At 39.3% G+C, this 127,684-nt stretch overlaps 7 protein-coding genes across 12 annotated transcripts in view; 3 read left to right on the top strand and 4 right to left on the bottom strand.

Annotated features, from left to right (window-relative positions):
- Positions 1 to 32,634: 32,634 nt before the first annotated feature.
- Positions 32,635 to 34,555, bottom strand: LOC116710168 (piggyBac transposable element-derived protein 4-like). Its single transcript, XM_032549033.1, has 2 exons — positions 34,381 to 34,555; positions 32,635 to 34,289 (listed from the first exon to the last, which is right to left on the bottom strand). Exons 1-2 carry the CDS (start codon positions 34,499 to 34,501, stop codon positions 32,779 to 32,781), a joined length of 1,632 nt encoding a protein of 543 aa, XP_032404924.1. The 5' UTR covers positions 34,502 to 34,555; the 3' UTR covers positions 32,635 to 32,778.
- A 948-nt stretch (positions 34,556 to 35,503) lies between these two features.
- Positions 35,504 to 47,799, top strand: cdk4 (cyclin dependent kinase 4). The gene is made up of 8 exons (XM_032549035.1): positions 35,504 to 35,735; positions 42,750 to 42,984; positions 43,072 to 43,207; positions 43,300 to 43,467; positions 44,634 to 44,743; positions 45,591 to 45,641; positions 45,738 to 45,873; positions 47,050 to 47,799. The coding sequence occupies exons 2-8, from the start codon at positions 42,767 to 42,769 to the stop codon at positions 47,137 to 47,139; spliced, it is 909 nt and encodes a 302-aa protein (XP_032404926.1). The 5' UTR covers positions 35,504 to 35,735; positions 42,750 to 42,766; the 3' UTR covers positions 47,140 to 47,799.
- Positions 47,800 to 50,651: 2,852 nt separating this feature from the next.
- Positions 50,652 to 75,534, top strand: LOC116710167 (arf-GAP with GTPase, ANK repeat and PH domain-containing protein 1-like). 2 transcript variants are annotated; one of them, XM_032549032.1, is made up of 21 exons: positions 50,652 to 51,450; positions 51,857 to 53,102; positions 62,633 to 62,691; positions 62,778 to 62,865; positions 63,326 to 63,411; positions 63,500 to 63,641; positions 64,150 to 64,284; positions 64,381 to 64,502; positions 64,625 to 64,783; positions 66,257 to 66,340; positions 66,620 to 66,724; positions 66,808 to 66,955; positions 67,699 to 67,821; positions 67,905 to 68,042; positions 68,191 to 68,250; positions 68,818 to 68,969; positions 69,593 to 69,683; positions 70,739 to 70,961; positions 71,061 to 71,364; positions 72,769 to 73,067; positions 73,311 to 75,534. In XM_032549032.1, the coding sequence occupies exons 2-20, from the start codon at positions 51,932 to 51,934 to the stop codon at positions 73,048 to 73,050; spliced, it is 3,672 nt and encodes a 1,223-aa protein (XP_032404923.1). In that variant the 5' UTR covers positions 50,652 to 51,450; positions 51,857 to 51,931; the 3' UTR covers positions 73,051 to 73,067; positions 73,311 to 75,534. The 2 variants fall into 2 exon arrangements, with proteins under 2 accessions (XP_032404923.1, XP_032404922.1); XM_032549031.1 differs by having other exon boundaries at positions 50,653 to 51,450; positions 72,769 to 75,534.
- Positions 75,535 to 79,774: 4,240 nt separating this feature from the next.
- On the bottom strand, positions 79,775 to 87,487 carry LOC116710169 (phosphatidylinositol 5-phosphate 4-kinase type-2 gamma-like). Its single transcript, XM_032549034.1, has 10 exons — positions 86,719 to 87,487; positions 86,538 to 86,635; positions 84,676 to 84,772; positions 84,074 to 84,223; positions 83,166 to 83,312; positions 82,356 to 82,394; positions 81,210 to 81,323; positions 80,879 to 81,131; positions 80,668 to 80,771; positions 79,775 to 80,538 (listed from the first exon to the last, which is right to left on the bottom strand). The coding sequence occupies exons 1-10, from the start codon at positions 86,875 to 86,877 to the stop codon at positions 80,458 to 80,460; spliced, it is 1,242 nt and encodes a 413-aa protein (XP_032404925.1). The 5' UTR covers positions 86,878 to 87,487; the 3' UTR covers positions 79,775 to 80,457.
- Positions 87,488 to 87,689: 202 nt separating this feature from the next.
- LOC116710171 (insulin-like growth factor-binding protein 3) lies at positions 87,690 to 92,701 on the bottom strand. Its single transcript, XM_032549036.1, has 4 exons — positions 91,247 to 92,701; positions 90,693 to 90,721; positions 90,487 to 90,606; positions 87,690 to 89,306 (listed from the first exon to the last, which is right to left on the bottom strand). Exons 1-4 carry the CDS (start codon positions 91,569 to 91,571, stop codon positions 89,202 to 89,204), a joined length of 579 nt encoding a protein of 192 aa, XP_032404927.1. The 5' UTR covers positions 91,572 to 92,701; the 3' UTR covers positions 87,690 to 89,201.
- Positions 92,702 to 93,757: 1,056 nt separating this feature from the next.
- Positions 93,758 to 125,340, top strand: LOC116710861 (SPRY domain-containing protein 3-like). Of its 2 annotated transcripts, none has more exons than XM_032550140.1 (11): positions 93,758 to 93,878; positions 95,226 to 95,373; positions 95,461 to 95,536; positions 98,226 to 98,350; positions 99,126 to 99,258; positions 99,338 to 99,526; positions 116,013 to 116,162; positions 118,805 to 118,862; positions 121,278 to 121,397; positions 121,470 to 121,588; positions 121,684 to 125,340. In XM_032550140.1, the coding sequence occupies exons 2-11, from the start codon at positions 95,246 to 95,248 to the stop codon at positions 121,816 to 121,818; spliced, it is 1,233 nt and encodes a 410-aa protein (XP_032406031.1). In that variant the 5' UTR covers positions 93,758 to 93,878; positions 95,226 to 95,245; the 3' UTR covers positions 121,819 to 125,340. The 2 variants fall into 2 exon arrangements, with proteins under 2 accessions (XP_032406031.1, XP_032406032.1); XM_032550141.1 differs by having other exon boundaries at positions 93,759 to 93,867.
- Positions 125,341 to 127,598: 2,258 nt separating this feature from the next.
- LOC116710743 (LIM domain and actin-binding protein 1-like) overlaps positions 127,599 to 127,684 on the bottom strand; it is a 22,126-nt gene continuing 22,040 nt past the window's right edge. For all 4 annotated transcript variants that reach the window (XM_032549956.1, XM_032549953.1, XM_032549955.1 and 1 more), the window contains exon 10: positions 127,599 to 127,684. This exon is cut by the window's right edge and continues 1,654 nt beyond it. The gene's annotated coding sequence lies outside the window, so the exon portion shown is untranslated.

Raw genomic sequence — 127,684 nt, 5'->3', positions numbered from 1 at the left:
TATGTGGAATTATAAGAATTAAAATATTAGATAAGAATGTTAATTTTTCTTTGCGCAGATTAGAAAAAAAAACAAGCTGCAGCTGATTCTGGACATCTTAACATTCTTTTAATAATGAACAAAACTTTATTAAGATAGAGAAATATTAAATCTACAGGACTTACTTTTAATTGATTCAGTGAAACTAAAACTAATTCTCTTGGTAAATAGTCATTGATCAAACAGAGGAACACATAGCCTTCATGGATTTCAAATGCACCATTAGCTCTGCTCCTAAAACCTTTATTTTTATTGCCAATATAAAACAAAAACAAATGTTTGCAGTCCAGTTTAAAGAATCCAAAACAGATTACAGTTTCTCTGGCTACAAGATCAATGTACCAATGGGCTCTTTGCACCTGCTGCGCTGACGTCACAACCGCATGCGCAAATGCGGCTCTCTTTTTTCCGCTTTGAGTTACCATGACAACTAGAAAAGACAACCGCATGCGCAAATGCGGCTCTCTTTTTCCGCTTTGAGTTACCATGACAACTAGAAAAGACAAAGTCTTATTTCAGACGCAAATAAAACAATACTATGAACATTTCTGTCTTCCTAATATAATGGGCTTTTAAGTTTTCACGGATTTCCAAGCGGTCCTGAATTAAGAAGACGGTGGCTTGTAAATATTCGTTACTAACAGTTAAAGCTAACGCAGCACAGCAAAGTTTACAGCCTTCACTTCACTCCGGATCAACTTCTTCAGCCTAAAGAAGAAGGTAAAGGAGCTTCCTGTGTTATTTCCATGGAATAACTTCTGTATTCTGTATAAAATTTTGAAATCTTTCACTCGCGTGCTTTTATTTTGAAGGCGCACCACAGCGCCTTCAGCACAGCGCCTCCTCCTCTTCCTCCCTCTGAACGGCTCAGAGTGTTTAGGAGGCAGCGAGTCACATATTTACTGACTTTACTGAATACACTCATTCATAGGAGTGTATGAATGAGGTAAAAGGTCTGTCGGGAATGTTGCCATGAATATCGCCTGTTTATAATATCTTGTTGTCAGTTTACTTTCATATATAGAACTAAATCTTTTTGGTTAAGTTGTTTTAATTCTTGAACAAAATTTTACTGCTAACTTTGTCTAAAAGTTAGCTACTCTAGCCACAATGTTGTATTTAATGAGAATGAGACTGAAACGGCAGCAAAATTAGCCTTTTTATTATTTAAAGTGAGCAAATACTACACAACATTTGATCATACTTGACCACTTAACATATATTATATTATATTATATTATATTATATTATATTATATTATATTATATTATATTATATTATATTATATTATATTATATTATATTATATCTCCAGCTACGTTCCGGGTGAGAGGCAGGGTCACCCTGGACAGGTCGCCAGTCTGTCGCAGGGCAACACAGAAACAGACAGGACACACAACCATGCACACACACACTCACACCTATGGAGAATTTAGAGAGACCAATTTACCTAAGAGTCATGTGTTTGGGCTGTGGGAGGAAGCCGGAGTACCCGGAGAGAACCCCCACATGCACAGGGAGAACATGCAAACTCCATGCACAAAGAGCCCGGGACTTTCTTGCTGCAAGGCAACAGTGCTACCAACTGCGCCACTGTGCAGATGTGAAAAGTATCATTTTTATTTATTTTGTAGATCAAACTGTTGCACTGATGTAGAGAGTTATTCAATATGAACAAAACTTGTTTTTAAATGTTATTTTTGTTGGTCAAGTTGCTGTATTGAGTTTAAAACGGCTGAGTCCTATTTTATGAGCTGTTTTTTTTACTTCGGTTTTAGAAAGAGGCAGAACCTGTTCAATTGCCAGTCAACTTATATCAATGCATTTTGACTAATAATCAAATGTCTTTTGGTCAATAAAATATATCAGAATCTGGTAGCTTGTGTGTGCTACCAGAGTATTTAGCTTGCTAGTTGTGAGGCAAATGATAAAGTGAGTGTTCATCCTGGAACATTATGCCACGTCGATGCATAACTTTAATCTGATTATTGGATTGTAAATAGTAACGTGTTAGAATACTTGTTAGTGAAACAAGGGGCCAGATTAGAGTAACATGCTACTGACGTGTTGATGGCACAATTGTTTATGACATTTCTGCTCAAGCTATTTACTGATCTGTCAGGTTTCTGATATGTGTCACCCCCCAATGACAGACACGTTCCTACGCCGTTGGTCAGAGCTGTAGCCAAACAGAATAACTGTGCCTGGAGAACAGAAAGTAAATGGCAGCTATGATCGAAATGTGATACATTTACAAAAATCGTGTCATCATGTGCAATAGAACTATTTCAATTAAAATTATAAAATGCAGAACGCCTCGAAACATTCGTGCCAAAACCTCTGACCATAGAGGCTTTATGGTCAGATTTGGATGGTAGAAAATAAACAAACGAGGAATGAATCAAAGCTGGAAACGTTTCTGTTACCCAAGTGAACAAGTGAGTGTGTAATCCAGGAAAGACGGAGTGAATCCATAGTCTATGAGGTGCTTGCTGGAGCTTACAATGGTGGCGATTATGACACATTATAACAATCTGTAAAGTAATGAACAGATAAGAAAGAAGGAGTGTAAGGAGGAAGGTGAAGATCTCCAATGAGATAAAAGATCCAGGGGCGGCGAGTCGGCTGTGATAAGCACTATCACAAACTGCTTTCAGCGCTTTGCATGTCTCAGTCTGGAATTTTCCTAAAAATCATAAAGAAAAAATACTGAACTATTTAATTGCATTGCAAAAAACAAGCTGAAAGTGTACGCATTGTTGCACTTAATAAAAGAAACTGTATTTGTAATCGTCAGGTTGATCATTAAGCTTATTTAAACTACAGCTTTACAGTCCAATCAGGTCATTAAAGATATTTATAATGGTGCTTTGGATCAAAATGAACTCTAAAGAGTAAAAGTGAATTAATCAGAATGAAAGTCTGAACTTCAATCAAAGCTCGTCTGGACTAACGTTAAGTTTCTTAATTATTTCACTCTCTAGTTGCAGAATGAGGCTGAGACACGGCTGCAGCGGACATCCAGGATGTGGGCTTTAGTCAGAGGTGCTGTTAATTATTGATCTGTGGGCTGCTAACTCAAAATCTCCTGCAGCAACAGCAGCAGCATTCAAGAGGAAAACCACATGAGAGGCAATCTTGAAAATGTTCAGTCATCTTGCACAGATACAAAATATATATAAGCATTTAGTTTTTGATGCACATTATTAGATGGTTTTTCGATTTCATGTCACTTTCAGAGCTTTCGTTCTTCCATTTTCCAGTAGCATCTTCATCATGCATGATTTATTTACATTGTTTGGTCAGACCCACGGCTATTTGACAGCTTTGGGTTTCATGTCTGCAGGATCTGGAGGTTATTTTTCCCTTCTTGAACACGTCACTCTTTAGCTTAGTGAAAACATGTTAAAAGCCTTGAAACAAATTAGCCTTTTATTGCAGTAAACTGCACATACTCAGTTGGGCGAAAACACACACACAAAGAGATCACTGTAAAAATAATGTCAAGGGGCAAAACTGCAGATGCCTTCAAGCTGTTCCTTTAAAATTAAATTCTTTTGAGTTATTTTTACTGCCGATCAGAGTAAATTCCTTAAATGCATAAATAATAGACCACAATTTTTTATTTTTCTGGGATACAAATGTGGCATTATGCGACTCAGAGGTCTAGTTCTATGAGACACTAATGAGCCATTAACTTGAACGAGGACCCATATTGATTTTGCAACCATGCATAGTGAGCAGGAAACGCTGCTTGCCAAATTGGCAAATATTAAAACCTACCAAATATTGCTGCAAAGCAGCACTTCGATTACAATATAGGGATCATCTGATGTCCTCACTGTAGCAGAAATATCACAAATGTTGAAAAGAGTAATGAAATTACACAAAATTTAATCAAAGACAGCTGAAGGTTTCAAGACCCAGTTGTAATGCTGTTAAAACACAGACTGATTGGGTCATTTATAGACAAAGCTGTCATTTACAGCTGCTCTCTTCCTCCCGCATGTTGAAGAGCCGTGAAAAGGTCTGGAAGTGTTGTCGTTCTCACTGTTCTCATCTCCATTGGTTCCTCACAGTGTGGGGGTTTTCCTCGTGCATTTGATCAGCAGGAGCTCAAATGCATGAGCCACGGCTAGGGAGATGGCTGTTAAAGCTCCAAAAGACTCTAAATGGATTTGTTGTGCAGGACACAGAGCACTTAAGCTGTGACTGTCCAACTGGGATTTTATTTATAGAGTCTACGGCTGATGTTGTTCAGCCATCACGAGTCGTGGAGACAGACACTTCAGTCACTCTGAAACCAAGCAGCCAATTAAACGACAGCAATTATAACTTTAAGTAAAAAACTTATCATTAATCAGAGTCACAAACTCAAACTGCATTCAGTCTATTTCTCCTTTAATCTGGACTCCATCTTTGCCAACCTTATTAAATAATTCAAGGGCTGTTTTATGGTGCCTCCTTGATGCTAATTTCAGATGACTTAAACAAAAACCACATACTCACAATCTGTGTCATTTCTGTGAAGCAGTGTGTTGTTCTTGTGTCAACATCCAGAAGTGGGAGTTTTAAGGAAAAGGAGCAACGCACAAATGTAGCGAACAAGCAGAACTTTCCTGCTCTGGAGTAGCTTTGATCAGCTAAAACATTTTTAACGTTTGGAGTAAAGTTCTGTTTTTGTAATGTGACGGGTCTTAAATATTTTCACCAGACATTGATGTCTGTCTTGCATGTGCCAAGATAAAAAGTGGATATATGAAAAGAAAAAGCAGAAAAGTCTAGACAGTTTAGCTGATTTTCAATTCTTCTCATTCAGATTCTATAAAATTAGAGACAGTGTTGATAGAAACTGAGACGTTTCTGTCAACAAGTAACGTAGTGCATGCAAGAAGAAAAAATTTGCTTTGTGAGGAAAACATGAAGGCCAGACTGAAGTCTGCCTCACAAATGGAAAGGTATGCAGTGCCTACTGATACTCCAATATGACCGGACTCTGGGTCATTTAAGCAATCAGTGAACAGTAACATTTAGTATGAATATTGTTCACAAAAATATTTTTTGTGCCATGAACAACTCCGTTTGGCGGAGTACATGGTGGAATACAGGCTTTTTTATTCCATCATTCCATTAAAACACTCGCTTGAGTGTTTCAATGGAAACCATGAATGTTTAATCACAAAGTTCAGATTAGGAGATAATTTCAGAAGAGTCAACAACTTAGTATGCCATGAACATATGCCTGTGGTACTATAATGACCAATATTTTACATGTGCAAATGACTGGACCTTTGTCACACGATGACACAACTGATGTGCTTCATGTAAAGCGCAGTGTTTTCATGTCGGCAGAAAGACTTCTCTTGGAAATGTGTACAGTGGTGGCTCTTTCTGCATTCCACCACACAATCTTGGATGAGCTTGACAGACATGCAATGTTGACAATGTATCATCAGATTTACCCTGAAAATTGTACTTTGCGATGCAAACTTGGTTACATCCCTAAGGTGAGCAAAGTGTGGCCAAGCGCTGGTGAATGTCACTCTGTATTTGTTCCATTTGTATGACTTGTAACATTAGAACATATTCGGCATTAATGCCTGTTTTATACTTAAACATATCTCATTATTTCTCAAGGTGAAACAACTGAGGAGTTTAGGTCGGGTCCTGGAAATGGTAAACAGACCTGGGTGGTGGACAGAAGGGGAAATGGGTGAGCTACAACAGAAACTACAGTCAGAAAGGCCAGTGCTCAATAGTTGATTTGCATTTGCATGGCTCCCAGAAACTTCACTAGCATTACCAGAGAAGGGTCATTTAGCATTTCTACCTTTGGAGCCCAGAGACGGGTCGACTGACCTGAAGGATTTTAGCTAGCATCCTAAAAGCAAGTGTGAACAGGCGCTTTTGTTCTGTAAATAAGGCCATTACCAGGGTTTTCGACCTCTCCCCTGAAGTCCCGAAAGAGGGTCAAAAGACCCTGAGTCCAAACTGAGACTCTGATGGCTCAAATTAGCATCCCTTCTTCAATTGTAAATGTGGCCATTGACAGTCAGGCCAGAAGGTAGGAGTGTGAATAGTCCATGTTGGGGGTGGGTGCGATCTATGATGGAGGCAGCTCTACAGTAGACTCTCCTGTAGGTAATGCTCTTCAGTTTAGTTTTGAAGCATACATGAAGTGTTTTTGGAGAGATGTGACCTTTTGCAGCTGATCCATGATGTTGTGCTGCATTATCCAGGTCATTTTGCCAAATGTACATAGAGTTTGCAAAACATACAATCTGTTTCAAGAAATATGCAAAGGTTTTTCTAAAAGAAATTAGTAATGCTTTTCTTTTAAATAAAGCTAAGTGGGTTTAAAATGACAGTTTAGAAACAAACTAACCAAATTAATTGTGTTGATCCACCTCAAAAAAATCATGCAAAAAGTGTAAGCAAAAGAGATCTGGGAGACTTTGCACATGCAAATTTGCATGCAGCCTTTTGTGCTGCGGAGGATAAATAGGTGACTGCTTCACCTATTTAGTTCACAAGAACTAATGGCATTTATTTCAGTCATTATCTTGCACGGGGTGACCAAGGTTCCATCACTATGTGACAGCTGGTCAGCAAACCTGGCAAACATGATTGACATGGCAGCACTGAATGCACATGTGCTTTATCAGGCATGCATTGGGGTGCAGGAGAGATGGGTGGACTTCCTGGTTGAGCTTGCAAAAGAGTTGGGTAACTCTCATGTGAGTGAGAAGAAGGCATACAAGGAGAAACTGCTTCGGCAACAACCTTCCACACCCAGCTCAGGCAAAAGGGCGAAGTGTCAGGTCAACCATCGATGCAGGAACAATTGTGCAACTGTGAGATGCGTTGAGGCCATTACCAGGGTAATTACCAGGGTAATGGCCTTATTTACAGAACAAAAGTGCCTGCTAGCTAAAATCCTTCAGGTCAGTCGACCCGTCTCCAAAGGTAGAAATGTTAAATTACCTTTCTCTGGTAATGCTTGTGTTAACTCCCAAACTAACTGTCTAGTTAGTTCTATTCAGTATATTGTATTTTATAATATAAAGATTATATATATTATATTTAGCTTAATTTTATTTTAGCAAAAAAGCACAATGAATTAATTATAATATTTTAAATGGAGAATCAGAAATTCTACAGCCAGGTACAGCTGTGAGCAATGACCAGAAGTATTTGTGTCTAAGTCAAGAGGACTGAAATTCCAGCATGAGAAATATACAAAACAACAACTGTTATTTGTTTAAATGCTTTTTATTTTTGTCATTAAAAACGATACAAAAAATACAAGAAATAAAACAATTCCACACATATTTACACTTGGCACAGTGGGTGTGTGTATGAGTGGCATGTCCTTGTGTGACTGGCATTTCAGCACTAACTCAGCAGTCTGCACTGTTGGAACATAACTGGCACTGCCAGGGTATGACCCTGGTGCATTTGCCACATGTGTACCTGTAGCAGTTAACACATCTCACAGTCGCATTATTGGTCTTGCATCGATGGTTGACCTGACACTTCGCCCTTTTGCCTGGGCTGGGTGTGGAAGGTTGTTGCCGAAGCAGTTTCTCCTTGTGTGCCTTCTTCTGACTCACATGAGAGTTACCCAACTCTTTTGCAAGCTGAACCAGGAAGTCCACCCGTCTCTCCTGCACCCCAGTGCATGCCTGATAAAGCACATGTGCATTCAGTGCTGCCATGTCAATCATGTTGTAGAACACCGCAACTGGCCATCTCCGTGTTCCTGCACGCACGCTGTACTCCCGCACCATTTGGTCCATCACATCCACACCGCACTTTGTTTTGTTGTATTCTGTGATCGTGTTTGGCTTCCTTTTGGTGGTATCCTCAGTCTCAACCACGCTGTGCATGCTGCTGAGAATGTAAACGGTCTTCTTCCTTTTGGGCGCATACACTGTCAGCGTGGCACCAGTGGTTGAAAACACCTGAGTGGTGAATTCAGTGCGATCCATCTGTCTAGCGGATTGAGGAATTTCCCGGCGTCTCTTGTTGACTGTGCCGAGGATAGTGGTTTTCCGGCTAAGCAGTCGTCGTGCAAGTGACAGTGATGTAAAGAAATTGTCCGTGGTTACAGTTCTGCCCTTGTCCATGAACGGTTCCATCAGCCTCATCACTACAGTTTCGGACAGTCTCTCCCCGCTGGGACGACTGGGGTCCTTGCCAAGATATGGGAAGACATTACAGATGTACTTTGTTTTCAAATCGCAAGCCACCCAAAACTTGATGCCAAACTTGTCCGGTTTTGTTGGAATGTATTGCAGGAAATAGCAGCGAGTCTTTGATGGATAAAGCTGTTCATCAATAGTAATGTGTCGACCAGGGTTGTAGGATGCGATGCAGTTAGTGGCAAACGATCCCCAAACATCTGAGATTGCAGCAAACTTATCGGTCTTTGCTCGCTCACTGCGTGTAAGCATGTCATCAAAGCATAGGTGTCGCATGATGTCTTTGAAGCGGCATCGGGCCATAGTTGCAATGATCCTTGGGTTTGCCAGGTTTGCTGACCAGCTGTCATCTAGTGATGGAACCTTGGTCACCCCCCGCAAGATAACGACTGAAATAAATGCCATTAGTTCCGGGAGATCCATAAACCAATCCAGCTGCGCCGTGTGACGTGCATGTTGAGTAGTCCATTCTTGAATGCTACGAAGCATGTCAAGAGTGATAAAACAGAGGAAGCTCTGAAGGCGACTCCGGATACGTCGTCTGGCCTTAGCGCTTGGCTCTCCATCTGTGGCGTACGGTTCTATTGGAGTGAAATGGAGATGTGTCCCCACTTGTTCTTCACGCCACACTGTGCCATCTTTCGCGGTCTCTGACGGCTCACTCCCCAAACGAGCTCTCTTTTTTGGTAGAGGGAGAGTCTCCTCATCTGCAAGATAAACAATTTCAAATTAACTTTTTGTTTGGTTCTAAATAAAAAATAGTCAGGAAAATAAAATAGGTAGGTTGAGAAATCTAACCTGAAGACAGCTCAGAGTCCGAATCCGGTTGAAGGTCTATGTCTTCTCCATCTGAATCACAAGGGCTGGCACTGCTCCGAATCAGTTCCAATGCCTTCTGAGTGGTGAGCCTCTTCTGCATTTTGTTTCTTGTGAACTAAATAGGTGAAGCAGTCACCTATTTATCCTCCACAGCACAAAAGGCTGCATGCAAATTTGCATGTGCAAAGTCTCCCAGATCTCTTTTGCTTACACTTTTTGCATGATTTTCCACTCCTACCTTCTGGCCTGACGGTCAATGGCCACATTTACAATTGAAGAAGGGATGCTAATTTGAGCCATCAGAGTCGTCAGTTTGGACTCAGGATCTTTTGACCCTCTCCTAGGCCCAAGGGGTGGGAGGTGATAGGGCAACACGGACACATGCAGTTTTTGACAATTCTTTGCAGTTCCCTACAACTTCCCATTCTGACAAAATACTCTTGCCGATAGCCCTCAATCTCTATGCGCATGGCAGCGTTAGGCGTCAATAGCTGTTGAAAATCCCTCTTTTCTCCCGGTGAATGTAGACAAAAACCAGGACAACTGGAGTAATGTTATCTGGCCAGAGGAGTCTAAATCTGAATTATTATGACACCAGAAAAGAAAGCATGGAGGTGGAAGGGTCATAGTGTGTTAGCTGTGACTAAAAGTTGGAATTATGCCTTTTGATCTCATATTTACACATTTAAATCTAATATTTATTACTTTAAATTACGTAGTTGTAATTTCAAAACTTGGAATTATATCCTTGCATCTCATAATTATGACTTTGTACTTTTAAATGTTAATTGTCTTTAATATGACTGAATGTCAAAATCACGGAATTTAAAATCAAAAAATTGACTGCTTCTCTCAAGTATATCTTTGAAAGTCGAGATTGAGACTTTGAATCCCGTTATTGATTTGGAAATCAAAATTATAACCTTTAAACTCATACATATGACTCTGGAAGTCGAAATGCTGATCTTTAATTTGCTTATATTTTTTTCTTTCAGGTCAAGGGTTCGTATAGCCCACCTTTGTTTTCGTCTCAGTTTATGAAGCATTTTGAGGCTCAATTTGAAACTTTCTTTCCTTCATTTGTTTGGCTCCGCCTCCACCACAGAGTTGCCAGAAGCAAAACGAAGACCAGCAAAAAAGAGATCAGCGGTGGAGGGGCTGGAAACAAATCGGCTGATTGAGGGGTTTTGGTCGGGTCCTGGAAATGGTAAACAGACCTGGGTGGTGGACAGAAGGGGAAATGGGTGAGCTACAACAGAAACTACAGTCAGAAAGGCCAGTGCTCAATAGTTGATTTGCATTTGCATGGCTCCCAGAAACTTCACTAGCATTACCAGAGAAGGGTCATTTAACATTTCTACCTTTGGAGCCCAGAGACGGGTCGACTGACCTGAAGGATTTTAGCTAGCATCCTAAAAGCAGGTGTGAACAGGCGCTTTTGTTCTGTAAATAAGGCCATTACTGGCGCACCAAAGGAAGGGGGAAAGCTTAACTCCCAACTAACTGTCTAGTTAGTTCTATTCAGTATATTGTATTTTATAATGTAAAGATTATATATATTTTATATTAGCAAAAAAGCACAATGAATTAATTATAATATTTTAAATGGAGAATCAGAAATTTTACAGCCAGGTACAGCTGTGAGCAATGACCAGAAGTATTTGTGTCTAAGTCAAGAGGACTGAAATTCCAGCATGAGAAATATACAAAACAACAACTGTTATTTGTTGAAATGCTTTTTATTTTTGTCATTAAAAACGATACAAAAAATACAAGAAATAAAACAATTCCACACATATTTACACTAGGCACAGTGGGGGGCTGCGTGTGTGTGTGTATGAGTGGCATGTCCTTGTGTGACTGGCATTTCAGCACTAACTCAGCAGTCTGTCTGCACTGTCGGAACATACCTGGCACTGCCAGGGTATGACCCTGGTGCATTTGCCACATGTGTCCCAGTCTCTCCCCGCTGGGACGACTGGGGTCCTTGCCAAGATATGGGAAGACGAGGTCGGTCGTCAATAAAAACCCACTTATTGAAGGCATTTGTGTTTTTCATTAGGAGGAGGTGAGCAGCTTGTGGGAATCCTTTGTTTCTCCGCGGTGGCATCCATCAACTCCCCTGCTGTCTCTGCGGACTTTGTCCCACGCCGCGTCCTCCTGAAGCAGCTCCCGACCGACCGCAAAGTTTCTGGTTTTAAATCGGTTCCGTTTTATCCAAGCGGTGAAGGAGCGTTGGACGTCGGTTCAGGGTCAACTCGTCCCCGAACCATCCCGGCGCCGCAAGCAGAGAAGACGGATGAGAGGAGGGGAGAGCAGGACTCCTCCAAACACGAAACAATGTGCCGAAATTACGCAGCGCCGGTCCATGGTGGCTTGGTTCAAACCGCCGCGCACCATCCTCAGCAGCACAGACCCTCTTCACATGGTGAAATCCCGACGCGACTCGGTTCCTCACCCCACAGGGTGCTGACAACGAGTCTCCATCTCCTCCGAACAGGAACTTCCTTCCCCAGCCATGAAGCCGCCGCTCGCCCCATCCTCTGTGGGCGGAGTGAGGCTGGAGCTGCTGTCCAACGTGCTGATATTCACGTGACGTGTCAGCCACGTGCTCGTTCATCCGACACATTATCAGAGTCAAACTGTGTTTGCTGCAGCCAGGGCCGCAACTACATATTTTTGAGGTGGATGCGAACATCATCATTGTAGGCTAGCTTAAGCTAACCTGAATATTTACAACTCTCTTGTTGATACACGGACATTTCTTACCTTCTGTCTTTCAACCACTTTGAAAAGCTTTTCTTCGTCTCTCCAACATCTTTATCCTTCCCCCTCTTCCGTTTTCTGTTTTGGGCCCCGGAGTTTTTTCTGCGCCCCATCTTTAGCTCCCTGTTGTTGAGGCATTACTACAAATTTAAAAGAAAACAAAACGCGCCTCAGCCGCTGCCCAAGCTGCCTGTATGGGAGGGGGGCGCCTAATCAGTGCTGTTCCTCTGTTATTGGTCATTTCATACACAAACAGCTGTTAAGTACATAAAATGCTGACTATATAAAAAAAAAAAAATCCCCACATCGTTTTTGCGCCACTGGCTACAACACCTGCAAGTTGTCGGGAGGTTCGGCGTGCAAGCCAGCATGTGGAGGGGTTTAAATAAATTAGAAGATTGTCTAAAAGTTTTATTTGAATACTTGAGTTAGAAAAAGTAAACTCATTTATATATTTGATTTATGTAATACGTTAGTTTTATTATCTTGACAAAATGTTGAAGGGTACGCCACAAAGCTCTATATGCAAGCGTGTTAATGGAAAGTTGAGTGGAAGAAAGAAAGTGTGGTAGGACAATGTGCACATCTCTCTAGGACAATCACAGTTTTGTCAGGATTGTGAAACGAAGCCCAATAAAGAATTTGGGAGAGATTCAGAAGGTGTAGACAACCACTGGAGTCTCAAGAGACATACAAAGTTAAATTCAATTTGAATTCAAAAATACATTATTGATCCTAAAATTAAGTAAAATATGGTTAAATATCATGTTATTCAAGGTTCTTCAAATGGTTGTTAGGAAGGATCTCTTGTAGCAGTCTGCATTACAGCAAACTTGATGAAGCCTCTGACTGAAGACTCTTAGTCGTAGAGTAATCTGACAACATCATGAGCGTCATACTTGGGATATAAAGTTGCCCAGTTGCCTTTATAGATGAAAATACATTTTGACTTTAATTTGGGAATTAAGGTCCCAGAACCTAAAGGAAAAGTGTGGAGGCACAGAATCGACCGTGCTTGAAGTCCAGTGTGAAGTTTATTCCACAGTCAGAGAGGATTTGGACAGCAACGCCATCTGCTGTTCATGTCCACTTTGTTTTTATCAAATATAAAGTCAGCAAAGCCATCTACCAGGGAATTTACTGCACTGCTGTCAGCTTAGTCCACTTTATAATTCAACCAGGTCAAATTCATCCAAACCAGTTTTTGTCTGGTTTGGTCTAAATTCAGTTTAAATCAATTCAATTCATTTGAACAAAAAATACTTAGATTCAGATCCAGTCACAATTTTAGTTCATCACTGTTACAAACTGATTAGTGGATATAAATTAAGCCCATCTGATTATTGATTTACCAACAATTTCTACATCTAAAGCACGGGGCGACTGTGGTGGAGAACAACTCCCTTTCAACAGGAAGGAACAGCAGTATGAGCGTTGTGACTGTACTGTGATCGGCTGAGGGTTGAGAGGACAGAGCAGACAGAAGCACAGGTCCAGGATTACAGTCAGAGCCGTAGGCGTAGGAACCGGGGAGAACTGGAGGGGACATTATAGTACCCTAGACCGTTACTTGGTCTCTGACACTAACGACAATAAACGCAGGTAATATACTTGAAAACAAGGTAAAAACATTGTCCGTTAGAATGGATGAAAAATGTTTAGATACTTAAATAGCACATTTTTACAAGAAAAATGTCTAGCATAAGCTAAAGCTAATGTTAGCCACAAAGTTTAAAGGAAGTAAAACTCACCTTCGTATCTGTGTATAACGAGGCGAACATGTTAAAACCTTTCTCCAGCTTATTGTCGGGGCTTCGGATCGATGTTCATCATTAATTGTTACCTTGGACAAGCCCTGCAGACGCCCAGTGTAAAGAGCCTTTTTCAATAGATCGGAAAAGATTGAGCCGCTTTGCCCCGAACGCGGAAGCTGAGGTGCAAAGAGCCCAACAGTTCAGAGTTTCTCATAAATCCTCTATTGTCACTATTTAAATATCATATTCATTGTTCCAGGTAGGGGAAGCCATGCTTTGCTGCATTTTACAATGAACTTAAGTTTTATATCCAGACTATCAAAGACAGAAAATAGCTATTAAAACAATTGAACTCTGTACTGCTTTGAATGAACAGTTGGGAACCGAAGCCCCGTAGCTTTTTCTTCATCTTGAATATATTTATCTGTATTTGTTTTTGTTCTGGAGGCAGAACAAATGTTTCACTCTGTCGTTGTACAGTGTGTCTGTGAATAAAGTTTTTAAAAAAAACATCCCCCCTCCCCCACACCCAACAGACTTCTTGTGGCTTTGATGTCACAGTGATGTCACTCATCCTGTCTATGACATCACTGGCGGCTGCCTTTGTATTCCCAGATTCCACAGAGAAATTCATTTGCAGTTTGAACCAGAGAGCAAAGATGGAAGAGGATAATTTTTTGTTGACAAAAATAAACAATTTACAGAAGAACCGCAGCAAGCTGCAGGAGGACAACCAAGAGCTTCAGAAAACCATAGAAAGTCTGAAGACTAAACTAGAGAGACTAAACAGAACGGACAAGACACACAACTGGCATGAGGAAAATTGCTTACTTCTAAAATCAAATGCATTTTACAAAAAACAAATCAGAAAAATTAATCTGGACCTGGAGGAAGAAAATGCAACTATATGCCAACTAAGATGTGATAATGAAGCCAAATTAAGAATTAAACATAAACTGGAAGAGGAACGGATAAAACAGAGAAACACTGCAGCGGACAAATTAAGAGCAAACACAGAAAAACTCGAGTGGCTAGAGAGAGAAAATGAGGAGTTAAATAAAGAGATTGTATCTCTGAAAATTAAAAATGACAGAATCGAATCCAGGCTGGCGGAAAAAAGCAAAGATGTCCAGCAAAGGGAAGAACCAGTAAGGGAAAATATCCAGGAAGAGGAACTTTCAGTATGTCAGAAAGTAGGGAGAATTTTTATGCATGTGTATGATTCAACGTTGGCGTATTGGGTGCCACCCTGGGTTTTTTTTTAACAGTAAAGGATATTTTGGGTTGCTGGAAACAGGATGTTTGTGGGATAGTGATGCGTTTAAATTAATTACAAATATAAATACTCTCGTTTGCTTTTGGAATTTGTGCCTAGTGAGAGATGCTTGCAGGAAGACATCTAAACGGGTCAAACTGGAAGCTGACACCAGATGGTCTGCAGCAATAGTGATGACTGACGGATGATTAAGGGTCGAAGTTTATGGACCAGAAACAGAGGAACTGTCCTTTTCCTTTTAAGAAGGAAAAGGATGAGGAAACTTTAAACAGTTAAAGTTTCATAGAAAGAAAAATAATGATGAAAACTACTAGCTCATGGTTTGCAGGAATTAATAAACTGAGTAGTAGGTTTGGTAAGTAGGCATATGTGGTGATTTAGAAATAAGGAGAAAGGCAAGGAGCAAGTGACACCTCCTTGTTCTGTGGGTTCATCAGTTCCTGCATCGTTTCTACAGAAGGAAATAAACAAGAACTCTGAACTTTGCATTCTACATTACGGCAGCTTGCAGGTGCAACACACCTGTGACTCAAGAGAACAGAAGAAGCAGCTGCTATGTGATTAACTCAAGATAACCAAATCCAGGGGTCTCAAACTCCAGGCCTCGAGGGCCGCAGTCCTGCAGTTTTTAGATGTGCCACAGGTACAAAACACTGGATTGAAATGACTTGATGACCTCCTCCTTGTGTAGATCAGTTCTCCAGAGCCTTAATGACCTAATTATTCTGTTCAGGTGTGGTGCAGCAGAGGCACATCTAAAAGTTGCAGGACTGCGGCCCTCGAGAACTGGAGTTTGAGACCCCTGAATAGGCTCTGTAACTAGGACCACCCTAAGGAAATAAAAAGAAAGTCTCTGGGAGGAGCTGTTTTAGAGCGGATAGATTGTAACTAAAGCACGCTGCTGTCCGTTCTCATTGCAAGTAAATCTAAAACTCACTTGTCTCTCTCTTCTTTTTCAGTTTGAGAATGCTTAGGTAGATGAACCTGACATTAATTTGGTCCTTCGAAGCCGGATCCCAAGATCCTGAAGGATTCCAGCGGGTGAGACCGAATCCAGAAGGACCGTGCGCATTGCTAAACTCTTCAGAATGAGTTTAGATCTTTTTCCGGGACTGGTTTCCGGGACTCCGTTTACTGAGAGTAAATTGTCTTTTAAAAGAAAAGCGTGAATGAGTTGATGGCGTTCGCGTTAAGAGAAATCCTGTGTAAGAAACGCTGTGAATCCTGGGCTCTAACAGCTGAAACTAAACGGCTTTAACTTTATGCTGTTGTGGTGATAATTGGATGGCGGAGTCCAGCGAGCAGCCGCTTAAATCCGTCTTAAAAGTTTCATTCCGTAAAAAACAGGGCGGCGGAGTCCTGCGTGAAGACGCTTCAGCTCCGGAACTGAAGTGTGATTGGAGGTATAAACACCTTTAGGTATTTTATCTCATTTAAAGTAGCGGGTTTGGAAGGAGCAAACCAATTGTGGATGCAGAGGCAAGAATCCTCCACTCGTAAGAGTCCAAGAAAGGATTACCACAATTGGTATTTTTAATTGTTATCCACTATAAAAAAGAAACCAGTTTTTAGAACAGCCTAGGTGTTGACAAACTGGTCTAAATTGTTTAAAATGGGTAAAAATAGCAGGAAGTGGAGAGAAGTGTTTCAATATTATTAAAAAATGAGGATCATTAAATGCTAGCTTTGGACAAAACCTTTAGATCCTTCCTCTTTTCCTTTTGCCCGGGATCGAGCGGCGTTCTCCATGAGCGACCCGCAACCGCGTGCTGTTAAAACGAAACAACAACAAAACGTGTTGACGTCACAGATCACGGAGTTTAATCTCATACAAAGCAATCGACAACAAAGCTGCAGAGGTACAGAGATATACATTTTATACAGACAAGAGAACATACAACACGAAACACAAAAGACAGACAAAGGCGCCCAAAATGTGGAGGAAAAGATGGAAAAAACCTCTCTCTTTTTCTTAACACGGAATCTTAAAGTAAAAAGGTGTTTCCCTATTTAATATATGCAGGCAAGGCGTTCCGTTCTTTGACCAATCAGAAACTCCCTCAACACCCAGAGATCCTGGGACTCCCCCTATCTCAGCTCCGATGTCTGGCTTTTATCTAAGTCAAAGGACGGACGACTTCGTCCTGGGCCGCGCCAGGTACGGGGAGAGGCGCCAAGAAGTCTCTTCTGCTCTCTCGGAATTGTAAATTTTATTGCTGTGTCTGTCAACGGGGGAGGAAAAAAAGGCCCTGCTTTGGCCTGCTTCTTCAGCTGAATTCCCAAATGTTCAACAGAAAACTATTCCAAATTAAAGTGTTGGCTATACCTTTACACATGTCGTGGATTAGCTATATTAAGCACCAAACAATAATTATTTTCTTTACAGTTCCCCCTTTTGAGGTCTTCAAAAAGACCTCAATAAAAATTGATTAAGCCTTCTAATGCAGAACCAAAACTATGTATTAAAAAAATAAAACAAAACAAAAAATAGAAAACAAAAGGTTGACGTAGCCTAATTATATACAGTTCCCCCTTTTCAAACAAAACCCAAGGGTAAGAAATACTTATCCTCCCAAAAATAAAATCATAAAACAAAATTATCACAATAGAACCAAAAACACAGGACAAACAAAACCCAAAGTATAAAATGAAAAAATAAAACAGAAACATACATAGAAAAATTAGTAAGAAATGTCTGCAACTTAAAGGACAACATTCACCACAAAATTACAATCTGCCAAAATGAGAAACACACAAAGTTACAATCTGCTGCTCGTCTTTTTCTGTTTTTTTTTTTTTTTTTTTTTTAAATGTCCATCGACAGTCTCTCAAAAAATATGAAGTCTTCGTCAAGAAATGTTCAAAAATTGCGCGCAAAAAACGAAACGAAAGTCCTTTCCAGAGTTCTCAACGAACGAAAAACACGCAATAAAAATTAATGTCGATGATGATCCTCTTGTAGCCTGATCTTCTTCGACTGGAAACCTCAAGAAACGACCTGTCACAGGTCATTACACAGACATTTTGTGTTCAACATGAATTTCATTAGGCTCAGAAACACAATTACCACATTCTTTAATATCATCTTCATTACAGTCAGCATAATCAAACGATGGTTTCACCTAAAAATAAATTTGTTTTGTTATTTTCCATCCAGGGAAATTATTTTAATCCTTTTTATCAAAGAACGCAGACTTTGAAGGAGACCACATCCGCAGGGCACCAGGAAACCAGCTGCAAAACTATAATGACAAAACAGAGATCAGATTTATGCAAAGGCATCATTCATTTGTGTAATTCAACACAAACATCTTCAATTCACTTTGTGTTCAAGTGAATCCTCCAACGCTCGTGGCTCTGTGGCTGTTATCTTCGAAATAAGTGTGAAGCCGCTTCTCCAAGCAGCCCCACCCCCGCCTCGCATGACACAGCTTGTATGACAGAGTCCAGAGCCCTGGAGCTCCGAGCTCCAGGGCAGTCTGTGTGTAAAACCATGAGCAACACATCACGTGAAACCTCATCTCCTACTCTGTCCAGTTCTGTTCATCAAATGGTGGATGTGATCCCTTCAATTTACGTTTCTATTATAATATACTATAGCTCCTAACCGATGGAAAACACCAAAACCCTGTAATCATTTGCTTCAAAAGACATGTTTCCAAAGTAACATTTTGCCAGAATGTTAAACATATGCAGATCTTTTCTTAAACCAATCTTGTAAAAATAGGATTAAACAAACGAAACAAAACAATCACAAAAACTTAAAAATGTAGTTGTAAAGCTTACATTTACCATCAAAAAAATGAATATCAATATAAATTAACAGTCCAGTTTAAATTACTTTTACAGAACAAACTAGATCTTACTGGTTGTTTGTCTAAATCATTTTACATGCGTTCCTTAAACAAAATTCAAAAGAGTCAAACCTGGAGAAATTATAATGTAACAAATCCAGACATATTCAAAATATACCAATTTTACCTAGGCTTTTACTTGTCGTCGAATTTAAAGTTTTATTAAAAATCGTTTTAAATGGATGTAAATCAAAACAAAAAATCAAGTTTAGAAAAATCATTATAATCCCGCCTGTGTACTTTTACTGATTAATGATAACTTTAATCAATGACAGATTCTTCAAAACATTTCTTAAAACATTCATGCTCCATTAAATTAATGCTCTGAAAATGGCTGACACAATAATATTTTAATTTCTATAATTATTTTCCCAAGTTAATTAACCAAAATATGCTCCATTATCACTATAAATTTATCTATTTTCTCAAAATATGTTAGCCCATTATCAGAACATCCCTTAATGGAGAACAACTCAAATCCATTCAAAATAAGCACTTATCAGACCATATTTTCGTTTCACTTTTTTGTGTAACACATATCAGACATGTTCTTCAAAAAATTTGTTTAAGTAATAAAAGTTTCAGTAAATTACGTAAGTAATATAAAAATAAAAATAAATCCGTAACATATTCTCCCCCCTGTATGATACATTACTGGCTAATGTATCATATTTCTATTATGTGAAATAACGATGATGATGAAACAGGATTATTATTTTACTGAAAAATACTACCCAAATTTAAGGCTGCCTTTTGTCCCAAAAAAAATAAACCTTTCAAAAATCAAACAGAACAATTCATTCTGCATGCTTTAAACCTTCAAAATTGCTATTTTCCCAAAATACTTCACATTACAGTTGTAAAGGACATTACTGTTATGATTGTCAAATAAGTCATTTTACAAGCTTCTCAAAACTTTTCACTAGCGTTTGACAAAACGTGTTTACCAATTAAGACTCTGTGAAAGTGTTGCATAAACCGGCCAGAGAGACATTGAAAAAATTCAAAATGTAGTCTTAGTTGAGAAAATCTAAAAATGATAAATTTCGAGAAATACTGGTCCGAATATAACCAAATCTACAAATGAAAGAAATTAAACTAAAGACCAAAGTTCCCTATCCCCTGGTGAAGGGTCCAGAGGAAACTGATAACTCAAAAAAAAAAAAAAAGTAATTCGTTATATTTAACAAAATAAACAAAGAACTGACACAAATAGCCAAATAAAAAATCAGACTAATGTAAAGAAATGTAAAGATTAAAATCCTAAATTACTCACTACTTAATATATAAAGTAATATGAAAGGAAAACAGAAAATCATTACCAAGAGTGTCTGTGTGTGACAGGCGACTCAGTGTTTCGATGCTACAAACTTATATTTTACATTTTCCAGGAGGTAGTTTAAACGATGGGAGAGAAAATTATTTGCCTTACAGTTGTTTGTTCTTTTCTGCTGAGCTGCTGTGAGCAGAGGTTGCTTTGTACTTAAAAGTAGTGATATGCAAAAAGGTTTCACATGTTAATTAGTTGAATCTAGTGGGGGTAGAAATTACAGCACAGCTGTAGCTTGTTCTCCCGTGCTGAACTTCTGTGAATGGGGGTTGAAACTCCTCCCTGAGCTCCATTATTCTCATATCTTAAATAAACATACTTGTCGCTTCTTCTTGTTTTGTTCTATGAATTTATTTTACTTAATTTTCTTATTTTATTTTATTCGAAGCCCTCTCGTCTGTCTATAGGCAGTATTGAATCATCTCGTATTACAGTTTAATATTGATTCTCTACAATAGTTCCATATAATCTTTTTTATTTATTAACCAATAAGTTATTTCAAACTTAATGTTATCCTTCAACAACAAATCTTGTAAATTTTAGCAAACTTTTCTATATTTAACCAATTTCTATTTAACAAGAGAGTGACTTCTAATTTATCCTGTCTAATTATCCGTAAGTCCTGTAGATTTAACAATATTTTATCTATCTTAAAGTTTTGGTCTGTTTGAAAAAGACTGATTGTGAAAATATCTAGAGTCAGTTGTATATTGCAGTTTGTTGTTATCTGAACAATTACCTCTTACAGTTAGAGCCTGTTTCTCTAAAAATCTTCGTTTTTTTTTTTCTTATCCTCAACTCATGAAAAAAATCCTATTTTACTCATTGTATGTTATTCCATTTTCCTACTACCTTCACAGCCTTAGAAGGAATAATTAACATTATATCCACTATTCAGTTCTCAAGTCTATATAAATTTTTATTTAATTTATTTCATAGCTGTACCTAATCAGTTATGTATTTATCTATTTATCCATTCAGCATATTTATGTATTTAACTATTAATTTGCCAAGACAGCATTTCTAGAATCCTCTGTGACCTAATTTTCTTGGCTTATTCTTTCTTTCGTTATTTATTTATTCATTTATTTAACCGTAGAACCCATATTGTAATTTCAATTTGTTCAGATAATGTATTTTATCAAGATTCTATCCTTTAATCACCTTCCAAACTGTACACTGCAGGTCACAGTTACTGCTGTTATTGTTTAATTTTAAGAAGTTAGTTCAATTTAACACAGAGGATGTTTGTAAAAACTAGAAATTTTGCACCATCAAACAGCACTGAGAAAAATTCAGTAGTTATATGACATAAAATACCAAATGGTATTTTATCTCCAATCACACACTCTGTCAAACCAACATGAATTATAACACAAACAAAAACACACAACACATTACAGAAAACACAAAACACACACATCTGGCCAGGTTTTATAGTCAGTCAAAATTTCATCAGTCCCCAAGTGTCAGTCTGTGGTCATTATTCTATCAAATTTTACTGTAATTTATATCAATTTTACTAAAGTTTATATGAAATTTACTGAAGCTTCAGAAATTGTCCAATGTTGTCATGTGTCAATTTAATTAATTTTAAACCCCAATCGTCAGTAACCTTTTAAATCCCCGTGCACGTTTAAAAAGAGAGACATCTCAAAGTTATGTTAAAATCAAACCACAACCAATAATTTTGTTTTCTGGTACCAGTTTTATGTACTGAACTCCTATTTATTTTATTTATTTATTTATGTTTTAAACTAAACGACCACGTTTTCGCCATCGTTGTACTTTCCCCGTTACGACTCTTCAACGAACCCCGACCATAAAATAGCGTACAGCACGTGTCGCAACTCAGTGTCCATAATAACTTCACAATAAAACGCAGCAAAATCAATGCAAATTCACACACACAGCGCTATCCAAACAACTTAACACTCTGCTGAAACACACAGCCAGCCCGAACTCGTGCACGCGCACACACACGGCCACACAGACACACACGCAGACACACATACGCACACACACATACACACATACACACACCCAGAGCTCTGGAGCAGACAGCCACGTGTCGCGGCAACAAGCACAGATCGCGACACACAGAGAAACATAAACACGTTTTCAGACAAACGTAACAGACAGACGGGGAAAAATAAAATGCCGGCCAAAAAATAAAAAATGCACCATATCAAAGCCTACCGCAGGCCGTTTATAAAGTCTACCGCAGACTATTTGTCAAAGCTTCCCGCAAGCTATTTTTAAAGTGTGCCAAACACTAATACTTGATTCCTTAACAGTCTACCTCAGACTATTGTCAAAGCTTCCCGCAAGCCATTTTTTAAAGTGTCCCACACACTGAATAAACCTACCCCAGGTTATTTCAAAATACACAATTCCTAAATTTCTTTCTTTAAGGAGCACAGCCATGGGTCTCCAGGGAAAAAGACATAAACTTAAGAAAACCCAGCTTTTACAACTGAGGGAGCGCAAAATCCTCAGTCTGAACCCGCTACGGTCCGCTGTACATGCGTATTTCCATACAGTGTACCACACACTCAAAGCCTACCGCAGGCTATCGTTAAATTCCAATTATAACTAACAACAGACTATTTTAAGAGCAAAACTATCCACCCTTGCAGCTCCGAAACTCCGCGTGGCTGCGCACAACAAAAGAGTAATTAAAAAACGTCTTACCGCACCAGCCGGACGGATCGATCGGGGAGAGACCGCCACCCGCCAAGATTCCAGAACCGGACGAAGCCCCCAAATATTAAAAAATGAGGATCATTAAATGCTAGCTTTGGACAAAACCTTTAGATCCTTCCTCTTTTCCTTTTGCCCGGGATCGAGCGGCGTTCTCCATGAGCGACCCGCAACCGCGTGCTGTTAAAACGAAACAACAACAAAACGTGTTGACGTCACAGATCACGGAGTTTAATCTCATACAAAGCAATCGACAACAAAGCTGCAGAGGTACAGAGATATACATTTTATACAGACAAGAGAACATACAACACGAAACACAAAAGACAGACAAAGGCGCCCAAAATGTGGAGGAAAAGATGGAAAAAACCTCTCTCTTTTTCTTAACACGGAATCTTAAAGTAAAAAGGTGTTTCCCTATTTAATATATGCAGGCAAGGCGTTCCGTTCTTTGACCAATCAGAAACTCCCTCAACACCCAGAGATCCTGGGACTCCCCCTATCTCAGCTCCGATGTCTGGCTTTTATCTAAGTCAAAGGACGGACGACTTCGTCCTGGGCCGCGCCAGGTACGGGGAGAGGCGCCAAGAAGTCTCTTCTGCTCTCTCGGAATTGTAAATTTTATTGCTGTGTCTGTCAACGGGGGAGGAAAAAAAGGCCCTGCTTTGGCCTGCTTCTTCAGCTGAATTCCCAAATGTTCAACAGAAAACTATTCCAAATTAAAGTGTTGGCTATACCTTTACACATGTCGTGGATTAGCTATATTAAGCACCAAACAATAATTATTTTCTTTACAATATGTGTTTGTTTAATTTCTTTTATAAATGAATTCATTTAAATTGTCCGGAATGGTAGAAAAATAACTGCAGTACTGGAGAATACACAGCAGATGGCGGCATAGCAACCATTGAACGAAGGATAAAATTAAAAACTAAAGAAAGAGCCAAGAAATTAAGGAAACAGAAGATTGTGATAACAGTGATAATAGATGACTAATTGAAACACTAACTAAATAAATACAGGAATAAGTAGATGAATATAATAAATAAAAAAATATCTGAAAACTGGAACAAAAGTCATAAAGGAAAACAAGTAACAGACAGGAATGTGAAACACAAGAAAGGGGAATATGAAAGTTTTTTTAAGAAGGAAAAGGATGAGGAAACTTTAAACAGTTAAAGTTTCATAGAAAGAAAAATAATGATAAAAACTACTAGCTCATGGTTTGCAGGAATTAATAAACTGAGTAGTAGGTTTGGTAAGTAGGCATATGTGGTGATTTAGAAATAAGGAGAAAGGCAAGGAGCAAGTGAGTCAAAGTAAGAGAATGGAAAGATGATTTGAACAAATATCAAATTAAAATGATCGTTGTGTTCAAGGTTGCTCTCATAGCAGTTTGGAAAAATGTAATAACTGGAAATAGAAAATAGATCTTATAGAGAAACAGCTAAAATGCTTTGCATGGTCCAAAGGATGTTTATAAAAATCTGAGTAATAATTATGTAGAATTATAAGAATTAAAATATTAGATAAGAATGTTAATTACTCTTTGCGCAGATTAAAAAAAACAAGCTGCAGCTGATTCTGGACATCTTAACATTCTTTTAATAATGAACAAAACTTTATTAAGATAGAGAAATATTAAGTCTACAGGACTTACTTTTAATTGATTCAGTGAAACTAAAACTAATTCTCTTGGTAAATAGTAATTGATCAAACATAGGAACACATAGCCTTCATGGATTTCAAATGCACCATTAGCTCTGCTCCTAAAACCTTTATTTTTATTGCCAATATAAAACAAAGACAAATGTTTGCAGTCCAGTTTAAAGAATCCAAAACAGATTACAGTTTCTCTGGCTACAAGATCAATGTACCAATGGGCTCTTTGCACCTGCTGCGCTGACGTCACAACCGCATGCGCAAATGCGGCTCTCTTTCCCCCCCCCCCCCCCCCCCCCCCCCCCCCCCGCGCTTTGAGTTACCATGACAACTAGAAAAGACAAAGTCTTATTTCAGACGCAAATAAAACAATACTATGAACATTTCTGTCTTCCTAATATAATGAGCTTTTAAGTTTTCACGGATTTCCAAGCGGTCCTGAATTAAGAAGACGGTGGCTTGTAAATATTCGTCGCTAACAGTTAAAGCTAACGCAGCACAGCAAAGTTTACAGCCTTCACTTCACTCCGGATCAACTTCTTCAGCCTAAAGAAGAAGGTAAAGGAGCTTCCTGTGTTATTTCCATGGAATAACTTCTGTATTCTGTATAAAATTTTGAAATCTTTCACTCGCGTGCTTTTATTTTGAAGGCGCACCACAGCGCCTTCAGCACAGCGCCTCCTCCTCTTCCTCCCTCTGAACGGCTCAGAGTGTTTAGGAGGCAGCGAGTCACATATTTACTGACTTTACTGAATACACTCATTCATAGGAGTGTATGAATGAGGTAAAAGGTCTGTCGGGAGGTTGCCATGAATATCGCCTGTTTATAATATCTTGTTGTCAGTTTACTTTCATATATAGAACTAAATCTTTTTGGTTAAGTTGTTTTAATTCTTGAACAAAATTTTACTGCTAACTTTGTCTAAAAGTTAGCTACTCTAGCCACAATGTTGTATTTAATGAGAATGAGACTGAAACGGCAGCAAAATTAGCCTTTTTATTATTTAAAGTGAGCAAATACTACACAACATTTGATCATACTTGACCACTTAACATATATTATATTATATTATATTATATTATATTATATTATATTATATTATATTATATTATATTATATTATATTATATTATATTATATTATATTATATTATATCTCCAGCTACGTTCCGGGTGAGAGCAACACAGAAACAGACAGGACAAACAACCATGCACACACACACACGGAGAATTTAGAGAGACCAATTTACCTAAGAGTCATGTTTTTGGGCTGTGGGAGGAAGCCGGAGTACCCGGAGAGAACCCCCACATGCACATGGAGAACATGCAAACTCCAGGCACAAAGAGCCCGGGACCTTCTTGCTGCAAGGCAACAGTGCTACCAGCTTGTGTGTGCTACCAGAGTATTTAGCTTGCTAGTTGTGAGGCAAATGATAAAGTGAGTGTTCATCCTGGAACATTATGCTACGTCGATGCATAACTTTAATCTGATTATTGGATTGTAAATAGTAACGTGTTAGAATACTTGTTACTGAAATAAGAGGCCAGATTAGAGTAACATGCTACTGACGTGTTGATGGCACGATTGTTTATGACATTTCTGCTCAAGCTATTTACTGATCTGTAAGGTTTCTGATATGTGTCACCCCCCAATGACAGACACGTTCCTATGCCGTTGGTCAGAGCTGTAGCCAAACAGAATAACTGTGCCTGGAGAACAGAAAGTAAATGGCAGCTATAATTGAAATGTGATACATTTACAAAAATCGTGTCATCATGTGCAATAGAACTATTTGAATTAAAATCATAAAATGCAGAACGCCTCGAAACATTCGTGCCAAAACCTCTGACCATAGAGGCTTTATGGTCAGATTTGGATGGTAGAAAATAAACAAACGAGGAATGAATCAAAGCTGGAAACGTTTCTGTTACCCAAGTGAACAAGTGAGTGTGTAATCCAGGAAAGACGGAGTGAATCCATAGTCTATGAGGTGCTTGCTGGAGCTTACAATGGTGGCGATTATGACACATTGTTACAATCTGTAAAGTAATGAACCGATAAGAAAGAAGGAGTGTAAGGAGGAAGGTGAAGATCTCCAATGAGATAAAAGATCCAGGGGCGGCGAGTCGGCTGTGATAAGCACTATCACAAACTGCTTTCAGCGCTTTGCATGTCTCAGTCTGGAATTTTCCTAAAAATCATAAAGAAAGAATACTGAAATATTTAATTGCATTGCAAAAAAAAAAAAGCTGAAAGTGTACGCATTGTTGCACTTAATAAAAGAAACTGTATTTTTAATCGTCAGCCCACTTTCTAAGGTTGATCATTAAGCTTATTTAAACTACAGCTTTACAGTCCAATCAGGTCATTAAAGATATTTATAATGGTGCTTTGGATCAAAATGAACTCTAAAGAGTAAAAGTGAATTAATCAGAATGAAAGTCTGAACTTCAATCAAAGCTCGTCTGGACTAAAGTTAAGTTTCTTAATTATTTCACTCTCTAGTTGCAGAATGAGGCTGAGATACGGCTGCAGCGGACATCCAGGATGTGGGCTTTAGTCAGAGGTGCTGTTAATTATTGATCTGTGGGCTGCTAACTCAAAATCTCCTGCAGCAACAGCAGCAGCATTCAAGAGGAAAACCACATGAGAGGCAATCTTGAAAATGTTCAGTCATCTTGCACAGATACAAAATATATATAAGCATTTAGTTTTTGAAGCACATTATTAGATGGTTTTTCGATTTCATGTCACTTTCAGAGCTTTCGTTCTTCCATTTTCCAGTAGCATCTTCATCATGCATGATTTATTTACATTGTTTGGTCAAACCCACGGCTATTTGACAGTTGCAATAATTTTAAAAGCCAGCTTTGGGTTTCATGTCTGCAGGATCTGGAGGTTATTTTTCCCTTCTTGAGCACGTCACTCTTTAGCTTGGTGAAAACATGTTAAAAGCCTTGAAACAAATTTGCCTTTTATTGCAGTAAACTGTGCACATACTCAGTTGGGCGAAAAACACACACAAAGAGATCACTGTAAAAATAATGTCAAGGGGCAAAACTGCAGATGCCTTCAAGCTGTTCTGCAAGTACCAGAGAAGTCCCATTTTGCATTTCTACCTTTGGAGTCCAGAGATGGGCCAACTGACCTGAAGGATTTTATCTAGCAGGTGCTTTTGTTTTGTAAATAAGGCCATTACCTTATAAGTACCCTGGTAATGGCCTAAACGCATCTCACAGTTGCACAATTGTTCCTTAGACTTAGACTGACTTTGTTGTCATTTTTCATGCACAGGGTGTATACAGAACGAAATTTTGTTGCATACGGCTCAGAACAATGTTTGAGGTTCCAATGTTGTGAGTAAAATAAAATACAGTATAAAATATGAATATAAATCTAAATATAAAATATAAAGTGCAGGACTGACAGTAAAATAGAAGTTATTTAGCTCTGTACATGTGCAAGGTATAAAGTGGAGACCAGTTTTTGAGTGCAGTCCAGTTAAGAGTTCAGCAGTCTGGTGGCAAGTGGGAAAAAGCTGTTTCAGAACCAGGTGGACCTGCACCGGATGCTGCGGAACCTCTTTCCAGAGGGCAGCAGGGAGAACAGTCCATGGTGGGGGTGTGAGGGGTCACTGATGATGTTTTGGCCTCAGGACACGCATCCTGCATCGATGGTTGACCTGACACTTCGCCCTTTTGCCCGAACTCTTTTGCAAGCTCAACCAGGAAGTCCACCCGTCTCTCCTGCACCCCAATGCATGCCTGATAAAGTGCTGCCATGTCAATCCTGTTTGCCAGGTTTGCTGACCAGCTGTCACATAGTGATGGAACCTTGGTCACCCCCCGCAAGATAATGACTGAAATAAATGCCATTAGTTCTTGTGAACTAAATAGGTGAAGCAGTCACCTATTTATCCTCCGCAGCACAAAAGGCTGCATGCAAATTTGCATGTGCAAAGTCTCCCAGATTTCTTTTGCTTACACTTTTTGCATGATTTTTTTTGAGGTGGATCAACACAATTAATTTGGTTATTTTATTTCTAAACTGTCATTTTAAACCCACTTAGCTTTATTTAAAAGAAAAACATTACTAATTTCTTTTAAAAAAACCTTTGCATATTGAAACAGATTGTATGTTTTGCAAACCCTATGTACATTTGGCAAAATGACCTGGATAATGCAGCACAACATCATGGATCAGCTGCAAAAGGTCACATCTCTCCAAAAACACTTCATGTATGCTTCAAAACTAAACTGACGAGTTGTAGGTATCATAGATACCCACGCCCAACATGGACTGTTCACACTCCTACCTTCTGGCCTGACGGTCAATGGCCAAATTTACAATTGAAGAAGGGATGCTAATTTGAGCCATCAGAGTCGGCAGTTTGGACTCAGGTCTTTCGGGACTCTTTCGGGACTTCAGGGGAGAGGTCGAAACCCTGGTACTCCCAGTGTTAAAATTAAATTCTTTTTAGTTATTTTTACTGCCGATCAGAGTAAATTCCTTAAATGCATAAATAATAGACCACAATTTTTTATTTTTCTGGGATACAAATATGGCATTATGCGACTCAGAGGTCTAGTTCTATGAGACACTAATGAGCCATTAACTTGAACGAGGACCCATATTGATTTTGCAACCATGCATAGTGAGCAGGAAACTCTGCTTGCCAAATTGGCAAATATTAAAACCTACCAAATATTGCTGCAAAGCAGCACTTCGATTACAATATAGGGATCATCTGATGTCCTCACTGTAGCAGAAATATCACAAATGTTGAAAAGAGTAATGAAATTACACAAAATTTAATCAAAGACAGCTGAAGGTTTCAAGACCCAGTTGTAATGCTGTTAAAACACAGACTGATTGGGTCATTTATAGACAAAGCTGTCATTTACAGCTGCTCTCTTCCTCCCGCATGTTGAAGAGCCGTGAAAAGGTCTGGAAGTGTTGTCGTTCTCACTGTTCTCATCTCCATTGGTTCCTCACAGTGTGGGGGTTTTCCTCGTGCATTTGATCAGCAGGAGCTCAAATGCATGAGCCACGGCCAGGGAGATGGCTGTTAAAGCTCCAAAAGACTCTAAATGGATTTGTTGTGCAGGACACAGAGCACTTAAGCTGTGACTGTCCAACTGGGATTTTATTTATAGACAACCACAAGTCTACCGCTGATGTTGTTCAGCCATCACGAGTCGTGGAGACAGACACTTCAGTCACTCTGAAACCAAGCAGCCAATTAAACGACAGCAATTATAACTTTAAGTAAAAAACTTATCATTAATCAGAGTCACAAACTCAAACTGCATTCAGTCTATTTCTCCTTTAATCTGGACTCCATCTTTGCCAACCTTATTAAATAATTCAAGGGCTGTTTTATGGTGCCTCCTTGATGCTAATTTCAGATGACTTAAACAAAAACCACATACTCACAATCTGTGTCATTTCTGTGAAGCAGTGTGTTGTTCTTGTGTCAACATCCAGAAGTGGGAGTTTTAAGGAAAAGGAGCAACGCACAAATGTAGCGAACAAGCAGAACTTTCCTGCTCTGGAGTAGCTTTGATCAGCTAAAACATTTTTAACGTTTGGAGTAAAGTTCTGTTTTTGTAATGTGACGGGTCTTAAATATTTTCACCAGACATTGATGTCTGTCTTGCATGTGCCAAGATAAAAAGTGGACATATGAAAAGAAAAAGCAGAAAAGTCTAGACAGTTTAGCTGATTTTCAATTCTTCTCATTCAGATTCTATAAAATTAGAGACAGTGTTGATAGAAACTGAGAAGTTTCTATCAACAAGTAACGTAGTGCATGCAAGAAGAAAAAATTTGCTTTGTGAGGAAAACATGAAGGCCAGACTGAAGTCTGCCTCACAAATGGAAAGGTATGCAGTGCCTACTGATACTCCAATATGACCGGACTCTGGGTCATTTAAGCAATCAGTGAACAGTAACATTTAGTATGAATATTGTTCACAAAAATATTTTTTGTGCCATGAACAACTCCGTTTGGCGGAGTACATGGTGGAATACAGGCTTTTTTATTCCATCATTCCATTAAAACACTCGCTTGAGTGTTTCAATGGAAACCATGAATGTTTAATCACAAAGTTCAGATTAGGAGGTAATTTCAGAAGAGTCAACAACTTAGTATGCCATGAACATATGCCTGTGGTACTATAATGACCAATATTTTACATGTGCAAATGACTGGACCTTTGTCACACGATGACACAACTGATGTGCTTCATGTAAAGCGCAGTGTTTTCATGTCGGCAGAAAGACTTCTCTTGGAAATGTGTACAGTGGTGGCTCTTTCTGCATTCCACCACACAATCTTGGATGAGCTTGACAGACATGCAATGTTGACAATGTATCATCAGATTTACCCTGAAAATTGTACTTTGCGATGCAAACTTGGTTACATCCCTAAGGTGAGCAAAGTGTGGCCAAGCGCTGGTGAATGTCACTCTGTATTTGTTCCATTTGTATGACTTGTAACATTAGAACAGATTCGGCATTAATGCCTGTTTTATACTTAAACATATCTCATTATTTCTCAAGGTGAAACAAAACACTGAGGGGTTTTGGTCGGGTCCTGGAAATGGTAAACAGACCTGGGTGGTGGACAGAAGGGGAAATGGGTGAGCTACAACAGAAACTACAGTCAGAAAGGCCAGTGCTCAATAGTTGATTTGCATTTGCATGGCTCCCAGAAACTTCACTAGCATTACCAGAGAAGGGTCATTTAACATTTCTACCTTTGGAGCCCAGAGACGGGTCGACTGACCTGAAGGATTTTAGCTAGCATCCTAAAAGCAAGTGTGAACAGGCACTTTTGTTCTGTAAATAAGGCCATTACTGGCGCACCAAAGGAAGGGGGAAAGCTTAACTTGCATTACCAGGGTTTTCGACCTCTCCCCTGAAGTCCCGAAAGAGGGTCAAAAGACCCTGAGTCCAAACTGACGACTCTGATGGCTCAAATTAGCATCCCTTCTTCAATTGTAAATGTGGCCATTGACCGTCAGGCCAGAAGGTAGGAGTGTGAATAGTCCATGTTGGGGGTGGGTGCGATCTATGATGGAGGCAGCTCTACAGTAGACTCTCCTGTAGGTAATGCTCTTCAGTTTAGTTTTGAAGCATACATGAAGTGTTTTTGAAGAGATGTGACCTTTTGCAGCTGATCCATGATGTTGTGCTGCATTATCCAGGTCATTTTGCCAAATGTACATAGAGTTTGCAAAACATACAATCTGTTTCAAGAAATATGCAAAGGTTTTTCTAAAAGAAATTAGTAATGCTTTTCTTTTAAATAAAGCTAAGTGGGTTTAAAATGACAGTTTAGAAACAAACTAACCAAATTAATTGTGTTGATCCACCTCAAAAAAATCATGCAAAAAGTGTAAGCAAAAGAAATCTGGGAGACTTTGCACATGCAAATTTGCATGCAGCCTTTTGTGCTGTGGAGGATAAATAGGTGACTGCTTCACCTATTTAGTTCACAAGAACTAATGGCATTTATTTCAGTCATTATCTTGCGGGGGGTGACCAAGGTTCCATCACTATGTGACAGCTGGTCAGCAAACCTGGCAAACATGATTGACATGGCAGCACTGAATGCACATGTGCTTTATCAGGCATGCATTGGGGTGCAGGAGAGATGGGTGGACTTCCTGGTTGAGCTTGCAAAAGAGTTGGGTAACTCTCATGTGAGTGAGAAGAAGGCACACAAGGAGAAACTGCTTTGGCAACAACCTTCCACACCCAGCTCAGGCAAAAGGGCGAAGTGTCAGGTCAACCATCGATGCAGGAACAATTGTGCAACTGTGAGATGCGTTGAGGCCATTACCAGGGTAATTACCAGGGTAATGGCCTTATTTACAGAACAAAAGTGCCTGCTAGCTAAAATCCTTCAGGTCAGTCGACCCGTCTCCAAAGGTAGAAATGTTAAATTACCTTTCTCTGGTAATGCTTGTGTTAACTCCCAAACTAACTGTCTAGTTAGTTCTATTCAGTATATTGTATTTTATAATATAAAGATTATATATATTATATTTAGCTTAATTTTATTTTAGCAAAAAAGCACAATGAATTAATTATAATATTTTAAATGGAGAATCAGAAATTTTACAGCCAGGTACAGCTGTGAGCAATGACCAGAAGTATTTGTGTCTAAGTCAAGAGGACTGAAATTCCAGCATGAGAAATATACAAAACAACAACTGTTATTTGTTTAAATGCTTTTTATTTTTGTCATTAAAAACGATACAAAAAATACAAGAAATAAAACAATTCCACACATATTTACACTAGGCACAGTGGGTGTGTGTATGAGTGGCATGTCCTTGTGTGACTGGCATTTCAGCACTAACTCAGCAGTCTGCACTGTTGGAACATAACTGGCACTGCCAGGGTATGACCCTGGTGCATTTGCCACATGTGTACCTGTAGCAGTCAACGCATCTCACAGTCGCATTATTGGTCTTGCATCGATGGTTGACCTGACACTTCGCCCTTTTGCCTGGGCTGGGTGTGGAAGGTTGTTGCCGAAGCAGTTTCTCCTTGTGTGCCTTCTTCTGACTCACATGAAAGTTACCCAACTCTTTTGCAAGCTGAACCAGGAAGTCCACCCGTCTCTCCTGCACCCCAGTGCATGCCTGATAAAGCACATGTGCATTCAGTGCTGCCATGTCAATCATGTTGTAGAACACCGCAACTGGCCACCTCCGTGTTCCTGCACGCACGCTGTACTCCCGCACCATTTGGTCCATCACATCCACACCGCACTTTGTTTTGTTGTATTCTGTGATCGTGTTTGGCTTCCTTTTGGTGGTATCCTCAGTCTCAACCACGCTGTGCATGCTGCTGAGAATGTAAACGGTCTTCTTCCTTTTGGGCGCATACACTGTGAGCGTGGCACCAGTGGTTGAAAACACCTGAGTGGTGAATTCAGTGCGATCCATCTGTCTAGCGGATTGAGGAATTTCCCGGCGTCTCTTGTTGACTGTGCCGAGGATAGTGGTTTTCCGGCTAAGCAGTCGTCGTGCAAGTGACAGTGATGTAAAGAAATTGTCCGTGGTTACAGTTCTGCCCTTGTCCATGAACGGTTCCATCAGCCTCATCACTACAGTCTCGGACAGTCTCTCCCCGCTGGGACGACTGGGGTCCTTGCCAAGATATGGGAAGACATTACAGATGTACTTTGTTTTCAAATCGCAAGCCACCCAAAACTTGATGCCAAACTTGTCCGGTTTTGTTGGAATGTATTGCAGGAAATAGCAGCGAGTCTTTGATGGATAAAGCTGTTCATCAATAGTGATGTGTCGACCAGGGTTGTAGGATGCGATGCAGTTAGTGGCAAACGATCCCCAAACATCTGAGATTGCAGCAAACTTATCGGTCTTTGCTCGCTCTCTGCGTGTAAACATGTCATCAAAGCATAGGTGTCGCATGATGTCTTGGAAGCGGCATCGGGCCATAGTTGCAATGATCCTTGGGTTTGCCAGGTTTGCTGACCAGCTGTCACCTAGTGATGGAACCTTGGTCACCCCCCGCAAGATAACGACTGAAATAAATGCCATTAGTTCCGGGAGATCCATAAACCAATCCAGCTGCGCCTTGTGACGTGCATGTTGAGTAGTCCATTCTTGAATGCTACGAAGCATGTCAAGAGTGATAAAACAGAGGAAGCTCTGAAGGCGACTCCGGAGACGTCGTCTGGCCTTAGCGCTTGGCTCTCCATCTGTGGCGTACGGTTCTATTGGAGTGAAATGGAGATGTGTCCCCACTTGTTCTTCACGCCACACTGTGCCATCTTTCGCGGTCTCTGACGGCTCACTCCCCAAACGAGCTCTCTTTTTTGGTAGAGGGAGAGTCTCCTCATCTGCAAGATAAACAATTTCAAATTAACTTTTTGTTTGGTTCTAAATAAAAAATAGTCAGGAAAATAAAATAGGTAGGTTGAGAAATCTAACCTGAAGACAGCTCAGAGTCCGAATCCGGTTGAAGGTCTATGTCTTCTCCATCTGAATCACAAGGGCTGGCACTGCTCCGAATCAGTTCCAATGCCTTCTGAGTGGTGAGCCTCTTCTGCATTTTGTTTCTTGTGAACTAAATAGGTGAAGCAGTCACCTATTTATCCTCCACAGCACAAAAGGCTGCATGCAAATTTGCATGTGCAAAGTCTCCCAGATCTCTTTTGCTTACACTTTTTGCATGATTTTCCACTCCTACCTTCTGGCCTGACGGTCAATGGCCACATTTACAATTGAAGAAGGGATGCTAATTTGAGCCATCAGAGTCGTCAGTTTGGACTCAGGATCTTTTGACCCTCTCCTAGGCCCAAGGGGTGGGAGGTGATAGGGCAACACGGACACATGCAGTTTTTGACAATTCTTTGCAGTTCCCTACAACTTCCCATTCTGACAAAATACTCTTGCCGATAGCCCTCAATCTCTATGCGCATGGCAGCGTTAGGCGTCAATAGCTGTTGAAAATCCCTCTTTTCTCCCGGTGAATGTAGACAAAAACCAGGACAACTGGAGTAATGTTATCTGGCCAGAGGAGTCTAAATCTGAATTATTATGACACCAGAAAAGAAAGCATGGAGGTGGAAGGGTCATAGCGTGTTAGCTGTGACTAAAAGTTGGAATTATGCCTTTTGATCTCATATTTACACATTTAAATCTAATATTTATTACTTTAAATTACGTAGTTGTAATTTCAAAACTTGGAATTATATCTTTGCATCTCATAATTATGACTTTGTACTTTTAAATGTTAATTGTCTTTAATATGACTGAATGTCAAAATCACGGAATTTAAAATCAAAAAATTGACTGCTTCTCTCAAGTATATCTTTGAAAGTCGAGATTGAGACTTTGAATCCCGTTATTGATTTGGAAATCAAAATTATAACCTTTAAACTCATACATATGACTTTGGAAGTCGAAATGCTGATCTTTAATTTGCTTATATTTTTTTCTTTCAGGTGAAGGGTTCGTTTAAAAAGTATAGCCCACCTTTGTTTTCGTCTCAGTTTATGAAGCATTTTGAGGCTCAATTTGAAACTTTCTTTCCTTCATTTGTTTGGCTCCGCCTCCACCACAGAGTTGCCAGAAGCAAAACGAAGACCAGCAAAAAAGAGATCAGCGGTGGAGGGGCTGGAAACAAATCGGCTGATTGGCCTCTGATCAGCGGAGGAACCGGGTCCCGACCTGCCCAGCGCTGCCTCGGTTCTGTTCCGGATTAATACGTGGCAGAGTACCGAGCATGTCCCGCTCACTGAGCTGAAGTCCCCGCCGCTGAAGGAGAGGAGAACCGGGGCGAGGTGAGTTACTGTATCTGGGTTATTGTATGTGTCAGTGCAGCGGGGGTTGTTTATTCTGCAGGGAAATAAAAGTTTCACTCGGTGGTCCGTCTCCTGCGCCTCCGGGCTCAGCTGGTCTCAGGGTTTCTGCTCCGCCACGTCAGGCCACATGTTTCAGCAGTGGCCGCTCAAGTGTGCGTGGCCTGCTGTTGCTTCACTCTTCTTCAGTTTAATTAACAAAGGAGCGCCATGGAGCAGCACCACGTGTCGACGATGGCCCCGCGAAGCCCACGCTGCCTCCGCCCACTGGCCCCACTGTGTCACTGGCCTGCCTCTCCTCAGCCAGGAAACTCGGTGAAACAGCTTCCGTTTATCAGATGATCAATACTTTCAGCTGGCTGACCTGCCCTGCGCTGATCGATAGCTGCCTTTACTCTCAGGTTTGGTAATCAGCTCAGAGAAAACGTCCAGATGTTGTTTCAGATCTGAGCTGAAAGTCAGTAACAGGAAATCTGGAGATGTTTTCAACATGAGAGGTCACGACAATCCCCAGAAGTACTGCAAACCCCCACGAGAAAAGGGAAATGACTAAACGTTGTCTGGAAAACAAACGATTTGGTCTTATTTGCAGTTCTTGCCTGGAGTAGCCCTCAGACAAGATAAAAAAGTGTAATTTACTCAACTTTCGTACTTATTTATTTCAAACATGCTCGCATTCACAATTCAAATACCGTGATATATAATTTAGAAATTTGTTTGAAAACGAGGTAGGCAGAAGTATAAGCTGATTTAAACCCGCATTTGTCCGTTTATGCCTTACTTTGCACATTATTTGTTTAAAGAAAAGAAAAGCAAACATAGAAACTGAAATAAATCAACATCCACCGAAAACAGTCTTCACGAAAATGCAGTCTGTTTCACTCTATCTCCACCATCGACATCCATCTTATAATCATTTAAAATGACTTTTGTATATTTTATTTTAAACTGAGTTATGTCTTTACATTGTTTCAATTGAACATTTAACCCTTTTCATGAATTCACTCCATACACAGATACACATATTCTTTCTTGCATGGATTCTTTGCGCTTTAAATCTAATCTCTCCTCTTAAATATTTTCAATTAATTAAGTTGATAAACAGTCAAAATTGTTATATTTCCTAAGGATAAATATTAGGCTGTATTTCCATTGACTGTGTTCCAACACAGCTGAATGGTTTAAGCGTTTGGACCAAACAAAATTATGTTTTTTTGTTTTTTTTTTTTTTTTTATTAAAGTTTTTATTCAAACTCTTTTACTTACTTTACTTTGTGCCTGCAGCATGCAGGGGAGTTGAATGTTAATGTCAGGATGGGAAGTCACTTATCTTCACTCTTGTCCTCAACATTTCCCCTCTAAAGTCAAGAAGCTCGTGTCCTCAGGTCTTGCCAACAATTACCACCCCAAAACCAACCTCGAAACATTTCCCACACGCCACAGCAACACTGATACGAAACAAAAGATGGGACAAATTGACCAGATCGGGTTTAGAACGACACTATGTCGATAGCCTGCATTCGTATTTTTGCACAAAGAAATTAGAATGCTGCAGTAAACCTTTGGAAACCAGGACACAATGGACACCTTTAATCTGTTGGGATGATTAAAATCTCAGCCAGCAGGACGAACCTTCCAACCCGGCAGGCAGAACGAGCATCAAGCTGACCTTTCCACAGATAAATGCAGAAGCACAGGAGCCCACCTCAGCCTGCTGCCTGGCGTTTAGCTTGTTGGCCTCAGGAAACCCACTAGAATCGTGCTTTTCCTCCTCTCAGTAGTCTTTTTCAACCAATTAAGTTCATTTGAGTTTGAGATGATAAATGTTCTGTTGTACTAATTACACTCTATCTAATAGATTTTAATAAACATGAAGAAATTCAATGTGCTAATGCTCCAAAGACATTTTTTTCCCTGATTTGTGTTGTTAAGATTCAGTGTGAAAACTCTCATATTAAATCAAACTAACAGAGTTTAACATAAACTCTGCCCTCAAGTTTCCAGGCTAGGAATATTTCTTCAGACAATCATAAAGAGTAGGTAATAAAACTTAAAAAAAAAAACATTGTTAAAAAAAAACTTTATTGTTTTTAATTTTTAATCACTTTTGTGGATTTTTTGGACTGGCAAAACAAGTCCAAAATAAGTAAATACAAAGACTGACATCTACTCTAGTGAGAAAAATCTTTAAAAATGTATTTTATAATGATAAAACAGTCAGTTAAAATGTGTGGCCGTATTGTATAGTAAAAAAAACAACTAATGTGAACAGAGTAAATGCAACCAGAACCACCATACTGTTGGCATAAGCTTATAATGCTTTGTAGTTTTTTTAGTTACTGAGTCGATTCCCACTTCTCCAATCCATGCCTCCATTTTGTTCCCACACATGGTCAGCTCGTCCTGACCAACTCGCATTCCAGTCTTCATGCATTCATACTTAACCACTGGTTTGTCTTTCAGTTTCTCTTGAAAATAGTCATTTGGATTAATTATTACAATAATGATTCATCCAAATGAATTATTATCCAAAGATTCCAAGAGAGTCTTTAAGTTTCTCTTGGAAATAAAGTCATTGAGATGAATTGTTTACAATAAAAACACTTTAACATTTTGATTGTTAAAAATGTTTTGATGTAAATTAGGAAGTTCTAAATTACGCCATCTGATTCAAAACAAGACACGACGTTAAACCTAAATCTGCCGGGGGTATGATTAATTTTGGCCGTAGCTGTATATGGGAGTTTTGTTCTGTTTCATAATCTTGCAGACATGAAAACAGTCTGACACAACTTTCTTTGCGCAAGAGGAAGAAATGTGGCGTCTTAATGAAGCTTCTCTGCCCCTGCAGCCAATAGTGTTCTTTGTGGTTTCCAGATATTATCTCTAGTATGTGAATCTGCGTAATAAACAATGTAGTTACCAGGTTTTTTGAGGTCTTGAAACATTTGCTGAAATGGCTCTGGATCAGTTTGTGTCTTTTCATCCAAAACGATGCAAGTATAAAGCCAGTTGATTGTTGCCGTTTGGATCTGTTGTTCTGTCTGTTTTGTTTACCTATGTCTGGGCTATACTGGGGTCAGTCAATGGTTCTCAAGGCTTAATGAAGGTTTTTAATTTGGGTTTCTATAGAACTTGGTTTCTTTTCATTTATTGTCAGATTATGACCCTTTTCTCTTTTAACTCTGCCCTAGGACTAATTATGGGGCATATCAGAAATTTCTGGTACTTTTAATTGTTATATATGTTTGATTAAGGCTTTACATCTCTACTTTTGGCCACTTTCCTATTTTTTTGCACAATATGTTGTCACTGTCCAGGAACAAGGACCGGCTCCTATGCAGTCTGAAAAAGCACAGTATTTTATTTCAGTGTTTTTACAACTTTAAAAACTAAAAATAATATTTGCTCATCCAGCCTTTGTGCAGTTTTCTGCCTTGTATGTTTTGTTCTCTTCTCAGTCTTTCCATCTTCTTTTGTCCTTCCATCCTTCTGTCCTTCCATGAATGTTTGTGAGTTTTTGTCTTCCCTGTTTCCTTCATTTTTCTCTTTATGTCTTTACTCCTATCTATCTCCTTGTTTCTCTCATCTTTTCCTTGTGTCGATTCTTTAAGTCCTCTTCGTCTTTCCTTCCTGTCTTCTGTCCTTTATACCTTCCTGATGTTATGCCTCTATCCTTTCTTCTTCACGTCCTCTTCCTTTCTTTATTCTTTTATTGTGTCCAGTCTCTCTTGACCCTGACATTCCTTTTTTTTGCATATTGCCTCTCTTCCTTGCCTCCTTCCTTCTTCCTGTCCTTCCATTCTTCTCGATGTTTGGTCCTCTTTGTATCCTACTTTGATTCTCGTCATTCTTTTCTTCTGTATGTCCTACACCCCTTCCATTTTTTCTATCCTTCCTTGTATCCTTCAGTCTTCCCATCCTTCTGTACTTGCTCTCTTTTCTTTGCGTCTTTTCTTCCTACTAGTTTTGATGTTTTTTCTTTTTTTTTTGCTGATACATCCAGCAAACTACAAAAAATCTGCCATAAGTTCATAATTAATGTAGGGCTGGACGATAAATCAATAATACATATCGCAATAGACAAGAGACGAATATCAGTAGATAATATATCTAATAGAATATTCAACATTTAGGACATTCACTGAACTCCTATCTAGAACCACACAGCATTCTGGGAGACGTAGGCAGAGGACAAGCTTTGGTTGCTCAACTTCTCACGGCCAGCTAAGCAAAGTTGGTGGCGCCAACTAACCGACTCACTCTTTGGTTACCTAGCAACAACTTGCTGGGTAACAGTTTCAAATCTTCCTCCCCTCCCTCTAACTATGGTTACCTAGCAACAACTTGCGCTGCAGCAGTTTAACGTTTTGCCACCCTGCCTCATAACTGCTTCAAAATAAAAAAGCAACGGCGTGACCTGAAAACTGTGGATCAGACCTGAAAGGTCATGCCACCAGTTTGGCAGCATTTCAAATATTCAAAGCAAAAAAAAATCTTTTATATATATATATATATATATTTTTTAAACAAATATTGAGTCAGTCTGGACAAATCTGGAGTTATTGTGTAAAGAACTACAAAGTCTGATGAAATACCTAATATTTCTTGAAGTATTGGACTATTGACATTGATAATGCAACCTCTTGGAAGTAAAATAGATGTAATGAGTACAGTAGCTCAACATGTTTGCATGATACTGTGTCCTGAAACGTGAGCAAGGTACCACAGGTGGATGAAATCAATTAGAACGAATCATTGAAAAAAAAAAACCTCTTGAAAGTCTTCTGCAAAACGTGCTAAAGTCTCTTAAATGTCTGTTTTTTTCCACAATGACACATTGGTTTTGTCTTCAAAAAAGATCAGCAGTCGGTTAAAAGATAAGATCCCACATAAGGTTCAGTGTTACTAGTTACCAACGAGGAAGGGTGGATCAGCCTTTATCAGTGACTCTTTAACACAGCAGCATGACAGCTGCTAGTGATTAGGTGAGCAAAACCGGCCGTAGCAAGACCTGCAGAGACATTAACCTTGTGTCTCACAAGATGTGTATTCACTTCCTTTAGTACGATTGCTCGCTGGTACTGGGGTGTAAAGGATTCCTCTCCTGCTAGCGTGGAGTAGGTGGATGGGACATGAATGGGTGAAGATAGGTTGGGGCTCTGGCTGAGCCAACAAGTCCACCAAACTGGTTTGACTAGAAAGGAGTGGGAAGACATTCCCACAGATTTGTTTGCTTCATGTTTACGAAGTGAAGCCAACACATTTTAAGGTGTTCTGTTTGAGTTCTGGTTACTCTGGAACACAGATCTCTGGACTTTTCACAAAAGCTCTTCATAAGTTTGGCTAAAAATAGTAAAGTTGCTGTTTTTAAATGGGGATATTTCAACTGCAAGTTTCAGTATTTTTTTTATAGGAATAAATGTCCACTGAATGTCCACAACAAAGCAACATTAAAAGAACCAGTAATATTATTTTGGATAATTAGGTTGGAAACTGTCTGCTTTTTTTGTCTGCATCCCACTGAAAAAATTGCGTACATCTTGTTTTTTATATTATTATTTTTAAAAAACTAAAACGGTGATTTTTCAAAAATGGCATTCAATTTGCTATAATAAATATTTATCAAAAAAGTATTCTGTTTATTAAAACATCAGGTAACACTAGTGGCTCTGAGTGAGTTTGATCTATTAGCACTAAGGAGAAAACCGGGTCTTTGGATGGTAAAGTTTGCAGAACTACTCCCTTTCTTACTTTAAGACTCTTAAACATTCAGCACATCAAGCCTAAAAGACTTACCTTCATAATTCAGGCTTATAATTTCATCTTACTTTATCAGACAAAGTCATAGCAGATGGATAGTCCTTTGCAAGATTAACTTTATTCTGACAAGAAACAATTCTGTGTTTTATCATTGTCTCCTTCAGACCCTACTATAACAACTACCACTGAGTAGTAGTTGTAGATAAAATAAAAATAAAATATAAAATGCTATAAATTGTAAAAATATGAAATGCTGTTAATATAAAAAGCAACTTAAGAGCAGTCCTTGCAAAGATAAAAAAAAAAAATGCAGATATGTATATGTAAATATATGTACAGCAAATGTGCCATAGTGCAGTTGTGCAAAATCGGATAATGCTGTATTTCTTTGCCCTTCTCAGTCTTAAAAACCTTAGCAGCTGTAATGGAAAATTTTATCACGTGCCCCTCACCCCTCTTGTGCTTTAGATTGTGTCTGCATGAGCTTATGAGATTGGTCAAACTGCTCTCCTATAGACTTCTACAGTGTCGTATAACAGCAGGGGATGTCTTTGATCCAGGAGACCATCTAGGTGTTACTTCTCCAACCCAGAACGGAGGCTGCATTTCATGCATTAAGTAACGACGCCCCTTTTGCTTAACAATAGACAAATGGCAAGACCATCAGTGTTGAGCAAGACCCATCGGTGTTGGGCTCCACAGAATAATTGGTGCATAACAATCAAAGATTCACACCTATAGTCCAATCAGGTCTCTCTTCTCTCTGTTGGGAAACACCCAGAGACGGTGACACCCTGCTGCTATATGATCTGCTGACCAGCACATATAAAAGGAAGCCAGAATCCACTGTTAGTCAGAGCAGACTTCCCAGACTCCTTTGACTCTGTACTTCTGTTCTCACCTTGCAAGGTTTAAATATATTCCTTATTTCTTCTCATCCAGACTCTTGTTAAAGTAATTTCTTCCATAACAGCAACATGTAAAATAACAGATGTTATGCAGTGCCGATATAATGAAACACAGACGGTCAAAAGTAAACTTTGCATGGCTAACCAGTTTTCCAGATTCATAATTTCCACTTCAGATTACTTCCCAGTTAACTTTCCCAATTGGAATTCAATTTCTACCTTTAGCAAATGTAAAATATGCATGAAATAATCTTTTTATAGTTGCATGAAGTGCTCCATGTTGTGCTCTGTAACGTCTTTATGCTGATGACGTTTTGTTTTACAGCCTGTTTGAACGTGGTGATGGCTAACTGCACCAGCATGCAGTATGAGCCTGTGGCAGAAATCGGAGGTGGTGCCTATGGGACGGTGTACAAGGCCCGTGATACGGAGAGCGGAAAGTTTGTGGCCCTAAAGAACGTGCGTGTACAGACGGACCAAAATGGGCTTCCGGTCTCCACGGTCAGAGAGGTGGCTCTGTTGAAACGAATGGAGCAGTTCGATCACCCCAACGTCGTCAGGTAGCGTTGTTAAAGGATTTGCTTTTATTTCACTATGTAATCGGTACGGTAACGTCACTGGAGACATGTTTTCCTTGTTGATGCCAGGCTCATGGACGTATGTGCCACCCAGAGGTCGGACCAGGAAACTAAAGTCACTTTAGTGTTTGAGCATGTGGACCAAGATCTGAAGACGTACTTAGCGAAAGCTCCAGCTCCAGGATTATCTGCTGACTGCATTAAAGTGAGAACTGACAATAACAGTAAAGTTTAACGTAGTTTAAAAAGCGTTAGCACCACTTTGCTTCAGTTTAGTAACTGTGGTTGTTCTTGCAGGACTTGATGAGGCAGTTGCTGTCCGGCCTGGCGTTTCTTCACTCTAACCACGTGATGCACAGAGACCTGAAACCTGAGAATATCCTTGTGACCAGCCAGGGCCAGGTGAAGCTGGCTGACTTCGGCCTCGCCAAGATCTACAGCTGCCACATGGCTCTCACTCCTGTGGTAAAAACTACTACATCATTGTCCTTTCCGAAACATAGTGTGTTTTTTTAATTATTATTTTTTTTAGAGATTGTCTTCCTCTTTTCTTTAATTGTTGCATTATGCAACATGTAAACATAACTTTATAATTGAGGTTCTATGTTAAAGGATGAAAGTTACTGAGTAAATAAGTTAAAATGTTAAGTTATGCAGTGAGTTATATAGTTAAGTAAATAACAGTTAATCAAATATGTAGTGTGAACTACTGCATGATCTAATATTTCATGTTTTATCAAATCCTTTCAGAGGAGAGTCTAGTTCTTGGTAATATCACAAATATTTCTTAAACTGTTACTTACTGAAAGTTTTTGCAAAGGTGATGAGTTTTCAATTGAATTTATTATATTAAAAGTATAATGTTCAACAGAATCTAGATGACAGCTGCCATAAATATTGATAAAATCTGATGTTGGTTTTCTGTTGGAAAACCAACAGAAATGATCAAATAATTATTGATGAATGATCAGACACCTTATTAAAGGTGATTAAGTTTCATGTTTAAATGTAAGAAAAGTTCACATTTCGGAGCTCAGGCTGTGTGGATGTTTTACGCTCTCAGTTCCCACAAATAAGTTTGTTTGTTTCAACCTGGAAAAAATGCACTGCTACAAGAATGGATCTTTACTAGTTTCTCATAGTTTCCACTGAGAGTATTACGTTCCTTTTTTTTTTTTTCAACTGATCCACACAATTTCAGTCCAGGAACACAGTACAAAAGGACGTTTACATTTTTCACTGATTAGTGTAATAAATCACAGCAGGCATGACGTCATGCTGTTGTTGGTATTCGTCACGTTTCTTTCAGTGGGTGACAAACGAGAGCTAACAGCCAAATCAGCAGCTCTGTGAGGTATCACTGCAACTAAATGCACCCCTCAGCATTTTAGCATGCAGGTGATCTTTTCCAGTTTTATATTAAAGCCAATAATTTTTTTTTGTGAAAGTTGATATTTATATTCTAGGAAAGCAAAGGTACCCCGAAGATAAAAAAGTTTATGGTATAGTTTGAAGAAAGTTCATAAATTACAATTTAAATGTCCTGTTGTTTATTTATGTGCTGAGATACTCGTTATCGTAAGTGTGTGGAAAGATTTCTACTTAATGCTCCTGGACTCTGTGTCTCTCAGGTAGTGACTCTGTGGTACCGGCCTCCAGAAGTTCTGCTGCAGTCGTCTTACGCCACTGCTGTTGATATTTGGAGCACCGGCTGCATCTTTGCTGAGATGTTTAGACGCAAGTAAGTTACGGCCAAAGTGAACTTCTTGAGTCTGAAATAGAGATGCACACGATTAAGTAGTTCTTCTCTTGGAGTCTATGCAGAAATTCTGGAATATTTACGTTGCATGTGAAATCTACATAACATCTGATCTTCTGCCTGAGCCTGACAAATGTAGATGATCTATGAACATGACACTCAGAAAAGCTGTTTCACAAAAACACTGTGTCTGTGCATTTAAAATGGACGTAAAAAACGAGTTTGTCTCTCTCTGAAGCCCGTTGTGTAACAGCAGACATTGATATTTTATCACAGTTCTACTCCTCTTCTAGATAAGCTTAAATAAATAATGCACAAATAATCTTTTGCTTTATCATCATATTTACAGACACAGACAGTTGAAATACAGATGGGTTTTACATAATCATAATTTTTGATATCATGTTGATGCAAACTCTGAGAAAAGTGATGTACAGGTGAAAGCAGCAAATATCTTGTGAAGAGAAACTTGAAGAGCAACATCTCCCTGATGAAGTTAGAAGTGCACAATAGCGCCATCTCGTGGTGAAAAGTGATATTAAAGAACAAAAATGGGCCAGAGATCTAAATGCCAGCAGCTTAATTGCTTTGTGAACCGTTGATGCCAAAATGATTAACTATTAAGAGATTTTTTAAAAGGCTCAAAGTTTTCTTACATAATGCAATGTACTTGGTGCACCGTTTTATTTGCACTGGAGTTATTTTTGATTCAAATGCTTGAGGCTTGTGAAAGAAAATCCTGGTCTAATTGTTCAATTATCTCAAACAGGAGCAAAACGTGCAATCAGTCCATGTTTCTGGTAACAAAGTTTCCGCTTCTGTTTTTCAGACCCTTGTTCTGCGGAGAATCGGAAATGGACCAGCTTGGAAAGATTTTTGAGTGAGTGGCACACACTTTCTCCTCACCTCCCTGACTAAGACAGAGGCGAGCTGCTTATGTATGCAGTACATATTAAATACTTCTGTGCTCTTTCAGAGTTATTGGCTTGCCGCAGGAGGAGGAGTGGCCGACCGATGTTACAGTACAAAGAAAAAACTTCCCCCCTCCCAAGGCGCGTCCGATCACCGATTTTGTTCCCGAGATAAATGAGCAGGGGGCTCAGCTGTTGATGGTAGGCCTCATTATTAAAAATTAAGATTGACGTGCTTTTGTACTGCATCCAGAGCTGAAATTAAGATAACAGACAAACTTGTTAAATAAGATGAAGAGTGTGACTGATGGAGCGTTTCTTAAAATAACTGTGATTAAAAAGTTGCTAGACTTGAACATGTGCTTCACTCAGCATCGTTTACGTTTGAGGACTTAACAAGTCCTCAGCTTGTTAAGGCGCCTTTCACACAAGATTAAATGTGCCCTCCAGGATCTCACAAACCACTGGAAACTTTCTGGATCATGGCAAATATGGGACACCTAATTTCATTGTGAAATTCAAATAATAATAAATAGTAAGATTTCTGACTTTACTGCTCTCCCAGCAAGTAATAATGCATTGTGATGTTTCCTCATAGTATTTAATTTATTTATTTATTTCAAACAGGTTTTTAAAAGCAAGAAAACAAGTAATCAGTAGGACAACAGAAGATATGTGCATACATAACCAAGAAACAAATAATTGGCTTACCACTACTTTTCTGTTTGAAAAGGAGTAAGAAGAAGTGAACACTTATTTAATCCTGCCTATTATCATACCGGATAAGTATTTGGGAGGTTTCTGCACCTAAATCTGTGGCATTGGGACTTTAATTAGCTTATGAAATGCATTATGGGATGGTGGTGTTGAGGTTTCTGTACAGATTGCAGCACATTGTCATGTTGCTCAGCAGTTTTAACCTTGTGTAGCACTTTCTCTTCATATTTCATCGATTGCTACTGCTCTCCAAATACAATGCGGGGCTTTTTTCAGATTTCTAAGAAACATTTAGCATTTTAACTGCAGACTGAAAGTTTCCCAACTTCCTTTTTCCTCCCAGCAACCAGCCTACAAGCAGAATGTGGAGTTGTGTATGCAACTGCACTCTTCTATAGGAAACCCAGTGTTTTCTGATCTCTACTTCCTGAGCGTGACTCACATTTTTCCATAGATTGTGGATTGTTTAGCTTCTTAAAAAGATCCTGTCACTTTTAGCACACTGCTTTCTCAATTGACCCCAGAATCCCTCTCAGAGACCGTGCATGTTGTTGCTGACTTTTAAAGTCTACAAGGACATGTCAGTCGTATTGAGGTCTTGTTAAACAAAGTGAGATATTATATTGCAATTGTAACACTTTTGTGTTTTTCTCCTCACAGCAAATGCTGACCTTTGATCATTTGAAACGGATATCTGCCCTCAACGCTCTAGAACATCCATATTTCCAGGAGGAGGAGAAAAAAAGCTGAAATCAGACTGCAGAAACACGCAGAAGAATGCAACAGTGTCTTTAAGCTTAGTATTTCATCAATGCATTTCCCTTTTAGTACAGCCTGTGTTGTGAAATTTTTCTCTGATATTCCTGGATCAGAAACCAGAGAATCAGGAGGAGAAGATAACATTACTGGCTTCTGAACTTTTCACAATTACGGATGTTACGATTACCAACAGTACCAGTGTTTTTAAAATGCAAAATGTCTGCAGGGACTGGTATCGTCTCATCTGCGGCGCTGCTCATTAGTCAGAATAATGCCCACCCTGATTTTTATAATGTGTTCTGATATTTCTTCATCTGAACCAAGAACAATGCAAGTCTGAGAGGACCTATTAGCTACAGTTAGTGACAACCACTGTATTCAAATCATGAGAAAGCAGTTAAAATAACATGCACAATTTTAAAAGTACTGACATGGCTCTGTAATTATGTCAAAAAGAGAAGGTTTTGTTTTTTTTGTGAATTTCATTTCAAGTTTTATTTTGGTTACACAGGAAAAACGACCTGAAACCAACCAGCACTGGGACCACAAATAAATCAGACCTGATTCAATTACTGTCAGATACAATTTTTTGTTTTACTTTAACGATGAACTATATAAATGAATAAATGTGAACAATGCATAATAACTGAACCAGACTATTTTTTTCTTGGCAAACAATATATAATAATGCAGAAAGTCTGCAAGATGCCTGTGGTCAGTGTTCAAAGCTTTTAGTCTCCAAGCAGCAACCAAATCTAATAATTCACTTTAAATATGTATGGATAAAAATGTTGAATAAGTTTGGAAGCTGTTGTACTTGGAGAGAATCAGTGAGAACATGCAAACTCCATGAAGAAAGACCCCAGGCCGGGGTTAGAAGGCATCAGGACTACCAACTGCACCAATGTGGAGCCGAGGCTTCAAATTGAACAGGGATCAGGGATGTTCTGCTTTAAACATGACACATTGGGATCATTTAAAAACAAAATACAAGTTACTGACCTAGTTTAGTTGAAACTATTCTCTTAAGTTATAAATGCTGACCCATTAGAAAAACTCATTACAACTCACTGCTGTGCCTGTAGCTACTCTTTCAACAGCTGCAGGGAAAAGTCCATCTTTGTGATGCGTCACAATGAACTGGTCCAAGGTAAGTTAATAAAAGATGTTAACTTAATTTACTTTCAGATATCCTCTTTAAGCACTTTAAAAGTTAATTATAGCTTTCTTTAGTTATAATTAACGTTAATTATAACTTTTAAAGTGTTTTTATTTAGGCTAAATTGAACTAACGCTAGCTAGCATCTGGGGTTTGTCCTCTGTAACTGAAGTAGGTGTGCGATTTGTAGTTGTCATTAAAAGTTGTTTCTCATTTAAATGACGGATTTGAGGCTTTGAATCAGATGCTAACTTCAATTTCTTTTTCAACTAGAAAGGCTGTGACGGAAGTTATTTACAGTACGGACCAAAGGTTTGGACACACCTTCTAATTCAATGGGTTTTCTTTATTTTCATGACTATAAGGCAAGAAATCCCACTTATTAACCTGACAGGGCACACCTATGAAGTGAAAACCATTTCAGGTGACTACCTCTTGAAGCTCATCAAGAAAATGCAGAGTGTGTGCAAAGCAGTAATCACAGCAAAAAGTTGCTACTTTGAAGAAACTAGAATATAAGGGGTATTTTCAGTTGTTTTACACTTTTTTGTTTAGTGCATATTTCCACATGTGTTATTCATAGTTTTGATGCCTTCAGTGTGAATCTACAATGTCAATAGTCATGAAAATAAAGGAAACTCATTGAATTAAAAGGTGTGTCCAAACTTTTGGTCTGTACTGTATGTTGCTGATCGATTGTTTGACAGTATTCCCACTATGATTAGGGCGAGGAGATGCCGTTACAGGTCCAAAATAAATTAATTGCTTTTAAAAAAACTCAATATATTTTTTAGTCCATTTCAGGCTCATCATTATTTGTATGTTGTCGCCCTTATATATAGGGTTTATTAATATTTCTAGTCTAAGGAGTGTGACCGAAAGACAGACGCTTTTTCCAAATAAAACATGAAACCCCGGCATAAATCTCCGAAAAGCCTTGTGGAAGAGTGTGCTTAGTTGTGATGAACCATACTTACTATTATAGGCCGTAATTTAAAATGATATGTTTTCCCGCAAAACCACTACATAACAGTGGAACATAGTGGTGGCAGCATCATGTTCTAGGGCAACCGAGTTACTTTGTTAAGGTGGATAAAGTTATTAAGAGTTATAAATACCAACCAAGTTTGGCCAAAACTTTAAAGGAGCAGTATTATATTATTACAGCACAAGTAACTATATGTTATTACAGCACAAGTAACTATGTTACATTCAGTTGCTATAAAAATGCTGCATATATCAACCAACTTAGACTATAATTTGCCATCTTGAAATTGGCCCGTGTCTCTTTAAGAAGCTCCAGCTCTTTCTGACACTCCCACTTCAGCACTTTATAACAACAATGCGTTTCATGCAGTTTACCACCATATTCAGGAGCCCTGGATTGAGAAGTAGATGTGCAGTTCCACCAAGTGTTTGCTAGCTGCTTCTGCTAGTCTACAGGAGCTGAGTGGGGGAGTTACGGGGGCGGGTTGCTCTGTGAGGTGGAAACTCAGCTAAAAGGAGGAGTTTTGTGTAAACAGGTGGCACTTTGTATTAGCAAGAGTTTAGTCACCTGTGAATGGTTGCTATGGGAGATTAAAGCAACACTCGGGGTATGTTTTTGAAGAGGGAATAATTAAGGGAATGTTATTCCCTCATCATCTTTTTTGATGTAAAGCTCAAAAAAGTTGATTTTACATAATACCTCCCACCTTCAACTTTAAACTTAGCTACATTTTGCCTCATCACAGCCACAGACAATGACATACTTTTGAAGTAGAACCAAAAAGCCACATTGTTTTCAATCTTTAGTTATATTAAGGGTGACAAACTTCATAGACCTTCACAGAACAGCTGTACAAAAGAAATGCATTTATTCAATAGGTGACATTTGAAGCCAATTGTTGCAGGATTTCATTTTGGTGAGTCAGAGTAAAAGGGGGTGGAGGGTGTTTACAAATCATTCCTTCACAATAATTCACTAGTTTGTGTTAGAAACTTCAAATTCCAGTTAATTACATAACACGTTGTGTATTTATCATGACAAAATTCAAAGAAAACTCAAGGGATGTGAATAAATACTCATCTCATAAAAATATTATCTCACATCTGTGTAAGTGATTCACGTGCATCATATATTAATTCAGTCTGATTCATGTTCTTAAAGCACATCTTATCTCAGACATGTTCCTTTTCTCATACATGTCACAAACTCTTATTACTACTGTCATCATCGATCCTTGAGTTTGTGAAAGATGCCTCATTATTCAGAGGAAAATGACTTTGTTTTTCAGAGTGGAGAGAGCAGGAGCTACGCTCACAGAGAGAGCGGCGAGACAGAGCTAGAGACAGCAGATGCGCTGGCAGGAGTAGAGCTGAGGCGGTTCTTTTTTTTTCTCTCTCTCTCTCTCCTCTCTCTCTCCCTCCTGGCTCGTTTGTTGTAACGGTGCGGGATAAAATCAGATGAACGTGGGCAAGGACCACCATCGCTGCTGCCGCCTCACAGCGAGCCCCCCTCACTTCCAGCCTGATTGCCGGCGCTGCATCCTGGTTGTGCAGCAGGATAACGACGAGGTGGCGGAGAGCTGCAAGGCTCAGTGGCAGCAAGAAAAACGAGGAGGGAGGAGGGAGAAAAAGGAGGAGGGGCCGGCTTTGGTGAGCTAGTGGGCTTCCTCTGCCTCACAGACACATTTTATTGACTTGCTAATTGGATGAGGCTCTCGGAGGAGAGGATGCAGTGACCAAGAGGAGCCGCTCTCCAGAGGAGGGATACAGGCGAAAAAAGAAAGCCTCGCTCGGGCTCCCTGAATAAGCCTACTTAATCTCCTTTTTTCTTCTCCTGCAGACATTACAACAGATGTTGGCAAGCATCTCAGTGACCCTTACGTCGGGCTTATAATTTTATGGATGACATTGTCGAACGGAGGCTCCTGTTGCCAGACGCTTCGTGACAAGTGAACCATTTCGCCTTTTTTTTTTCCTGCTTTTTTTTTGCCAGTTTTTTTTTTTTTATTATCTCAGGCTCATCTACTGGAGCTATTTTTATCAGCCTTCTTTAATATGCCATTTGATATGAACGGTAATCTGATGGCTGGATGAATTCTTCATAAGATCAAAGCTTCATGGAGATGTGAATGGATCTTCAGGAAGAGAAAATGAAGGTATGACGAGAGGAAAATTCAAGACAATCTGTACTGAAGTAGTTTTATTTCACCTAAAATAATTCAATGTATTTAATCAACTGAAGGTATTGTAGGTTTTCAGGCTTTTTTTTTTGGAGGGACTATTTTTTTTAGAAAATGAGATCTATAGAGGAAGGATTATGAATGAATCAGTGACAGACAGCATAGTAACAGTGTGTACTGAAGAGGATTAATGAAGGCATTTAAGAAAACAGTGTAGACTTGTTTAAGCACTGGGTCAGCACCTTGAATATATTCAGAAAGATTAGCAATTCAACTCATACACAACCCTCTCAATCAGATTTCAAAATGAGAGTAGCATTCTTGTCAAGTTCACCCAGTATCAGTGTGATCTCTCACGCCTCTTGTGTTTCCTCTGCCTCAGTCCTGCCATGACTGAGGTGTGCAGATGCTGTGAGGTCAGAGAGCAGGTGCCACCGTGCTCAGGTCTGCCGTCTCAATGAGCCAAGCCGGCAGCACGCAGAAACGCACCACCTACCTCATCTCCCTCACTCTGGTGAAGGTTGAGGCCGTGCCAGAGGATGCTGCAGGGAGCCAGACGGAGGGCCTTCCAGAGGGGGAAGGGAGCCCTAGGAAGAGGAAGAAGGAGGAGGAGGTAAAGGTGGAGGCAGAGGAGAACGAGAAGCAGGCTGTGAGAGATGTCCCTGAGAAAGAAGGATCCTTGTATGTGGAAGTGGAGCAAAAAGAAAAGACACAGGTGGAGGAGGAAGTGGAACAGGTGCACGGAAAGAATGAAAGCAGGGAGACGCCTGAGAGGAGGGAGATGCATGCGCCCCAGAAAGACATTGTACCATTTGGCAAGAGCAAAGATGCATCTTTTGCACAACCACCTGTAAGGCAAATGGTCAAAGTGTATGGAGGGACAATGTCTGAGGGAAGCGTGCGCAGGGAGGGACCTCGCTCAGATGCCTTACGCCCCAAGACAGAGCTCTACCGGGAGCCTCCCATAATGTTCCTGAAGGGTGAAAACGGAGCGGACTTGAATAGCCGCTCGCGCTGCAGCCTCCCCTTCACTGTCCCGTCGCAGATCAGCCAGCCTCCTCCGGTTGTGATGCGTTCTCATGCAGCAGGGAACTCCTCTTATTCCAGGGAGCTCAGAGAGACCAACACAAGCCTGTATCACCCGGCTAAAACTCTGGATCGCAGGGACAACCGCATCGGGGACCAGTCTCCCTTAGTGGCAGCTACGACTCTGGGGCCTTACAGGGCGTCCTGGGCGGACAGCGACGGCAGAGGCACGCTCATCCGGCCTGGAGCCCCCATCAGCGGAAGCTTTTCGGGCGTGATGGCCCGGGAGAGCCCTCAGGGGGAGAGGTACAAGGCGGTTTCCGTGTCTTTACCCGCGCCCCCTGCCCCCGACGTTTGCAGGCCTCCAAGGAAAGGAACAAGTTGTACCCTTGACAATGTTGACCTGCACTCTTACTGTGAAGACCCGAGGAAGGCGAAGGAGAGCCAAGTAGGAACAATCCAGCGGGCTCCACCTCCTCGCGATCGCAAGATGCTCAAGTTCATCAGTGGGATTTTTACCAAAAGTACAACGGGCTCACCAGGCGCCAACACCACACCTCCTCTCTATCCAGCTGTGGAGAGGGGTTCGAGTGAGGAGGAAGGTAAGGCAAGCTGCCTGCATGACTGGAACATTACCAGCGCACTCTGTAGACCTGAAAACATAATCATCTGCAGGAAAAAAGTATTTCTGAATCCCTTTCCTGTCTTAAGGTGGAAACCAACGTACTTGCAATGGCCAAAATTATTTCTATCTGTTTAGAACAATATGAAGTACTCTCTTTTAAAAAGTATGCCAATTTAGTGTTAAGAAGCGCCAACTATGGCTGTTTTTAAAAGAATAATAGGTCAACTAGGCCTGAGTTGGTGAATCCCATCGAGGTATACCCACATTTTAAACTAATGGTTTAAAAAAATGTTTTTAAAATCATCTTAAATATATCAGAGACTATTGTTTTCTCTAGCTTTATGCAGCCCAGAGCAGCAATGCACTGCCCCTCCCCCACCTGTTGCTGTGCACTACTGGTGCGCTAACTTAAAGAAGACGCCTACTATTCCCTCCATTTTTAAAAAAGAAAGAAAGGACAGTGATGGTGTAGGAAAAAAGCACCAACCATCTTTCTCTCATTAGGTATCACTAATACTAGAGTTGGCATACTTCAAATGACGTGTGTGTTAAGCAGCCATGTGCAGGCTAGCTGTCACTGATCAATCAGCGTTACTCCATAAAGAACAGGAGAACAAAACAAAGTACCTTTTGCACAATAAGCACAGGCAGGTAGAAACTTACCACCCCATTTTTGCAGAGGCTTGTGTATTAAAATCAAAATAGCAATAATTGATTATTCTAACATTATGAAAATCCTAAAAAACTTGTTTTTGTGTGAAATCTATTTCAGATTAGTGCAGTTTGATCGTTTTACATTCTTTTATGTTTGTGTGAACGCCATGAAAAATAAGTATTTTTAAGGTTAAGTCAATAATCTCATATTAGCTCATGCTTTATGTTAGGACAAAATATGCTGTAACTGAACGCCTTTCATGTGGAAACATGAAGGAACAGTTACAGCATAAACTGCCCTCGTTTCCCTCAAACGTTTCTACTTTTCCTCTCCGTCTTTGTGGCTTCAGAGTAATTTCACTGGAAATGCAATCCGATCTAAAATCAGATGTGCTGAAACGAAGCTGTCCTGATATTGAACACTGAAACAGTTCAGTGTTGCTCCATTAAGAGCTGAGAGATCCGTATCGGTTTGAGATTAATGTTTTTTAACAGATTTTTCCTTCTTCTTTCTTCTAACATTCAAATATCTTTCCAACGTGTCACAATGGATTCAGTCTGATTAATTCATTTATTTCTAAACTAGCTCGTTACATCATAAAAATGTTGTGTAAGAATAAAAATATTCACACTTTCCAGCTGTTCTAATTCATTGATTAGAACAGAATAGTAATATATTACTATTTGGGTAATATAATATAATGATTATTATATTAGATATTTTCCGTAGCCTACGAAAAGAAACAAAGTGAATATAGCCTTTAGATTATTTTGGCTCTGTTTCACATTTGTATGGTTTTTGAAGATGCACGGCTTTAACTAAATAATTAAACATCCGATATCAACAGTACGTGTATGTGCCACAGCTAAAGAATCAACAAATGCTTCACACACGATATAGCAATAAACTGATAGCATTAGTTAATGTATTGCTTTACAATGCAGATACTTTGTCTGTGCTGATGAAGATTAACTCACCTCGGCATGATGGATGCTTGAAGCCACTGTCACAGCAGATAAAATGCCTTTTAATTAATCTGTCAGTTTTGGGGAACCTGTTTGTGATTGTGTTTAAAACATCAAACCTTAAGCCCAAGTTGGTCGGGCAATTATGGAGAAAGAACAAAAGCACAACAGCGCAGCAAAAAGTAATTTATTCTTTCCTGATGCAGTAACAGACTGTATGTTTTATTTATTTATTTTCCAAAGTAAAATAAGTATGTCACATATTAATATGAACTGAAGTTTTGAATGAAAAGGGCTAGAAGGAAGAAAAATCTTAGATAATATAGTCCCTCTCTGAAAGTAAATTTACTAAAACATGAGCAGCTACACATCAACAATTCACAGTTTCATATGCACCAGGGACCAGCTGCCTTTTTCATTCAAAGGGCCACTTTTGCTCCAGCTACTACAAAATAAGATTTGTCTGGAGCTACAACAAAGATAGATTTTAAAGGTAAAAAAAAATCATTAACTTTGTACCATTGATGTCTTCTACATTCTATGCAGATATTACATAAAGTTCTACATAAGAAATGCTGAAACCACCAATTACATTTAAAACATTTATTGTTTGGATTTGTTTGAGCCACAAGCACAGACTTTGAGAGGTTGCAAACTCCTGATAATCGTGACAGAACTCGATCTGTTTTCTTAGATACACCAAGACAATAAACAGTGTGACAGAGGTTTGAAAAATTTCTGAGACATCAGTAGAAGTTGGTACTAAAGTAATTCAGTCACAGTCTTCATTTGCTTCTGTGTTTTACAAAGAAAAACTGTTTAATTATCAACTTTATCTCCTTTGTTGAAACCAAGATTCTGGACTGAGTACTTAAACTATTTTTGCTCTATTCTGCTGAATTACACAATTATTACTCAAACAGACATGGTTCATGATGAATTCATAGCTTTATAATAAAGCAGACAAAACGATGCGACTGGTTCAGACCTAAAATGCATTTGTCACAACAATATCTTAATTTTCCACTGTTACACCTAAATGACCTGAGACAAAAGAGTACGGGATTTGAGTGAGCTCTGGATATAATTTGATGGGGGTAAGTGGGACATGAATAATTAAGGTTGGGGATACACAGAGCAGTGTTCATGGCAGGGCGAAGGGAGTCGGAACCTGCCACTTCCTGCTCTGTGCGTGGGGTTAATCAGCCTCCAAATGGAGCCTATTCATTTGTCAGAGGCATGTTGTGTTTAAATGTAAGTAAAGCGGTTGTCAGCAGCACGGTCACGACGAGCCTGGCTCCACAGAATAAACACCCAGTGTTTCTCTCAGACGACAAGAGAAACACTAACAATCTAATTTGTTCCAGAAATATTGGTGGAAGAAATGCACCGAATTGTCGTGCGTGCACAAGTGGACATCATGTCTGAGTGCCTCTCACTCAAATCGCTGTCTCCATGAGAGACCGCTCATTGTATGGATACCCAGACTGGAGGCTTCTGGAAAACGGAGTTACCATGGCAACAGCAAGCAATGAGAGATGCTGCTCGGTCTGTGCTGTGACGCTCTCGACGGGGGCGATCTGGGCGTGGGGATCGCCCAAAGATGGAGAGAGAGCGTGAGGGCGATGCTGGGTTGGTTAAAGTTAGACTCTGGCTCCCCGCGGAGCCGGGCTGACGCTGCCACTCCGCCCAGAACATTGTGACCCGACAGTTTCCTCAGTGTGACTACGTATGCTGTATCTGTGTCATTGGCTCTGCTGGTACACAGTCTGCAAGAATGCACATCTGGAAGCAGTTTCTCAATGTTGAGCAGAATATGTTTGTTTTTCAAAGCTGCAGCCTCTCATCTGCAGGTAGACAATGTTCATTATGGCTCCGTCTGAGGTTTCTGTCGCTTCCCAAGCTTGGTTTAAAACACTTCAATTATTCCTAACACATTATGGAGTGTGGAGCAAAAACCTGTTCAGATAGCTTCCCTGATATACAATTTCTTTGCAAAAGTATTAAAGCTGCAGTTTGTAACTTTTATTAAAAATGTGTTTTTTACAAGTTTGTTAAAACATGTAAAAATGCAGTATAATATAAGATGGATCATCTGTAAAAAAAATCAAGCTCCTCCACCTTTTTCCTGACCTACTGTTTCCAGAAACTTATCTCTCCTGGTCAGAAACAACCAATTAGAGTGGGAGGAAGATTTTAGGATCTTAGCGCTGCCAATCAATCATGTGTGGCAGAAAAACAAATTACAATTATTTTACTTTTTAAAAATTTCCTTTATTCAACCAGGTAAAACCCCATTGAGATCTAGATCCCATTTTCAAGGGGGACCTGGGCAGAAATCCGCATTTAGAAAAATCATCACCGTCATTAGCCATGCTAACTAGCCTGAGCATTCATAATAGGCTCTGTTGCGGGGAACTAGCTGTAGCGTAGCAGAGAGCAATGGTATGGACACCAACCTTTGAGAACTGGACTTTGACACCCTGTAAATAATGTTGACCATGAGCCCAAAACCGGGTTTAGATCACAGCGTTAGGGTTTGGGTAACACATCCAGTGTTAGAGTGGCCCAGTCAAAGTGCAGACCGAAATCCAAAGAAAGAAATAAAATTGATATTTACAATTGATCTTCATGCAATGCAGCTGTATTACTAAGAGGAATGGATGGAAAGGCTTACTTGTGGAAAACGTAAAGAAAACTTGCTACTTTAATTGCTATTAAAGGTATTTATACAAAGTATTGACTCTGAGGGGCCGATCGCAATTGAACGTCACACAGCCATGAATGACTTCGTTAGGCAGTATACAGAGTCAGGCAGATTGAAATGTTAGGGACTATTTGGGTGTCAAGTTTTTCTTTTGCATGTGCATCAGGTTGCTATGACGATTTACTTGGAGGATCATCGTTCAGCCGCTCATCCATGGCTGCCAAATAAGTTCAGTGTGATAACGTTTTTACACACTAGAAAATGTGGGATATAAGTTTGGATATAAAACTTAGTTTGTGACTTTTAAATGATCTTAGTCTATAAGCATAATTTAAAACAAACAAGATTTATTTGGTCTTACTCAAAATAAATAAAAAATAATCGTGATTACTCATTTTCCCAGAAAGATGGAAACAGACGGATGAGTGGCCAACCAACACCAGGAGTTGCAGGGGGGTTGTAACTAATCAGAGCTGCAGTGCTCATCAGAAAACATGCTGTTGGACCAAAATATCTATGAACCACAAATACTTTACCCATAGATTCGCAGTATCACATTCAGTCTGTACGTATCTAAATGTTTGCCTATTCTTTGACTTACAGTAAAAAATATTATAAATGCTGACAAAGTCGCTCATGTTTACACTTGTAATGATTTATTATGAAATAAATCATTACCTAATCCAGTGGTTCCCAAAGTGGTGTTCGCGCCCCCTACAGGGGGCGCAGTGCCATTGCAGGGGGGCCGCGGGAAGCCGTATGGATGAATGAAAAAAAAATAAACACTTTACATAAAAGTGTAAAGATGGTTTGTAGTTTGTTTTGTTGCAACCTGAAGTGTGAAATAAACTTCAGTGAAGTTTGAAAACAAAATATGTGTATAGGTTTATGTCTGGTTGAACGGTGTGTGTGCCCAGTTGATTTTTTTTTTCTTTTTTGGGGAGGATTTTATTGAAATCCATAGGGGGGCCCAGAAAATCTTTGGGAACCACTGACCTAATTTTTACTAAAACCTAATTTTGTTAGACCAAATTTAGGTTAATCAAAATAATTTACTCATACAGGTTTAGGGTAAGAAAAGGGGCCTCAAAAAATCACTGCAGACCCCACACATCCTGGACACAAACTGTGCAGACCTTTACGCTACAAAGCACCATTTCCAAAAACCAGCTGCTACAGATGCTGTTTCTCTGTTTATACTTTATTTCTGCAGGCTGTGAGGTATTGAAAACAAAAGTCAAATTCCTTGTTTGTCCTCACAGCCCATAAATTATCCGTGCATCCATACTGTGAATCTTCTACTGCACCGCCAGCCCAAAGGTGCTCTGTTGGACTGAGATCTGGTGACCAATCAGGTCACTGAAGGACGATGAACTCACTGTCATATTCAAGGACAAGTTTGTGATGATCTGAGCTTTGCAACATGGCTTATAATGCTGCTAAGGGATGGACATGATCAGCAGGAATACTGAGGCAGTCATACTGTGGTGTTTATTAGATGGTCAGATGATAATAGGGTCTCCAGAGTGTGTCATGGAAATATTGTGCACCTCGATAAAACAGCAGAAGTACATGAATGTTTCTCCCATGTATTTTGGTGAACTTGTATGAATTATAGCTTCAGTTTCTTCCTCTTAGCTGGGAGAAGTAGCGCTGTGCGCGCTCTTCTGCTGCTGTAGGCCATCAGATCCAGCTGTGTGTGCTACACTATCAGATACACAAATATATCTTCTTACGCCACAGAAATACAAAGCAGGTAATCAATGGCATAAAGACAGAATTAGAAACGTTTAAAAACATTTTCCTAAGAAAGCCATAAAATCTAAACCAGAACACAAAAACCAAGATTAGCATCAGATTTAGGAGCACCTGGAAAAGTTGAATGGATCTGAACAGCTTTGAAGTTTGCTGAAGAGAAAAGTTAAACAAGTGAATTGATGTAGCAACAAGCAACTAAGAAAGAGAGAGTTTAATCAATGTCTGGGTGAGATCCAAACCTAAGAAATTTTACTGTTTCAATTATTGATTCCCCCTTTTTGATACCAGCCAGTTGTTGGGTTGCACCAGCCATTACAGAAGAGCTTTGGGAGGAGAATGGCCTCTGATCTAGCATTTAATTTTATAAAAGGGTCGTAGTAAACAGAAAAAGCGCTACGATAAACCCCCAACTCATTACTTTTCTCAGATCAGTATTAAAACCCAGTAACAGGATCCTCCTTGATGCATCATAGACAGTAAACCTGTCCAGGGTGTACCTCACCTCCTGCTCTTTGACCTCTGAAGACAAGTGAGTTTAATGGATAGTTGTAGTTTCATACAGCAGCAGCTTTCCTAAGCTGAATGTACAACCAAACAGGGAAATTATTATCATCGCACGTAAGCAGTAAAGTAGACGCCAATAATCTCACACTTGTTGATTCGGATGACACAAAGCACATCCCTAACCAGTTCAGTTCAACTATCAAACTGTCTAATATTTTGATTAAATAATAATAAAAGCAACAGAGCACTAGAAAATTTCCACATGGTTTTCTCATCTTATGCGGTTCCAACCAAACACAAGAATCGTTTATTTTGAGCTGTTAACGTCCCGTGTAAGTGTGGGTTATGAGGAGATTTTTCATGTAACGTAAAGCCTCTGAAGAGCTGGCAGATGAAATGGCCTCATTCCCGTTGAGGCACATTTCTGCCTCCTCTCAGTAAAGTTGTACAGAAAAAGTCAAATCCCTCCAGTGATATTTCCAAACTCAAAAAGACATTTGATCCAAAAACAGAGCCGTAGCATTTCTGTAAAAGAAACAGCATTATTGGAGTAAATATTCTTATTCTGAATTATGTAGGGTTTTCTTTCAGAGAATAAATCTACAAATTCACAAACAGCATAATGCGATCTATTGATATAGCACACAAGACATTATACAACGGATGGTAGGCTTTAATTAGAGATCATCAAAGTCTGTTTGCTGAACAAGCAGCTGTATACTATTTTGTGTTCTTTTTATCTTTCAGAAATCCGTTTTTATTCTGTTAATAGCAGAACATCAAGCGAAGCACAGCAGACTGTATCGACTAAATTAAACTAAATTAAGTACGACCCCCTCGGCTGACTGATTACTTTAGCTTTCAAGCTTTAAGGATGAATTAAAAGAATAAAGCCCTTATTGTTGTAGACGGGTAATTTTCCATTTTGTCTGCACTAAGAAGTAAAACCCAGTGAAGACAAGCAGATATGCTGAATGCTTTCTGCCTGATAGAGACTTGAACCTGACTGACTTTACGGTTGGATCAGCGATAAAGACGCTTCATTCTCTCTGACTCCTGCTGGTGAGATTTGACCTCTGACCCTTCGTGCTGCTGACAGCAGACAGGCCGTCAGGAGGATTGGCAGGAGTTACCGACAAACTCTGGGATCAGTTTGCAAAATATTCCTGCCATTTTTCTGCTACTTACAGTAGATGCTTCCTCTGAATTAAACCCAACTAACTCCTTTTTGTTTGGCAAGTTTGTTATAATTAAATTTTTTACATTTTTTTATTTATTTAAAATTAAAAAAAAATTACTCCTTGCTTTTACACAGCTTCAATTAGTTTAATACATTTTCATAACTGCATGTTTCATACGTACCTTTTGTTTGAAATGTGTCAGTCTGAAACTCAACCGCGAAATCCTGCTCTTGTAATCGCCATAAATCAGAAACCGCGAGATGAAACTGATTCAATCTGACAGGATCGCCACACTAATTTGACTCTGTGGATCAAAGGTAATCTGACTACATCAAGCGCATTTCAGACGCCAGAGAGGTCATTATGGTGGTAACTGATTGAGGTCCTCCACACATTTAAGGCTAGAAGACAAACACATTCAGCTGTGAGCGTGGAGTGAAGAACAGTGGAGCTCTGGAGGAATAGATCTTTACTTAATCAAGAGCGTACATCTAGAGTTTAACAGTAGAATTTCTTGTTTTCACTCCGAGGTTTTGATCAGGCATTCTCTTTGTACTCTGACGTCTGGTTTTCCCCTGAGGCGAGACATGGTATGGAAGTGGAGGGAGCGCCTTCAGATGGAGGCTATTAATCCTCAACTCAGCCGTCTGGGGGTTTGATTTTTTACGTTTCCCTCCCTGTCTTCTCTTCTTGCCTGTTTCCTGTGTAGCAAATAAATACTAAATCCTGTAGAGAAACACAAGAAAGTCGGGAAAGTCAGAGTTCTTCGTGTGGCTGTCCGTTCTGTCCTACAGGTTTAAACTTAATTTTTTATTTTTCTATAAATAAATCTAAAATAACCATCTAAACTGTGTGTCAAACTCAAGACTCGTTGGCCAAATCCGGCCCGCCGTAGCTTTTTATGTGGCCCTCTAGAGTCTAGACTAAACATGAAGTGTGCTTAAACATCATGTTATCAATCAAATCAATCCAGTTTTTATCTGTTTTTCTACCAAATTGTATTGATCAGTCCCTCCAGTTTCTTGCGAATGTCGTGGAAATTCACTTAAAATCAACAAATCCACGCACTTTTTTTGCGCTATTACAGTTTATTGCAGATTTTTCACAAAAATGGTCAAAATCTTTACTTGTACTAAACAGCTACCTCAGTCTTAATTGATGTCAGATTATAGTCCATGATCTATAAAGTGAGTAATAAAATTCATTTACCATCATAAATAAGCACAAATATTGCAAATATTTCCGAATTAGTACCACAAGCACTTTGATTTTTATTGCAAAAGCATCAAGAAATTCTGGAGGGTCTGGAAAGAAGTTGAATAACATTTAATTTTAAGAGTTTATTAGTATTTTTAATGGGTTTTATCGACACATTCTGGCACAAACGGCCCTTTAAGAGCATTTATGATCTTGATTTGGTCCAAACGACAATGAGTTTGACACCCCTGATCTAAATATTTGGTAGAGCTGTTTCACCCTCTAATGTGCGAGTTCACTCTGCTGGTGGTTGTAAATACAAACTAGAATTGTGGGAGCAGGTAGTGGCACAAAACTGAACTTTGACCTCTGAACAAATTCAGCACTTTGTTGTCTAACACTGTCAGTTCTTCTGCTCACATTCTGCATCTTGTAACGTACTGAGTAGCATATTTAATTGGCAGTACTGTGCTTCATTTGCACATAATAGCTCTTTTCTGCTCTTTTCTCTGTTTTATTGCTGTCAATCTCTGTCCTCAGTCGTTTGCACCAGCAGTCAAGAATGGACCATGAGTCAAGCTGTTCAAGAGCTTCATCTGGTAAGCTTCAGACCACCAGGTAGCTTTTGCCAACCTCTCAGACGGACTTGATGCTGGATTGATGTTTGTGTGTGTGTGTGCTGCAGGGTGTGTTGGGGGGTCTGTGCAGCGGGAAGTCCGCCCTCGTCCACAGACACTTGACAGGAAGTTACCAGCCGGAGGAGAACGCAGAGGGTCGGTTTAGCTTCCCTTCACCTGCAGCTGTCTGATTTCCTCGAACGCTGATGCTTCAGTGTGTTTTAGTTGGACTTTATGCAACAAGGCAACATAAAGTGATGCAGTGATTATTAAATGGAGTTAAAATTATACATGGAAAGAGCAACTCGCACTTGTTATCAGGCCTTATTAGTTTGAAACAAATAAATGCAACAAATTGCCATCCAAAGTCACCTCAGATTCATAGTTTCATTCTTAACAAATTTTCAAAACCTTGTATCATTTCCCCTTCCCCTGTCACAACTATAACAGATTAAGTCCGATCAAAATACACTGAACTCCATGGTTGTAATATGAAAAAATATATGCAGTATTAATACTTTTCTAAAGCGATGTACACAGTTTGAATCATACTAATATATTAAATTGAAAAGGATAATGATAAGAGGTAATGAATAGAATCTGTGCTGCTGCCCAGGGCGGCAGTTCATTAAGGACGTGCTGGTGGACGGACAGAGTCATCTGCTGATAATCAGAGAAGAGACGGAGCCTCCTGGGCCTCAGGTATGCTGCAGACTGACCTAACCTGCTGCAACAACACAAACATTTTCCGGTACACTGATTTCTGCTTGTCTTCTTTCTCATCTCTTAGTTTGCAAGCTGGGTGGATGCCGTCATTTTGGTCTTCAGCTTGGAAAATGAGGCCAGCTTTCAGGAAGTTTACAAATTCTACCACCAGCTTTCTCTGCATCGGCCCGTCACTGAGATACCTTTTGTAGTCGTTGGTACTCAAGGTAAGGCTCTTCTATTCCACATCTGTTTAAGATGGATCCAAAAAAAGATTTGTTAGAAGAGATGGCATTTATAATTTGAGAGGATCTGAGACTTTAAAACAACCCAAAGTCAGAACTAAACAAATTGAATGTTGTATTTGTCTTTGTGGAACAAATCTGTGGAATAATCTGTCTATAGAAACCAAAGAGAGTAGACAAATTTTTACTTTTAAGAAAATAAAGAAATATTTTCTGCTGCTGCTACACCTGAATTTCCCCTTTGCAAGACAATAAATGCTGAACTGCCTTCTATCCGTCTGTAGGGATGGTTGGTTGATGCATAGCTACTGATGGTACAGTGAATTGACTTTTGAGAGAAAGAGTAGAATATATAAGATTATTTTTCTTCCAGCTACTCTTTTTCATTCAAAACTTTTCTTTATATGAACATCTGACATGTTCATTTTAAGCTGTAATTACATAAAATATATAAAAAAATAAGTCAATGATTGCTGTGTGCCTTTTCCAGATAAGATCAGCAGCACAAACCCCAGAGTGATTGACGACACCAAGGCGAGACAGCTGTGTTCAGATGTGCGCCGCTGCACCTACTATGAAACCTGCGCGACTTACGGCCTCAATGTGAACAGAGTCTTTAACGATGGTGTGTGTGCATAAATCTGGGTGATTTTTTTTTTCTGTTTTTAGAGCTGGATTTAAGCTTTTTTTTCTTTTTGTTTCTTAAATTTTCATTCAACAGCTGCTCAGAAGATCATGGCAGCCAAGAAGCAAGCCGCTTTACTGGCTTCCTGTAAATCTCTTCCCAACTCTCCCAGTCACTCTGGAGGCTCCACTCCAGTGTCTGGTGTCTTTCCAGGACAGGTAAAACCATATATAACCTCCTGCATGTATGTTCTCTGTGAGGATTTCTCAGATATGGAAAGAGCATCTGGATTAAATTCGTCTCCCTCCTCCGCTCTGCTCTGACTCTCTCCTCTCTGTAGGCCAGCAACGGCGGCCAGAGCAGCGATTACTCCTCGTCTCTTCCCTCCACTCCTGTGATCAGCCATAAAGAGATTGCCAGAACTCTGAGGGGGGAGAAAGGCGACAGCGGTGTGCCTGGGTCGGTCCGCAGCGTCCGCAAGCGCACACCCAGATTTGTGGTGAGTGCTGCTAAAGCCTTGACTTTTATTTATTTATTTTTTTTATTTTTTTCCAACATAAATCAGAATAGCTCTACAAAGTTGATTTATTTCAGCCGCTGGTGTTAAAAAGCTAAACTGAAATATTATCTAGATTTATTGCACCCATATTAATATTTCAAGTTTTATTACTGTTAATTTTGATGATTATGGCTTACAGCTAAATGAAAGTCCAATATTCTGTTTCACTGACAATTAGAATATTAAACAAGACCAATAAAAAAAGTCTGATCTTGTTTGGCCGAATTAACTGGAATGAGACAATGTCTGTGAAATCTGTGATGGGTTTCTTGAACGTTCAGTCCATCTCAAGTCACACAGCAGCATCTAGTGAGGTCACTTCCTGTCCTTTGACTTGGCCCAGGACTTTCCATTTTCCAATTTGAAGCCAATCCTGGGTGGATTTATGTGTTTTGGGTCTTTATCAGGTTGCAATGATTATGCACCAGTTTAATTTTAGTAGAAGGATTCATGTTTTCCCTTAAGAAATACTCTTTGATACGCAGTAGGATTCCTGCTGGATACTACAGTGTGGTGTTGGAGCAAAGCATTCCCAAGTCATGATACTTCCACCGCCATGCTTCACAGCTGGTATACAGTTCTTTTCTTGAAATGCTGCATTTATTTTTCACCAAAAATGTTCTCTCTTCTGTACTTCAGCTTATCTGTCTAAAGAGAAACATCACAGAAGGGTTGGTTTCCATTCATGATCTCACTCTCAGAAACATAATGTGCAGAATGATGACGCTCTTACAATATCACTTTAAACCCCTCATCAGGCTCAAGTTGCAGCATTTTGTTTTTCATGAATGATATTCCCTTCATGTGTAACTGATGTGAAACATCAGGGCGAGATTTAGCGAGATATGTGGGTGTCCTTTATTTGTTAGATTAGTTGTTGTTTTTTTCCATAAAGTTATAAACCTTTATTTACTCTGTTTTTATTATTTACTCATGTTACTTAAATTTCTGTCATTAAGATTTCTTTTAAATATCTATAACTCCTAATATATCAGACGTTTTCATTATTTCAATGTTTTTCCTTGACTTTATGTATCTTTGGGGTGCAAGTGTAAATCTGAGCCTATAAATGTGACCCTGCGTATCTGCAATAAACTCAAAGTTGTTCACTGAATCTTGTCTTGAACCGCAGTTAAAGCTCTATCTGGCACTATAAGTCCATGCTGACAAAGAACAACCTAAAAATCTTTAAGAGACAATATTAATATGGCGTGTAAACGGTTGATCAGAGCTGTAGCTGTAAAAACAAATCAAAAGTACAGAAGATTTGCTGCTGCCTCTGTTCAGTGCCAGCCTTTCCAGTCGTCAGAAGCTTTCCAGCAGATGTATTTCCCTCGTTTATTGGATAATAGTCCCAACTAATGACTCCTTTCCTGCCACTGATGCAGCCTTTCCCTCCTTCCTTGTGCGCAGGGACGGAGAGGCAGCGACTCAAACAGACGGAGCGCAGACTTTAAGGGCGACTTTGGCAGCGGGCGATTCATCCCCATCAAACAGGTAGGACACAGATTTGTGTGCGACACAGGAGCAGATAAGATGTATCTGATGACCCTCAGCTGAGGACAAGGCACCAGCAGTCGCCTCAGATTGTGTGAAGCTAGTTTCATCATGTTGAGTCATGACACGCTGCAATCTCCCATGCCGGCGTGAAGAATGGACGGTGGGTGTTGCTGGCGCCCAGCGAGTCTTCGTGGCACCAAAATGTGTGAAGCAAGCGCAGCAGAAATTAGGAATACATTCTCCTCCTTCAGCCTTCTTCTTTTTTATTGCCATCAGGGCATCTTGCTGAAGCGCAGTGGCAGCTCGCTCAACAAAGAGTGGAAAAAGAAATATGTCACACTGTCCAACGATGGCATCCTCTCCTACCACTCCAGCGTCAACGTGAGTGCGCGTGTTCTCACGCAGTCCTGCGAATCGTTTCGCTGGTGTCGGAGAGACTGAGTGTCCGGTGTTTGCTTTGGCAGGAGTACATGCTGAACGCTCCGGGGAAAGAGATGGACCTGCTTCGGGTGACTGTCAAAGTGCCGGGGAAGCGCCCCCCTCGTGCTGTGCCTGCATGTGGACCCCCTGCTGGGCTCAATGGGCGGGTTAAAGATGTGCTGGGACCTGAGGGTAAAGACCCGCTTTGTTTACCTGCAGAAGGAACGTACGACAAACATTCCTTCTGCAAAGAAGCCTCCCCATAACTCCACTTCATCAAAAATCAACCAGCTGGTTAAATCTTTGACAGAGTTTTGTGTCACTAAAGAACAATTATCTCCAACACATCTAAAAACTATAGTTGGCATGGATAAAGTGGGTCAGCATCAAACTTCTAGAATGATCCCAACCTCAACCTTATTGAAAATTCATGCAGTACGCTCAGAAGCAGAGTTCGTGCAAAGCGAACATCCACTCCAAATGAGCTCCCCCCATTTCCGAGAAAAGGCATTCAGAGAGAATCATGCAGCCAGAATAATCCAGCATGCATGCATACCTTTTAAACTGCTTGATTTATGACTCTGTGTTGTAGAGTTGCTGCGTTACTTAAGGTTATTGTCTCGACGCTTGACCCAGTTTCTTCAAAGCAGCTTCTGCTGTCAGCCTGATGTTTTGATGTTTGGCTCTGTGAACGCAAAGCGAGCTCAAATCGTCATTCTGCCATCATTTTGATAGAAAAAGTATGTGACTTTGCAGAAACCCTTCCGTGTTGCTATATAAAGTTAAATGGCATAGAAAATAACAGGCTAATAAATGCTGCTGAATTTCCCTTTTTGTAAATAACGAACTGACAGAGAAAGCATTAAAACCCCACACAGTTTAGAACAAACACATTTATTTATATTTATATGTAGTGTAATTTGTTAATTGTATAGTAAATACAAGTGGCCTCATGCAAGTGGAGGAGGTGGAAGGACTGGGAGGCGCTCTGTTCCTGAGGAGCAACATTGGTGTCCAGCGCTGCCCGTCCACGCTGTCCAACCACGCCCAAGGCGTTGGTGAGCTCACCAGAAGACCATTTTTGCAGGATATTTGCCTTAAAGCAGCTCTTGACGTCCTGTTTCTGCTCTCTTGTGGTCAGACTCTGCAGTCGAGGGAGTCTCCAGCTCCTCCTCTACCAAAGACGTCGGCTCAGCCTCCCCACTGACCGACAGGAAGAAGCACCGCAGAAAGAAGAGCATGAATCAGAAAGGAGACGCAGCCGTGGGACAGGCCGACGGTACAGGAAAGCATCTAAAGACGTTTTTGCAAGCAATATTTATACTCTAACACTTCTTACTCTCACTGTTTTGTCAGGACATGTAATTAAATGTGCATTATAAATTCTAAGAATTTTCTTCTTTCACTTTGTTGTTTGCTTTCTGCAGCTAAACGGAAAATGTGGAAGCTGAAAAGTTTTGGAAGCTCAAGAAACGTAAGCAAGACAGGTAATGAACAACTAGCTAGCAACATGTTTCTAAAAATATTAAATTTATGTTAATTCTGTTAATGAGTGACTAAATTACTCACTAGTGTTTAGCTGCTTCTCCTCATATGACCAGTATGAATATTTAACGAAATGGTCTAATATTAATATAAAAATTACTTGTTTATTCATAACTATGGAACATTTTACTGATAGTGTTGGTGCGCTATGAACATCGGCTATCTCTCATTTCTTCATCTCCAATAACAGCCTAAGGGTAAAAATATATCTAACAGATTTTCTTCCCTGGTTGACTTTTATTTAGCTCAGTCTATCTTCTCGTCAACTCTAAACGTCTTCCTCACTGAAAAAAGCAATCAGCACCACCATGTTTCACTTTGGGGATAATATGTTAAGGTTAAGGCTGTTCTTTTATTCTCCATACATAATGTTTCGCACGTAGCCAAAAAGTATCATTTTGGTTTTTACGTCTAGGGGAAATTTGCTCCATCAGATTTTATTTTGAGATTTTGGAGGAGAAGGATAAACGCCACTATATGAACTCAAACGTTGCTTGTGTCTGACTCAGAGGAGGACAACTTTGACTTCCTGGTTGTGTCGAGCACTGGTCAAACGTGGCACTTTGAGGCCCAGAGTGTGGAGGAGAGGGACTCCTGGGTCCAAGCCATCGAGAGCCAGATCCTGGCCAGCCTGCAGCTGTGTGAGAGCAGCAAAAACAAGGCAAGCAGTTCACCACAATTCATATATAACATGTATATCACCACACAGAGGGCTGATGAAACCTTTATTTAAAATGTAGAGAAAACTATGGCAGAATACATGCATGGTAGAGGACTGAGTGTGTGTTTAGGTAGTTTGACATGATAGGAAGCATCTCTAAAGAAGTTCTACGTTTAGAAAAATCAGTTGATCTTTATTTATTTAGTACTTTTTATTTCTAGAAGAATATATCATTTTATAACAGAGACCAAAGAGTCTCCCTCCACCTCCAGAACACCCACACACATTAAAGCAATCCACATACACTCACACACAACCAAGGAAACACTCCCTTAACCATAACTTTCTGTAATGAAGAATACTGAGATATAATATACCACAGGATAAAAGATAAGGAGATCAAGAGAGAATAAGTTATAGTAAAATTAATGAAGATCTCAAAGTAACAGAACAAAAAGCTTGGAAGGTAAATAACAGCAAACCATAATAACCAGCATATAATGACCTCACGGAAGCATAGCAAACTAATATTTCAGTCTATAAAGCCAATAAAACTAACAATTTCAAACCAAAGAGGCATGCTGATTGTTCCTTTCTCACTGTTTGCTCTTTGTTTCCTGCAGGATCGCAAGAATAGCCAAAGTGAAGCTGTGGCGCTGCAGGCGATCCGCAATGCAAAAGGGAACAACTTCTGCGTCGACTGTGATGCTCCAAGTTAGTAATAATCGCTCCTTTTCTACTTTTCCCTTTAAAGCCACAGTGCTGTTCTACTGCACAGACGATCCAGCTCTGATATGACGAATATTAACCTCTTATTTATTTTTTGTTGGACAGGAAATATATTTTGAGTTTGTAAAGAAAGCAAACGATTTAGATCTAGATACCAAAGGTTAACAGAAAGCTCCGAATACTTATATTCTTTTACTTTAGTGGTGCCAACATTTAAGCGTGGGTTGGAAATGGACGTCACGATTGTGAACAGATGGGAATGCCTTTGGGTCACATCATGGCCCTGTGTGAATTTCCTGTATAGATGTGATGAAGGATATATTTTGAAACTTTGTGGCACAAAGTTTGAAATCATGATCCAAATGAGACTCAGTTAAGACTTACAGAACCTTAAGGTTTGCTGATGTGGAGTGTATTTGTTCAACCCAGATGGGTCCCACTGTGACAGTGTTAATCCACCCTGACTAAACCCCATACGGGTTTCCTAGATGTAACAATAAGATATGATGCGCATTATAATGTAACTATGATCTGTAACTATGAGCTTAATATTCAAAACCAGAAAACAACCGAGCAAGTGAACGCATCACAAGTATTCAACACAATTCTTTTTATTTTCTAAAATAAAAGATGTATCATATTTAATAATATTAATTGCAATTCTAAAAGACTTCCTCTTGTATCAAGGCCATGCTGATGAATCCTGCTTACGTGATCTGACTTCAGTTCTTATACAGTCATTAAAAAGACCCAATTTAACAAAAGAAAAAAAATCACATTATTTCTGATTATGAGCCAAATCTGTTGTGTTTGTTATGAAAGACTTGAACTGATTAAAATATAATTTAAGCAGAAGGATGCAAAAAAAAAGTCACACTGAAACAAAATGTAAGCAAAACCTCTCCAATTTCTGTCTGTCTTTATAATTTACTCCTGTATGAAATATTGTGGCATATTTTACTCAAACACAACCACTTTAAATCTTTGCTTCAGTTTCAGCTGTTGTTTGAGTCGCTGTTTGTGTCTCATCCCTGCTGTAGATCCGACGTGGGCCAGCCTGAACCTGGGCGCTCTCATTTGCATCGAGTGCTCTGGGATCCACAGGAACCTGGGGACCCACTTGTCCCGGGTCCGCTCGCTGGCCCTCGACGATCTGCCCAGAGAGCTCACCCTTGTTCTCAGCGCCATCGGCAACCACATGGTCAACAGTATATGGGAGGCGCGCACAATGGGGCACCGGAAACCAGCGCCTGACGCTACACGGTAAATCAACGACTGCTTGAATGTTTGCTAAATATTTCCACCAACTAATCTTTTTCCTGTATTTTCTTTATTTATTTATTTTTTGCTGCGCCTTCTCAGAGAAGAGCGGGAGTCGTGGATCCGCGCCAAATATGAGCAGAAACTGTTTGTGGCGCCGTTGCCTCCTCCCACACCCAGCGAGGGCCCAAACATCAGCATGTCGGGCCGTCTTCTGTTGGCAGTGATGGAGCGCAATCTGCCCAAGCTGCTGCTTCTTTTGGCCCACTGCACTAAAGAGGACATCAACGCCCCGCCCTTCCTGTCGCTCCCCTCCAGGTCGCTGCTCGCGCTCCGCCTGCCTGGCTCTGCCCTGCATGCTGCTTGTCAGCAGGCTGATGTGGTGATGACGCAGCTTCTGGTCTGGGTGTGTTACTCTTCCCCTCTAGTCATCCTGCCATTATTTTTGCCAAGTCTGACTGAAAATACTGGCAAAAGTATTCATACGCCTATGAGCCGCATTAAAAACACTATTGTGAAATTTATTTATTTCTCTTTTATGATGAACTAACACATATTTGTGAAGTGAAAGGAAACTGATATGTTTTGTTAATGATTTTACAGATAAAGATCAGAAGGTGGGATGTGCATTCAATACCTTTTAGCTTTAGTTGAGCCTTTTTTTAGGGTGTAGCTCTACCTGATTTGCACATGTCGAGACTGAAATTCATGGCCATTCTTTTATCAAATCTTGTAACAGATCCTCAATTGAACATAGGCCTCAAATTTAAAGGGGACCTATTATGCAAAAGTCGCATTTTGCACATTTCTTACGCTTCCATTTGGGTCTCGACTGCTTCTAAAAACAACCCAAGTGCTTGAAAACAAGGCCCAGCCATTTTCTGGTGATAAGTTACTGATTTTTGCTGTCTAGAGAATGAGTAATTTCAAAAACGTCCTGATTGTTAAATCACAATCAATGGATACTGTAACGTTACCTAGCAACCCAAACAGAGAAATTACTTCCTGCATTCTTGTTGGTTGTGCAGGAAGCTCTACTTATTCTTTTCAAAGATGTACGACTGTATAATTGCGCATCTGTTTGCAGACATTTTCAGATGTGAGTGTAAATGTTGAGTTGGGGGCGTGGCCAGCTGTAGCTTACTTGGATTTAAAGTGACAAAAGGCCCTAAAACAATTCATTCTGAGAGGAGCTCAAAATAGGCAAAATCTCATTATCTAAGAATGACTTTGTGCAAGATATATAATGACCATCTTTTGCAGAGCCCATATATCCTAACCTGTTCAATGAAGCATAATTGGTCATCTTTAACTAGACTGCTCACGTAAATATTTGAATTAAAACTTTTAATTTTAGCTTTGTCTGTGGATTTTGGGTCCATGTTCTGCTGGAAACTGAATCTCTCCAGCCTGAAGTTTGTTGCAGCTTCTAAGAGGTTTTCTTAAAGTATATCTGGTTATTTTCCTCCATTCATCTTCCCATCATCTCTACACAGATTCTCCATCCCCGCTACAGAAAAGCACTCCACAGCAAAAACAAGACAAAAAAAAAGTTTTTACTGAGTTTTATTTAAAGTTGTAAGAATAAAAGGGGTAAACACAGATGCACATGGCATCAGACTTTTACATGTAAATACTTTTGACAATACAGTTTCCCTTTACTTTACAATTACGCAGTACTTTGTGTTGATCTGTCGCGACAGAATATGACGCAGTTTCAGAGATGCCAGTATTTCCGTAAGACCGTGTTGGTCAGACATAAGCGTCCCACTTTAACCAGGCTTCCTTCCGTCTCCGTTTGCGCCTGCAGTACGGCTGTGACGTGCGGCATCGGGACGCTCAGGGTCAGACGGCTCTGGCTCTGGCTCAGGGCGCCGGGGGCCAGGAGTGCATCGACGTCCTGCTGCAGCACGGCTGCCCCAGCAAGCCGGCCCCCGCCCTCAGCGCCACGGTCGGCTTCGCGTCGGCCGTGACGTCCAGCTTCCCCGCTGCCATGACGCCGAGCCTGACGGTTGCCACGACGATCAAAATCACACAGAAGAGCGGCAGCGGCAACCTGGGCTACAGCACATCCAGAAGAGCTGTGTCGTAACTGCAACGTGTTTCAAAGTGAGTGTGTGAATGTGTTGCCGCTTTGCCGTCGTAGCGAGTCCTGTCCATCCGCACGGACATACTGACAGATCCCGTCCACCTGGAGTCAGGTGAGACGCTCGGAGGGGTGCGAGTGGGTGTGGGGGTGCGTGGGGGTGTGTGTGCGTGTGTTTCAGGGATGAAAACTGGAGAACACACTGTGCTGGACTGATTTGTTTTTTCTCTTTTTTTCTGTTTTTGGCCACATGTCTGTGCATTCAGATGTCAGTAGAATGTACCGACCTGTTTACCAGAGTCACACCTGATCATGCAGTCAGTACTCGACTTTATTCTCCACTCGGCTGTGAATGGAAACCCGCCTGCAGGCCTCAAACAGCTTCTCTGAGCAGCTGAAGCCCAGAAGTAAAAGAACTGCAATAAGTTTACTAATCTAAGAGTGGGATGTATTGAGCTCGTAGCATAAAAGATTATGGCTATTATTAATTTTGACAGTGAATGTGAGTTTTAGATTCATCAGAGCTTGTCATTAAGTGCATAAATTATGTTATGTGTAAGTTGATGTGAAATATGTTAGTGGCTGGATAAAGGGGAATAAAACAGCTGTATAGAAATGTGTTGATAAAATGGTGAAATACTACGAATTTAAAAGTGTTTAATTTCCAGTTTATTACTGTATGATTTGTACAGTTGTTTCTGTGTATAAAACATAAAGGGTTACTCATTGCTGTTCAGAGATTAACTGTACAGAGGTTTAGTTCAGTTTTAGTTTCCTGCTTAACTCAGATTTTTTATGTTTTGTCTGTTACTGGTGTGTCTGATGTAAAACACTGTACATACCGCAGTAGCTCATTGTTCAAGTGAGTATAGTAAAAGATACATGTGTAGAGCTGTGAAAAGGTTTTCATCCTCTTATAGATTTGTTCTGTTTTTCCTATTTTTTTTGTCGCACTTGAATGTTTCACATCATCAAACTAATTTTCTTTTCAGACAACCTAACTGGATGTGAGTTTTTCACATCGTTGTGGAGAAAGTTTGCCCTCTCGTGTGCACAGAATCATTTTAGTTCAGCCACGCTGGAGGTTTTCCAGCATGTTTGAGGTCAGAATGAAGCAAATTATTTGGATTTAGGTTCAGACTTCGACTAGGGCACTCCAAAAGGAAACTTTTGAGTCATTCAGAGGAGAAGTTGCTAGTGTGCCTGGGATTATTGTTCAGCTGCATAGCCAAAATGTTTTTAACTCAGAGTGAAAGACTGACGGCCCGACGTTCTCTCACAGAATTTTCTGGTAGACAGAAACCTTTATACCCATATAGCCCAAACCACCACACTACCACTAGCACCATGTTTGTCTGTAGGTATAATATTCTTTTTCTGAAATGTAACTGGACCAGCTGTAACTGGACCCACACCTTCAGACAGTTCCACTATCGTCCCCCCAAATGTTTTCCCAAGAGTCTTTGGGAACTTTTAGGATGTTTTTGATAAATATCATTTATGTTGTTTTGGAGTAGCAGTGAGTTTCTCTTTGTCCATTGTCCAGCCTCCTTTGAATGAGTATTTATGTATTTCTTGGTTCTTTTGTTAGCTCCTTAATGAATCCTTGATGGCGTATCATTGGTAGGTTACTGGGACGATTCATCACCTTCCTGTTTTCTCCATTTGCAGATAATGGCTCCCACTAAGTCCAAAGGCTTTGTAACACTTCAGATTGATAGATGTCAGTGATGTGTTCCTTTTTTAAATCTTTTAACCTACTTCCTGTTGTCAGGCAGGTCATTTTATTTTAAACTGATTTGCGTTCTGCAGTGAAGTGAGGCTGGTGAAGTGAGGCTCAGCTTTCCAAAGAGTGCGGTTTGGATACCTTTTTGTCCCCTCAAGTGAAATAATAATTTGAAAACAGTTTTTCTATTTACTCATGTTATCTTTGCCTTTGTCTGTGGAAAATTTTAAGTGCGACTAAAACGCAAAAACAGAAGAAATCTGTAAAGACGCAAATACTTTTTCCCATCACTTTACATAAATAGGTTAAAAAGACTTAATTTTTGACTGAATGTAGATAAACACTAATGCTGACGTGTTTTTTTAGAGGATAAAGTTTTCAACTAATATTGTTCCTGATGTGACGACTAGAAATTAAAGGTATACTTTAAATATTAAGAGCTTACAAATGTACAAAACAAGGCCTTCAAGTGAAGTTTCTAAGTGGCTGAAAACAGACACACAGCAGAGGAAACAAATCTATATTATTATATAATTATCAACTCTGATGCAGTACTGGGAGTACTTTTGATGTGACCAAAAGCTGACCTTTTCTGTAATGTACGCTGTTCTCTTTTCATGGTTTGTTTTTTTACCCATTTAATAAATCAGAAGCATTCATTATCGATAAGGTCGCTCTCTGATGCTGTGCTGTTTTTGTAAGTTTCATGTGTTCAGATTTTATTGACATTTTCTGCCACTAATAAACTGAACTCACACTTCAAAGGTTGGGAGGACATTTGTATTACATGGACTCATTCCTTCATTAATTCATGTTCAAGCAACATTTGAACAGATCCTGGAGACACACTGAGTCTCTGCTGGCCCCCGACCTACTTCTTTCTAGGTCGCAGACATGTGTCCAGAGTATTCACACCCCTTCAACAAACCTCAACGTATTTCACTGGGATTTTATCTGATGCAACACAAAAGCGCTTAAGTGTGACGTGGAAGGAAAAGGATGCATTCGTCATCTTAACCTGCTTGTGGCCGCAGGAAGCTGCTGGTCCAGTGCAATCGAAAAGGATACACACCTGTCCCTGGAAGTCAGTATTTTGTAGAACTGCCTTTCAGTGTACTTACAGCTGCAAGCCGTGGTGTTTCGGGTCATTGTCCTGCTGGAGGATGACCCTCCTCTCCAGTCTCAAGTCTTTCTGCTGCGTCTTACAGGTTTTTCTCCAGGATCATCCTAAATTTACCCCCAATCGCCTTGTCATCAAATCTGATAAGCTTCCCTGCACCCCCACACCATGACGCTGCCACCACCATGTTTCTGTCAGGATTTTTTGGGGGTTTTATTTGCTATCTGCGTTTGCCTTGGATATTCTTTCTGTGATTGCATCAGTTTGTTCTGTTTTACTCTTATTTTAGTTAGATTATGTGTATTACTTACAACCTGTCTATGTTTGGCTAGCTTTTGTCACAGCTAGATTTGGCTAGGTTTTTTTTTTCTGCTCTCCTGTGCCATTTCTCTCTCCGTTTCTCTTTTCACCTTACCCTCTGCTCTCCTCTCACACCTGCACCTTGTTTTCCATTTAGCACTGGTCCATTGTCCTAGCATTCAAACTTCCAGTATTTTACCACCTCTTCTTTGGTCACTCCTTGCTGGATCCTCCTGTTACATCCCGCTTAACCCCATGAACTAGTTAGTCTCTCTGTTCCTGCTCCTCGTGTCGTCCTGCTAGTTTGTAAGTTCTTGTTTTATTATTATTTTTAAACAAATATTTAACTATGATTGATGAGCCTGTATTTTTCTCTGCAGGTTTAGTTAATCTTCTGAAAAATACTCCAGTATTTAGACTCTAATAGCCAACCACCTTTGGGTTTTACACCAATATGCATTAATGTTTATGATGATGCAGGGTGTTTAACTCCTTAACCAGCCTGTGTGCAGCTAGCATTATTTTCTCTAATACAGTAAATTTACTCAAGTTCTACACACTTGAGTAAACTCAGCCAGAAATCTTGACTTTAAGCGTCATTTCTTAAACTTCAAGTGGAAATGCCTTTCTTTATATTTGATGGATAAATGAGATGGAAGAGGGAGGTGTGGGCAGAAAATAACTGGTTTGTTCTGAGCTTCTTTTCGGTTATCTTGTGCACGATCTCATTGAAGCAAGATCTCTCAAGGTTGTTTGCCTCAAAGCACTCCCACATTGAAAAGGAACAAAAACATTTGCAATGAAAAATGAATCATCAACACTGAAATCAGAACTGATGGGTTTATAGCCAATTAAAAAGTGTGTCCTTGAAGAATGTTGGATCGTTGAACAATACCGAGCTGCTGAGGTCACAGAGTTTTATTTTTTTTTGTGGTTTGAATCCAGTAACGGGGAGGCAGGAGGGGGCGGGGATTGGATGTGCGTAAACTTTCAGAGCTTGTTGCTGCAGTTTTGGGACGTATATAAGGCAGAAGTTGAAAAATTTGCGCCACTTGTTTTTAACCTTCATATTATTTCTGTGTTTTGAATTGTCCATGTGAAGCAGGAGCATCAGGAGTGTGTGCCAGGAGCTCTGGGATGCGAGAGGGCCTAAATAAAGACAAAAAAATGAATGCTTCATCACAGAGATTCAATTTCAAAGGGACACCTAGAAAAATGAATCACTCCTAATGCATCTTAACATCATGTGGTCAAGTTATAAATGTAGTAACTAATTGTGTATAAATCTAAGCTAAGAAAAAAAAACAAATAAAATTTTTCCTCCAACAAAAAAAATACATTTTTCACACTCTGACATGTTACAGAGAATAATAGAATAATAACTCATGAATTTAACTTTTTTCTTCTTTTTAAAAAAAAATCAAGTAAGAACAATGGCTTCCCTGTATTTGGTGAGATGACAAAATACAGTGGTAAAAAAATCTGTTAGTAGGACTTATTATTTGTATTCTACACCTCTATAGGAGAGTGATAAGAAAAATAACTGTTGAAATAAAGCCAGAAGATGTAATAGCTACGATTTATGACCAAAGCTATTTTTTTTAATTCAAAATGCTATGTACACCTGAAAGATAAAGACCGAACACATTCTCTGCTTTTCACCATATTTGGATTGAGATTGGGTCATTTTATTAGTTATTTTTGTTTGTTTGTAAAACAATGTATCACAGACAGACTCCCAAATGTTGTTGCAGCAAAAGGTTGTGACGCAGAGAAGCTGAATACAAACACACACCACACTTTTCAGCTTTTACTTCTACACATTATTTTTCTCTTTAGAATCATGTGATACTTTGTGTTTTATTACATAAAATCCCAATAAGAGAAGCTTGACTTTCTGGTTCTGACTTGGTGCTATAAACATGTCTGCGGCGCACCGCCTGAACACCAAGCCAGGCTTTTATCATATTACTGAAAAATGCAATAATGAAAATGACAAAATGTAGCCAACTGGCGAGGTGAAATGAATTAAGGACAGAAATAACACAGCCTGTTTTTCTCGCCTCATTTGCAATTTTAATTAGCTTTTAACAGGAAAAGCTGAAACATTTTAATTAGTTGTGTCGAAGAGGTCAGCCGGAACATTTTATCACGTTTATAATGGAGTCTTTCCATATCACAACCAATATTCCCACAAAGTGGTGCTGAAAATAGATAAACAAATGAATTTGTCACATCACTCAATTTACCTTAATTTATATTATTGTCAGTGCTAATAAGAAGAAGAACACCTGCTCTATTAAAACCTCCTCTAATGGTAAGATGAAAATAAAATAAAAATAAAAACAAGAAAACAGTATATGGCAGTTATTGGCCAAACTATGACACATTTATTAACGTATTTTTATTCACTGAAAGTTTTCTAAAATAAAGTCTAAGGATGCAGATTTTTGCTCCCAAAGAGGCTTACTTTGACTCTCTTTAAGTAAAACTCTTCAATCTTTTCCTGAGATTCAAGACGATCAAAATCTATAAACGAAATAGAGTCAGGAACCTTTTCAATGCAAAGCTGCAGGTGATAGGAGGGGATTAAAATGACGTCGCTGGGATAAGTGTCATGAACTGTTGTGGTGGAAGCGGTGAGGGAGACGCAGCAGACCCAGATGAGATGAATGATGGAAGTTTAATGATGAAAATAGACTTAAAAAAAGTCCAAAAGTCCACAAAACCTGGCAGCACAGTAGAGCAGAAGGCTAGGGCTCAGCACTGGTAGCAACAGGCTACACGCATGGACAGGAACACATTGACAAGGACCCGACAGACGCTGAGACACAGGTGACATTAAATACACAGGAGGGTAATCACAGAAACGAGACACACCTGGGAAACAATCAAGGGGAAGACAGGACAACACGAAGACTCAGGGACACAGAAAACTCTAAATAAATACACAGAAAAACACAGAACATGACAATAAGTACAACAAAACCCAAGTTACTCATTTTTGTTGTCACTTACTTCTGGCCATACAATTTCATTCTGTATTTTCAAATGAATAAAAAGCCAAAAACATTTTCTTTTTGTTGTTGGCTGTTGACTTTTAGACAAACGGGGTTAAAAAAGGCTATAAAATCAAGAGAACATTTTGTGTAATGTGAAAAATGTCATAGGAAATGTCATACTTCAGAATGGAGCAAAGCATGTTTTTTTGTTTTGTTTCAGATCCCGACTACCAACTGGGGATGCAAACATCACCGTTGAAATGTTAGTGTAATTAGCACAATATATTGCTACATCTATAATCTAAACCTGCTTATTCAGATTTTATGTGACTGACCAACTCAAAGTAGTTCATAATTGTATAAATGAAAAGCTTAAAAATGTAAACATTGAGCCATGTTTAATCATAAACGTCTGAATAAAATCCAACGGTTTCAGAGGTCGTATTAAACAGAGTCTCAATGTGTGTCATTTAATCTCAGTATAAAGCCATTTGTTCAACAAAGGCCTCAGAGGTTTGTAAAACATTATCGACCAACGCAGGGTCAGGTTTTAAATCCATATCTGAACTTCTGAACATCCCGCAGAACTCACAAAGGTTTAATCTTTAAACGCTGGACATTAAAAAACATTCAAAAAGGCACAAAATGTTTCATTTTTTTTAATCCAGCGTCTCACTCGGCTTGCAAACCAGAAATATCTCTGACATTTAACACAGAAAAGTAAGTCACATGACTTCATCAGAAGAGGTCACATGACCAACAGGTTTTACTCCCTGGATGCAACCAGAGAAAATCTTTTTATGTCGACCTCTTTGATGCCTCTTTATAACGACCCGTCTTCTCTGTCCACAACACAGACATCTTGGTCTTCAAAGTTGTGTCGTTTCTGCTTTAGGTGAGTGCAAAACGCTGGACCCAGAAGTTTCCTCTCCAGCAGATTTTCAGTAGTTTTGGATTTGCTTTGCCCTTTAATAAAAGTCCATTTAGGATAGCCAAATTGTAAATTGTCTCTGGCTGTCTTTGCCTAAAATTGAAGAAGCTCACAATAAAATAAGCCTTCAGAGAGACTGTGCATCATCCGAAAACAGGAAGAGTTTGGCACGACTGAGGCCAGAACTATGCTCCAGATTGAATTATCTTAATGTGAGCACATTTTAATAAGTTGAATAAACATAAATACTTCTGCATAGACTTTTCAGCTGTAGATGTTTAGTGTTTCTTGTGGGTATTGTGCAGTTGGCATCAAAAGACAATCAATCCTTGAACTAGGCGAAGATCTTTGCGATGAACTCCTTGAAGCGTTTGGCGTACTGCTCAGGATGAACCGTTGTGATTTCAGCTCCCGCCTGCAAAGCACAAAGAGAAGCATGGCTGACTGAAAAGCAAGGAAGCAGAGGATGAAAGCCACCCTTTACGCCGGAGATGTGTTGCGTCCCCACGCTAAGCGGTCCCTTTTAAGAGTAATGCTCTCTCACCCCGTGTTTGACAGCCCTGGCAGCGTGAGCGGCTTTCTTCTTGGCATCATACTGCGTCAGCACATCAATCAGACCCATGAAGTACACCTCCCTCCTGGCAGCACCTACGAGGGAATGATTCACGGCGTCTGTTGAGTGACATTGATGCCAAAGTACGGCGAGCGCTCGCCATTTGCGGCTCTGCGTGAGGTGACGCTCAGGTGCCACTCACCCACGGCGCTCTGAACGGCGTACACGTCCACATAAGGGTCGAACTCCCCAGGTCCCATGGGCTTGAGCGAGCTCATGTAGCCAGCGATTCCTTCAGGGGAAGTGGAGCACGGAGGAGCAGCCGGGTCATTTTCATCCTCCTCTTCCTCCTCACAGGATGACTCCACATCGTCCTCCTCCTCTCTCTCAGCTCGCTCGGTATCATGGATGCCCAGCAGCAGGCTGTAGTCCATGATCCTCATGCGCACGAGAAACTGAGACGAGGACAACTTCAGCAACAGAAACCTTTGAAAAGGTTTCTATCGCAGACACTAGAAGCATCACTTTCTCACCTCGATATCTCTGCTGAGTTTGTTCATCACCTTCTCTTTCTCCTCATCGCTCACATAGATCTTCTGCATGTTATTCAAGAAGTCTGCATCCTTGTATGTGGGCAGCTCTTTGACCTGAACAAACATGGTTATGCTCCACATTTTGTTTTGTAAAGGTGACACAAAGCATTTTAGTCCCCGGTCTTCTTATTTAGGTTTGCTTTGTCTGCTTGTCCTTTACTCCTCTACCCCAGTAAAGGATGACAAGAGGAGCGTACCAGTAGCTACTGCTAAAGTGACACATTAAAAAACAAACAGATTTTTCATATTTTCAACTGGCCATGCATAATGCTTAATTTTTCACTGACCATTATTGTTTTGTAGGCGTAAATCAAACGCATTCAAAAGCAATGTTCTGACTACATTTCTTCAGTAAACATACTGCAACCAACACATCAGCATGTATTGCAATAGGCCAAACTCACACTTAAAATAATAATAATAAAAAACAACCTTAAATTGAATTTAGCATCTTTAACAATTCCTATAAATTTAACGCAGAATTTATCTGGTAATTTATTCCTTAAAGATCTATTAGGTTTCTTGGAACCTTTATCTGCAATCCATGATTTCCTTTTTCCCAGTGACATGAAGGAAACAACAGGACACTTCGGTCCATTTCTCTTCAAAATGGGAAAAACAAGAGAGCATGGAATTAAAGAAAGACAGATGTATGCTTACCTTCATAAGTTAAGAAATACAGTAGCTACGGTAGCCAGAGCGATAAACAAACAATGTAACACAACCCCAAATCGGGGTTATCAAGTCTCCATAGCAACCGATGTTTACATGCTAGCCACTTGTCTCACATTCAGAAACATAAGGGATGGAGCGGGGAGACTTTAAGCTCAATTTGCTGTCGTGAATAAACTGAACCACGTCAGGTGTCAATAAGTTTCACCAGTAATTTAGTAGAAAACAATTATATCATAATGTATTTTTTTATCACTATCAAATCTACTTCAATTAAAAGCTGGATTGCCATAAAGTTATTGCTACAGAGAGAGATGAGTTTGTTTTAAGGGTTTTTTACTCATCATTACTAACATATATACACAGCACATACTGTATAAAGTGATAGAGTGCATAGCTTTGATCTGATCTCACCTTTTCTTTAAAACTTGCTTCTCGAGTCAGCACGGAGCCCTGAACATGGAAAAATGGAAAAAGTAAATCAGCGTTACTTACTAAACACATTTGACTGACGTGCATCATAACTGGGATCAAATTGCTCTTGAAATTATTTTTATTTCAATTAAGTTGGACTGTGTTTATGTTGATGAATATGCAATTTTTAAATTAATTAATTTATTTCTGTCTGGTAGAATGTCTTCAAGCGACGTATTGTAAATTTGTGCAATGAAAATAAGTATGAGAAACGCTTTAAAACATAGTTACGGAAAATCTTTTGTATACGAGTTAAAAGCAAACTAAAGGTCACTGTTTTATGTGATATATAAATACTTTCCAATTCAACAGTCGATGTAATGTAAGGGCTATTTGTTGTTTCGAGTTCATTGGTGTACTAAAGCTCCATGTCAGGGGTCGCTGTGGCCCTTTTGAACTCAAATTGATATAAATTTACACAGGCAGCTGATGCAGGTAAACACCTTTTAAAGCTTTTTAGGGTGAAAACGTTCACTGTCTTTTTTTTTTTTTTTAAAAGGGGATTATTTATGGTAGAAGAGCTGTATTTACAATACTGTTTATGTTCACAATTTTATGCTGTTTGGTTTTAAACTGAAAAGTTATTACATTATTAGATTTATTGAATATAAAATGGTCAGAATGACTATGGTACGTTCTTATTGGCTAGTCATTACATTATTGGAACAGAAATAAACTTTTCCTTGATTATAAGGCAGGTTTCCAACATACATTTATGCCGTCCTGACTGACCTCTGAATCCTCACTCACCTTCAGGTCGTACTTCCTGTGTACTGGCAGCCTGTGGCTGAACATGTTCCTCATCACTAACAGGTAGGTGTCCTCGCTCTCCACCGTCACTCTGTACATGGCGAGGAACTGAGGGAGCAGCGTGCTGCCGTGGGAGGTGACAATATGCTGCAGGAGGACAGAGAACAAAAGACAGACGTCACAGATACAGGAGGAAAGCTTTCGTCTCTGTCTCCATGTGCCTCTTAACGTCTGTGTTAAATTAATGCCGATGCTTTCTAAAAAAAACAAAAAACAACAAACAAAAAAAAACTGGGTATTTAATAAAGATAAACAAATTAGGGTTTCAAACTTTCGCCTCATAGAAATCTGAGAAGTGTGGCATGCTTTTGTATTTATTTTGTTTTAATTAGCGTTGACTGTAATTTTAGAGTCATTGTCCTGCTGGAAGGGAAACCTCAGGGTTTCTTCCAGGTTACCTATCAAGTTGGATTAGCTTCTCTTTCCCTGCTGAAGAAAGCATCCCCACATCATGATGCTGCCACCACCACCACCGTGTTTCACCACAGTGATGTTGAGTTCAAAGTGATGTGAATTGCTACTTTTGTCCACTTGGCGTTTTGCGCGCATACCAGAGCATCAAATCTGGGTTTCATCCGACCAGAGAGTTTTCTTTCACGTGTTTCCAGAAAACCATCCAATGCAGCTGGATTTATACTGAGAGGCTTGTGCATTTTACACAAGACAATAATTTAGTTATTAAATTACTTTTAAAGGCAATTGGTTCTACTTGATTTCATTTGCAGCAAAGGGAGCCTGTCACATAAAATACATAAAAATTTTGTGGTTTAACAAAACATAAAAAGGTTCTAGCTTATCTTCCAGTACAAATGATGAAAAAGGAAAACAACTCATGCTTTTGCCAGTACCTGGTGATACTCTGACAGGATGCTGTGCATTTCCTCGACCTCCTCACTGGAAATCTCTTTTACCACCAAAGTGCGGTCGTATGATGTGAGCCGCAGCCCCATGTACTTCCCCTCCTCGTCTCTGAGAGGAGAGCTGCGGGTCAGAGAGACCTGAAGGAGAAAGAGGTCACCCAGCATGAAGAACATCGTTATCAACACGTAATTTCTCCTGAGTTAGATTGCAAATTTAAAAAGCATTCCAAAAAGAAAAACAGAACATTTTGTACAGACATCTGCAGACTTGTGTCAGTGTTTCACACAGAGACGCCATTTGGTTTTTCTTGAGTAAACTTAGCTCGCAGATTTTGCTCTGCTAGTACAAAATGTTGCCCATTATTGTGCGCTAAGCTAATGTTCCCTGTATGTTCTGAAGGATAACTCGGTGCAACACCTGGCACATGCAAATAAGGCACAGAGCCATGCAAATGCAGACTGGAGGACGTCAATAAAAAGCTGCCACAAAAGGAGAACACTGAAAGACGTGATCTTGTTCAAATAACACGGTTTGTGCTTCATCCATGTATTTGTGCACTTTCACGAGCTGAATAATGTTGAGTTCATACCTGGTAATCTTGATCCTCGATGCCAAAGCGCTCTCGCAGGTTTCTGAACACTTGTGGGCAGTACTCTTTGAATTTAAACTGGCCCGGAAGATTCTCCCTGGGAACAAAAGCAGTTTTATCAAGCAGGACGGTGAGCCACTGTTTACCACAGTCTGTCAGAGTTTATCGATGGTGTCTACTTTCATTATTTTCAAGTTCTCGCTGTTTTCCTGTTTCCACAGCAGGTCACATTAAAAACACACACACACACACACACAGATTCACATCAGTAAATAAAGTTAAAGTAACAACCTTTCAGTTTGAGAAAACATTTGTTATTCCTCACTCCACCTCTGTTATTGAAGTCTCTAAAAGAACTGCATTCCTGGATGGATTATGGGATTAACGAACAGTTACTCGGTTTTGCTCAGTCGGTTTCCAAGCTGAACTTTAATAAAAGCAGGTTGCATTTTGCTGTAAAATCCACCATCTGAAAATGGAAAGAGTACAGTAAACCCATCAAGACGTAGGCAGATGAAGAGAGCTGTGGAAGAGCTGCAGAGATCCATAACTCAGGTGGGGAAAACTGAAGACAGGAAAACCGTTCCACAAATCTGACCTAGATGGCAGAAAATAAAATATTTCCAAGATGTTGCTCTGGTCAAATGAAACCAAATTTAACCTTTTGGCTTACAGGCAAGATAAAAAAATAACGCTGCACATTACACTGACCACAACATGGTGGTGATCATGCTTTGTTACGGTTTATAGTTGAGTATGACCCAAGCTGCTTCACAAAGACAGAAAGTTACATAAGTCACAGAGGGAACGATGAAGGAGAAGCAACCAGGAGTAACAAGCAAGGAAAATATAAAGAACAAGAGAAACTGTGAGAAGGATCTGACAAAGGACTAAAGGGGAACTTAAAATACAGAGGAGATGATAACTGAAGCAAGGATCAGAATATAATGTCACTACAGCAACGGCACAGGAGGCAAAATAAAAGGAAATTGACTAATTAAGTCAAAATGGCATAAGAATTAAAGAAATGTTAGCAGTAACAAAACAAAATACAACGATTATTTAGAACCAGAGCAAAAAAAACTTAAGCAAATCCAACCCCTACGTTATATGAGCGTGACGTGTGTGTATTCATCCAGGGCACAGAGTTGGAGTAGCTGAGAAAAACAAGTCAACAACTTTAACGTTTGCCATAAGACATAATAGAGGTGTGGAGGACGCTGTTCTAAGATTTAAAAAATCTCATTTTGGACAACATGCAAGTGGATTGGAAAACTAACACAGTGGCATGGTGGTGGAAGCATCATTCTGAGGGGATACTTTTCTTGTTTCTTTTCTAAGTCACATAAAAACTGCTGGATGTCACTACAGTAAAAATCCCAAATTCTTTTATTTTTGTGAACTCACTCATTCTACCTCTGTTGTTGACATCTGGATTCCTGAGTGGATTAAGGGATTATTGAAAGGCCAGTCGGTTTTACACAATACGTTTGAAAAGTAACCTTTAATGGATACAGTTTTATAGCACGACTTTTAGAAATTGCTACAATGTTCCAACAAATCCCTCATTTAATAGTTTTGCCTCACATTTTAAGGCTAAAGTGTCCCTTTCCTTTTGAACTCAGCCCCACAAATAACTTACACTAAGTAAAATAAGCCGTAGCATGTTTGTTACTATCATTGCTATACTTTTAATTTTTAAAAGCTCTCACTGCAGTAGCATGAAACGCATACTTTTAATACTAGTTGAAAGTCTTGTGCTCTCTTAATGATAAACACAAAAAGCATAAATGGATAGAAAATCTGTGCAGTCTTAGAGGAAGCAGAGCGAGTGTTCCCGCAAAGAGAGCAGAGCACATTACTTGTTGAAGCAGTGGTTCATCACTTTGATCTTCGCGTTGGCTTTGAAGTCGTCCGGGAGCAGCATGACAGGTACAGGCACCTGGCCCAGGTCATTAATCTGCGCATGATCAATGGGCGACATGTTAATGAGCGCCACATAAACCGATCGCCGTTCAACGCAAAGTTCGCCTGCTTGAATACCGAGTGATTGACGCCCCACATCAGGACGCTCAGCACCGGGTCGCTGGCTCGGAAGACTTTCACCTTCTGCTGCACGAAGTGCTTCTTCTTCGTCTTCCTTTTGGGCTTCAGAGGGCCCGAGGGGACGGAGGAGGAGGAGGCGGCGCTGGGGGAAGACATCGCGCTGTCTCAGGTTATCCGTCCCTCGGTCTGAGTGAGCAGCAGGCTTTTTTTTTTTTTTTTTTGCTGTTGCTCCTGTCGAGTCCTGTGTGTATGTAAAGCAGGGGCTGCAGTTGAAGTCCGCCTGCGGAGTCTCAGCAGCAGCTGAGGCTTTTAGCTCAGTGGCTCTGCGCGGTCCAGTAACAGAGAGTGAAACAAGAGCGGAGCTCAGGGACAGTATATACCGCAATCAATGTAATTAAACATTAACCAGATGTATGTGGGTGTTGTATTTATCTCATGAATGTGCGCCTTGTAGCATTAGTATGGCAGTGACCTTAACGTACGACTGCAGTGAGGTAATTTAACCTGTTATTTTAGAGACGTGGGCCTGAGCAGAGGCACGGTGAGGAACAGGAAACACCGTCAATATTAGAAATCTACCACCATTAGGAAGTTATTTAAAAATGAAGCACTGAGACGATGCGTTCGGTCTATGTTCCCCCTTTAAGAAGTATTAAATGTAGATGTGCATTTAAGTTTTAAATTGTTACATTTAAATTGACTAAATTACTAATTGTTGATTTTTTTTAGTGACCAAAAAAAGTTTGATAGCAAACATGTCAAGAGTGGTTTCAGTTTATATGGCAAAGTCTAAATGTTTTTAAATATATACAATATTTATATAACTATATTTGGGTGATGGCGAGAGAGCCAATATTCAACTACTACTACTACTACAAATATTAAATAATAATAATAACAATAACAGTGTTTGTGCTGCAGAACTGAGTAATGTGGCTGCATACTATAACCTCTGGTTGTGATAACACTTTTTTACATATTTTTGGCATTTTTCAATATTTAACTGGGATTACTGGGATTAACTGGCTTCATCTTAACCTATATAATCTTACTGCTATGAAGCTGACATTGAACTGTTTAAAATCTAATTAAAAAAACTTCTCCGAGGTTTTTTTTCTCTTATACTTCCTCTTATAATGCGTTACTCTTCTCAAATTATCAGTTGTTCCTTTTTTAAATCCAGTTCATACAAATGATGAGCCAGATTAGGATGATATTAAGCTCAGTCTAGATATTACTTACATGAATTGATACACAGTTTTGCAACTTTCAATACATCAAATGTGCATCAGAGGAATAATTTTGAATTGTGGTTCAAAACTCTCTTATTAAATATTGATGTTTTAATATTTTTATTATGCTCTCGTGGTATTTGTGCTTTCTTTCACTTAATCTCCTTCTCATCAGTATGTGCTCATTTCAATTATCTTGTAGCCTCAGACGTTATCAGTAAGTGTTCTGACTCTTCTTAGAAAGGACAGATAACACTTTCCCGTATGTTAAAGTCCAATACAAGATCCTGTCTCAAAAGATATGTGTATCATTCATAAAGAAATAAAATTGTCAATTGTATTGCAGCCAATTATAATGCTGCAAGAAATGCTACAGGAAACACAAGAAGCCCAAAGGTATTTAATACATTTTTAGGCAGCTAGTTGACTTCTTTATCATGAGTCCATTTGTTTATGCAGAAAGAAAGAAGAAAATGTTTTGTACAATATTTTACTTCACAAGAATACATTACACAAAAAGCAGTTTGTCAAGGACATTATTGTAATACTTTTTATTGTACTATTTTATTGTAATAAAATTATCAGTCATCATCACCAATATTAAAAGTCACCGATGTTATAAATAAAAAACATTCAGGTTGCTAAGTTCCCTCAAAGGAGTCCTAGTGTTTGCTTTTATGTGTAACACTAACATAATGAACAATTTAGCATAAATAGACGTATATACAGTCACATAAATATGGCGACATGTTATATATGCAGCAGGTACTTTTAAAAGAGAGTGGTTTCGAAGGAAAGTAAGGAGGAGCATACTGAAAATATGTAAATGTCACAGAACCTGAACACAGTCGTAAAAGAGTTTGTAATTTCTCATTACTAGCTGGTGAATGTTATGTAACTGATTTCTGTAAGTTTTAATTTGCTTATAAAAGTGTTAAAGGTTTTTGGCTGAATTTGTGGCACTCGGTTCATAATTGACATGCTTTCATTCTGTATTTAATTTTAGCTGGATTACTTTTAGTTGCAGTCCGATCTCCATTGAATGTGCAATGCAGCTGAAAGCGAAAGAATCAAATCAGCACAATCTGAGTGTATTCAGCAGAGGGCGTCAGGAGACAAAGTATGATCATTACGCATCTCCTCATAAGAAATGCGTAATGATCTGCTTTCTGACAGAAATGTAACGTATGAAAGGCGAGTTCGGGTTTTAGTCCGATGTTCCTTCATCTGTGACGTCTTTCCTGCTCCTCAGCAAATCACGTTGCCCTGTTGTTTAGTCTTCGGTGGGACGGGGAGGCCGTTCTCGTCCACACACCAACACTTTCCACGCTGCTTCCCCAGAGACGACCAGCACTGCACACAAAGAGCAAATGAGCAGAAATCAGTGCTTAATCAAAAACACCTTGTTTCTGTAGGACTGCATTCAACCTTTAAAGCTTGATATTATTTCAAAAATAATATATCTGGGATATGGGGTTGATGTTACTGATGTCAGAGGAATCACATTTTACACTAGAAGATTTAAAGGCTTTAAAAAAAAAAGTGTATTGCAGCACCACATGGTGTAGCTGTGGAGGCTATTAGTTGGAGTTCAGTCTGGGGTTCAGGTCATGACCCTGACAGCTTTGCTGTATATCTTCCCTTCTTCTCTATCACTTTTCTGCCTGATGACTGACAATCTTATAAAATCTTATAAAAAGGAATATGTGTATGACTGTATACAAATCACTGACTTAAGTTTTTTATGCAAAGATAAGTCCATCTAAAATAAAAAAGTAGAATTAGTATGAGGCAGGTTGTTCAGGAAATGACTTTGTTTTTGAGCTACATAATATGGGAGTGGGAGGAGGGCAAGTCGTTCATTTTTTTGCTCCGCCTGGGAGCTATGGACGCAAAATTGCTCTTTCATCATAAATATATAAACTTTTTTTTATTAATGGCATTCAGCTCTGGAATTGTCAGCAACATTCATTTTAATCAGCTCTATTTCTTTAGTAAAGTTTTTTTGTTTTTTTTGTTGTGGGTTTTTTTTTCAAATAGTTCCCTGGCACACCCAGAAACATGCAGATCTGAACATGGCAAAATTATGATTTAATCAAGATGCTGTGATAGTGTATTTAAAATGGGGCAAAGGTTATTTTTATTAAATTTAGAAGTCATGAAAACGACTGGAAGAAAACAACAAAAAAACATAAAAATGGAACTTCACCCCAAAATATACAGCCTGGCTACATGTTTAGCAATTAGCATCAATGTAGCCAAAACTATGCAAAAAAATCTCCAGGGACACAGGAGGGGTAGGAAAACAGACAACTTCAACTTTACTTTCTATTGCCATTAATCCACAGTTTTCTGACTTGTCTCTTAATCATCATAATACATCCACCTGGCCAGATATTATCCTTTCAGGTGAGTCAACCAAATACAATAATACGTGTGTAGTTTGTCTAATACAAACTAAATATCATTAGTTTAAATACGTGGAATGAAACTTGAATTTTCTGACAAGGTTTTTCTTTATTTAGAATCCTACCTGCTTCCTTTTGTAGAAACCACTTTTATCACAGTTGGGTATGTAGATATCATGATGGGACTTAAATAAATGGGCATCAAGACCTTGGATGACTTTCATTAGGAGTTTGCGACAGGGAGCCTGCAGGAAGAGACGGATACATGTAGCGTTAACAGTGCACGATAAACAGTTTACAGTTTGCTGAAATAGATATAGATCATTTTTACCTCATTGGGTTCCTCAGTTGGCGCTGGTTCTAAGATCAGACAAATGGAAATACAGCAGACATTATTTACTTTGCTAAAGTTCCAAAAGGAAATGTTCAAGTAGCTATTGTGCATCCTTTTGTTCCATGTTTAACTTGTGGCAGACAAAAAGCAGTCAGATTGATAAAATCCACATCTGTGGGAAAGTAATGAAAAGTTACAATGAAAGTATTTTCTGACCATTCAACACAGAAATTGTATTCCTGCCTACAATGCTATCCAATCACATCCAAAGTAAACTGGTAATTTTCCAAAACCACTAAACCAAAGTAACTCATTCATCCACTCAGCCCTGCAACAAACCTTATTGAAGCGCCATCAGCTGATGATGTGCACAGAGCTTCAGACTAATTAAACGCATTTTACTTCACAAAACACATAACTCCCAGCAACAACGTGAATAAAGAAATTCCTAGCATTTGAAATGACACTGAAATCCGTAGAGGAGAGCTGTATACATATATAGAGGGTCCAGTCGACAGATGAGGCAGAGAAAGTAGCTCTGTATGCCTTACCTGCAGGGTTGACCTGTGGAGTCGGTGTGGTGCTGCTGACATTGCTGCAGACTCCTCTACCCTCCAGCAGGGCACGAAGGGGCCTCGGCTCATCCTGGGGAGGCTCACAGCGCAGACCCAGGGCACAGTTCAGAGTGTAGACGCCGCACGGCTCCCCAGGAGCCAGAGAGGCCACGTTCAAACCCACGGGCTTTCCTGTGCAGGTTGGACATCCTCTTGATGGTGTGGTCAGGATGCTTGACAGAGCAACATCCCGGACGAGCAGTATCAAGATGTTTACATACAGCAGCATCTTGATTTGAAGGCTTTCCATAAGTAATTTCATCCTAATAGAGGCTACTACTACGTTTCTGTAAAGATGTCCTGTAGTCAGAAATTTTTAACTCCTCTGACTGCAGTCTCTCCGTCTATAATAGCTGGGTATAATTTCCTTCTGCCAAGACAGTGATGATAAGGCAGACAGGCACTACTGGCAGCACCTTTTAAGGAGCCTCCAGCAGCGAGTAAAGGTATATGGGAGGGTACGAGATGGAGAATGTTAGATTTTCCTCTCATTTTCACGCAGCTGAGCACACCCCCAGTTTGACAGGACACACACACACAAAGACTCACACACGTTCAACCAGTTTGTTGTCTGTCAGCATGGAGAACTGTAGTGTTTTCAACACTGGCATAAATCACAGGTAATCACAGTGTTTAACGCTCCATTGCTCTGACTTTTCCCCATCTGGAGAGTCATTTATTTACGGAGACAATGCCTGAATGTGGTAGACCAGGCCAGTGAGCCAGAACCCAGTCTACCCAGTGACTGAATGAATATTTAGCATCAGTAATACTTTAGATCTCATACTTTTAAAAAGTATAGCCGTTCAAACATGACTTCTGTGAAATTAAAACAAAACAAGAAGAAAAAAAAAGTTTTAGGCTTTGGCTTAATAATGTAGTTTAATTATTTAGATTTACATTTTAAGATTAAATTTGGAAAAATGTGCAGAGGTCCCCTTAAAGTCAGAATTTAAAGATCAAACTATAGAAATTTCTTCCTAACCCTAAAGCCACAAATCCAATATGACTAAAATGTGTTATAGTGATATTTGCAATAGTTACACAATTTACATTTCTGGTGGTTTTTATTACATTAAATATTTTGCACAAAAATGCACAAAGTACCTTTTTTGTACAGGTTTTTCTTTTAGTGTTTTAATGTATAAAATGCAGATACATGCACTGCTGTTAGCTTGTATTGTCAGTTGGTTAATTGATGGTGCTTGATGATCATTTCACCACCTTGGTACTGGAATATTTAGCAGTTCTGATGTTTCATTTGATCAGTGGATTCAGATCCAACAAGAAAATGGATGGTACAATATTTTTTTAGTTGATAACACACAGCTAAAATAAATAAGATTTAAGCTCTTGGTTGCCATTTAGTCCATTATTTCAATGAAAAATAAACTCATATGCCACAGTTTAAAAGCATGGATGTTTTTATTTATTTATTTATTTTAAGTTCTAAAGAACTTTAGCGAAATATACATACAAAATTGGCAAATAGATCATTTGAACTGAAGCCAACAATTAATAATTCTTACTGGTTTTCTGACTGGGAAATTATTGTTACTCCAAGATCCAAATTCCTACTTAACATGTAGGTAGAAGATGCTCAAACTAGTCCACCTTTTGATTTCTTGGGGCTAAGCTCCACATTAAACTGTTATTTGTTTCATATTTTCCTTTTAAACAGTGTAATACTAAAATTTACTCCGATTACCACTAATCGTAACCCAGGTTCCACCAGTAGTATTTATATTGGAGAACAAATGGCTTCAGATCTTGTAGTTGGAATAGACACATTTGTCAACCAGATTACAAGTTCATTTATAATAGCATTTATCATATTATAGTCACTACAGACATTAATTTATAAAAACAACCATGGAAACAATATTAGAAATCCGCAAGTTAAATTGCGTCATTTGATTTTTGACATAAAAAGGTATTAATTTCAAGAGAGTAGAACAATTTTATTCTGACACGTTTCAGTATACAGTTTGTGATGTTTTTCTTTAATAACAGTATCCTGAATGATTTCACAGCATTTCAAACTTGGTTGCAGTTTGTGAGGAAATGACTTGTCAAGGTGTGTCGCTAAATGCTCAGTGAGTAACATTAGCAGCTTAGGGCAGAACAGTCCCAGGCTGTAAATTCCACACTGAGTCACTGACCTACGGCAGTGGTCTCTGTTACACAGTCTGTGACAACACTGGTTTTGTAAATAAGAAGTCAAAAGCCAGAAATAAAAGATAGTTCTCACCACATACTATAAAGTATAATTTTAAAAGAAAATAAGCACGTACATAACTAAAACAAGTAAAAAACAAAACAAAATGAAATGGACCAGAAATAAGCACTTAAAATTAAAAAAGAAAAAAAATATATCGTTTTTAGAAAATGAGTAAAATGCATTCAAAACTACTGCGCTCTGGCACTGCGCGGGTTAAAAGTTTCTCACATTTGATTGGTTGAAGGGGCGGGACTTCCGGGAGAGCAGGTTGGACATAAAGTGACAGACTTCACCTCCTGAAATTAAGAAGAAAAACCCGACGGACGACGCGTTACAAGTAATAAAACAGTAAGAAACCAGCATAAGATTAAGAGTCTTTGAATAGCATCGGCGTGACGTGGGGTAAACTGCTGTTTTCGTTTCATAATCAGCCCCACGGCGCGGTAATGTTTTAACGCTGGAAACAGCTAGCCGGCCAACAGTCCTGCGTGTACTTTACGAGGCTGCGTTTAGGGGCGGCTCGTAATTTCATGGTTTAGGACGTATTCATACACCATCATTAAAACTGAGCATCTCCGGTATTTATTTACTTTTTCAGAACACACGACCTGTTAAGTCCAGGTAATTAGTCGCATTTAACTGATATTAGACGTCAGTTTAGCCATAAAGGACTCATGGTTTCAAGTCATTGTTCCTCCACATAGGAAACATACAGAGTTCAGTTTTAGGTAAATGAGAGTGACGTAGCAGGCAGGATGATACTTCTGATTTATTTGTCGGTAGAAAGACAAACAGATCAATTCAGTTTACTCAGAATACAGTAAAGTATGTAGACAACGATACCCGGTGATGTTATGATATATGGTTCATTAAAATAGGAATGAAAAAAAAGATATACAATAATAAATTATATTACATTCTGGATACGTTTTATGTAGATTTACAAAACTGCGCCATAAACTTTTTAATAATAAACTGCTTTTTAGTTTACAGGAAAGCCAGTCACAGATTCACCGGATAAAAATAAAAAAAGTTAACTGGATCTAATTTGTAATTACTTGAACATTTTATGCTGAGCTTTAATATACCATTCACATCTGTATTTGTGTTTTTAGACTTTCTGAACTGAAGTTCTGAGTTTGGTTAGGTGACTCCCTTTTTGTTGAACGGTACATTTTTACAAGTGCTTCTAAGCATCTAAAGACCTGAGGAAAAGGCCCAATACCATCTCACGTTAAAACTGTTTTGTGTTTATGCCCATCGGCAGCTGAGTCTACGTCCAGGCCTGTACTTGTCTCTGGAATATGGGATTAAATGGAAAATCTCAAACTTCTCAAAGGAAAGGGTTTGGCCATAAACCATAAATCCATAAACATGTTGTTGTTAAGCAACAGTGGTGATCATCCTGTGGTTAACATTGGATGGGAAAGAGTGTTGTCTGGTTGGTTAAAAGATAACGTTTAAGTTCAACGGAAAACTGTATTAAGTTAAACAAAATAATGATGCACATAAAACTACTTAAAGTACCACTAAGACATCTCTACTCCAATGTGTTTAAACCCCACAACTTTATTCTTTTGTTTGATTTGTTTTTTTCAATCTTCTACCTTTCATGTCTTTGTGTCTTTTCTGAACATTAATGTTTAAAACCACAACTGCATCCGGTGTCGTTTTTTTTTTTTTTTTATGCCTCAGGCTGGGGATGATTTTCAGACATGGACGACATAAACCTTCATTATCGCTTTCTGAACTGGAGGAGACGAATTCGAGAAATTCGTGATGTGCGAGCAGTGCGTTACCGGGACCGGTGGAGGAATATGTTCAGAGATGGCGACATGCTCAGGTAATGGTGACGGACAAGCTGAAAGTGAGAAAGCTGCATGCTCTCAGCTGAAGTAATAACTCTGTCTTGTTCCTGATGAATCTGTAGGTACCATGGGGATTCAGATGAGGTCGGCTGTTTTGTGTCAGGCAGACCCTTGTCAAAAAAGAGGCGCTATTTTGAAGTAAGAGCTGATGGTTCCTTCTTATTCTATTCTTCTTTTCACACAGGAGCTCATATTTCCTCTGGTACTTGTTGTATGACAGGATGCATGTTTCTATTAATGTGAAAGCAGCAGCTTTACTGTTACTCACCATGTGATACACAGTCTTGGGGAAATAAAAGTACACCCTCCTTCAGTCTTAGAGTTTTACTCAGCTGTTGCATGGTACAATTCATTGAGAGTTTACCAGGTTCTTGCCTCAGGTGTACAAAGAAATACAAGCTATGCCAGACTGTCATTATTTATCATAGATGAACCCAAAATTAGTCAACACCTTTTAGCAAGAATGAGTCGAAGTAGTTGCTGTTGGCATGCCTATCAGTCTCTGACATCTTTTTAGAGGAATTTTGACCCACTATTTATTACAACATCACTTCATGTTGTCTATGTACTACTCTTAAAGTCCTGCCATTGCGGTTTAGTCAGGTTGAGAGCTCTGCTTTATTAATTCATCGCAACAGCTTGATTTTCTCCTATTCAGCCATTCACTGTGGATTTACTGCTGTGTTTGGGTTCATTGTCTTGTTCCAGGATGCTGGAACAGATTGACTCTAGAATAGTTGGCTATAAAGAAGTTCATGACGGACTCGATGACTCCAAAGGGTGTGCTGGTTCCATAGCTGCAGAATGAGCCTGAATCATCAACCCTGCACCACAGTTCATGGCAGCTGATGAGATGTTTGTGTTGATATGCTGTTTGGTTTTCTCAAAACAAGTCTTATAGGCAGAGTATTGTGTAAAACGGACTTTTTTGAGCTTTATGTTGTGATATGATGTCTTTCCCTCATCTAAGTCAGACCTGGAGTTTTGCTTTGATTATTTCATTCATCTTTGAGAAATACTTTATTCTCCCATGGCAAACATCCGGGGGTGCCTTGCTCCCACAAAGTGCCGCCTATTTCCACAAAAACAGTTTCTAATGAGAATTATTGTTGTGATGACGCACTGAAAGCGGGGTATCGGAAAGAGCAAGAGACAGAGGCTCAATTTTAAGGCGTCAAATTGCAAAAATCAAATTTTTTTTAAAGTCATGTTGGAAAAAACAGCATTTTTCCAACAACTGAAGGTAACGTAGTTACTTAATTGTGCTGTAAAATGGCACAATGTGCCTGGAAAAGACATGCCTTTTTAAAGAAGGCTGACTCTGTTCTGGAGCTGATTGTGTAAAGAAAGATGAATCAACTCAGGAAGTTTTCTTGAGTCAGAGGGTTCTTCCAACCTGCTGCAGGAGATCCTTCCTACTCACAGCTATAAATATTTAAAATAAAATGGATATTACTACTATATTTTTGAATTGAATTAACTAAATATTAGTTGTAAATGTTCATATATTTAAGCCAAATTATGTCATTTTAATCCTGTGTAAGTTGGGTAAAATCCTCAGTAAACTCAAAATTTTGCCTCTATTTCTTGTTTTGAAAACTCTGCATCATAAATCCACAATGGAAAAACAACGGTTCAGCTGCATCATTAAAAGCACCAAAATGATGACATTGATATTTGTGGTGAATGTGGGAAAACTTCTGAGCAGAACTGTATTTCCTGCTGCAGAGGAAACATTCAAAATAAATGTGTAAAACCACTCAGTAGTTCTTCTTTACAAGTAGAAATGTAGTAGGCTCATTACTCAGATAGCTGTAATTATTTGGTCATTTAAACTTTTGTCAAAGGAACTCTTTGTATGTCTATAAATCCACATTGCAAAACTTTTTGTGGTGTTGAATTTGCACTAAAAGACCCTAAACTATGCCGGCTTGCTCTGAAGAATGCCAAACTTTAATTATGTTATCAATCGGCTCAAATTCTAACACTTAACATTCAGAAAATCCCAACTAATCTGTTTTCTAACAGATTATTAAAAATTTGGTCCTTACAGTTGCAGCACCGAGGCATAAAGATAAGCTTGGGCTGTAATTTTTGACCTTTGGGCGCTTATGACTCAGTTATCTTTGGCCGTCACTGTGGTTTCTGAGCGTTTGCTCATTTCTTTGTGATCTAGATACTGTACATGACAAGCATCCGAGGACAGTGAGTGTTTCTGAGTTCGGCATGCTCTAACTTGCCTTACAGTTACATCCTGGCTGGTTTAATGTGCGGTGAAGTTTTCACCCCCGAAACTTACTGGCGGCTCATTCTTCTGACTCAGCTGTTCAGGAAGAGAAAGAAAACCGTAGATATGTGGCAGTAAGTGAAACGTTTACCGATTGGAGATCTGATTGGAGATGTGGGGGTTTCTCTGCTGGTTACAGGGAAACGCAGGATTATTTCTTTTTACGCCCATTGAACCAGCGGTGAAATGAGGTCATGGGAAACCATTTGAAAGTTTCCTCTTCCTTGTCTCTGTGGATTGTGCTATAAATGTGCCCCATCAGGCGCCCTGAAGCTGATGTCATGTGGTCACTGTGTAGTTATGAACGCTTGACTTAGAAATGTAATCAAGCAAAAACAGAACAAACTCATCGCAAAATAAAATCTAATCGATTTTGTCATTGAAAACTAGAGGCAGTAAATCTCCTCTCAGCTTCTCGTTTTCTAATATTCCCGTGTTTGTCCCAACATACCAGACATAAACATGCATTCCCACCCAGAGGGCTTCTTTGGCTCTTGGCATGTGTTTATCTTGCAATAATGAAGTCCTTGTTCTTTCCAGGTGACTGTCAATGACACAGGAGTGAGGGGGATGATTGCTGTCGGTTTGGTGCCTCAGTCCCACAAGCTGGACCATCAGCCTGGCTGGCTCCCAAACTCTGTAGCTTTTCATGCAGATGATGGCAAGTAGGTCATGATGATTTGTTTTAATTTTTACTGTGAATTGTAAGGTTGCAGATTAGTTCATCTCTGGCTCAGTTCAAGCCTCGCTAACGCTTCCACATTTTGTGAAACTACAATTAGAAATGTCTCTGTATTTCATTGGGATTTTAAGTGATGGACTAATGTTGGTTCTTTTGTGTTTTGTTTTTTTTTTACATAAGAATCTCAAGTGTGGTGTGATTTGTATTTCTGCTCCCTTCAACCTAATACCCCTAAATAAAATCCAGTCCAACCTTTTGAAGTGCTACTAATTCATTCTTTACATTAGCATTTCTATTAGCATTGCCTTTGTAATTTGATCTCAGTTTCCAGCCATTCTGGGAAGTAGTATACAGTATATTATAAAGCAGTGTTAGACTATAAAATAATATTCCAACAGCTGAACATCACTTAGAGCTTTGTTTGATCTATTTAAAATGGAAAGAGTATGGCACAACTGCAAACTTACCAAGATAATCCCCTCTTCTTTTCCTCCTCAGTCATCCATTAGTTGATGCTGTTTTTGTGATAAATCCAAATAAAAATACATTACAGTTTGCTTTTTTAATGTAACAAGTTGAAGAGATATTAATTCTGTTTCAAGTCGCTGCATGTTATTTCAACACTTCTTATATTTTTTACTCAATTCTCTTCAAAGTGCTGTATGTGTCTTGTATTTAGATGATGATGATAAGCCTTGGCATGGCAAATAACCCGTCACATTTCATATATTAACATGTCCTATGTCTCTTCCCTGCAGGCTCTATAATGGCAGCACAGTTGGACAGCAGTTCGGTGCCAAATGCTGCAGAGGTGACAAAATTGGTTGTGGAATATCGTTTGACTCCGATGACGGACAGATAACAGTGTATTTTACCAAGAACGGTGAAGAAGTAAGTGTCCTGTTTTTCACATACAAACCCTACCAGATGTGTCTCTAAACATTTTCCGGGTCTCCAAACGTTTGCTCAGATCGGCAGTGTTGAGATCCCAGCGTCTCCTGAAGATCTCTACCCTGCAGTGGGGATGCACTCGCTGGGGGAAGAAGTGGTTTTGGACCTGAATGCTGAATGGAGGATGGAGGAGGATGATGGACAGATGATAGTTGATAGTCATGAAGAGGACTGGAGCCGTCTCCATGACGTCAAAGTGACGGGCACGGTAAGTCATTCAGAGGGCTTGTCAGTCCTGAGGGAAATGTGCAAAAATTTCTTTGCGTGAGTCACTTCAGGCAGCGTCAGCTGTGATTAGCATCTAAAAGTTGGACGTTTAAAAACTACGAGATGGAATTAGACGAAGATGAGCTGCAAAGGCCTCCTCTTCAGGCCTCAATGTGAGAAAATCTGCATTTCGATGGGGCTGCGGTTCTTCTTCATTTTGTCCATGAGAGTTTTTTGTGAGTACTGATGGCACCTTTACTGAAAAGAAAAAAGCAGTATGAAAAATTGTCTGAATAAATATTGTAAGTGCTCTGTTAAATGGGTGAAGTTAATCAAATATGCCCGTTCTCCAGCTTTAGCAAAGAAAACCTCACACCTAAAAACACTTACCAAGTCTCCCTCTGAATATTTTGGCAGGTTTTTTTTCCCCCAAAACCCCAAACTACTTCAAAAATGTAACAAAAAACAAAACGGAACGTTCTGTGCCTTGCAAAAGTAGCTATTATTCTTGAACTTTTCCACATTTTGTCACATTACTTCTGCAATCGTCGATATATTAAGATTTAATCCGTTAGACCAACACAGGGTAGCATTTTATGAAGTGAAAGGAAAATTATGCAAAGTTTTATTTTTAGTTTTTACAAATAAAAATCTGAAAACTTTGATCTACATTCTATTTAGTCGTTTAGCTGAGCTCATTATCAGCTCAAGCTCAGTCAGATTTGATAGAGGGATTGTCTGTGAACAGCAGTTTTTATGGCTTGCTGCAGATTCTGTCAGATTTTGGTCTAGACTTTGACCAGGTTGTTCTAATACATCAATATGCTGGAATCTAAACCACCCCATTGATTTATGTTGAGGGTTGTTGTCTCTGGAAAATGAGGCTCTGCTCCAGTCTTAAGTCGTTTTCTTTTACCCCTCCAGGGGGTCTTTTGTGGGCTCTAGTGTCCCTTATGTGATAGTGGGCTGACAGGAAACAGGGAAGGAGAGGGGGGAAGACATGCGGCAAATGTCGTCGGGTCAGGGAGTCGAACCCGTGACGGCCGCGTCGAGGACTCAAGGCCTCCAAATACGGGTCGCGCTACGCCCTACCCCACCACGGCACGCCCAAGTCGTTTTCTTTTAATGACAGGTTTTCTTCCTGTATTCAGCACTATCCACCTTCCCAGAAGAGAACGAGTCTCTACCAAATGATAGTGCCTGCACCATGTTTCACTATGAGGATGGTCTCTTTAGGGTGACGGATTTCCTCCGTGAAGAGTGTTTGTATTTTGGCCAGAAAGTTGAGTTTTGGTCTCATCTAATCAGAGCACCTTCTTCCACAGGTTTGCTCTGCCCCCTACATGGCTTGTGTTGAATTTAAAACATTGACTTCTTGAAAATTTTATTTCTACTATGGCTTTTTTTTCTTAATGTTTCCATAAAGCCCAGATTTGTGGAGTGCACAACTAGTACAGTAGGTGTCCTTTCAGCTCATTGTTTTCACCTGAGGTGTTTATTTCCGCAGCTTCCTCAGGGTTACCATGATCTCTTAGCTGCTTCTCAGAATAATGTCGTCCTTGTTGAGTTTTGCAACCTAAATGTGATTTAAACTTGTCCTCAACCTTTTCCATGAAGGATCTGCTGTGTTGTTTGGGTTTTGTGAAGCTGTAACAGTTTAGATCAGGGGTGCCCAAAGTCGGTCCTCGAGGGCCGGCATCCTGCACGTTTTAGTTCTCTTCCTGGTGGTGGTAGTAACTTTTTCAGCATGTCAGTGTTCTTCTAGGCCTTCTAACGAGCCATCATTTGATCCAGGTGCGTTAAACCAGGGAGAGAACTAAAACATGCAGGATGCCGGCCCTCGAGAACCGACTTTGGGCACCCCTGGTTTAGATTATTAGTCATGTTTAGGTTCCCAATTCTGCTCCACTTTGTGTTGGTCTGTCACACAAAATCCCAAGAAAGTCAAATTATATGTATAATATTGTCAGTCACTGTAGCTATAAATAGAAGTAAAAGTGGCAGAGATGCAACATATGACACGAAAAGTTGCTCAGATGTACTTCTGCTCATCCTGAGTCATTTTGTCTCCGCTTGCTCTGTGCAGCATCCAGCTTGCGCCATCTAGACGCTGCAGCACACAGGCAGCACTCTGTTTATTCTGAGTTTGCAGCTCATTTAGAAAGCAAATCAGCCTCTACAGCAGCTAAATGTCCCTGATCTAATGGACTGAGCAGTCTATACACCTTGAGTAAACAGATCATATCAGAGTTACAGAGTTGCTTAAGCTTCCCTTGCATATAGTTGTGATAGCTGTTAAATGTACTGTAAGCTTTAAATTACAATAGTTATCTACACAAAGTGTATCTGTTTCTATTCTTCCATCAAACCTTTCAAACCTCCTTTGAATGGGAGCAGACCATAGCTGTCTAATGTAGTTAAATCACAGATTAGACCAAGAAGTGCGAATCATGCAGCCATAATTACTGGACAGTCATTTCATAATGTGTGTAGATACTAAATTAATGTCGATGTTTATAAAGCTACAACCTGTTGTGGTTCAGATTTATTGAGATATAAAAAAGCTACACAAATGATTTATGTATCTGACCTGGTGACTGTAAAGAAAATAATTATTGTTTGGTGCTTAATATAGCTAATCCACGACATGTGTAAAGGTATAGCCAACACTTTAATTTGGAATAGTTTCTGTTGAGCAGTTGGGAATTCAGCAGACAAAGCAGGGCCTTTTTTCCTCCCCCTTTTGACAGACACAGCAATAAAATTTACAATTCCGAGAGAGCGGAACAGACTTCTTGGCGCCTCTCGGCCAGGTCGGACGGAGATGGGCACGAAGTGGTTAGATAAAAACCAGACATCGGAGCTGTAAAGAAGGGGAGTTTCCGGGAGTTTTCTAAGTTTCTAATTGGTCAAAGAACGGAACGCCTTGACTGCATATATTAAATAGGGAAACACCTCTTTCATTAAAAAGTACAGGTCAGCAAGCTAGCGAGAGAAGTTTTTTCCATCTTTTTCTCTCCAAGTTGGGCGCCTTTGTCTGTCTTTATGTTCGTTTGTCTTCCCTTGTGTGTCTTATTTTTATGAGAAAATGCATATCTCTGTTCCTCTGCAGCTTTGTTGTTCATTGCTTTGTATGAGATTAAACTCTGTGATCTGTGACGTCAACACGTTGTGTTGTTTCGTTTTACCAGCACGCGGTCGCTGCACGTCGCTGCACGGAGAGCGTCACTCGCCAAGGACTCGGAAGATCCCGGGCAAGATTAAAGAGGAAAAGAGCCAAACGTTTTGTCCAAAGCTAGCATTAATGATCCTCATTTTTAATATTTGGGGGCTTCGTCCGGTTCTGGAATCTTGGCGGGTGGCGGTCTCTCCCCGATCGATCCGTTCGGCTCGTGCGGTAAGACGTTTTTTAATTACTCTTTTGTTGTGCGCAGCCACGCAGAGTCTCGCAGCTGCAGGAGAATACAGATTGTTTTTAAAAGAGTCTGTTGTTTACTAATTGGACGGAACGTGCACACTACAAGTGATCGTGGCTGGTCGAGACAGTAGGAGTTTACGTAGCCTCTGTCGGAATTGCTGGGTTTGTTAATTGTCTTCTTTAGCCCTGAGGATTCGTTCTTGTGCCTCTGAAATAATGAATTTTTAAGTGCATGAAATTTAGTGTGGGCTTGAATCGGCCCGGAGATTTGACTCAGCTCCAGCGGACTTATATTGGCCTATATCGGTTAAATCTAGAAAAGTATGTTAAATTAATTTTTCTCTGGTGAAACATTGAAAAGGAGTTGAATCGCTCTATAGGACTTATATTGGAATCAAGCTGAATCGCTTTATTGGACTTATATTGGGTTTCGCGTTGAATCGCTCTATTCATCGGTTAAATCTTGAAAAGTATGTTAAATTAATTTTTCTCTGGTCAAACATTGAAAAAGGGGTTGAATCGCTCTTGAAATAGGACTTATATTGGACTCGAGCTGAATCGCTCTGTTGGACTTATATTGGGTTTCGAGTTGTATCACTCAGAGGACTAACTTTGCAAGTTGGAAAATGGATGCGTTTTTGAAGCCGGCATTTTATTTTTAATTCCCCCGTTTGTCTCTTACGTTTGTTTGTAACTGTGTATGTGTGTCTCTGTATGTGTCTGTGCGTGTGTATCTGCGTGTGTGTGGCCGTGTGTGTGCGCGTGCGCGAGTTCGGGCTGGCTGTGTGTTTGAGCGGAGTGTTAAGCTGTTTGAAAAGCGCTGCTTGTGTGAATTTGAGTTGATTTTGCTGCGTTTTATTGTGAAGTTATTATGGACACTGAGTTGCGACACGTGCTATACGCTATTTTATGGTCGGGGTTCGTCTTAACGGGGAAAGTAGAACGATGGCGAAAACGTGGTTGTTTAGTTTAAAACATAAATAACTAAATAAAATAAATAGGAGTTCAGTACATAACACTGGTACCAGAAAACAAAATTATTGGTTGTGGTTTGATTTTTACATAACTTTGAGATGTCTCTCTTTTTAAACGTGCACGGGGATTTAAAAGGTTACTGACGATTGGGGTTTAAAATTAATTAAATTGACACATGACAACATTGGACAATTTCTGAAGCTTCAGTAAATTTCATATAAATTTTAGTAAAATTGATATAAATTACAGTAAAATTTGATAGAATAATGACCACAGACTGACACTTGGGGACTGATGAAATTTTGACTGACTATAAAACCTGGCCAGATGTGTGTGTTTTGTGTTTTCTGTAATGTGTTGTGTGTTTTTGTTTGTGTTATAATTCATGTTGGTTTGACAGAGTGTGTGATTGGAGATAAAATACCATTTGGTATTTTATGTCATATAACTACTGAATTTTTCTCAGTGCTGTTTGATGGTGCAAAATTTCTAGTTTTTACAAACATCCTCTGTGTTAAATTGAACTAACTTCTTAAAATTAAACAATAACAGCAGTAACTGTGACCTGCAGTGTACAGTTTGGAAGGTGATTAAAGGATAGAATCTTGATAAAATACATTATCTGAACAAATTGAAATTACAATATGGGTTCTACGGTTAAATAAATGAATAAATAAATAACGAAAGAAAGAATAAGCCAAGAAAATTAGGTCACAGAGGATTCTAGAAATGCTGTCTTGGCAAATTAATAGTTAAATACATAAATATGCTGAATGGATAAATAGATAAATACATAACTGATTAGGTACAGCTATGAAATAAATTAAATAAAAATTTATATAGACTTGAGAACTGAATAGTGGATATAATGTTAATTATTCCTTCTAAGGCTGTGAAGGTAGTAGGAAAATGGAATAACATACAATGAGTAAAATAGGATTTTTTTCATGAGTTGAGGATAAGAAAAAAAAAAAAAACGAAGATTTTTAGAGAAACAGGCTCTAACTGTAAGAGGTAATTGTTCAGATAACAACAAACTGCAATATACAACTGACTCTAGATATTTTCACAATCAGTCTTTTTCAAACAGACCAAAACTTTAAGATAGATAAAATATTGTTAAATCTACAGGACTTACGGATAATTAGACAGGATAAATTAGAAGTCACTCTCTTGTTAAATAGAAATTGGTTAAATATAGAAAAGTTTGCTAAAATTTACAAGATTTGTTGTTGAAGGATAACATTAAGTTTGAAATAACTTATTGGTTAATAAATAAAAAAAGATTATATGGAACTATTGTAGAGAATCAATATTAAACTGTAATACGAGATGATTCAATACTGCCTATAGACAGACGAGAGGGCTTCGAATAAAATAAAATAAGAAAATTAAGTAAAATAAATACATAGAACAAAACAAGAAGAAGCGACAAGTATGTTTATTTAAGATATGAGAATAATGGAGCTCAGGGAGGAGTTTCAACCCCCATTCACAGAAGTTCAGCACGGGAGAACAAGCTACAGCTGTGCTGTAATTTCTACCCCCACTAGATTCAACTAATTAACATGTGAAACCTTTTTGCATATCACTAATTTTAAGTACAAAGCAACCTCTGCTCACAGCAGCTCAGCAGAAAAGAACAAACAACTGTAAGGCAAATAATTTTCTCTCCCATCGTTTAAACTACCTCCTGGAAAATGTAAAATATAAGTTTGTAGCATCGAAACACTGAGTCGCCTGTCACACACAGACACTCTTGGTAATGATTTTCTGTTTTCCTTTCATATTACTTTATATATTAAGTAGTGAGTAATTTAGGATTTTACTCTTTACATTTCTTTACATTAGTCTGATTTTTTATTTGGCTATTTGTGTCAGTTCTTTGTTTATTTTGTTAAATATAACGAATTTTTTTTTTTTTGAGTTATCAGTTTCCTCTGGACCCTTCACCAGGGGATAGGGAACTTTGGTCTTTAGTTTAATTTCTTTCATTTGTAGATTTGGTTATATTCTGACCAGTATTTTTCGAAATTTATCATTTTTAGATTTTCTTGACTAAGACTATATTTTTTTTCTCTTTCAACGTCTCTCTGCCTGGTTTATGCATAACCTTCACTGAGTTTTTAATTGGTAAACACGTTTTGTCAAACACTGCTGAAAATTTTTGAGAAGTTTCTACAACGAATTATTTGATAATCATGAGAGTTAAATTGAATACTGAGTTTTGAAACTGTAATGTGAAATGTTTTTTGAACATAATAATCTTGAAGGTTTAAAGCATGCTACAATAAATTGTTCTGTTTGTTTTTGAAAGGTTTACTTTTTAGACGAGGGCAACGTTGCATATCGGTGGGATTTTTCTTAGCTTAAATAATAACCCTGTTTCATCAACATCGTTATTTCACATACTAGAAATAGTGATACATTAGCCAGTAATGTATCAAAGGGGGAGAAGATGCATGGGTTCATCTTTTATAATACTTAAACAAATTTTTGAAGAACATGTCTGATCTGTGCTACACATAAAAGTGAAAGGAAAATATTTTCTGGTAATATATGTGCTTATTTTAGATAGGTTTGAGTTGTTCTCCATTAAAAGATTTTCTGACAATGGGCTAACATATTTTGAGAAAATAGATAAATTTATAGTGATAATGAAGCATATTTTGGTTAATTAACTTGGGAAAATAATTATAGAAATTAAAATATTATTGTGTCAGCCATGTTCAGAGCATTAATTTAATGGAGCATGAATGTTTTAAGAAATGTTTTGAAGAATCTGTCATTGATTAAAGTTATCATTAATCAGGAAACGTACACAGGTGGGATTATAATGGTTTTTTCTAAACTTGATTTTTGTTTTGATTTACATCCATTTAAAACGATTTTGAATAAAACTTTAAATTCGACGACAAGTATAAGCCTGGGTACAATTGGTGTATTTTGAAAATGTCTGGATTTGTTTCATTATAATTTCTCCAAGTCTAACTTTTGAATTTTGTTTAAGGAACGCATGTAAAATGATTTACACAGATAACCAATAAGATCTAGTTTGTTCTATGAAAGTAATTTAAACTGGACTGTTTAATTCACATTGTTATTCATTTTGATGGTAAATGTAAGCTTTACAACTACATTTTTAAGTTTTTGTTATTGTTTTGTTTCGTTTGTTTAATCCTATTTTTACAAGATTGGTTTAAGAAAAGATCTGCATATGTTTAACATTCTGGGAACACGTTACTTTGGAAACATGTCTTTTGAAGCAAATGATTACAGGGTTTTGGTGTTTTCCATCGGTTAGGAGCTATAGTATATTATAATAGAAACGTAAATTGAAGGGATCACATCCACCATTTTATGAACAGAACTGGACAGAGTAGGAGATAAGGTTTCACGTGATGTGTTGCTCATGGTTTTGCACACAGACTGCCCTGGAGCTCGGAGCTCCAGGACTCTGGAATCTGTCATACAAGCTGTGTCATGCGAGGCGGGGGTGGGGCTGCTTGGAGAAGCGGCTTCACACTTATTTCGAAGATAACAGCCACAGAGCCACGAGCGTTGGAGGATTCACTTGAACACAAAGTGAATTGAAGATGTTTGTGTTGAATTACACAAATGAATGATGCCTTTGGATAAATCTGATCTCTGTCTTGTCATTATAGTTTTGCAGCTGGTTTCCTGGTGCCCTGCGGATGTGGTCTCCTTCAAAGTCTGCGTTCTTTGATAAAAAGGATTAAAATAATTTCCCTGGATGGAAAATAACAAAACAAATTTATTTTTAGGTGAAACCATCGTTTGATTATGCTGACTGTAATGAAGATGATATTAAAGAATGTGGTAATTGTGTTTCTGATGCTAATGAAATTCATGTTGAACACAAAATGTCTGTTTAATGACCTGTGACAGGTCGTTTCTTGAGGTTTCCAGTCGAAGAAGATCAAGCTGCAAGAGGATCATCATAAACTTTTATTGCGTGTTTTTCGTTCGTTGGGAACTTTGAAAAGGACTTTCGTTTCGTTTTTTGCGCGCATTTTTTTGAACATTTCCTGACGAAGACTTCATATTTTTTAAGAGACTGTCGATGGACATTTAAAAAAAAAAAAAAAAACAGAAAAAGACGAGCAACAGATTGTAATTTTGTGTCTTTCTCATTTGACAGGTTGGACTTGGGTGGTGAATGTTGTCTTTTAAGTTGCAGAGCATTTCTTACTAATTTTACTATGTATGTCCCTGTTTTATTTTTTCATTTTTCATTGTGCATTTTGGGTTTTGTTTATCCTGTGTTTTTGTTTTATGATTTTATATTTCTGTAAGGATAAGTCGTTTTTACCCTTGGGTTTTGTTTGAAAAGGGGGAACTGTATATAATTAGGCTACGTCAACCTTTTGTTTTCTATTTTTTGTTTTGTTTTATTTTTTTAATACATAGTTTTGGTTCTGCATTAGAAGGCTTAATCAATTTTTATTGAGGTCTTTTTGAAGACCTCAAAAGGGGGAACTGTAAAGAAAATAATTATTGTTTGGTGCTTAATATAGCTAATCCACGACATGTGTAAAGGTATAGCCAACACTTTAATTTGGAATAGTTTCTGTTGAGCAGTTGGGAATTCAGCAGACAAAGCAGGGCCTTTTTTCCTCCCCCTTTTGACAGACACAGCAATAAAATTTACAATTCCGAGAGAGCGGAACAGACTTCTTGGCGCCTCTCGGCCAGGTCGGACGGAGATGGGCACGAAGTGGTTAGATAAAAACCAGACATCGGAGCTGTAAAGAAGGGGAGTTTCCGGGAGTTTTCTAAGTTTCTAATTGGTCAAAGAACGGAACGCCTTGACTGCATATATTAAATAGGGAAACACCTCTTTCATTAAAAAGTACAGGTCAGCAAGCTAGCGAGAGAAGTTTTTTCCATCTTTTTCTCTCCAAGTTGGGCGCCTTTGTCTGTCTTTATGTTCGTTTGTCTTCCCTTGTGTGTCTTATTTTTATGAGAAAATGCATATCTCTGTTCCTCTGCAGCTTTGTTGTTCATTGCTTTGTATGAGATTAAACTCTGTGATCTGTGACGTCAACACGTTGTGTTGTTTCGTTTTACCAGCACGCGGTCGCTGCACGTCGCTGCACGGAGAGCGTCACTCGCCAAGGACTCGGAAGATCCCGGGCAAGATTAAAGAGGAAAAGAGCCAAACGTTTTGTCCAAAGCTAGCATTAATGATCCTCATTTTTAATATGACCCAAACTGACTGTGTTTAAAGTAATCTAGATTACTGTTCATTTTTCACTTTGTCTGATGAATATTAATTCTGGAAGTTGAGAACTGCAGTATTTTATATAATACCACTCATTCTTTGTATCACTGGCTTTATCGTGTGATCTCTCATTTTCCACACATGTGTCTTGTTGCTGCTCTGGAGTTCAGAGCGGAGAAGGGACAAAAGCAGTGGAAACTGGGGTTCTCTGTAATGACTGCTGTCTGCCTGGGAATAGCACGGCGGAGCTGGATTCAGTGTAAATTAGGGGCTACTTTTATAGGAAAACTGTAGTCGGGAGAGAGCAAATGGATGAAGGGTGTGAGCACCTCGTACACGAGTGTAATTGATGGCGCTTAAATCCTCTTGGCTCTGGTTGTTTCTGATGCGCCACTATATTTGTGCAGATGGTATTGGGAGAAGGAAGTTTTTTTTCTTACAGGTTATCTCATATTTTATTGTCAGGACAGTGATAGTTCAAACACATATGTAAAGAGAGATATTTTTACAAAAGTTACCTTTAACATAATAAAATAAAAATAGTGCTAGTTAACCAGCTAGTTGCTAGTCCCAGTTCTAGTTGGGCTATTTTTTATTTATTTATTTCATACTGAAGCTTGAATAGAACAACTTTTAATTGTAAAACTTAACATGAAGGCTCTTATTTGACCGTGCTGCCAGCCTCATGCTGGGAGTTTTATCATTCACTGTACAAACTATCATATATAAACAGTCTGCTGAACAAACTCTGCTTGCTCAGCATGATGAATAAACCATCGACGTTGTTTTATCTCGGAGCCAGAGCGGCGTGTCTTTAGTTCAGCTGCAACAGAAAGTGATGGTTTGGCTGTGAACTGCGCCTACACGCTGTGCACATCCATCTCTCCTGGGATTTGTAACCCGGCTTGTCCCGACACATTCAGCAGCTTTCAATGTTGAGTCTAGAAGTGACAGCCCGACAGATTAAAGCAGCAGACGTGAGCTTTCGTGTTACAGGTGGCGCACCACAAGCTCCCTCCATTGATGACCCAAACGCACTCACATGTGTCAGGAAATGTTCATACTTATTTTCCACCGCTGCATTAACGGTGCTCCACACCTGAGAGGTGTTTAAAACTATTTGGCAATAGTTTATGAGATCAGATTTGTTTTACTGTGAAATTAATCTCACTAATCAAAAGACATTATCTTAGTTTTTTCTGCATTATATTCTATTTAGACGGCTTTAAATAATCTTTTATCTCCCATTTCCACAAATAAAAACTGCCGTCATGCTGATGCGAAAACTGCAGGTTTACACAAGAAGGCAAACTTAAGGTGCCTGCAAACCTTCAGCTAATGCAGTCATTAAATTACCTTTTAAAGCTTTACAGTTTCTTTATGATTTGTATGATTTACAGAGGAAACGAAAGATGGCTTTAGCTCCAGCTGGTCAGAAGTGGTACATAAACTACATCATTTTTGTGAGAGTAAGATTAGTTTGGGTCTATTAAGGATTCATTGAAATGGTTCTTTTTTTCAGAGTGGACTGATGATAGGAAATCAAACTTAAATGAATTTCAGAAAAAGAGTGCATTTTAAATTCACAGTGAACTTCTAATATAATTTCACAGGTTGAATATTCCCAGCCTTTCATTTCAGTAAACTAGTTTATATCCTCTGCAGTTTATATTTTCTCTTAACTTTAAACCCCCATAAGTAAAAAAACAAAAACAATATTTAAACCAATTCCGGCTGCATTTTACAGGGTTTTGAGGAGTTTACATTTAAATACATTAAACCCTGCAATGATTGTGCAAATGTTTAATTATAAGAATCATTGATTTCTGCTATTAATGTCTCCAATGAGAGGGAAAAAGAAAGAGACACTCTGATCAAAGCCTTTTCAAAATATTTTGACTGCTACATTTTTGTCAAATACAGGTATAAGTGTTCACAGCTGCCCAAAGTGGTTGATTAATACCTAATGTTTAATAACAGAGCAGACATGCCGCTGCTGCAGCTGGAGCATGTGTGTGTAGTTATCCTTCCTACGAGACAGATCTATGGATTTTAATAACCGTAGAAACCTTAAAATTATTTTAAATCAGCTCCAGGTTTAAGCAGCCACGAAACTGTCATAAATTATGTCTTTTGAGTGCCGACTGATCCCAACTAAAGCCCTACTTTTTCTCAGAGTAGGGAGAAAAAGTACTCTGCTGGACTCTACTGGGAGTTGAGCCCAGTAGAGTATGATTAAAATCAACTTTACTTATACATTTTTCACACATTTTCACAGAGATTAGTGCTGCATTGGTGGGATTTCACAGTTTTCATCACGTTGTGGACTCTCCCGTTGCAGGGGGCAGAGATGCCCAGATCACAGCAGCACTCCTACACGAGGAGAAGCAATTCAGAGTCAGGGGATCTAATCAATATAAATGGCCTGGTATCATGTAAATGCACACAAAAAATGGCCTAGTTAGATTAAAAAGGTTTTGGAAAGTTAATTCATGGATAAAGAAGCAGTCAGCATCCTATTGGTGAGGCACAGTTACTGGTCGCACAGCACTTTGAATTTAACTAACCAAATTTCTTGTCTCTAATTTCACAGTTTAGGACAGATGATTGATACTTTTGCAAAACTATTTTAGGTGTTCCAACAGCACAATGATCCTAAACACAAGCTTCTGGAACGGCTTTAACGAATCCCCAACATCAAACTGGCCAATCGCATAATTAGGTTTTAAAAGCTAAAAAAAACGACTGCTGTGTACGGTGTTGGTAGTATCATGCTGTGTGTCCGGTTTGCTGCTTTCAAAACCGTAGCACCACACCAGGTGGGGATTTCAAACCAATCAAAACTGGTTTCCATACAGATAAACAGTTTAACACTAAAGGGTTAGTTTGGACTTACTGTGACATTATCGTCTATAATAGCTCTCCTATCTGGAGAATTGAGTTCATTCTCATAAGCTGCTGGAAGCTAACTAGCTGGACTTATGTACGCTGTATCAATCTGGCTCACCAGGTAAATGGACTCCGCCTGAATAATTATCAAACGGCTATAAAATCTATTTGCCGCTGCTGCACAACTGAGGCAGAAAGCCAATAGATCTGGCAGGTTGATGCAGCCGGATGACTCAAACCATGAAGCTTAGAAACACGGAGGTAGTTCAGCTGGAAGAGCTCCAGATGTGCCTGACTGTTTACATTTGAATAAAACATAGAGCTGATATGAATGTTTTCATTTTGATTGCTAAGGTCAGCTAAAGCAGGAAGTGCATGTCTGACTAGCTGCTAGTTTTCACTTCTCTTCAGAGTTTATTTCATTTCCAACAAGTTCAGGAGAAGATAACATCTTCTCCTGAACTTCTCCTTTCTACTGCATATAAGGGAACCATTTCGCTTAAATTCAGAGGAAAAGGAAGCAGAGCATCTATTTCTAATAGTAAAGTCAGTTGCTTTGGATAGAAGACTGAAACGAACTAAGTTGTCTCTCTAAAATTACTTAAAGGGGCAGCGTTACGTAAAATTGACTTTTTTATTTGATGCTTTATTCTCATCAAAAATATACCTGGAGTGTTGTCTTAAGTCTTTCATGCATGTTTGAGAAATCCTTTAATCTCCATGGCAACCATTCAGTTGTGCAAAAAGCCCGGGTGGACTTAGCTCCATCTTTGAGGCGTAGCTCCTCCTCGGAGCTGCAGTTTACAAGTTTCAAAGCTTCCTCTCTCTGACTCCCCCACTCAGCTCCTTCAGACTAGCCTGCAGAAATTAGCAAACACCTGGTGGAACTGAGCATCTGCTGAGTTCATTATATGAGCTACTTCTCAGTGTAATGTTGGTAAAAATGTTGTTAAAGGGTTAATAGAGGAGTGATACTGTGATGACTTCCTGAAGGAGGCGTTTCAGAAAGAGCAGGAGTTTAAGAGACAAAGACCTAATTTCAAGGCTTAAAATTACTAAGTAAAATTTCTTTGAAGTTATATTTCGTCACCTTCTTAAAATAATTGCCTAAGTCATTTTTTTTCAAAAATGATTTTTTTGCCTAAATCATCTCTTCATGATGCTGGCCACCTCTGGTAAAATTGCCAACATCCTCAATTAAACAGATCATGCCATTCTACCCTTTTTGTATAATTGCCTATGTCAAGAGTGTGACTTAGGCAGTTTTATTTTGCTTAAGTCACCAGACAAATTGACTTAGGCAATTTTAGAAGTTTTTCAAGATGGCGGATGATTCAAGGAGACGAAAATTCTACACAGCTGCTGATGCTATTTCCAAGATTCAGGACTCTTCCCATGTTGGGATGACACCAGTCTGTCCTCATCTACTGAGGATGACAATGAGACCATCAATAAAGAGATGATGCAGCATGTTGATAATGATGCACCATCTACTCCCATGGATAAAGTTAAAGATGCCAAGCAGACACATCCACACCAAGAAGAGGCGATATCAAATGATGATGGCGATGATGGTGATGATGTCATTCAAGATCCGGACTATACCCCAACCTGTGATGAGTCCTCCTCTCCTGAAGATGAAAACAGCCTATCTATGGTGGCAACAACTTTAGAACAGCAGGATGAGGATGTTGAATTGAAAGATGCAGGCAAAACGAAAAGACATAAACACCTCAGTCCAAGAACATGGAAGCAAAATGAATCCAAGCAGAAACGTCTGAAAGGAATGTCATACAAGCGCAAAAGTGGCAAAGAAATAAGTGCAAAGACTATGGGTCCTCCCTGCAACTCCAAGTTCTGTCAGCGAGTCTCAACTCGAGACTGCCAAGTCCTTACAGAAGAGCAGCGGCAGTGGGTATTTGACAAGATTTGGGCAATGAACACCTGGGAAGAACGTCGGTTATATGTCCCCACTTTGGTCACAAAAACTAGCATGAAGCAAAAAATAGTTACTGAGGGATCCCGACGCAATTCATCATTTTCCTACCAACTGAAGCTTGAAGATGGAACAAGTGTTAAAGTGTGCAAGGCACTTTTTTCTTCTACACTTGGTCTCCCTGAAAGAACCATTACAAAATGGCTGGATGACCCCATCAACCCTGAAAAACAAGCAGAGGTGCCATCAAAATCTGGACCCAAAAGTGGCAAGCATACAAAGGTTGAAACTGATGTCAAGGATTTCCTTAAGAACTGGTTGAGGGACCTGCCCAGTGTTGACTCACACTACTGCAGAAGCACAGCTACCTACAAGAAGTTCCTTTACCAAGGCACAACCATCTCCCAACTACATCATGAATATGGACAGGCAGCTGCAACTGCTGGAGTGAGAGCTGTTGGAATCCAATATTTCACAGCTGTGTTCCATGAGGAGAACTACTCCATATTTATTCCAAGAAAAGATCAGTGTGATGTTTGTGTTTCATTCAAACATGGAAATATCAGTAAGGCTGCATACCACGCACATGTCACCAAGAAGAATGAAGTGAGGCAAGAGAAATCTAGGGACAAGGATTCTGCTGATGAAGAGAAGTCCGTTTGGACAATGGACTTGCAAACTGTGCTACTGTGTCCAAAAACCCAAGCCAGCAGCCTGTACTACAAAACAAAACTGCAGGTCCACAGCTTTACCCTTTTCAACTTGAGATCAAAGGAAGACTACTGCTACGTTTGGGACGAATCAGAAGGTGACCTCTGTAGCGAGGTATTTGCACATCTTCAGTATTATCATTTTGAAGGTGTGATCAAAGGCCATCCAGACCTCAAGGAGATCATAGTGTGGAGCGACGGTTGCGGTTTTCAGAATCGCAATACATGTGTAGCGAATGCATACTCTGAGCTTGCAAGAAAATATGGGGTGCTAATAACCCAGAAATACCTTCTTGCAGGTCATACACAAATGGAGTGTGACAGTATGCATAGTACTATTGAACGAAAAATAGTTGCAGATATCTTCACCCCAAGAGACTATGTCGTTGTACTCCAGACTGCAAGAATCAGGCCATCACCTTACTATGTGAAAGTGCTCAAGCACGATGAGTTCCTGAAGCTGAATGGATCTTACTTCTTCAGCATCAGACCAGACAAAAAAGTTGGAGACCCGACTGTGCATGACTTGCGGGCTCTTCAGTTTAGCAGTGAAGGCAAAGTCCATTTCAAGCTGTCCTTTTCAGAAGACTCTGTGTGGGAAGAACTGCCACAAAGGGTGCAGGTGCCAAATGGGCCAATGGCATGGATAAGTTTGTTTCCATGTGCTCTGCCAATCAAAGAGAGAAAGTTCCAGGACCTCCAGTCAATGAAACCCATCATGCCTGTAGAGTGTCATCACTTCTTTGACAATTTGCCACACTAATAGGCATCACACAAGAACCCAGCAAAGAAGAGCTGGAAGGAGAAGTGGAAAAAATGCACATGCCTCCTCAGCATTATGTTTTGTTAGTTTGTGCTGTAAAATTGCCTAGGTCACAAAGGCATGTTAAAAAATTTACCTAAGTCATTTAATTCTGTCATGTTCCATGTTTGACTGACCTTGCTGTTTGTATGTCAAAAGACATCTGTTGTTACAACTTTTTTGATTAAAATTGTTTGTAAATATCATTTATTTAACAAATGGTTCAGTTTTTTGTGTTTCCTGAAAAATGGCAAAAAATGACTTAGGCAATTATTTTAAGAAGGTGACGATTTGATATATAAAGCATTTTAATAACAACTGAAGGTAACACACTTGTTTGATTGTGCTATAAAATGACACTGTCCCTGGAGAATACCTAATACTGCCCTTTTAAAGTCTAATTTCTCTCAAAATTAAATTAAAAATTATATTGATCTCTGTGCAACTTATTAAAATTATTGATTTGATATCAACCAGTGATGTTGGGGCCATTTTTCTTCTCGTACCCACAGCTGCTGGAGTACATGGGGAAAGGGAAGGGGATCATGGACGTGGGCCTGGCTCAGGCTCGGCGACCTCTCAACCCTCGCTTCCACTACTATGAGCTGGAGATCACCGACGCTGGAGAGAAGTGTTACATCGCCCTGGGTCTGGCACGCAGGGTGAGAGCCGCTGCCTTACATCAATCCAGAGATTAATTCACTGCACACGCTCTGTGTTTTATTAAATGCTCCTCTTCCTCCTCAAACACCTCGCCATCCGTCTCCCTCGTATGTACTTTTGCTCTCAGTGTTTCCAGTGCAAGTGATGGATGACTGTTAGAGGAAAAGTTAACAACTGAATAAATATTGTCTCATTTCGCCTCCATGTCCGGTTTTCCATCAAAAGTTGTTTCTTCCATTTACGCGCTGATCCAATATGGAGGAATTACAGTTCAATATGGCAAAGAGATAAGATCAGATTTGTTTTTTTTTTAGAAATATTTCTTCCATTTGTAGATAGGAATGAATTTTGGCACATAAAGTCTTACTTAATTCTTCCCCTCATAAAAAGGTAATAAGTGATATGTATTTTGGAAATAAGCCTCGTTGAATGTTTGCCGTCATTCGCCTCAAATGAAATCATTGCGAACATTGAGCCCATCCTGTTTTAATATAAATAAAACGCTGCAGTAATTGCTGAGGGGGCACTTATCATGTCTTTTGTGTGTGAGTGTGAGTGTGTGTGTGTGTGTATATGGATATGGAATGCGATGTCGTTGCATGCTTTCGCTTGCTGCTCTCAACTGTTTGCCTTTAATTGATTGAACATCAGTCATCAGAGTCGCAGCACTGCTTTGCCAGCTGCGATAGCACCCACAGCCCAGGAGATGATAAATTATTGCTGCTGACGCTAAGATTGCCCCGTCTGCGCTGCTCTGACTTACTCTGTGTGGGCTTGTTATACCCTCAAGTCAGACAGGGTAGAGAATAGCGCTCTGTTATTTGGTTGATTATTTTCCTGGAATTGTTTTTCTTGCCGTGTCTGCGGTTAGTTGAGGAATTATAAATCCATCAGAGGGTCATTCCTCACATCTTCTCCTGTAAGGGCATCAGGCTGCTGATGGGAAGCATTACCTCCTGCTGCAAAAATCAAAACATCTTCTTCACTATCATCGTAACCCAAGCTTGACGCTTATTAGCTCAGAGGTTAAGTACTCTGGATAAATGAGCAATTGTTTATTGTGGATTCCTTTTCTGTTTCCTTTAGTAAGGGGAAAGTGTCAATGGGTATGTGGTGTTTGTGTTGGTTTACTGCAGTCTTTCCTTCCAGTGCTCTCAATTTGCTCTGTTCCCAATTCATGCCCTCCCATTTTTTTCCAAGCCATTATTACTGCCTCTGTTGTCACATTTTCTTAGCTTCTGCCTGTAAACAAACCATTTCATGTACATATTCATGGCAGGGAAAACATTACAGATTTCTTTGGTTTAAATAAATGTTTTCAGCTCATCAAAAACAAAATTAATTTATCAGATATTGGGGGTGGAGCAGAAGAGTGTCTCCTCTGGGAAGCTTTGTGGTGACAGAGAAAAGGTTTTGGTATTTGGCTAACTTAGGCTAGGTTCTCACAGCAGACCTATATCTGACTTTTTCATCGCAGTCTGAACAGCCTGGTTCTGATCTTTTTACCCCTCCAAAACAATCCAATCTGTGGTGCTAAATAGTATACATATCTGATTGTTTTCAAAGCGTCTGCAGTCAGAAGAGTCATGTCGCACTTTATCCAACTTGTATGCCATTGATGCGAGACATGCATCATAATTCTGCACCAGAAAAAGCCAGATGCAGTAAGTCCAGGCATAAAAAATGGTTAAAAATTAAAATTACAAACTTATGAAAGAAGCCTTTGTTACTGAAGCGCTTCACATCACAATCCATCCACTACTGGTTCTGACTAAACATCCAAACAGGCTTCTCTTCAGACATTACTGTCGCTATTAGTTGCGAGTTCTTTTTCTTAATGTTTGTGTTGTTGATTATGTGACAAATGCTGTCAGCTCCTGTTGCTGAATAACTTTAAAATGCCTCTATCAGTTGTTACTTCCATAAACAATGCGCTGCTGTGTGATCTTCAGTGTTCTTCGTCTACGCACGCGAGTCGCTTTAACGTTGTAAACCGTTCACAAAGAAGTCTGTTTTTGCGGTCGCATCATCTGCTGATTGTCCCCCCTTTCCTCTATGTTGATCCATTTTAAATGAAGAAGTTTGTTTCCGAGTATGAACCTCGACTTCAAGAACTAATCAAGAAACCGGACGCAGCTGAGTCGCCTGAACCTCACCAGGCTCTGTTTGTTTTTGCATCGTATGCTATGCCAAGCTCACTTAACGTCTATTTTGAAATTCCTGCACAAAGAGCTTATTTTTCTTCTTAAGGATTTCATATTGCCTCATCCTTCATTGATTTTGGTTCTATTTCACAATTTGAACTGGTATATGACAGCTGATCAAACCAACCGGATTATCCTTCCTCGTTCTGTCTTTTGTTGTGGTCGTCCCTGCTGCCAGATTTAACCAGTAAAAATTCAAATAATGGTCAGACCAGTAAAACACGTGTAGGATGCCCAGTTCAACCCGAAAAATCCTTCACAGCTTAGAGGCTACATCTGATGGAAGATGATACAGTTCTTCCAATTGACCACTAAGCCATCCTCAAGATTCATGCTGACACGCAAATGGTTTAAGAGCTTAATTTGGTTCATTGAAACACTTTTAATGTTTTCTATAGATTTATTTCTAATTAGGTCATTTGTCTTTTGGTTTGCAGGACTATCCAAAGGACAAACATCCAGGTTGGAACAAAGGCTCCATCGCTTACCATGCAGGTGAATCATCTCTGATCTGTCTGTTCATGTTCTATAGATTCAAGACTTAAGAGCAGTTTCAATAGCACTTGGAAAGAAACTCAATACTTGACACTTCCCACTTCCTGAAAAGTATGAAATCACACAAAAATACTATTACACAAGAGGAGAACAAAAAGTTCTTGGATGCAGAGTTGGGTGTGTTTTGGCGACCGGCTGGATGACAGCACAGGCCGTTGCCTGGATAGCGGCGGGATGGATGTAAACATAACCAAGAGGACATGTGAAAACTAGCTCAGCAGGTTCATTATGACCAGGATGGGGCAGCAGGTCAATCGTCTCTTTTCCAAGCCTCTGATTGATTCCTGTTTATCCAGACTGTTATTCATGCTGGTGAGCGTCTGAAATAGAACGTGGAAGTTGGCTTGGATTCCCAATAACTATTACTTTTTTCACATTTTGTCGCATTACAACCAAAACCTGTGACGTATTTCAATAGGATTTTATGTGATAGACACTCAAAGTTGTGCATATTTGCGTTAGTCCAGCTGGGTGTAATTTAATCTCAGGATGAATCCAGCTGTTCCTGAAGGGAACATTGAAGAGCAAACGGCAACAGCGGACAGGTCAGAGACGGATCTGCAGCTCAGGCTGTTGACAGCACTATGATGGTGCGTTCCAGTTGCTCTCTGAACTGGGAAATTCTGACTTTCCAGTCCGAAAAATCAACTGGAAAGTCCTCTGCAGTTGGATTTCCAACTGGGAAACTGGGAGCGACTCCGACTCCCATCAGCAGCAGGAAGACGTGGTGGAAAAGTGTATCTAAAATCTGCGTTACATTTAGCGTCTGCAACTCTAAACTGAACAAAGTAAAAGTGGTGAAAAGTAAAGCTTCAAATCACCTTTATGCTACTGGAAACAATGTTTATGGGCATCGCCATGTTGAAATTTCATCTCCCTAAATAGAACGGCGTTAACGCGGGTCTTGCGTCAAACCCAGCTCAGAATTCCCACTTCCTCTGCAACTGGAACGCAGCGTTAGTCATCGATCCTTAATGTGCTTAGTGGAGGAGTGGCAGGAAGAAAGCCATTGTTTGAAGGAAACTGAAAGACGTCACAGCAAACATGTGGAAGACATTTCTCTGGTCTGATGGAGAACGTGGATGTTCCCCAGCCCCTCCCGTTTTATATAAACGAGGCTGGTTTTCTAACGACTACAGTTAAAATCTGAGGGTTGAAGATGAATACACCACATGGCTTAAATTTTAATTTGGATTTTGATCCAATTTTTAAGACTATAATTTTTCTTCCATTTTATTTATGCTCTGCGTTTCACATGAAACCCAATTAGGTGATGTTGTTTTAATGTGACAAAATGTGGAAAAGTCAGAGGGGAATTAACGTCTCAGCAAAGCTCTGTGTTTCAGGTCATCTTAATATTCATATGATTATAGTATGTGATAAGATTCACTTATTAAAAGACCTTTCATCTTTTTTTTTCTTTTGCCTTCAGTTGTGTGAATATCATAATGAGATAATATTTGAAAAAGTGGAACAGAAATCCAACAAATAGCATGTTCAATGCTGACACTACACAGAAATGTGAAGCAAACAAAAACTTTTGAAAGAAAACAGTCAGAAAATGGACAACATTGTAGATCAGAGTCGGATCTTTGAAGGAAGCATGAATGTTGCACGGGGATTATATTGTCTGGCAGATTGAATCTTTTCATTTCAACTAATTGTGTTGCAGGCTGAGGAAATGCCAGGAAGAACATCCAGTTGATTCTTTGTAGTTGTTACTAAACCCAGTTTCTCTGAATATAGATGAGCTCAATAAAACAGGATGTTTGAAACAGAAATGTGGATCTGCTGAAAAGTATCTCCATCACAGTGAATCCAGTTCTTCTCGTTGTGGATCCTTTAGCTTGAGTTTCTGCATCAGTGCTTCACAGCACAGGGTGATCAGCCTGTGGTAATTATTTCAATAAACAATAATATTGTTGTTTTGAGACGGTTTTCAAATAATATATTGTTAACAGCATAATAATGAAGCTCACCCTCTCAAAACTAAATAAATTTAAATGTTGTAAAGAACACTGAACACCGGAGCTGGAAGATATTTTAAATATTTTAAATAAAACGACAACCAAGAACAATAAATGAAATGGATTAGGAAGTCTCTGTAAACATTACTCTTCAAAAATTATTAATCATCAGAATGGAAATGATCAAACTCCTTTTAATTAGTCCTGCAATTAATTGCTTATTGTGACAGGCTTGGCAATCGATGAAAGATCAGAAAAGGGTCAAGTCAGCTGTCTGTGTAGGAAATTACAAGGCCATAAAACTTTTGTATCAAAAATAATGATCTCTAACGTTAACATGTCATAAAAGCTGGATTTTGGGTTTTAACGTCTTCCTGGTTGGTCGCAGACGACGGGAAGCTGTTCCACGGCAGCGGGGTGGGGGACCCGTTCGGGCCGCGCTGCTTCGAAGGAGACATCATGGGCTGCGGGATCATGTTCCCACGAGACTTCAGCGTGGATGGAGGAGGTGAACGTCCTCACGTCGTCTCTCTTTCCTAACTCTTTGATCGGCTCCCTAACGCTGACGGCGGTCTTTCAGATGACGCAGACGACTTTGACCTGGACGTGGCTTCCAGCGAGGTGCAGAACAACCTGTATGCAAACAACGACGACGAAGAGGAGGACGAGGGGGAAGATTTGGAGGGGAGGAAGGTCATGGTGAGACTCTGTCTGAAGGCAGGAATGTAAAAACTCGTAACTCGGATGCGGTTGGTCGACATTCACCTCGTTTTCCTGCTTTTGTGTTGGAACAGGTGTTTTTCACACGGAACGGGAAGGTGGTGGGGAAAAGGGAAGTGGCCTTGCCGCCAAACGGTTTCTATCCCACCATTGGGATGATGAGCACTGGGGAGAAGGTCAGAGTTGAACTCCACCCCCTCAGTGGGTGACAGAAACCAGGACAATTAGAAACCTTTGGGATGATGAATGATTCCTCCAAATCTTCACTGCACCTTTACGGCGTAAACATCACTTTACATGCTGACAAAACGCGTCTTAAAGATTCATGAAAGTAAGGTCTTTAAGACATCTGTGCCTAAAAGAAACGGCTTTATTATGAAATGATTTTTGTACTGTAAGAAACTGTTGAAGTAGGCTGAGTTTGGAGGGAAAAGTTATTCATTTTGACACATGAGGCTTAATGAAATGCCAAAAAAAAAGGTCTTGAATAATGAATGTAAAAGTCCAAGTAAAACAGACCTCAGTTACCAAACAGATCAGCAAAGGCAGTCCTGGTTAAAATGAGTTACTAGATTATGAAATTATTTGAAAACTGCAAATGTGATTTATTTATTCTACAACGATGAGGCAGAAATGGAAAAGCCCCTGAATTTAAAGGAGGTGTAGTTTCATTTTACCATGACTGTGAGTGTTTGCTCCCACTGTGAGCTCCTGTCGACGGTCCATTACTGACACTCAGTGGTGAGACGGCTCACAGTCCTGTGAGGCAGCAGCAGCGACTCGGTAGAACCAGCTGCTTCAGCAGGTTAACGCAGCACGTTTGGAGGAAGCTGTTTCAGGTAACTATGAGGAAATAAAAGTGCAATAATAATTTGTTGAAATCAAAGCTATTTTTATGCTTCTTGTTTGTTACCTTGCAATAAGAGAAAGTGGATCTTAAAGCTTTAAAGAGAGTCCTTATTTTATCTGAACCCAGCTGAAACGTTTCAACTAAACGACGCTTATAGAATGAATCTAAAAAAAATTTGGCTATTTATTTGAGGAAATCACATTTTGGTTTCCTCACTGACCAGATGATGGAAACATTTTATGCTTCTAAACTAGACCGAAGTTAAACAATATTATGAGATCTTTTTTTTTTTTTTTTTAGAATATACTGAAATGGAAAACAATCAGTAAACAAAACAAAACAAACAGCTTTTACAGGGTTGGATCTTATGGCTGGTTGGTGTTTACTTTCTTTCACTGCAAAAACACAAAATCTTTCCAAGTAGTTTTGGTCTAGTTTCTCGTGCAAATATCTAAGTAAGCCTGAAATATGACAAAAATAACTTTAAAGGAACTTTTCAGAAAGTTAAAGCAGTTTGTTTTACATCAATAATTCTGCAATATTGATCAATAAGTTCTGGTTCCACTTGCAGATTATTTCACTTATAACAGGGGATCAATGTGCTGTTATAAGTGAAATGATCTGCCAGTGGAACTAGGATTTTTTTGAGTAATAAGCTCCTATATCTTGCTGAAAAGTTAGCTTTGTCTTGTTTCAGTTGTACTAATTGGACTAGAAACTAGAGCGAAAATATTTGGTAAGTTTTTGTGTTTCTTCAGTTTTGACTTAGAAATTTATTTTGAAATGTGTTTTTGAGGGTTTCTCTCTGTGGATAGTCATCACAAAAAGTTGTCTTCACTTTTTGTTTTTACTTTAAATGTGTTTTTTTCTGTCTAGAAACCTTTGTGATTCAGGTGAATCTTTATCATCACATTTCATATTCTACCCTTTATTCTTGCAGTTAAAAAGTTTTGGGGTTTTTTGTAAATTTGAGGGGGAAAATACCAAATTCAGATATACTTTTTTGTTTTTTGTGAAAGACGGGGATTCATTTACATGTACACACATTAAATTAAGTTTGTTTTACTCATTGAACAAGAACTATCAGCAGTAATGTGATTTTTAACTGAGAAAAAAAAAACTTGCACCCAGTCTGACCAACTTAGGTTGAGATTCAGTTAGACGTTTCTTGTTGCTCACAATCTGAGGAACGTTTGCCCCAATCTTCACTTTGAGCTCTGAGATATTTGATGGGTATTTGATTTAAAGCAAATATCCCCCACCTGTCCAAAGATCATTGTTCTCTCCAGCTTGTAAAATCTTCATGTTTTTCTTGGAAGCTAACGGGAGCGAGAGCCGCTCTGTACGGCTCCTGGTGGATTTTGGGGACTTCGTTCAGCATCTTGCTGTCGGCTTTCAGGGTGAACTTTGTCGGACAGCCAGGCCTGAGAGCTTTGACTGTTTTGAATGTCCTTCACTTGTAGATGATTTTCCATTCGTTGGAATGGCTGATATTAATTTCCTTCAATCCCTCACAGACTCATAAGCTGCTACTGTCTTCTTTCTGAATGGCCTTCAATCTCACTTCAGCAGCTAGGAGCACTTTAAACAAACTGAGGTCTAAACAGGATAAATCTACGTAAAGTGTCATTGTTCTAATCAGACATGGCTGTTATCATAAGCATGTGTGAACTTTAGCTATTTCAAGTGAGAATGGATGTGGAGTTGTCCTAATTTCCAGATTTTTCTTTTAAATTACTTTTTACAGCGTTTCAAATTGTCGTCTTTATTCCTATATGCTGGAAAAACAATCTTTTCCGTGACTGTAAAACTAAGGAAAAATACTAAACTGAGACAGATAATTGGAAGATTGAAAAAAAATGGTACTTTATATGTTGATATTTAATTTCATGTGGAAAACTACAATGAGGAATTTGGTTATTTAACTTTTCCATGTGGAGATTTTAAAAGTTTGTCTCTTTCTCCCCACCGCTTAATCAAAATTTAGATGTAAATTTTAAATTTGTATTTTGAAATTGAAGCCATACTTGTTCTCAGGTATATTTGATAATCAAAATGTGTTCTTAAGTTTCTTCTGATTTTTTTCTTCTTTTTTTCTTTTTTGTTGCTCTGTGACAAATTTGCTTGTTTTTGTTTTTTGCCAAAATTGTTCTACATTTTCTTGTCATCATTTATCTTTTTTTTACTTCTTAGTAAAGACAAAGATTCATCCTTCTTTATGCCTGCAGAAAGTTAAAGATCTGTTGAGAAAACGTTCTGACAGCTACCTGTAGGTTTTTGGAGGAGTATGTTCTTCAGGTGTCTTTCAGTCGGTAATGACTACATTTAAAGGGCTCACCTGTCTTTTTTCTATCACCAGTACTGTTCTGTCAGAGACAGTTCCCTGTTAAGCTCTACCTTTAAAAGATAAACCTATACATATGTCTTAACATGAGGCCGAATGAGCAGATTGTCCTGCATGAAATGTTGAACCTTTATGAAATAATCTGCCACAGAAAAACTCGATCGACGCGGACAGTAAAAGGTTTGAAAGAAAGATGCAGCCGAGTCCAGGCTGCTGGATTTCAACCTTTGCTGGAATATTTGATCGAGGCTGAGCAAGTTGTTCTTTTCGTTTTGACGCTGAGTTGCTGCTATTTATGTGCTGAAAATTCTTGGTGTAAAATCACGTCATCCTGTACTGTAGAGGGTGTTTTTCAGTTTGTTTTTATTGTTTACTTTTGATGGTGAGACCGATGAACGGTCTTCAGTGGAATATCTGCAGCATTTTTATCTTCAGTTCAAACACGTCCTTAATTTGTACTTTTTCTCCTTTCACCTCTATTTTTTTATGTTTAAAGCAATAATGCCAAAAATGTTAATAAATTAATATTTAAACTCACCGCAGCGCCGACTCTGCTCCTCCTTCTGTTGTCACAGCGCTCTCACACTTCAGACACATTTAATGAGTAGCAGCAATAGTACACCACAACATCCCTATTGTACTGTGTTGCATGGATGTTGGTGTGTGCTAACATTGTAATTTGTTTTGTTTTACATATTTATCTTGCTGTCTGCAAAGCAAATTGCCCTTTGGGAGATGACTGCTAAACACCCACTTAGAGGAAACACAAATATCTGGAAATATTTTTGACCGCTCAGATGCTCACTTTTATCCAAAGAAGGTTGTTTTAAAAGCTACATTTAACAACATGTGAGTGTCTGTATGTTGACATCAATTATCTGCTAATATTTACTCCTGTTAAAGAGCAAAATGGAAATTCATACCAGCCAAAATCAAAATCGGCAGGTCAGGCTTTTTAAAGATCGGTAACCAGGGATCGGCCAGAAAACTGCAATCAGTGCAGCTCTACACACATATTCATGGCATTATTTGATTACATAAATTTCTCTTAAACGTAACTGCAGTAGCTAAAAATGTAATTCTCCCCAGAGAATGTGGACCGGTACCGGTACTGGACTGATTCTGAGCCTTCAAATGATTTTAACAGAAGTTTCACATAACTTAGAAATTCGTGTAAAAATAATGTTTGTTTTAGCCACAAAATGATTTTGCTCAGCAGCAAACAACAAATCCCAAACTACAGCATGGAGCAGCTCAATGATGTAGCAGCCATGTAGCCTGACGTAAAAACATTTTTGCTAGACAACGTCAAACATTGAGAAGTTTTAATTATTCTTATCAAACATGGCGTTTTGAAGCCAAAATACCTCAGAAATATACAGAGCCAACCATGAGAATCAACTCATTTAAAGTTTAAACTCAGCTTCACATAAATATGCTAGCATAAATGTTTGACCGTTCCAGCTCGCTATCAAGCTAATTTCCTATTAGCAGCTTTACAAATCTTTTACATTTCATTACCAAGACACATAAAACAAACCTTTATCTCGGCTTTTCTCTATTCTTCCTCTTTGTTTTTTCCCTCCCTGTAGGATAAGTCCTTTTTTTGAGACATTGTTTTGCTAACTTAACTTCTGACCGGAGCTTTGGACGGTTGGTTGCTCGGCAGCTCGTTACCTTGAAGCGTGCGGTACCTACCGCGACCACCAGGGGGCCCCAAGAGCAAACATTTTTTTTCTTTATATCCATAAAATAATGATTTCTACATACATTATCAAATATATACATTATTGTAAAATGTATCAGTTCATAGTGAAATTGTGTGTTTTTGATATTATAATGACAGAAATTATTACTAAAAAAAAAATTAAAAATCAGCTCCACTCAGGGGGCCCCTTAGTGGCCCTGCGGCCCTTAGCGGCTGCTTAGTTTGCTTTGCCTTGGGCCGGCCCTGAATAGAAATTATATTTAATTCAATAAACATTTGAAACCGTCTATTAAATTTAGCAGGTGTTTATTCCACATTTTCAGTCAAGTCTGTGTATTAATATAATGTATCTTATTGCATTATTATAACTGTAATAATCAACATTGTCTTTACACCAGCAGAAATTATTGTGGTTTAAATTAAAGCAAAAATCATTTTACATAAAACCTCATTTGCAATGTTTAAGCAACAAAAAAAGGCCTTCTAGGATCATTTCAGTGATTTACGTTGGTGTGGACAAACCAGCGTATCACTTTTATTCCAATATAACTTAGAAGAGCAAAGAGGCATCGATTTAAATATTTTATAATTTGTTAGCTGCTAGAAAACGTTCATCAAAAAGGCTTTGGAGCCCAAGAAGGTGCCAGCAATGCCTCAATATACTGTAATTGGTTTGTGCATTTATGGCAGCAATGAGGTAGAGAATACGCTATCAGCCCTCAATTTAATACTTTTTAAAACCACTTTTTGTTCTATAATACCAACTGTCTTAAAGTATGTTCTCACCATTGTCATTATTTTGCATCAGAAGCAGTTTAGAGTCGAGCGTTTTGCTGCTAGTGAGGTTGGACTCGGATCAAATCACCAGGAACTTCAAGAGCTTCAGTCGCTGTGAATATCATTCACGGCACCCAAGAGGACTCCTCCAACCAGAACCGAGCTTCGCACATCTGGGAACTGAAATGTTGCCCTCAAACTCTGATTGGAGAATATCTGAATAATTCTCAAATCTTGCCATGTTCATTTTAAAGTCTGATTGGAGTTAGTTTATGAATTAGTCTCAAAAGAAGATAAAGCACAACAAGGACTCAGTAGCACATTTTAATTCTATTTCAGAAACAGGTTGTGATCTCCAGTCACAAGAAGACAAATTGTTGTGCAAACATGTACTCC

Source organism: Xiphophorus hellerii, chromosome 20 (assembly GCF_003331165.1).
Source record: "Xiphophorus hellerii strain 12219 chromosome 20, Xiphophorus_hellerii-4.1, whole genome shotgun sequence".
NCBI lineage: Eukaryota > Metazoa > Chordata > Actinopteri > Cyprinodontiformes > Poeciliidae > Xiphophorus > Xiphophorus hellerii.
Note: the sequence above shows the minus strand (reverse complement) of the source record. Positions and strands in the feature narration are given on the sequence as shown.

Bases quoted from the DNA above. Each gene is read 5' to 3' on its own strand.
- LOC116710861 (XM_032550140.1), top strand. From the start codon at position 95,246: ATGGACGACATAAACCTTCATTATCGCTTTCTGAACTGGAGGAGACGA. The intron at 99,259-99,337 runs GTAAGTGTCCTG...ACGTTTGCTCAG, and splicing joins TTACCAAGAACGGTGAAGAA to ATCGGCAGTGTTGAGATCCC. The intron at 118,863-121,277 runs GTGAATCATCTC...GGTTGGTCGCAG, and splicing joins CTCCATCGCTTACCATGCAG to ACGACGGGAAGCTGTTCCAC.
- cdk4 (XM_032549035.1), top strand. From the start codon at position 42,767: ATGGCTAACTGCACCAGCATGCAGTATGAGCCTGTGGCAGAAATCGGA. The intron at 42,985-43,071 runs GTAGCGTTGTTA...TGTTGATGCCAG, and splicing joins GATCACCCCAACGTCGTCAG to GCTCATGGACGTATGTGCCA. The intron at 43,468-44,633 runs GTAAAAACTACT...TGTGTCTCTCAG, and splicing joins ACATGGCTCTCACTCCTGTG to GTAGTGACTCTGTGGTACCG.
- LOC116710169 (XM_032549034.1), bottom strand. From the start codon at position 86,877: ATGTCTTCCCCCAGCGCCGCCTCCTCCTCCTCCGTCCCCTCGGGCCCT. The intron at 81,132-81,209 runs GTGAGAAAGTGA...TCCTCGTCTCAG, and splicing joins AACTCAGCAGAGATATCGAG to TTTCTCGTGCGCATGAGGAT. The intron at 80,772-80,878 runs GTGAGTGGCACC...ATTCCCTCGTAG, and splicing joins CGCCGTTCAGAGCGCCGTGG to GTGCTGCCAGGAGGGAGGTG.
- LOC116710171 (XM_032549036.1), bottom strand. From the start codon at position 91,571: ATGAAATTACTTATGGAAAGCCTTCAAATCAAGATGCTGCTGTATGTA. The intron at 90,722-91,246 runs GTAAGGCATACA...GTCTGATCTTAG, and splicing joins TCCACAGGTCAACCCTGCAG to AACCAGCGCCAACTGAGGAA. The intron at 90,607-90,692 runs GTAAAAATGATC...CTCTTCCTGCAG, and splicing joins CAACTGAGGAACCCAATGAG to GCTCCCTGTCGCAAACTCCT.
- LOC116710168 (XM_032549033.1), bottom strand. From the start codon at position 34,501: ATGCAGAAGAGGCTCACCACTCAGAAGGCATTGGAACTGATTCGGAGC. The intron at 34,290-34,380 runs GTTAGATTTCTC...TTTATCTTGCAG, and splicing joins GGACTCTGAGCTGTCTTCAG to ATGAGGAGACTCTCCCTCTA.
- LOC116710167 (XM_032549032.1), top strand. From the start codon at position 51,932: ATGAGCCAAGCCGGCAGCACGCAGAAACGCACCACCTACCTCATCTCC. The intron at 66,956-67,698 runs GTAAAGACCCGC...TTAATTGTATAG, and splicing joins AGATGTGCTGGGACCTGAGG to TAAATACAAGTGGCCTCATG. The intron at 69,684-70,738 runs GTTAGTAATAAT...TCCCTGCTGTAG, and splicing joins CGTCGACTGTGATGCTCCAA to ATCCGACGTGGGCCAGCCTG.